Genomic DNA, 139,166 nt, shown 5'->3' with positions numbered 1-139,166 from the left:
AATCTCTGTTCTTTGGGAGGGGAAGGAAGAAAAACCGAAGCAATATAGGGCAGGATAGGGCTGGCATCACAACTTGGCACTGGGTATTCAGTAAAGAAGGAATTGATGTAGAGTGGAAAGATGGGGAGACAGGATGTAGACACTGACTGACCCGGTTGCTAGGATTCAGTCTCACATCTCTTGGCATTCCTTGCCCAGCTCCCAGAAGCCTGCCCCACCCCCAGAGCGTCCCCCGGCAGTAGACCATGGGCAGTGGATGAATCTTCCTTGGGTGATCAGATTACTGACGCTGGCCCAGTTGTCCCTTCAAGGTTCTAATTTCCAACAGCAATCTAGTGGCCAGTGTTGACCCCACCCTGTGCTGCCTGGAGTTCGTAGGACAGTCAGTTCCCTCTCAGGCTTTGCTTCCCTCCAGGTTTCCAGCTAGCTGAATGCTGTGTGGACCTGGGTCCAAGTTCTTACCCACAGTCTACGGGTATCCTGCTGGCCAGACTTCAGCACCTGGTTCCATGGCACTTGCTCTGGGTTTCTCACGAGTGCTTCAGAGGATCTCTGACTGCTGAGCCCTGAGCAGCAGGAGCTTTGAAATGGCCTCTCACTTCTGCTCCACTGGGTACTCTAAGGAAAGAGTGTTTTGTGTTCAAGCAGCTGAGCTTAAAGCTGCTGGCCCTCTTTCTAGCTATGTGACAAAGGCAGAAATCTCAATGTCTATAACCCCAGCTTTGCTTGTCTGTGAGACAAGAGTGTGGTGGGGATGAGGTGCAACCGTGTCTAGAGAGTTCTTTATCTCAGGATGAAGCACACACGGTAAATGCTCAAGAAGCCATCCGCTGCGGGGGCTGGAGAGATGGCTCAGCAGTTAAGAGCACTGGCTGCTCTTCCGAAGGACCTGGGTTCAATTTCCCAGCACCCACATGGCAGCTCACACTGTCTGTAACTCCAATTCAGGGAATCTGACACCTTCACACAGACATTCATGCATGCAGAACACTCATGTAATAAAAATAAATAAAATTTTTAAAAAGAAGAATCCATAGCTGCTCTTGATGCTACGTGATCAATTATGTGTTCAGTTGCAGAGTTCTGAACTGACCAGCTGCAGAGCTCAGATTCTGCTCACGTTAAAAGTAATGGGAAGATTCTATTTGGGGCCCTCAGATTCCCAGGTAATTGTGGGATCACCAGGGGCTGAAGGCTGCTGTGAGGTTCTCAGGTGAGGTTACTCCCTGCCCTGCAATATGAGACAAGCTGCCCTTGTACTTCTGCCATGGGAAGTAGGTTCCATCAGATACCCTCTTGTCAAGACCATACCCACTGAGAGAAGGGTCTTTTCAGAGAGCAATGGATACAGGCAAGGGAGGGATGAGGTGAGAATTCCCAAAAGCCCCCTCCCAGATAAAAGGTCTTCCTTCTTACAGCTACCACCATAAGCAGTCACTCAGTCTTAGCATCGCAGTCTTCTCAGCTTTAAATTAAGGCCACGAGTGGTAGGGACTGAAGACTTCAGCCAATAATGTAAAGAAAGAAATATAAATTGGACTGGGACCCTGAGCTAGTGCTCGATTATAAAATATTATTATTATTATTACACACGACTGCTCTTTCAGTCCTCATGCCCACCCCTGGGTGTTATTGACCTTGCTGTCCAGATAGAGAAACTTACAGGGACTCATTGATTTAGCCAAGGACACAACGGGGCCGTGGTTCCAAACACTTGCTTAAAAGGTTATTTGCTTCCTCACAGGCCTGACGCATTATCGAGGTGGGGAGGGGAGCAAGGGTGCCCTCCTGTTGTGGGAGGCACTCAGTGTGAGCAGCTGCCCAGAACAGAACAGGCGTGGGGATAAAGGGTCTTATAAAGAAGAGGATATGGGGCCTCTATCTGAGATCCTCCCTATTTTGAGCAAGGCACTGTATACAGAGCGAGTCCCCTTGGCTTGCAAAATGTGTTTACTCTCAGCACACATCTTGACACACGTACCTTGCTCTGTGCTTTTCTTCTTTTTGATGTTGGTTTGGTTTTTTGTTTTGTTTTGTTTTGTTTTGGTTTCGATACAGGGTTTCTCTGTGTAGCTTTGGATCCTGTCCTAGAACTCTCTCTGTAGACCAGGCTGGCCTCAAACTCACTGAGATTCACCTGCCTGTGCCTCCCAAATGCTGGGATTAAAGGCGTGCGCCACACTGCCCAGCTGCTCTGTGTTTTTCTTATGAAGAATGTCAACTGTTTTTCAAGAATGCTGTTAAAACTATGCCTAGGGACTAAGATAGGGTCCCGGGGTCTGAGGTCACGAGGGTTAGGAGGAGACCTGAGCCAACCAGGTTTTATGGTTGTATCCAGAGGGCACAGCTGGGGGAGGCTGGATGCCGAGGACCAGAGGGACAGAGGGCAGTCAGAGTGCCACTGTTGCTGGGGGCAGCTGACCAGAGTAGGCTTTTGGTCACACAGGGCAGGGCAGATCTCAGGGGATGTGAACCGCTCTGGCAGCAAACACCTGTCTTTTTTTCCTTTTCTTTTCTTTCTTCCTTTTTTTCCCACTTAGGAAAAAGCTGTAATGAGACAAGCCCATAGAACAGCAAGATTGATTGTGTCACTATGGCCTTTAAGGGAAGAAAGGGGGAAAAAATCAAATTATTGGACGGGGTCCTTTAAAGGAGTCGCTGCTTTAATTTATTTTCTTATATTTTGTCAATAGCTGTTGTTTTTTCTTAAACAAGTGCAGCACTTAATAAATGGATTTTGCTTGGGCAAAACCAACAGTCATTTCACACTCTTCCCTCTTAGCTTGCTTGAAACATGGTGAGTGGCTGAGCTAGACCACAGGCCTGACCACCACGGTCACAAGTAACTCTAGAGAGGTGCATAGTCCCGGGGAGGGATGGGGCAAGGAATGGAGGGCTGTGCTGGTGCCGATATGGACTCCAAAATCACCTGGAGAACGTTTCTTCGGATGTCTAGTTCCCCTTTTGGAGTCTGGTTCTGGGAGCTGAACTGAGTCCCCAGTTTAAAGAACAACAGCAATCAGGCTCCAAGCCCAGCTTCTCAGCCCAGCCTCCCTGTCACCCAGGGTAGCTCCCAGAACCTCCTAGATGCTGGGCTCTGCTTCCTGGGTCTGCCTGGAGCTCAAGTTCCCCTGAGGAGGCAAAGTTCAGTCAGAGGAAACTCTGGCAGTCATCACCATCCATCCACTGGGGTTGGCTGGGCAGGTGTATATTCACACCTCTGGGGGCCAGGTACCGCGCGCACGGTCGCTAAGCAATGACCAAATACACAGAGAAAAGGAGACTCCTTCCCCACAGAGCACTTGGCCCACAGGCTTCACCACCACTGTAGCACACAGTGGGGTCCTCAAACCCAAAGATTCCCTAGGATCCAGCAAGTGCTTAGGTAAAAGAGGAAATAGGCTTGCGTTTTCTAATTGGGTCTACTGCCCAAGTGTGCCTTGTAATATGCCATTCCACAGATAGATACCCTTCAAAAACCGAAGTTCCTGTATCTCTAAGACCGGTACTACCACCATCCCCATACCTGCCGCCCGGCTTCCCCGCCACCACCGCTGCTCAGGCCCACATACACTGTTCTGCTCCATTTGTTTTTTGTTTGTTTGCTTGTCCTTCATGGTTTGTTTTTATGAGCATTGATTGGTGTTTCCCCTACATGTATGCCTATGTGAGGATGTTGGATCCCCTGGAACTGGAGTTACAGACAGTTGTAAGCTGCCATGTGGGTGCTGGGAATTGAACCTGGGTCCTCTGGAGGAGCAACCAATGTTCTTAACCACTGACTCTGCTCCATTTTTAAAGACCGCTCTGGCTTGCAGTTTGCTTTAATTCAACCCTCCATCGAGGTCATGCCCCCTTCCCCCACCTTCTACTCCCATCCTCATCCCAAGCCCTGCATCCTCTGCTTCCACTAAATCTCAGGACTTTCAAGAGCACAGAGCTGGAGCCACCGTTGGCGAGAGATACGTGACCAGATGGCCTGTCCCTGGAGCCAGCTTGGCACAGCAATCTCCCTAGGACATCCCAGCCTGGAGCTCCAGAGCAAGCAGAGTGCCCGAGGGTCCTTCAGGACACACACACACCCGTGAGCTTGCACACCCGTGGGGCTGCCTGCCTTAGGCCAAAGCAAGTGGGCTTTCCAGGAACACTGCTCCTACCTACCTAAAATAATAATTGCTGGAGAATTGGGAGAAAACGGTGCAGATCAGGGAGAAAGCAAAAGGGCAGAGCCGCAGGCTGCCACGGTCAATTCGCAGAGGTTCAGGGAAGTAAGAGGCTGCAGGGCTGGACTAGGCTTGGTACCTAAGCACAAACTGCCAGGCCTGAAGCAGGTTGGTCACACTGTTTCATGGGCCTAAACCAGGAATCTAGTTGGTCCTGTACTTCCGTCTTGGGGTAGGAAGGTAAGAGGGTCTCACTCTGGACCCAAGCTGGCCTGGAACCCACAATCATAGGCCAGAGTGGCTCTCCACCTCATGCTGACCCTCCTGGCTCAGTCTCCTGGAGACCAGAATTCAGGCATGAGCCACCATGTCCAGCCCTTTCCTGACTCCTCTTACATGGGATGAAGCCCCAAGGCCTCTACACTCAGCCATCTGTGCTGGCTGGGCCCTGAGACTGGGGGCACTAGAGTCAGCAGACTGGCCCCTTCAGCTGCCCTTGGGCATGGATGGAGGAGGAGGGTGAAGGAGACAGTTGACAGGGATGTTCAAATGGTTGTTTTAGACGGTGGTAAGGGTTGTGAAGAACAGCAGACAAGAAGGGCTGGGGAAAGAACTCAGTCTGTTTCTAAGCTTGAGGACCTCAGTTCAACACCCAGCACTTCCCAAAAAGTAACTAGGCATGGGGGCTAGAGAGGTGGCTCAGTGGTTAAAAGCACTGGCTTCCAGTACCCCATGGCGGCTCACCCCTCTAAAAGGGCAGTTCTAGGAGATCCAACAATCTCCCCTGACTTCATAAGCACCACACATACACACATGCAATACATGTAAAACAAATACATCTAATAAAAGTTTTTAATTAATTAATGTAAAAGACTAAGTGTGGTGATGGCTCACTTGTAATTGCTGGGCTGGCAGAGACCTTCTGCATGAGCATTGGCATACACACACACACACAGAGAGAGAGAGAGAGAGAGTTGGCAAGAACCAGAGCGCATGGTACACACCTAATTACAGCCATCCTGGACGCTAAGGCAGGAGACTTGACAGTTTTAGGCCTGCTTGAGCTACAGAGTAAGTTCAAGGCTATTCTAGGCAAGATCTTATCTCAAAATAAAAAGCGAAAAAAGGTCTGGGAATGTTGCTCAGTGAGTGAGCACCTGCTTAGCATGTTCAAGGCCCTGGGAACAACCCTAAGAGAAAATAGAGAAAAGGTACCGCGCTGCCCAGGAGAGCACTTTGGGATGCTCCAGAAACACCCTCCAAGAGGAACCACTGGGCTGTCTTGAGTATAGACGAAGGGGAAACTCAGAGAAGAAAGCATTCTAGAGGAGGGAGCTGTGGGTACAAAGGGCCCGGGGTGGGGCTTGGTTAGCTTCAGCAGCAAGGAGGAAGCCCAGAGGGTGGGCTCGTGCACAGTCACCCCAGTGCAGAGCCAGCTAGCTCTCCTGGCCACTGAGCCCGACTGAAGGGCAAGAATAAGGTGGTGGCTGAGCTCCTCACATAGCCACATGTGCTAGTCAACTTAGTGTCGCCATAACAACAGACCTGGGCTTATATAAGTTCACCACTCTGGAGGAGCCAGAGCAGGACAGGACAGCCCTAACCCTGGGATTCTTGTGTGGCGAACTCATCCGGACAGGGTTTTGTAGTGCCCAATCACACACATCGTGAACTAGGAAGCAAAGAGAAGACCAGCCAAGGGCCCCTCAGTCTCCTTTGTGGGGACACCCCCACTGACCTACAGCCTTCCCAGGAGGCACTTCCTCTCTCAGATCTCTTCCTGAAAGGTTGGTCTTAGGGACCTCACCTTTACCATGTGAACCTCTGTGACGCTCGCCTGAACACCCACAGCACCACGCCTGAATCTGGGAGGAGAGCTGGCTCTTCGTGTTTCCTGTATGAGAACTCCAAAGCGCACAGCTGATCCCACCTTGTCTGATGGGAGGATCGGAGGCCCAGGCATTTGACCTGGACCCCCACAGCAGGTTCCCTCCTGGGCCTGCTGCTGTGTGTTAGTGCCTCCCTTCCCTGGGCTTCCCTCTGTCTGGAAAACATGCGGAGATAGCTTAGGTCCTGGACTTCCTTGGGTCACCCTGGCTCCCTCCCACCTCCTCAATGCCTTCCCTTCCATGCCACTCACCAATTATGGACCTCCCAGCACACAGGAAGAGGGTGACTCTGCTCTTTTTCACCAAGCTCTAAACCAGTGTGCTACCAGAAAGGATCCGTAGCTGGAGTATGGGAGGGCGTGTCCAGGAGCACGGGAGGGCGTGTCCAGGGGCACGGGAGGGCGTGTCCAGGGGCACGGGAGGGCGTGTCCAGCACCTTTCACAGTGTGAAACAAAGAGCCCTGAAGATCCAGGGCTCCAATCCCTGCCGAGTCCAACCATGGGCTGAACCCACAGCAACCTTGTTTTCCCCCCTCCACCCACGCCTGTATGCTTCTGTACTTTAAGCTTAGGTTACCGGAACACTTCCGATTTAGACTCGGTTGATCAGGATCCCTTTATCTCATCTCCTTGGCCCTGGATCCCAAGAGAATAGGGGTAGAGTGACAGATGGGTCATCAGTCAGCTTTGTCTCCGACTGGCTCCCCAAGACACACACTAGGACAGCTGGCTCCCAGATGCCATCTCCTGCGTTAGCGGCCAATGAGGTGTCTGTGAACCCAGCTGGTTTGTAAGGGCCAAGGCAGTTGGCTGTGGCCTCACCTCAGCAACAACTTAAAGACCCCTGAAGGCCCTCTCTGGGAACCGGACCGCTCTCTCCAGGGCCCTGGGGGGCGGGGCTGGAGAGCGGATCAGGCTCCGCCCGAACTGCCACCCCGCCTACAGCTGTCACAGTACACCACCACAGCATCAGGGTCCATGGATCCTCACCCTAACCCTGGTGGGAGATTCCCCTCAGTCAGAGCCACAGCTGCACATGAGGGGTCTACCCTCCCCAACCCCAACTCCGGAGATTGGGCCTAAAGTGTACAGTAACCCCCACCACATCTCTGTAACTTGAGAGAGCTCCAGCTAGAGCAGTTTGTCACGGGCATGCTTTCTCGTTCCTGCCAGAGTTTTAACCCTGTTCTTTCAGTCTCTGAGCCAGGCTTAGAAATGACCAGACAGCACCCAAACCTGCCATCAACGATGGGATTTGAGCTTTGAATGTGACAGTGTTGCTTTCTCAGCTTCTCCACTCAGTCTGTACTTCAAACCTCAGCTCTGGTTGCTGGGGTGGGGAATGGGTGGGGGGTGGGGAGCAAGGACCAGATGCTGAGGTAGGGTAGAGTCCAAGTATGACCCAGTCCTAGATTGAAGGGGGGAGGGGCTGCAGAGGTCTGGGGCAGGTCTCTGAAGATGTCCCTGAGGGGTAAGTGAATATGGAATCAGAAGGACGGACCACCAGGGAATGAAATGCTGAGGACTGCAGCATCCAGGCCGTCAGTGAGAGCAGGAGTCTCACAGGGCACTCACCTCAAAGGAAGGGCTAGCAGATTCCAGACCCTGGGTTCATTATGCCATCCCCTGTGCCCTGGCAGGCTCCTGGTCTCCGAAGACTCAGGAGGAGCAATGGAATTGGTCGACCATTTTTCCAAGTGACCAAAGCTCCCATGACTGTCTTGTAGCAGGAGAAAAATACTGACTGGTAGCTGAAGGTGGAGAGGGAACACCTTGGCCCTTCTGGGCTTTTCAGGAGGGACTAAGAGCTGAGGTTAGATCAGGAGGTGACTGGGAGCTGTTGGGATAGACCATCAGAAACAAAGACAGTCCAGGGGAATGGCAAAGGCTTGCCTTTCCTGAATAGTTCTCAAGGCCATGAAGTTCTGACAACGCTCTGGGGCTTCCTTCTGGCCACCCATCTCCTGCCCACGAGACCCCAGGCATACTCCAGAACTGCTTCCACTTACCAGAGAGAGACACTTTGGTCAGTGAGAGCAAGTGAGAGCACACACTCACACACATACACACACACACACTCTTTCACACTCAAACACACACTCTCTCACACTCACACACACACTCACACACATATACACACACTCTCTCACATACACACACACTCTCACACACACTCACACACACACACTCACACACATATACACACACTCTCTCACACATTCTCTCTCTCACAAACACATGTACACACACTCTCTCACACACACATACACTCTCTCTCTCTCTCTCTCTCTCTCTCTCTCGCACACACACACACATACACAAGTCTGCTACTCACCCCCTCTGGAGAAAACCCTGTCCTTGTACCTGAAGGAGGACAAAGAATTTTCTGAAGTTGTGATTGGAAATTATCCAAGTGTGCACTGAGGAGACGGGAGATCCACAGACAGGAACCCTGCATGACAGTCCTGGGAACAGCCTAGAAACACATGCACCTACGAAGAACTTGGAAGCGTACTGAGTTAAGATAGTTTGGATGACACAGTATAAGAAAGGGGGTACCCTCAGAAACAGAACTGCTTTTTTAAAGCATATGTGCAATTATAAAATCAAGAGGTGAAGTCGTTGCCTCTGCGTTGGGGCTGAGGATTGGGACTAGGTCAAAGGAGCACCAGGAGCTTCCTCTGTAGGGGTCTAACTTTTTCCTTATATGATGTGTGTAATTCATCACAATCAAAAGATGGAGAATTCCATCTGCTGGCCCTCTCAGGGACCCTCCTGGCTGTCCTGCACTGCCCCCTCCACTCCCTATCCCCACCCTCCCCCTCCCTCCGTCCTCCGAGGCTCTGTGGACCCAGAGCTGTTAGGTCTTCCATTTAAAGCGCCAGCTTGCCGCACTGGGGAGTTTCTTATTCCCTCTCAGATGTAGCTGTCTGTCAGCAATAATAGTCTCTTTCGATTTCATTTCCTTCAGCTCCCGCCAGCCACCGCCAGAGCTTCCTTCCCATCCCAGCCTCACCCCTCCCCAGCCTCCAAGTCAAGGGAAAAAAAATACATTTTTGCCTTTACTATGATGTATGTGATCCCATAAAATAGTGAAACAGATATGAAAGGTTGAGAGAAGGTAGATAAATGGCTCCTATTATTCTACCAATCAAATGAAATACCTCTCCACATCCTCATTTGAATGATAATAAAACTCGGAGAGGCTGCCGTTCCCTGTTGTCACCACTGCTAGCAGCTCCGGTGGCTCTGGCTCGCCACAGGCCAAGGTAACCTTGGGGTGTCCTCCGCAGAGGCCAGCATTTGACTCCTTCCCATTCCCCTAGTTTTCACCTCCCCCAACAAGGAGTCCCCCTCTTCACATACAACCCTCCTCCTCCCTTTCCTGCCTGAACTGGAGAGCACTGGGCTGCGGCACACCTGTGCGCTCAACCCCAGCCCCCTCCAAGGTCTACAGGGTAGACTCGGAAGCCAGAGTCACTGGAGAACGCCCTTCTCTCTGTCGCCTGTCACTTAGGGTCTCAAGCTTTCCAATGGCCTCCTCAGAAAGACCCTGGCTATCTTCCTGTCTAGACCCTATTACCCCACCTGGTCAGTGCCACAAGCCCCATCCATGCTAGGACATAGCCTGTCGTGGATGTGTTACTTCCGTGTTTACGTGTGAACTACTCAACTCTGGTGGTCTGGTGCCATGCAGGGTGTCTATGCTGTTTCATTCATCCCAAGTATATTTTGAGAACAGGCATGCAGGCCTCCTGCCCACTAGGTCAGAGGAAGAAGAGGTGCAAAGCTGTCCTCAACCGTTCCTGGTGGGACCGAGACCACCTCCCTCTGAGCCTGGCGTACCCAGGCCCTACCACAGTGCTTCCCCCTTTGTCTCAGGTGCCTCCTGTAAGCTCGCCTGATGCTAACTGCCACTCCTCGGCTTATGACTTCTGCCTTCCGTTCACTCCCTCCACCTCAGCATGGGGTAACACCTCAGAACTCCTCTCCTACTGCAGGCCACTCTGACTCCATGTCAAACCTACAGCCCCATCTTCCGCCCTGGTGGTACTAACCCTGGCCAGGGAAGCCGGCCTGAATCCTCTCTTCGGCAGAATTTCTCATCCCCGTGGCAACACTAAAGAGACTGCCTTTTAACCTGTCATGGAGAACCGTCCATTATATCAATGGTTTAGCTTAGAAATTTTTGGTTTTACAATGGAGATCGAGCCTCTCCAGACAACCGTGCTCTTTCTCACTTTCAGCGTGATGTTCAATAAATTACCTGTGATGTTCAGCACTTTATTTTAAATAGGCTTGTGTTAATGATTTGCCCAGTGATGCTAATGAATGCTTCTGAGGACAGCACCCTAGGCTGAGTGAACCAGTCTGCAGGTCTGGGGGAGTTAGCGTGTTCTCACTTAACAATATTCTCAACGTACAACGGATCTCAAGGCAAGTCCCAGACTTAGGCTCCCCATTCTGGCCTAACCTTTGCAGCTTTCTTCAGCTCCTTTGCTTAATTAAGGTGGTCAAGTTCCTGGCCAGAGACCGACCAAGGTACGGATAGTACCCAAACTGACCCCAAAGTACCGGGACTTCCCATGTCACCTGACGACCTGACACACTCATAGTCTCTGCCTTACATTTGCAGCATCTGTTTTCTCAGAGTTCAGATCCTTATCCTGGCTCCCCCTTCCCCTGGCTCATCCTAAGCATGGGTACCAGGCTCCTGGCTCCTTCTCCCAGAGTTTCCTGAGGCCAAGAAATGGACAGGAAGCAGAGGTCAGAGGGAATTTCCATGGGACAACTGGCACTAAAGACGCCAGTCTGTGAGGGAAGGGAAGGGAAGCTAACCATATACAGGGTAGCTGATTACAAGCCACAGAAACCTTTGGAGGTACTGGGAGACTTAGCTAACTAAGTCATAGAGACTTCCAGATTTATTGACAGTATGTCTGAGAGCCTGCTAAAACTCCAGGTCTGGGAAGACAGCAGGTGGGGCAGGGTGTAGGGGGGAGGCAGGGCAGGCTGTTTAGAGCCTGCTCCAGCTGTTTCTCACTCTCTGGAACTCAGAACCCAAGCCATATTAGCATAATGGGCATGTGGTCCTTTAAGGGGCCTTGGGAAGCCTTGAGGGACAGTCCCACTGCAGTGTATGATGGAGGAGGAGGGGCCCCAAAGCAAGCATGAGCTCTCATGCTGACCCTGGCAGAGATGAGTTGGGAAAGATTCTGTTGCAGCCCGGCTTCCAGAGGCTGTGGGTACAGCCTGACGCTCCTGCTCAGACATGCAGCATGCCTGCAATCACAGATCTGGACAGCTGAGCAGTTCTTAGATGGACCGAAATGGCACACTTTGCATCCGGGGAACTTAAAGACAACTGTCCAGTCCCTAAGTGAATGCTGTCAACTACGAGATGCACAGAGAAGAGTGCTCAGCTCAAAGTTCTGAGAGCTGGAAGTGCTGGAGCATGGCTCAGGCATCTGGCAAGGGCCTTGTTCCCACACAACATAGTGGAGGCCTCACACAGCAGGACAGAGTTCACTTTGATGAAAACAGCCACTCCACAGGTAGCCCACCAGTGACTGATGGGCTAATCCATTCAGAAGGGCAGTCACCAGGTCCCAGTCATCTCTCAAAGGCCCCATCTCTCAACACCATGACACTGGCAGCCAAGCTCCCAACGTACAAACTTGTGACACATTCAGACCATATGACCAGTAAAAGCACACTGACAGAGACAAGATCCCCTCCCCCCCAGGTCACTACAAGGGCTGACTGAACAAAGACACTCAGGTGCTACCAAAGAAGTGGTGTACACCACTGACTGCTGTGAGCTGTGTGATATTCTACATGTCCCTACAACTCTGAACTCCATCTTCTACATTGTATTAGGCTTCTTCACCCTGTTATAAGGATTAAATGAATACCATATTTACTTATAAGAAAATACAGACTAGAAGTGGGAACATATGTCCACATAACAATCTGTACACAAAAGTTAATAGCAGCTTTTTGTAACTGCTCAAACATCCCGAATGCTGCATCAAGGGCGGATGGATAAACAATGACGCCGCCATAGGACCATCATTACCAATAAAAAGAAAACACCCCTGTGGCTCCTGGAAGCGTACGCCCACCTCCAAAACATCGTGAGAACACAGAAGCTCAAAAGGCAGTGAATCCATGAATAGTCACGTCCCATTTGTACTAATGGCCTTGGAAGTCCCCAGAGACAAATCACAAGTCCAATGGATCCATTACTCTTACAGAAAATGGGTTAGGATCCTGCAGGCCTCTGGTTACATTTTTGCCAATTGATCAGTATGTAACTTAGTGGTGTGTTTCTTCTATTAAAAGGTATAACACTTTTTTTGTGTGTGTGTGTATGAGAGAGAGAGAGAGAGAGAGAGAGAGAGAGAGAGAGAGAGAGAGAGAGAGAGAGACTTAGCATTGAACTTGTATCCCCAAGACCACAGGTCACACCTGAATGAGATTTATTTAACATGTAGTCCCTGTGGGATACAAAGCAGCCTTCTCCTTGGGATTAGGACCACCCACCAGTATTTCTGCCTTACATTCTGGGCTATTAAAAACAAGGAAAATGCCAAGAAAGAGCAGCAAATGGCTACAGAGATAGCACTAAGTAAATTGTAAAAGAGTTGCTTGTTTGGTGTGAGTGTTGGTTTGAGTTGTTTAAGTATTCATATGTCTCATTATAAAGTCACCATTCACTTGAAAGTTACTTTGTTTTTTTTTTTAATAATTTGCTTCTTTATTTATGTGTCTAGGTCTGCTTACATGAGCTCATGTGTTCGCCATGCAGGCAAGGTTCCTCAGAAGGTCAGAGGGTGTCCTCCCCTGGAACCAGAGTTACCGAAGGTTGTGACCTATCTGTTGTTAGTGCAGGGAACTGACCCGGGTCCTCTGCAAGAGCTTTAAGTGCTGTTAACACTGAGCCATCTATCCAGTCCCTGGAGTTGTTGTGTACAGGTGCAACCACAGCTGGAAACATGCACACAAGGGCAGTTGGCATTGTCGTCGCTAATGTTCACAGAGGACCGCAGAAGCACTGTAAACACCGATTTGGAATTACAAATACTTTGTTACTGGTAGGCAAATTTGAAAATATAGGACACCCAAAATCCTGAGGATTAATTATGCAGCTGACCGTCCACCACCAAGGCAGATTGGTTCAGACCCTCGGCCCACAACAGACACCAACGTTGGAGGATGCCCTAGCATCCTAAACAGTGGTCTGGATTTGCATAGAACTGACTCACATCCTCCGCTGTGATTCAGTCACCTCTAGATGACTCATAATCCCTGGTACAATGCACATGTTATGTAAATAGATGATGTACATGTTATGTAAATAGTTGGATCTTTTAGAGAATAATGGCAATGAAAAATGTGTGTACATGTTCAAGACAGGTGTAATTTTTTAAACGTTTTTGATGAGAAGTTGGCTGAATCTGAGGTTGAGAAACTGGCAGATATAGAGAGATCCAATTGTATATTAAATTCTAAAGAAAGCAAAATCAACCCACGGTGGCAGAAAGCAGCCTGATGGCGTGTGGTAAGAGAGGAAGAACAGAGGTTCTGCTGAGGGACCACAGGGCACCTTCTGGGAAGCAGGAGCGTCTCTATCCTTCTGGGTGATGGGAAGTTCTCCATCCTCCCAATCCTGACTGCGGTGGTAGCTAACAGAGCGATAAATGCATTTATAAAGTGCATTGACATACATACTTAAAATGGGCACATTTTACCACTTGTAATTTATGTCTCAAGCTAACTTTACAAAAACTAGCACGTAGTCCGAGATTTGGTCATGACTTCATTTCTCTGTTCAGAGGAAGAGGCAGGAGTTGCCAACTTGGAATCCATTCAGGAAGCTCTGTTTGCACCTGTCTCCATACGAGAGGACAGGTCCAAGTCAGGCCTCAACATTTCCATTTTCCTATTTCACCAATCAAGACTCTTTTATTTTTATTCACTTATATATGTATCTATTGGATGGGAAGGGTTACCATAGTGTGTATATAGAGGTCAGAGGACAATTCGAGAGTTGGCTATCTCCTTTCAACCTGGGGATTCCGGGACTCAAAGTCCGGTCTTCAGGTTTAGTTGCAACTGTATTCGCCCTTTGAGCCATCTTCTTGTTCCTTAATCAAGACTCTTGATTGCAGGTGGTAGGGGGGAAAAAAGGAGAACAAAAAGAAAGAAAGAAAAGAAAAAAAGAAAGAAACATTGAACACAGCTAGATCTAAGGGCTCAAGTGTGGTTGTCAAGGTTGGCCATGTTTTACTGACCTTGTGTTCTCTATGTCGTTTCTTGCAGAGGGCCATGGGCAGGAAAGCAGTCATGGGAATATCTGGAACTTCAAGGAGGAACATGTGCTTCTCAGCAAAGACCCTGCAGCAACAGCCATTTGCCCAATCTCCTTGGCCAGGAAACTGGAATTCGCTGTTGCAATCATGTGTTCTATGCATCCTTCCCTGAGAGAACATTAGTAAAGGAATACCCAAATGATGAGGAAGAGGTGGGGACCAGGCAGAAACAGCAGATTCCCGACACTCAGTGATCCCTGAGCCACCGACGTTTTGCTGAGCGTATCACACATAACCTAAGAACCCAAACCTGCCAGGAAATGGATGCAAGACAGGAAATTGACTCTATTTTTGAGCCGTGTAGAAAACAGTAGAATAGTCTGACTCCATATGACTCAGGAAAAAGAGTAAAAATCTCCAGAACTGAAGCCTCTAACTGCTGTAGTTCCTTCTGGCTAACGTACACTGTCTAGGGTGTGCTCAGCTCCGTGCTCCCAGTCTGGAACTCAGCTACCACCTTTTGCCTTTCCATAGAGACCCCTGACCAGAGCATCTCATCTGCCTTCTAGACCAACCGATTCCCTTCTGGTCTTAAGGAAACAATGTCACCCATCACTGTGGCAAACCCATTTGAACCTGCCAAATACATGAACTCTCTCGGGCTCTTGGCATTAAAAGGTTTCCTTAAGCCCTTTAGAAGTCTTTGTGGACTCGCTGAATTTTTACTCAATTTAATAAGCATTATGTATCTGTTAGGTTGGAAATGGAAGATAGTTCTTGTCCTTGTCTCTTCTAATCGTCATGCTTCTTTCTTTTTTATGAATACCTCTTACGTTACTGCATTGGCAACGAAGTCCTGGGAGCCAGTGCCCCATCCTCATCCTCTGCTAATGTCCCAATGTTAAGAATAAAGGTCAGCCAGGTGTAGTGGTGCACAGCTTTAATCCCAGCACTTGGGAGTCAGAGGCAGGGGGGTCTCTGCGCTTTTGAGGCTAGCCTGGTCTACATAGTGAGTTCCAGGACAGCCAGAGTTACATAGTGAGATCCAGTCTTTAAATAATTAAATACATTTTGTTCTAGGCCTTTTACCAGATTCTCTTCCACGTGTCTCTTATATGGCTTTCATCGGGTTAAAAGCATTCTTTTTTATTTTTGTTTACTAAGAAACTATGATCTCTAAAAATCATAATTTATTTTTGTTTACTAAGAAACTATGATCTCTAAAAATCATAACTCGATGAAATTTAACAAATGTCTAAATCAAAATCTGCTAAGATCTCTAATCCAAAAGCCATAGACTTATCCTTGAGTGCATTATTAGAGTGTTGGTCCAGAACCTCCATTGTACGGCTTTTCCCCATTTTTTTCACTGTGACAAAAAAAAATGCACCTTAAGAAGGGGAAGGATTTTTGCTGTTGCTACTTTTGTCTATTGAAATGAGGTTTCATGTGCCTCAGGCTGGCCTTGCATGCCCTCGGCAGCCAATTCTGGCCTCAGACTCCTGACCCATCTGCCTCTATTTCCCAAGTGCTGTGATCAAAGGGTAGGAAAGGAGTGTTCTGTCTCACCATTTCAGCAAGCAGCCTTCCACGATCCACGATGATGTGGAAGGCTTGGCTGCAGGAGTGGGTAACAATGTAACAAGACTGTGTGCATCTCGGCAGATTGGGAAGCTAATGCTCAGGCCAGAACAGGAAGTAGATAGCACTTTCAAGGCCACCCCAGTGACCCTTGTCCATCAGGTAGGTGCTCAAAATTTTATAGTCTTCCAACTCAACACCAGCAGCTGGGGGCCAAGTGTTCACCCACATGAGCATGTGGGAGGCACTTCACATTCCAACGACAGCACCCATAAATGTCGTTTAATCATATCCAGATTAGTTATTATACTTAACAAACACTACGTAGATAGTTATTACACTGTATTGTTTAGAGAATAATGACAGGGAGGGAATCTGCCCAGGCTCAGTGCAGACAAAATTTTTAAAATGTTTGAGCCATGGCTGGTTGCATTAACAGCTACAGAACATACCGATACAGAGGGCCAACTGGAATGTCATTTTCTCTAGATGAGGGTGTGGAGAAGCCTAAAGCAGGGCCAGAAAGGGACAGAAAGGAACATTTGAGGAGGATGGTTACAATCTAGGTATAAAATGTCCCCACAGACATCCCTAGCTGGTGGCACGCCTTAGAGATGCTTGGGCCAGGAGGGTGATGACCACATCAATGAATTAACCCATTGGAGGAAGAAGCTCATTGGGGGGTGCCTTCTAAGAGTATGTCTTGTTTCTGGACCCTTCCTCTCTCTGCTTCCTAGATGTTATAAAGCGAGCAGCTTCCTCTATCCCCTGTGCCCACTGACTAAGACATTCTGCCTCATCTCAGGCCAGCAATGATGGAACCGGGAGACTTTATCCTGAAATCTCTGAAACAGTGAGCCAAATAAGTTCTAGTCCCTTAGATCAATTCTCGATGGTGCTGTTACTGCAACAGAGCACTGCATACACCAGGACCTTCAAGAGAGTAAACTGGGCATGGTGACACACACCTGTAATTGTAGCAAAAGGATCGCAAGTTTAGGGCCAGCCTGGGCTACATAGTAAGACTGTCTCAGAGAGAGAAAGAGAGGAAGAAATAAAGGGTAGAAGGGCGGGAGGGGGAGGGGGAAGGAGGGAGGGAGGGAGGAATTGAGACAAAGAGGGACTAACCAGGCCTCAGGGGAGATGTAGCACCATGGGGTGAGGGTCAAACTCAGCAAGGATATGGGGGTGCCAGCATACCGTGAGGCCTGGGTGAGTCACTAGGATCCTTCCACACGAGGCCTCCCCCCGGGTTTCCAGCACTTGCTCACAACAGGTCTGCGGCACCTCTTAGTCCCACAAGAACCATGACAACAGCATCCAGCTTGGGTATTCAACAGCAAAATCAGTACATATGGCAAAAATCAAGAGAACAGTCAACATTACCCTTGAAAACCACTTAAATTGCCCATAAAAAGCATACGTGGGTTTAATGTCTGAGATCCGGAAAGAATTCTAGAATGCTCCTGCTTGCCTGCCAGCTGACTGCACCCTGCTCCAGTGTGAGACTTTACCCGGCCTCCTTCGCACACATTTATAGGCATTCTGGCTGTTGGGAAGATTGTCTGAGTCAGGCTCACAAGTCAGGCAGAGGCTGGACGAGGCAGAAAGCCTGCCCTGTGCGTGACTTCTACCTGAAGGGTCAGAGAGGACTCCTGTATACCTCTAAAGCAGTCTGAGGCTAGCCCAAATGCCCCTGAGTGTCTATTTTCACCGTTTCTGGTACCGTGGCTATCCCCTACACCGACTTCCCCGGGGTTTTCAGGCACAACTGACCCTGATGACATCATCTTCTGCCTTTGTGATTGGCCAGTGTCACATCAGAAGGATGTGGCCCCTTAAACCTGGCAACTGACCTTTTGGCCTTGGCCGTGAATCGCTCCTGGCTTTATTTCAGCCAGTGTCTGAGCTCACCTCCTCCTCGTGGTGTATCTCATCTGCGGGGGGGCCCCTCTGATCTCTCACGTGTACCCAGCCCATTCCTACCGCAGGCCTGTCTTCTTGGCTCCGAATCTTTCCTTGGTCTCCATTCAGGTTTCAGCACACGTACCTTCCGGATCCCTTTCTAAATAGTTCCCGGCACCGAATCTCCTCTGCCTACTTCTCACTGTTCCCTCCTACCTTTCTCCCCCACCTCGTATCTACCCCAACTCCTCACCCAGCGCCTGGCTCGCTGTGAGCACTCGATAAATCCTTGTCGACTGACTAAGCAGAAAAACCTCGTTTCTGGTCTGCCCCCATTGCTGGCCTATCCTGGAGGATCCCCACACTGAGAAGCTGGAGACACCACCTGCCTAACCTTGAGGCTGCAGTGCTCACAGCCTCCCCAGCGCTTCTCTAGAACTGGAGTCTCGCTCCCAGGACTGGGCTCTGTCCCTGGGGCCAGTGGCAGCTAAATCCAGGGCCACTCTCTACCTATCTAGCCGCCTGTCAGCTGCAGGGCCTGGAGTCGGGGGCAGGGTGAGCAGAAGCAGCCATGGACGCTAGACTTCCAGACCAACCAGCTCAGCATCTCCATCTCCTGCCTGCCTCTGCTCCCTGTGTGGGCCTCCAAGTGATCATCCCTCACGGCACCTCCCGCCCCATTCATCCCCATTAGCCGACGTCCACACTGGGCCAGAGGGAGATCAATTACCAGGCTGACCACTGAACCGTGTTAATGAGGATGTACGCTCCCGGCTGATAGAGCAGGGTGGGAGGGGCAGGAAGGTCAAGAGAGGCAGCGAGGGGCCCCCAGCCTTTCCTCACTGGAGGCTTTGGGATAGAATCCCTCTATGAGATGCCTTCTTTGATGTGTGAGGAGCGCCCCTCTCTATCTAGGGTTGCATCATAACTCCAGCTGGTGGGGGGCAGTGCAGAGGAAACAGCCTGCCTGGAGCTGGGCGTCAGGGGCTCAGAAGCAAAGCTGGAAAGAGAGGACAGCCCAGCATCCCCACCTCCCATCCCCGTGTGCCTTTGCTCAGGCCCTTTCCTCTGTCAGCCGTGCCCTCCCAACAACAGGGACCTCAGCACTCTGAAGCCTTCGGCCAGGCAGAAACACTAATGCAGTGCTGGGCTCCCCTGCCCTGGGGCTTCCGGCTCCAGGGTTCTGTCCATGCCGTGTTCCGCAGAGCTGTATGAAAAAGACACTCAACTATACTCACGGGGGAAATGCTATGAGGAAGACACTCCCCCACACACACTGGCAAAGATGGACAGGACAAGGTGTCACCTTGCATTGTTTGTGGAACTGTAAATAGCCGTTACTGCCCCAGAGGGCAAGGCAGTGATATTATGTAAACAAAAGCCACCCATGGACACCAACCCAGCCATCCACTTCCAACCATTCATTATATTGGCGTGTGAGCATGCAAGGATCATGGCTGCCTGCACACGCAACCTGGAGGAATCCAGCAGGCAATTGGGCTCTGTGGACACCTGCATCTCCGGGCAGACAGAACTATCTCCTTGAGTTGTGCCAAGTGGACCAGTTCATGTAAAGAAAATGCCATGGGGAGCAGCCAGTGCACAACCAGCCGAGTTCTCTGTCATTGCTGCTGCTGAAGGGATCAGGAACATCTCCATGTACTGACGGGCAATTATCTCCCAGAGCTGCTGGACAGCGCAAAATCAGCAGTGAGGGTCCGAGTCTGCCTTGCTTCATTTCTTGAGATTTGCTTTCTAGTAAATACGCCATCTCTGGGTGGGGAGTGGTACAAACAGAGCTGGCAACAGCAGCTCCCCCCCCCCCCCGCTATAGGAAGATTAGTAGACAGCAGGGGAAGGGGTGCTTTCCAGGCAGTTTTGGGTTTGGGTGTCTGAACACCATGTATTTGAACATGTGAATCATAAATCACTTCTAAAGACCGGTGATGAGTCTGTGAGCTCTAATTGTGAGCCCCCACAGACCGGGGGGCGGGAACCGCACCTGAGTTCCAGCTCCAGTGTGATTACAGTGTGTTCCCCTCAGGGTATACGGATGTGCCGGCCTGGCCTGGGAAAATCTGAGCTCGCTGTCAGCTGCCTTTCTCCAGGTAGCCAGTCAACCTGGACAGCTAATCCACACACCACACACCGGCTGCAGCAGGACCCAGGCAGTACAGATGTGCCCAAGCCCCTCTGCATGCAGGGCACATGTATATCTCTGTATATCTATCTACAAAGGAGACAGGAGACATCATTGTGGTAAGAGTCTTTGGGTTAATTGTGTGACTTATGCACATTATTCAGGGCTCAGATAGTGCTGGGTGGAAATCAGAGTAAGAAGAAGTGAGACCCTAGCTGGCCTCTGCTGGAATCACCTCTGCCATCAGCAAGGTCTTGGGGCCACCTGTCCCCCCTGTCCCTCATCCTCCTACACAGTGACGCGGTAGCTGCTCCAGGTGTGAGCCTCAGATGAGAAGGTTTGACCACACCTCCCCCCAGACTAACCTACTGGGAAGAGCCCAGGCTGGAAAAGCCCAGCGCTGCCATTTGCTGAGAGACAAAGCCTGCGGACACGCCACCAACTGCCTGCCACATACCATGTCCCATGTTGGGACAGAAAGCAAGCGGCAGTGAGTTGGGGACAGTGTCCTGGCATTCATAACACCGGTGGTGGTATTAAGCCTTCTCTATGGGTGTGTAAAATGAAAGCAGTTTAAAGCGTGTGAAAAGCCGTGTGTGACAGGTCTGGTAAGAGCGAGAGCTGGCCCTGTGTGCTTGCACCTTTGGGTTCTGCATTTAAGGACCCAGCCGACCACAGGTGAAAATACTGAAGCATTATTACTCCTCTGCTGCCAACACGTGCTCCGAAGGCAGGCCTGTGGCGGCCGCATCTACGCTAAAGCCATTCCTCCCCTCTTTTAAAAATGTTTATAGTGTGGGGGTGGGGTGCACTTGTGTGGAAGTCAGAGTCCAATCTGCAGGAGTCAATTCGTTCCTCTCAACACTTGAGCTCCAGGAATCGAACTCAGGTCATCAGGCTTGATGGCAAGCACCCTTATCTACTGAGCCATTCCGCAGACTTTTTTCCTTTTCATGATTCCTCAAGCAAAGCAGCCATTTCAATGGCATCTACATCTATTTTATAATGTATCTAGAGATGACGATTTGAAATAGAAGGGAGGAGCTTGAGAGGTGACTCAGGGGTTAAGAGCACTTGTGCAATGGCCAAGATCAAAAACACTGACGACAACTTATGCTGGAGAGGATGTGGGGTAAGGGGAACACTCCTGCATTGCTGGTGGGAGTGCATTTCTCAGAAAATTAGGAAACAATCTACCTCAAGACCAGTAATACTGCTGTTGGGTATATACCCAAAGGATGCTCAATCATACCATGAGGACATTTGCTCAACTGTGTTCATAGCAGCATTATTTGTCATAGCCAAAACCTGGAAACAACCTACATACCCCTCAACCGAAGAAATGATAAAGAAAATGTGGTACATTTACACAATGGAGTTCTTTCTATACAATGGAAAAAAAATAATGACATCCTGAAATTTGCATACAAATGAATGGTTCTAGAAAAAAAACAGCCGGGCGGTGGTGGCGCACGCCTTTAATCCCAGCACTTGGGAGGCAGAGGCAGGCGGATCTTTGTGAGTTCGAGACCAGCCTGGTCTACAAGAGCTAGTTCCAGGACAGGCTCCAAAACCACAGAGAAACCCTGTCTCAAAAAAACCAAAAAAAAAAAGAAAAAAGAAAAAAAACATATTGAGTGAGGTAACCCAGACCCAGAAAAGATAAATATAATATGTACTCACTCTAAGTGGCTTCTAGACATAAAGCAAAGAAAAACCAACCTACAGTCCACAACCCCAGACACCTTAGACAACAAAGAGGACCCTAAGAGAGACATACATGGATCTACATAGGAAGGAGAAAAGACAAGGTCTCCTAAGTAAATTGGGAACATGGGGGTGACAGGAAAGGGTAGAAGGGGAGGCGGAGGAAGAAAGGGGAGCAGAGAAAAATGTATAGCTCAATAAAAACAATAAAAAGAGAGCACTTGCTGCTCTTGCAGAGGACCCAGGCTCAATTCCCAGCACCCACCGGGTAACTATCGAAGAAACAAGTATGCCAATCCTCAAACACTCAATGTAATGTAACATGTATCCAAACACCATGGTTGGAGAGAAGGCTGGGTGGGTTAAGGGCACTTGTTGGTCTTGCAGAGGACCTGAGTTTGATTCATAGCACCCATACGATGGCTCAAAACCATCCATAACTCCAGTTTTAGGGGATCCAACCCTCCCTCTGACTGCCACAGGCACCAAGCACACACATGGTGCACATACATACACACAGGCAAAACACACATAAAATAAAATTGAAAAATCTAATAAAAAAATTTAAATATTATATAGTACTCCACTAATATATTCAATCTTGTGCCTTTATATACTAGTTGAAATAAGCTAAAAGTGAGTAAACTGTGGTCAGCAGTTAAGAGCACTGGCTGCAGCCGGGCGGTGGTGGTGCATGCCTTTAATCCCAGCACTTGGGAGGCAGAGGCAGGCGGATCTCTGTGAGTTCGAGACCAGCCTGGTCTACAAGAGCTAGTTCCAGGACAGGCTCCAAAACCACAGAGAAACCCTGTCTCGAAAAACCAAAAAAAAAAAGGAGCACTGGCTGCTCTTGCAGGATACCCGGGTTCAATTCCCAACACTCACGTGGTGGCTCACAGGCATCTGTAACTCCAGTCCCAGGGAAATCTGACCCCTCTTCTGGCCTCTGTGGGCACCAGGCATGTACACGGTGCACATACACACATGCAGGCAAAACTCTCACACATGTTTAAAGAGAAAATAAAGGTCTGAAGAGGATATCTGCAGGTCCTCTGCAGCTACTGTCGCTTCACACGAGCACCGTGGATATTTCACAGATGCCGAGGGCTGGAGGACAGAGGGGACCTAAAGAGACTTTAGTTTCATCTGTTGTGTGTTTGCAGCTAAAATGAGTGCCTGTTTTATCTGTGCTATCAAAAATATCTTAAAATCCAAGGTCTTTACTACATCTTGCCTATGCAGTGAGGCCAACTCTGATTTCTTTATTGGTGCTGGGGAGGAGCCCCAAGGCTGTGCAAGGGCTTCATCCCCAACCACACAGCAACCTTTGCTGAGGCTAGCCTCCGCCTCCACACTCCCACCCACTGCAGCCTTCGCTGAGGCTAGCCTCCGCCTCCACACTCCCACCCACTGCAGCCTTCGCTGAGGCTAGCCTCTGCCTCCTCACTCCTACCCACTGCAGGCTTCGCTGAGGCTAGCCTCTGCCTCCGCACTCCCACCCACCAGCTGCATCTCTGGCTCCCACAGTTTGGTTCCTGGCGGTGACGCTTGTCCCTGTCCTCAGATCAGGGGACAGAAAACTCCAGTCTGTGAGGCAGATCCAACCTATAGCCTCTTTTAACCCAGCTCTAGAGCTAAAGATAATTTCTCATGCTTTAATGTTAGAGAAATCAAAAGGAAGGCAAAGATTTATGACAGCTGAAAATTAGATTGCATCCCAGCTACTGCATCCGCAGATCATGTCCCTGGCCCCTAGCCATGGATACTTGTTTACATCCTGTCTTGGGCTGCTTTCTGCCGTGGAGGCGGAACTGAGTGGCTATGTAACTATGTGACTGGCTCAGAATATCTGGTTCCTTGCAGACAAAGCCCACTGCCCCTTAGGTCTGGACATGGGAGTGAGTGTAGGGGGCCACTTCCCTTTTGTATTCCCAGTCCTGAGAACACTGCCAGCACACAGTAGGTGCTTAGTAAACCTACCTGAATTAATGGAGGTGCATGCAGAACCTGCTGCTTTGGTCTCCTAAAGAGTGTGGGCAATGACACACACCACCACCACTACCATATTCTCCAATTCTACCGTCTCCTTGAGCACAGGGAAAGGTTCCGTGGGGGGTGTCAGCTACTCCAAGGAGGAGATGATGAAGAGGTGGCAAGACCTGAACTTGGCACCAGTATAGTAGGCCTCTGTGTCTCTGGGATAGTGGCATATCTGGCTTACCTGGCTTATTCAAAGGGATTGCTTGTTACCTGCTGTTGGCCAGGGTTGACGGGCTATGCTGTGTGGTTTGCTGCTCTCTGGTGGTCACTTGGAGAGGTTGTCACCAAAGAACACATTGATTTCGTTTTCCTAGGACACCTTCCTTCAATCCCCAAAACGCAGGGACTTGTCAGCCTAGGCTCTGTCCCTCGCAGGTCCCCACTCACATCCTCCCTGGGGGAATCAGGAGTCAGAGGGAGTCCTCTGGCTAACCTGAGATCCTAGCTCCCTTTCCTAGGGCGCTGGAGGACACCACACTTGGCACTCGTGTGTACTCCATCCTGACAGAGCTGGAAGGCATCCTTGCTCCCTACTGACCGGGGACCCACCAAGAGAGATGCATGATTGAAGCCTTGTCCGCTTCCTTGTGTTTTAGGCAAAGGCCCCTCTGATGGTGAGGACTGTTTGGTACAGGAACCGCTCCACAAACTGTCATGGGAATGGGAAGTGGGTTCCTAATCAACCCCAAAGTGCACTGAGAAGTGGTTTGTGGATCTGAAATACCCTCCCAAAGGCTCGTGCGTTTGAAAGGCTTGGTTCTTATACAGCAGCGTCTAGAGGCAAGACCTTTGGGGAATGACAGGCTCATAAGGACTCTGGCTTTACTAACCCACTGGTGGCTTCTTAACTTGAAGAGAGGTGATGATAAGAAGAGGGACTAGCGAGAGGGAGTGGTCTGGCGCAAGTCCCTGGGAGTTATGCCTTGTCCCAGGCCCCTCCCCTTGGGCTCTCTGGCTGCCCTGAGTCAAGCAGTTCTTCCACCATGCCCTCCCTAGCACTAACCCTAACCTTAACCACAGGCCCAGGGGAAGGAACCACGCAACGATGGACCAGATCCTCTGAAACTGTGAGCCAAAAGAAACCACCCTTCTTTGATTTTTCTGAGGCATCTTGTCAGAGCAAGAAGCTGACTCAGTGATAACCACGTGCTTCTCAGCGCACCTCGCACCACCAGTGACTGCTCCTTGCCTGCCTCTGCTGCGGAAACCCCAGTCTCTGGCTGGAGCCTCCTGTTGTGAGGGATGGCTGCAGAGTCTGCGATCAGCAGTGGGGGGGCATGCGTGGAAGGACGGGTAGGCAGAGTGGCTGGTCAGCATGGATGAGTGGATGGAGACCTCTGGAAAACTCCGGGTCTGGTCTACACCATCTCATCAACTTGGGTTCTAGACCCTGGCACCTCCACTTCCTGTGCCCATGCTCTCTGCCCTTTACACACCGTTCCTGCCAGCCCAGCTCCCTCACACCAACCCCACCATGGCCTTGGAGGCCTTACAGAAACTGTCACCAAAACTTAGATGGCTGTTCCCCAGAGATGGCACCCTTCCTGAGCCTCCACCCAGGCTCCCAGATGTCACTCACCCTCATAGCACACATTACCAACAAAATGCCTGCCTCCTCACCATCTGTCCCCCGTGAGGAGGCAGCACCGGGCAGGGACTTTGCCTTTCTCCCTCCTGTGTCACTAGTACCTATGTAGATTTGGATGTCACCTTTGGGGAAGAAAGATAACTTTGCACTCTTCATTGGTTGCTAAGAAGACACATGCAATGCCAAGCTCCAGCACAAGGGGGTGGGAGGCTCCGTGCCTCCTGTGCTCCAGGCAGCCTCCCTCCCCTCTGAGTCGCTTCCTCATCAGAAAAAGAAATTGCAATCCACAAGGGTGATGCGAGCTTTGAGGGAGAAATGAAACCATCTGAAATGAGAAAATCAATGCTTTCGGAGCTGTATTTATTGCAGTGTACATACCACCACAGCCAGGGCCACCAAGAGCTCTGTGCAGCCTATGCCAGGGGTCAAAGCTACCAGGTGCACACCGCCTGGTCAGCCTACATGGCTGCAGCTCCCAGCACCCCACATGGCTCAGTCGTCACGAGTGATGCTAACACAGGAGCTGAAGCTGGGCCCCGGGCTCTCGGTGCTGCCTGCAGGTCTGAGTTAAAATCTGGCTGTCTTACAAGAGCCTACAGATGTCCAGCTTCTCTGAGATTTCTGCTGTCAGTCCCACATTCCCACACCATAGCAGTAGCTACAAGGGAGCAGCAGTCGGCTCCGTGGGTGAGGGCCTGTCTCGACACAGTTCCCACTGACACAGTTCTCACTGAACCCCCTTGCACTCCCGAGCAGACCACCATCATCACCTGGCTTGCACACAGATAGTTCGTCATCACAGAAACGGTGTTTTTCTGCCTGGTCTCCAGCACTGATCAAGGTCAAGGCAAAGCAGGTCCCACTACTCTATCCCATTCGTTTAACTTGGGCACCAGAGCTGTGACCTTTGGACCAGCCCATCCTTCCTTTCGTCCAGCACAGGGAAAAGGCAGAGAAGGGTCGCTTCACACGTGCTATCCCTTTAGGCTTACACTGCCTAAGGCTGAGCTGGTTTGCTTCTAGTTTGCAAGCCTGGGTAGGTACTGAGGCGAGGGTATAAAGGAAAGCCAGCGTCAGAGACTGTGGTGTTGAGGTGCCCTCTGGTGGCCTCAAGGCACCACTGCAGGCCATGGAGAGGGTCACCCTCACAGACACTCCCACTGGCCCTTGCTCCCATAGCTCAGCCACTCTCCTGGACATTCTGACGCCCGCCTCAGTGTCCAGCACATCTACGGTCCACCAGGCTACACCCTCTTAGGGGTGATCTCCAGCACCCCATTCTTCAGATTTTTATGCCTTTCTTGAGGCTGAAAGAGAAGCCCTGAGGTGTTCGCCAGGTTGAAAAGGTCAACTCTCGGGTGCTGGGGCCAGGTACCTCAGGTGAGGTGTCTGTCTCCATGTCCTGATGCAGATGACACAAACACTGAGAAGCTGGTGTGGCCACACAGCCATTCTTCAGGAGAAGTAGGGGATGCAGTCTTTAAGGCAACACACCCATTGAAAAGGCTATCTCGGGTGCATAAGTCACCCGGACCTAGGAGACCTGGCTAGGCGGTTGGGTTCAGGCCAAGGCCATCCCTGGAGAGCTCTGAGGCTGTGCTGCCAACAGACCCTTCAGAGACGGTGAGGATAAGCCACTGTTTTTCCAAGTGCTGTTTATTGAGTAGTTTGTAGCCATCACCATGGGTGGTCCTGAGAGGCAAGGGAGAGAGAAAATTCTTGGACTCCTTTAAGAGGCCTGGACACTGAAACCAAGGCGTGCGTCTGGCGGGGCTCAAGATCACGGTAAGAAGAGGCTGGAAACAGCAGACTCCTAAGCCCATCCCACAACTACACAGATACATCACACAGGAGGCCAGTGTGAGTTCCCTACCCACCTGGCTACATCTTCCCATAGAGCCCTGGAGAGACCATGGCCTCACAGCAGTGGGGTGCTGACTCCCGGTTTACTCCTGAGTGTGCACGCCCACACACATGAACACACCCCTCACACAGCTCTGTGGCCAACAGTCCGGTGGCTCCCCCAGCGGGCAACACGCACCAGCTCACAAAGCCTCGGGACTCAGATCATAACAGATGCCCCGCAGGCCTGCCATTTGAGCGAAGCCGCACATCCTAGCAGCCCCCGCCAGAGGCCCATTAGACTGGGTGCGGGGCCATCACCCCTGGTAGCCTCACCAGTTGGCCTTCACTGCCTTGATGTCACTCACGAGGTTCTGGGCCAAGCAGATGCCAAATATCTGTAAGATAAACAGCAGGTAAGGGAGAGCAAAAGGCCTCAGGAGAGAGGAGGGTAAGCAAGCCAAGGGCGTACCTGCAGGAGGGCGATGCCCACCAAGACCCCGGCCACCACAATCAAGTTGTCCTGCAGCCACTTCTCGAACTGGCCTACACAGCCTTTGGTGTAGATGGAGCCCTGTTGCTCAAGCTCCTGCGGAAACAGGGCCGGGCTCAGCCTGCCTGCCACTGCGAGCCTCAGCTCCCATCTATCCCTCTTCCCAAGCCCACCCCCACTCCAGTGTCCTCCCTGACAATGTCTGTTTCCTGGAACTCTGCCACAGGGCCTAGGATCTTAGCCTGCCTCTGGTCTGAAGAGGCTTTCCCTGAGCACACAGACCTCCTCATCAGCCCCCGAGCTCGCGTGACTGCCATGTCTACCCTTTACTGTCTTTCTTCCTCTTTCCCTTGAGTACAGAGACCATGCATGAGCACTGGGTCACCAAGGTCTAGAGCAATGCCAACCACAGCAGGTGCTCCACAGAGATGGATGAGCATCCAAGACCTCAGACCCATCTGGGGCCAGTTCCACCCCATAGAAGCCCTAAGATCTACCAAGGGAGCTTATGAGAGGCCCCAAGCCACCCGTGTATCCCAGGTACCCTCAACCCTGTCCCCGCCTCTCTCACCAGTTTGAGTCGGATGTCATAGCCACACTGGGTATTGAGGACATCTTCCTGAGGGGGAGACGGACCATTAGTAATATGCTGAGGGAACTGCCATGGTCTCCCTGGGTCCTGAACTACTACACTCCTCCTCCACAGAAAAGCGAACAGAAGCTTGGGTCTTGTCGTGCCCATTCATCTGCAGCAAAACTCCAGACTTCCCAACTCTCATGGACACCAGTGCACACTGACACACACCTCCCACGGCTTCGGGAGCCTGCCTCCTCCCAGGGCCCCACTCACCGCAGGGTCCCTAACACAGCAGGAGAAGGGCACGCCACAACGCTCACGGCTTGGGTTCGAGTCAGTGCAGTTGAAGTAGATATTGAGGTTCCAGTCATTGGGCCCTCGGGCACCACAGCAAGACCACTAGGAAGACAGGAAAGTCTGCTATTCAGGGGCACACAGCTGGTGACCAGGCCTAACCCCAGAGCCTCACCCTTCCCGTCTAGGGCAAACCCAAAGGACAGAGCTGGCTGGCTGACAGGGGCAACTCCTCCAATCCCCAAAGCAGACAGACCGGAGTCCACAAGAAAGGTGGGACACAGCTTAAAGGCTGTGGCTTCCTCATGAGGGGCAGGAGCAAGAGCAAGTCCTGAGGGAACAAAGGCACTATAGACCCTCGTGTGTACACCGGAAAGCACTACAGACCCTCGTGTCTACACCGCGAGGCACTATAGACCCTCGTGTCTACACCGCGAGGCACTATAGACCCTCGTGTCTACACCGCGAGGCACTATCGACCCTCGTGTCTACACACTGGATCCCTCCACACGTGCCTCAGGATTTTTGCAAAACATACACCGCAGGGACAGGAGAGGAACCCAGCCAGCTTTTCCATCCCAACCCACTCCACAAACACCTCCTGGCCTCATGCTGGAGACACACGTCCCTCCCCAGTATATCCTTGCTAACCTTCCCAGATGTGGCCATGGCCACCACAGGCCTGCAGCTCATAACAGTGCAGCCCTAAGTGAATGGTACCAGCTGCTGAGAAGCTGGCTGTGAGGGCCGGGGAGGCTCCAGGATGAGCAAGAGCCGGCTCTAGTGACAGACACAGGCTCCCATGACGCCTGCCATGTGGCTGTGTGTGCAGCTCTCAGACACAGCCGAGCCAGCACCTGTCCATCACCTGCTAAGTGCCTGCTGTCCCTACTGCGGAACAGTCTTGTCCTTCACACCACCCACCTTCTCCTTCCCCTCTCCCTCCCCTCTTCCCTGCCCTGCCCCCATAGCCCTGTTCTGTATGTTCACCACCACCTCCCCCACCACACTGCCATCATGAAGGGAACAGGCTGCACATTTTAAAAACCCTGAATCTCCCCGCACCTGGCTCAGGGCCTGTCCCAGTTCCATACTGAATAGAGAAAGAAAGGACACAGGAACTTCGGGCTACATGACTGCTTTCCGCCCTTGGGCAGCTCCAAGGCACTGCTGAGTCCCAGAACCAGATCTTATGAAGGTGACTGGGTGTGACAGGGAGCGCCCTAAGGAACTGTGAGGACTGGGATGTATGAACTCATCATTACAGACAGTGCACAGCACCGGGTGAGCAGAGGCAGCTATGCTCCGGCTGGAGAGACAGATAAGTGGTTAGAGCACTGGCTGCTCTTCCCCAGGACCCAGGTTCAATTCCCAGCACCAATGTGGTGACTCACAACTGTAACTCTAGTTCCAAGGATCTAATGCCATCTCCCAGCCTCTACATGTATCAGACACACACATGGTACACATACATGTACATATATGTACATACACAGAAAAATAAATAAAACTGAAAAAAGAAACTAAGCCATTATGTTGCTAGATTTGCTCTGATGTCTGCACAAGGACGAAACCATCGAGAAATGCATTTCTCAGAGTCCCTGTCACTGAACCTAAGTGGCTACACTGGAAGTGAAAGGGGGCTGGCGGCTGTATGTCGTGCAAACTCTGAGGCTCAGTAATGGGGCACCAGCAACACAGCCTCCATAGACAGTCTGGGCCCAGACTGAGAAGAAAGAGACCTGCACTGTGTTCCACTTCCACCTCTGGCCGCAGTTTCATGCGCCTGCGTCCCTACAGGGCTAGGCACAAGGAAGTCTGGGGATTAAGCAGGAGCTGGCTTCTCCTGGGACAGGGGCTCTCCTAGGTTCCTTCCCTGGCATCTGCTGGCCTGGGTAGCTGAGGAAGTTGTCCATGCACGCAGAGAATTTGCTCCCTCTCTTGTGTGCCCATCAGGGACTACTTGCACGGGACCCATGATGGATATCACACTCACATATTCCTGAGCAAAGTCGATAAGGTTCTGAAGGTCAATATCGTCCCGGTAGGCTTTGACATTGCTGTTGATGAAGAGATTGAGTTGGTCTCGAATCCAGTCCTTGAAGACAAAGGCCAGGATCCCTGTCGCCAGCTCCAGGAAGAAGATGAGGCCGAGGAACACAGAGAACTGGGTTGGGGGCATACAAATGGTAGGCATTGGAGAGGCAGGACTCCGGGGACTCCACAGGCAAGAGATCCCCACTTGCTCTGCTAGACCCAAGGGAGCCACGGTCTCTAGTCTCTACCCACTATTATTCGGGTGCTGCCTCCTCCCAGTCCTGCAGCAGGGAACCCAGAGAGAGCCCTGTGTGTGCTAGGCAAGTGATCTATCACTGAGCTTGCTCCTTCCTTTTATAAATACTGTTTTGTATCGACAAAAGACAGTGTGGTTTTCCCTGTGCCTTGTCTGGCCACCACGCCTAGAAAAGAACTGAATGGAAAGAGGTCAGGGGGCTCCAGTGTTGGCTGGGGTGGAGAGACACTTACAAACTGAAGCAGGAAGGTGTTTTCCCGGAGGGCCCCAATACAGCCAGCGAAGCCCAGCACCGACATGATACCCCCAACCACCACAAACAGCCACACGGGGTCAAGGCCGCCTAGATCTGTCAGTGCCGAGATGTTGGAGAGAACGCCCTGCAACGGGGGAGTGGACCAGTGAGGGAGTGACCCTCCTCTCTGCTTGCCCCTATGTCCCACTCTCTTACCTTCTCGCCCCAGGCCCAGAGGCCGATGGCCAGGAATAGGGCCCCCAGCACCTGCAAAAGCAGCAAGAGGTCAGAACTGGACACCAGACCAGGACTGACTCTCCCTTACACCCCCTCCTTGAAGAGCATCAGGAAACTGGGAAGACATGCCCAGGCTGTGAATGGGACTTGGTGGTGCATCTACCTAGATACCTTCAGAGAGTCTTTTCCATAGGCTAGTTAGAGGAACTGAAGCCACCCCAAGCCTCAGACTGGACCTCAGCCCCCTCCTGGACTCTCCACATAGAGTAGAATAGAGTAGAATCCTGCTGAGAGGTCCCCCTGGCTCAGAAAGCATCTGGTCCCAGGTATACTTGTGTCTTTGTTTTTTTTTTGTTTTTTTTGTTTTTTTTTTTTGTTTTTTTTTTTTTTTTGAGAAAGGGTCTCAATGTAGTCAAGATTGGCCTCCAATTCACGATGTAGCTGAAGATGACCACAGGATCTTAGCCTTTTCTGGATGTTCTATCCAGAACCCTTCTCTCTGTCTCATGCCTCCTTGACACTCAAACCCCAGTTGAAGCCCACCACTCTCTCCAGCCACCTGGATATCTGTTTATTTGTTCAATGTTTCCTCTCTATAGGGATCAGCCACATGGGGCCAAGAGCCTTTTCTCCACTGTGCTCACAGGGCCAACAGCTGCCTGGGACACTGAGATGTCTAAAACAGGAGGGGAGATGTGAGGATGGAGCTAGGGGAATGCCAGTGTCCCAAGAAGCTGAAATGACTGTGGAGAGGAAGGAAAACAGGAGTTTAAGGCTGGACCCTGGTGTGAAGGGCAAAAGAGGGCAGATGGAGACCAAGCAGGAGGCTGGGAAAGTTAGAAAAAGAGCAAGAGGAGGAATGGGGTTGGTTTGAACAAGGAGATGTTTGGGGGACACAAAACGTTAGCTGGTCTCTTGTCCAAAGATGAGACAGATCAGATGGGAAGGGGCCGGAGAAGTGATGTTGGTTGCAGAAACAGCATGGGAAAGGCATTTCCAGGGAGAATCCAGCAGTGGATAGAACCCAGGACCAGGCAAGGAAAGGGTGGACGGAGGTGGAGACTGGATAGTCTCGCTCTACTCTAATGGTGTGTCCTCCTCAAAGACCGCGTGTCCAGGGAGTGGCCCAGGGTCAGGGGTGAGAGGGTGGCTGGCCTTGGCAGTCACGGCTCTCCAAGCCAGGAAGTGAAGCAAGATGATGAGAAAGATTGAGGTGATGAAGGGAACACAGGCTGCCCAGATGAAGAACCTGTAGCCGGTGTCCAGATGGCATAGGTGCAGCCAGAAGAGTGGTACAGACCTATAATCCCCACATTTGGGAGGTGGGACATCAGGAATTCAAGGGTCTAGACCCCTCCCCATATCCAGGTCTCTGTCACCCTTCCATATACCCACAGTCAGCTAGGTCTGACCTAGTTCTGCTCTGAAGCTCCACACTGCCCAAGCACAGGACCGCAGAGTTCTGCCCACCTCCACTCCCCTGCCCAGACCTCAGAACAAAGCCAGGACCATCGTATTTGCCAAACAACAGAAACACACTCAGGGTTACTGCGGTGTGCCTCTCCAGTCACTGATAGGCATCTGTCACTCTCAGCAAATGACTTAACCTCTTGGCTCTAGTCATTCAGCCCCCCCTCTGTAAACTACAGATAATAAGATAGTGGGGAGACTGTGCCTCATTAGAACTTCAACATGAACTCGCTGTGATGGCTCACACCATAAATCCCAGCTCTCAGGAAGCTCACAAGGGAAAACTACAACAAATTCCGGGCCAGGATGGGCTTTTGTTGTTGATGTCCCAACAACAAAAAACATTATTTAATTTAACAACCAAGAAGGACAAACTCCAATGCCACCCACTCCCAGTTTGGAAAGCGGAGGCCCAGAGAGTAAAGGTGGCTTGCCCCAAGGCCTCCGGACAAGGCCTGTTACACTCAGGCCCTCTGACTTCCAGGGCAGTGTTTCCCGCAGCTGCCCAAACCCTCCAGAGCAGAAGGCTGCTGTGATCCAAGGCACCCACCACAGGGCAAAACCGGCAGCACGTGGGTGGAGAAGAGTCCTTGAATCCTGCTGGAAACAAGTTGGAAAGGCCTGGCGAGAAGGAGAGCGGGCAGAGCCCGCTTTGGCAATAGGAGGGGGAGGAAGAAAAGAAAGATGACTTGGCAGGGACCGGATACAGATGCCACCCGGGAGGGAAGCCTCTGTTCCCGCAGCAATGGAATGCTGAATTCTGTTCCCAAGGGACAGCTCCCTGCTCTCAACCAGAGCTCCTGTCTGCAGTCCCAGAGGCCTTGGCTTTTGTCACTTCCTGCCCTCCTGGTTCACAAGCTCCTAGTCTGTGGAGATAGACTGGGAATAGGACCCAACCTCAGGAACCTCACACACCCTGCCGGTAGCTGGAGTGGACAGGAGGCGGGGCGGGGCTCATCCAGCAACTACCGCGCCCCTGCAGTCTTCCTGCAAACGCCGCCCCCTTTTTCGCCCAAACTTGGGGCTGCAATGCGAGACTCCCAAGCCTCCCCCCGCTGGTCCCGCCCCTCAGCAATCCCAGTAGCTCCCCGAGAGTAGTTCTTAGGGACTGGAAATCGGGGTGGAAGGGGTCGGGGACAGTCCCCGGTCGCAAGCTCCTGAGGAGGGTCTCCCCCCCAGCCCAGAAACTGAGGCTGCCTCGTCCCCCTCCCCAGCGCTGGGCGCGAAGCGGACCCCGCGCTCACCCAGAAGACAATGTTGAAGCCAAACAAGAAGTATTTCCCGCAGCAGCCGACTTCAGGGTCCTGGAAATGCTGGTGCTTGCCGGGCATGGTGAGTGGTAACCCGCCGCCCCGAGAACCGGAGCCGGGGACGGGCTCAGCCCTCTGCGGGCCGCCCAGGCCTGGAGCCGCCCCGGGCCTAGCCCGGCGGCAGCGGCTTCATGGCCAAGGCCACACAGCGAGCCGGCCGCCCCGCCCGCCTTGGCGCCGCCCCGGCGCTGGGACCGCCACACCCGGAGTGCGGTGCCCTCATCCGACCCCGCCTCCCTACAGCGTCCCGGCCCCGCCCACGGAGTCAACCCACGCCCCTCCCCAGCGGGGCTGTCTTCACGGAGCTCCGCCCACGCCCCCGTCCCAGCCAGGTTCTGTCCTCCCAGAGCTCCGCCCATGCTCACGACTCCGCCCCCAGCCGAGCTTAAGGGATCCCTGGCTCAGTCCATTCCCAGCCGCTGTCCTCCAGAAGCCACGCCCAAGACTGCCCCTAGCCAGCCACTGATCGCCCCCCCTCCTCTAACTCGGGTTCTGCCTCTGACCTGCCCAGACTCCGTCCCCAACCGGCCTCGGTCCTTCTGGAGCTCCACCTTAGCCTCATTTCTGAACCTCGCTTCTTCTTGGAGCCACGCCCCATACTTCGATCACTGCCCCTCCACTCCATCCAGCCGGCCTCACCCCTCCCCAAGAACCTGTTTCTGGGCCAAGTTCTGGTTACACCTCCAGCTAGACCAACCCCACCTCTGAGGAGCCCCTACCTCCGACCTGCCATCGCAGCAATGGCCTCATTTCTCCAGAGGCTCGAGATGAGCCAACCGGCAGCCCTGGTGACCCAAGTGAGAAGACCCTGGGCCTCCAGTCGGAGGCTCAGAACCAGTGGCGTCCATCTCCAGGGATGAGCGGTTGGGGAGGGCGGCACCAGTGAATACTGCCAAGCATCTACACAGTGATGGCGCCCCTGGGGCTGGAGTGCCTGCCATGACTGTTCCCATCATAGCTCCTTCCCACACCAACTCGGGCTTTCTCTGGTTTCCTTGGTACGTGGGACTCACTGGAGTCCTGTTGAAGCAGGACGGGCCAGATCCATGGTTAGGGAAGCCTGGATCCTAAATAGATTCCACATTTATTTCAGTTTATTGAGAACAGATACAAAAGGTGTCATTAGCCCCAAGTGGACCCCTTCTAAACCATGGAGAGGCCCAATCACCACCAGTAATTTCTTCATGGTGTTAGGGTTTATCACTCCTCCACTTCAGCCTTGCCCTCGGGCAGGAGACACACACAACCCACTGCACTCTTATCCCATCTTGAGAGAACTGGGAGGCTTTCTCAGTCCCCAGAGCCTGCCTGTCTTCACAAATGCCAGTGTTTTCCCTCTAACCTACTCCAGTAGTGGGGGTACAGCAAATAGGAAGGGCAGCAGATCCGAGGACCAAGTCACAGCTGGTGTAGGGAAAGGATGGAGTTTAGGATGGGCACCCAAACTGCAATGCAATGCTCACCAAAAAACCTGAACTACTTTTAACAGTGGCCCAGAGCCTTTTTCCAAGACAGAAGAGCCTGCCTCAGCTCACCCAGTCCCTTTTCCTGACAGGCACAGAGAAGTGTTGGCCACAGGATTCTCCTGTCCTCATTTGACAGAGTTGAGCCAGGACTTGGCTTCACCCTGCCTTTGCCAAATGGCCACACAGAGAGCTAGGGGTCAAGTGTGGTTTATAAACACTGGCCAGCTGCCACAGGCCTGGGCCTAACAAATGGGGAAGGAGTCTTTCATGAACCCAGACACAATGGGGAGCTCAGCTCCTGTAACCCTGGTTATTAAGGCTGGAGTGGAAGGATGCCGTAAGCCCATAAATAGGAGGCTAACCTGGGCAACATAGTGAGAGCTTATCTAAGGAGTGGGGGTGCATATGTGTATTCCGAGACAGGTAAAGAGCCAAGCTGTCTGCCCCGCGATCCACAGGGCACACTTCCCTGTGCACCAAACTGCAGGAGGAGGGTGTCCCAGGACCGGTGACTGAGGTCGGCTTCACACCACAAACTTGTTCTTGGCTAAAGAATTGCTCTTGGCAGCAGTGTCTGCATGGGCCTGGTACCCAATGATGGTCTTCGTAGAGAGGCCCAGACGCTCTTTGTATACATGCCTAGTGGGGGAGACGGGAAAGATGGCCAACATCATCTAGGCCAAACTATCTTGTTCAGCGACCACCCTGGTTCCAGCCACAGCCTCGCCTGTTTTTCATGTCCTACTCATAGATAAGACCAGCCACCCATAGAACCCTTCAGTGACAATGAAGGCTTTAGTCAAAATGGTTGGATCTACACTCCTAGTACGGAGGGTTCCAGAGGCCTCCCTTGCAGGCCAAGCCACCAACCATCCTGGCTCCAGAACCCATGCAGTCAGGGCTCTCTCTCACCCAATGTGCATGACTCCTGCTTGGTTCTCTGCCTCGCTTGTCCACACAGCAATCTTGTCCCCCTTGGTGCGAATGTTGACAACGGCTCCACACACCTCCTGGCTGAATTCCTCGAAACTCTCCCCCAGCAGACACAGCAACTGGGCCCAGAGGGGGAATGGTAAGGGTCCACCCTACCAGCTTTGAGACCACTTCCCCCTGGAGGCCCACACCCGCAACCCTTTCCGCCACTCACTGTCTCCAACCACAGACGGTCCAGTTCCGTGTGGCGCTGTTGTCTAGCAAGACTGAGGAGCCAGCGGCCACCCCGCTTGTTCCTGTAGTCTTCCCACATGGGCTGGATGCCATCCTGTGAGGAATGGCAGATCAACTGCCTCCTTTTGTTTTAAGGGAAGTGGGTACCAAACTCCCTTGGCATATAGCCTCATCTGCTCTGTACCCAGGCCTTAACTAGGTCTGCTTCTCTTACCTACATGCCGCCTGCACAAGCAGGTGCTACCACCAATCACTCAGCCTCCCACACAGGCTCCTTCCAAAACCCCACAAGCCGCTGAGCCTCACTGTTGCCACCTTTTGTAACCTCTGTGTGCTTGTCACCTTTACTGAACAGGGTGCCTCTGGGTCAGAATTTCTGTGGACTAGGGTAAACATCCCAGGCTGGGCAGAAGACACCCAGAGAAATCTCTAAATGCCGATGGTAGTGCCTCCAAGATGGGACTGGACTGGACATAAGGAATGCTCCCACCCCCCACACACACAATGTTGATGATCATGCTAGTTAGAAGCCAGGCCAATAGCCTGGTCTCCATCCTCTAGACTCTCTTCCCTCCAGACTCGAGCATCTGCCCACGCCCCCAGTCATCCATGAAGGGAAAACCGTGGACTCTGTCCCCTGAGCAGAGCCTACCTTGAACAGAGCATAGTCACAGCCGGAAGAGAGCTTGCTGGCCAGCTTGATGTGTCTGTACGTCCTGGAAAGACCCCACACAGAGTTCAAGGCTTTGCAGCACGTGGTTCACCTGAGCCTGACTTTCCAGCTCCTCACCAGAACTACCCACCACCTGCTTCTTTCTTCACAGGACCTCCCCACCCCCCACACACACACCACCAAGGCCCTGCCTAGAATCCCTTCTATGGGAACCTGACCCAACTGAGAAAGCCTGAGGAAGTCCACACCAGTAGGGCTTTCTAGCTTGGCCTTCTTCTTGAGTTTGTGTGGCCTCCCTCCACTCTCTTCTCTGGCACATAAATGCTAAAGCATCAGCCTAATCCTTACCATGGCTGAGCCAGCTTTCAAAAAAAAAAAAAAGGAAACTGGTCAGGGTCCCAAAGCCACAGAGTAGCAGGGTTCTTTCCTGCTTCTCCCTGGCCTGAGGTTCCCCCTAAACCCCTAGACGCTTTGGGGCGGGGCATGGTCTGTCTAAAGCCTACCAACCCCCAGCTCCCAGCAAATGTTGACAGCCCCTAGAAGGTGGCAGTCTATGATTCCTCTGACTCCCAGCTCAGAGCCCTCACCCCCACCCCCTGCACAGGGCACTCACGCCCAGAAGTCCTCCACAGTGTTAAACTTGGTGACTGGCTGAAGATTTTCCTGCCAGGGCCGGCTTCGGTCATTCTTGAAGAACCACAGAACCCATCTGGGGAATGAGGAGAGAGGAGAGTCAAGACCCCACATATCACCCCTGCAGTACCTGAGTTAACAAGCTTGTAAAATAGGGGGTGAGACTTGGGACATATTCCCCAAAGGTATGGGAAGTCAGTTATCCCTGCAGCCTGGGTGAGAGGATATTTTAAAAATCCACCAAGGGCTGGAGAGGTGGCTCAGTAGTTAAGAGCACTGGTTGCTCTTCCAGAAGTCCTGAGTTCAATTCCCAGCACCCTCGTGGTGGCTCACAACCATCTATAATGGAATCTGATGCCCTCTTCTGGTGTGCAGACCTACAGGAAGACAGAACACTCATATACATAAATAAAAAATATTTTATTAAAAAGCCCACTGCGTGGGAGGCAGGATCCAAGGGTCTCGGGCAGCTCAAGTGATACAGATACTGGCCTCACACAGGACTGTGTCTCTGTGGCCTCCCTACCTATAATGCAAGGGGTGCTGCTCTCTGTGGGCTTTCTTCCTCGGAGTCAGGAGTCCAGGAGGGTCTCTCATGCCTTCTCCTGGGAGGACCTCCACCACTGCTTCTGATGGCTTTTCTTTCTCCACCTCCTCTTTCCACTTGTGCTCTTCACCATCAGCGCTGATTGTCTGACCAGAGAAAAGAATGGCAGTGAACCAGAGCTGGGGAGCTGGTGCCGCACCCCTTGATCCCAGCACTCAAGAGGCAGAGGCAGGCCGACAGAGCAAGTTCCAGGTCAGCCAGGGCTACATGGAGAAACCTTGTCTTTAAAAATTAAAAAAAAAAAAAAATTCCTTTTTTGGATCCATAAGCCCCGCTTCTGGCTGACCGACCCTCTCCCTATGTTTTTTACCCCAGGAGCCAGTGGCTCTGGGATAGGCAGGTAGGTAGACTCACAGCATCGGGGGTAGCCATGGCAAAGCTCCACCAGCAGCTAAAAGGTCACGGGGGCCTTGCTTTTAACCCAGCAGAAAGCCCAGTCCCACCTGGGCAGCCAGGTGGGTGGAGGAGCTTGTGGGGTGGGGGTGGGGTGGGATGGGATAGGGCTTGACCAGAATCCTTCTCTTAGAAGGTAAGTGCTCGCCCCTCTGGTAAGTGCTCGCCACTCTGGTAAGTGCTCGCCCCTGCACAGCCGTGACAAGAAAAATCCATCCTCAGGCAGCAGGGGACTCGGAGAACTGAGTCAGAGTCGATATTTGGGGGTCTGCTCTTAGAGTATTTGGGACCTACTGAGCGAAAGCTGACTTTGAAGTAGGCTGTTGTACAGGTGACAGAGGTAGCAACACTTCCATAGCACACACCCCCAAAACACACACACACACCCTGGTTCCATTTACACCTTCAGTTTGTGCCTTCACTATCATCCAGTGACATTTATCTGGCTCTAGAAGCAGCTGAGATTTTTAAAGCAGTAATCACTGAACGGGGTAGCACATGCCTGCAATCCTAGCATCTGGGTGGTAGAAGCAGGTGGGCCAGGAGTTCAAGGCCAGTCTCAAGTACTGAGGAAGTCTGAGACCCACCTGAGCTATAAGACAGCCTGCCTCAACCAAGAAGAGTAGCCATTTGCTTATGTTTAGAGACTGGCAGACTTTTGTATTAAAAACCACACCCCTGATTTGTGCTGAGTGGTTGGAGGGTTTAGTACCCTGAGGCGCTCCACTTTGTAGGGCCCCCATCCACTATGTCCTCCTTGCCTCCTGCCGAGAACACTCACTTGGACATTCCTGGTGAGGCCCAGGGCCACAGTCGTCCAGCATGTGTTTAAATCCTTCCCTGCACTGATCCGAATTACTGAAGCCGTGGAGCCTCATTCCCCCCCCCCCCCCCCCCCCCCGTCAGCTTTGCAGATCAGGAGGTCAATACATGACTCAGAGCTTGCACATGAGGCTGCAGAGAATGAGGCCTGGCTCACTGCTCAATTGATGTCAGGTGAAAGCTCTGCCTGGGCAGGGAGGGGACCAACTGAGGAGAGAGAAGAGACTAGAAGCTAAGCCCTCACCGAAGGGGCAGGGTGGAATGCTCGGCTGGAGGCTGACAATCTGTTGACAACCCACAACCACACCACAGTACTTGGGGTGTGAGGCTAGGTCCTGGCACACAATAATGGGCACCAAATGGGTGGGTGGAACTGAACAGCCCTGGGTTCCAGCCCCAGCACCATTTTATTTTTAAGCTGTACCCTCTGTGCCAGGGTCTGGTGGGAACAGGACTCATCCGTGACCTTGAGTACAGACCTCAGTTCACATCAACACAAGCTTCTGCCAGAAAGGAGCAAGAGCTGGGCTGGGAGGAGAAAGTCTAGGATTTGACCCAGGCCTTAGAGTGGTGTGAGGTTTGTATGCATGGACCAGAACTGGCTGTTAGGGGCTAACACCATGACTCAGCAGGTAAAGACATTTGCCTCTAATCTGAGGACTGACAGTCCCAGCAACCTGCACGGTGGGAGAAAGTCAGCACCCTTAAATTGTCTTCTGATCTCTACAGGATGGTGTGCATACGTGCACGCACACCCACACGTGCACATACACACTTTAATCTTTATTTTTATTTAAAGACAACTGGATCCTGCCCTCCAAGTTTCTGGTTGCTTAGATATAAGTTCAACCTGAATTTCTGATTGGTTCGTTTAGGCTCACACTTCAGAAGATCCAGTCCTTTGCATCTGAGAGGCATAGCCCACATTTTCATGGATTGGAAGCAGAGAAAGGGGAACATGGGTGCTGTGGGATAATGTTCTTGTACACTGTAAAGATTTGTCACTCCTTTGGTTTAATAAAATGCTGATTCTCTAGTAGCCAGGCAGGAAGTATATAGGTAGGGCAACTAAACTAGGAGAATGCTGGGAGGAGGAAAGGCAGAGTCGGTCACCAGTCAGACACAAAGGAAGCAAGATGAGAATGCCTCACTGAGAAAAGGTACCAAGCCACATAGCTAAACACAGACAAGAAATATGGGTAAATTTAAGTGATAAGAGCTAGTTAGTAATAAGCCTCAGCAGTAGGCCGAGCAGTTTATAATTAATATAAGCCTCTGTGTGTTTATTTGGGACTTAATGGCTACAGGACTGGATGTGACAGAAACTTCTGTCTATACATGGGTACTCAGCTGGCTTTATTTTCCCTTTTTGTTCAGCCTGTGACCCCAGGCTAACCCACAGAATGGTGCTACCTATAGTCAGTCAGTTTTTCCCTCACAGTCAAGTATCACTCCAAAAGATACAGTTCACTAATGCCCTGGGCCTAGATTCTTTTTAATCGAGTTTAACAGACAATCAAAATTAACCTCCAAAACTGAGTGTGACTGCACACACCTTTAATCCCAGCACTCGGCAGAGGAAGGAGGACCTCTGAGTTTGAAGTCAGTCTGGTCTACAGAGTGAGTTCCAGGAGAGCCAGGGCCACACTGAGAGACCCTGTTTGGTGTGTGTGGAGTGGGGAAATTCACCACCACAGCCAGGTTCTCAGACTGTAAGCATGAAAATAATTGGGAGGATGCCCACCGAGATGTTAATGTGTACCATTTGGCAGAGGTGGTAGAGATGATGAAGAGGTGCTATGTCTAGACATACTGAAAGACAGAGAAGGACAACCGTCCACTTACCTATTGCCATGTCGCATCGCCCATCCCAGTGACCCACAACACTAAGAATCATTTACTATGCCTGCAGATCTGCAGTACCCGTGGGGTCAGTTCTGCTCTGCTCCAAAGCCAGGTAGGCTAGGCTGGCTCACAGCTTGGGCTGAGGGCCTCTGTCATTCACATGGGGTAGTTAATGCAGCTGTCAGAGGAACCTCAGCTCTGTGTGGCGTCTCCATGTGCAGCTGCTCAGCTTTCACAGTGTGGTGGCTCCGTTCCCATGGGTTCCCAGGACAAACATTCCCCAAAGACAGGAAGTAGACGCTGCCAGAGCCTTCAGGTTCACATCAGGCAGCTCTGCAGAAGGCCCAGGCAGGGACAATGCTACTGATCTGTATTTGATGGACCAAGGGAGTTGCTGCTCTCTCCAGGGGTGGGTGTGGTCTTGGCTCCATCAGAGCCCTGGCCCTTCCCTGGCACAAGGTGGCTTCCAGGCCTGAGGGAACCTTCTACAGTTCCTGGAGGGCTGGAGGCAGGGCTTGTGATGGTGGTGGGGGGGAGAACAGGAGGCATTTAAAACAAGTCCCTGGGCCTGCTGGGAATCTGGCTCTTTGCCAAGGTCAGCTTGTCTTTAGGGAGCAGCTAAGTGGGGTTGACAAGCTGGGGCTCTTGAATCCCATCACTGTTCTGATATTTTTTCTTCTTTCTTTTTAAATCTTTTACTTTATTTGTATTTACACTTTGGTCAGTCAGCATCGTGCTATGGGGCTCTTTGGTTTTGCTTTTGTTTAGAAAGCTTGAGCCACTTGGTATTCCAGTCTCTCCACGACAGCGGTTCCCAACCTGTGTGGGTCACGACCCCTTCGGGGTCGCATATCAGATATGTTGTATGTCAGATATTTTCATTAAGACTCATGACAGCGGCAAAATTACAATGATAAAGTAGCAATTATATAATTCTATGGCTGGGGGTCGCCACGGCATGAGGATCGCAGCGTTAGGTGAGAACCGCTGCTCTGTGATAACCACACCCTCTCTTTCCTTGTCCTTTGTCAACTTGCCTTTGTCGCAGTTTGTAAATAAGGACCTTGGGGACAGGGCAGTGTGTCCTAGAATCAAGGGTCTATATGACGGTGCACAAGCCAGCAGGAGAAGGCAGGTAAAACCTGACCAGGACCAAAATACAATCCTGTGTGTCCCTGTGTGTCTGGATGGGTGTCTGAGCCATCATCTAAAGGAGGGTCCTGTACCTTGATGAGGGTGAGAAAGGATTGTCTGCGGGCCTGTGAGAAGTGAGCAAGGGAGGTGGATTAGGGGTCTAGGGGACGGCTCAACAGTTAAGAGCACTTGATGTTCTTGCAGAGGACCAAGGTTTGATTCCCAGCACCCACATAGCTAACAACCATCTGTAACTCCAGTACCAAAGGATCCAGCGCCCTCTTCTGGCCTCCACAGGCACTGTATGCTGTGGTGTACAGGCAAACACACAGGCAAAGCACTCATACACATAAGATATAAATAAATCGTTTTGTAAAGACTCATCAAGTATATTTTTAAAGATGTTTAACTGCCGGGGCTGGAGAGATGGCTAAGTGATTAAGAGCACTGGTTGTTCTTCCAAAGGTCCTGAATTCAATTCCTAGCACCCATATGGTGGTTCACAACCATCTGTTTGAGATTTGATGCCCTCTTCTGGTCTGTAGGCATACATGCAGGCAGAACACTGTATACATAACAAATAAGTAAATCTTTTTTAAAATGTTTAACTGCTTTTTAATTGAAAAATTGCTTTATACTGGGGGGGGGGCACGTGCCTTTAATCCCAGCACTTGGGAGGCAGAGGCAGGTGGATCTCTATGAGTTTGAGGCCAGCCTGGTCTACAGAGGGAGTTCTAGGACAGCCAGAACTTCTGTCTCAAAAAAACAATCAATCAAACAAACAAAAATATCACATTACATTTATTTAAATTATTTTACCCTGTACTGATTGGTCTTTGTTGTTTTTGTTGTGTGTGTGTGTGTGTTTTGGTTACTTTGGGGGTGGGGTGCAGGTCGAGACAGTCTTTCTCTGTAGCTTTGGATCCTGTCCTGGAACTAGCTCTTGTAAACCAGGCTGGCCTCGAACTCACAGAGATCTTCCTGCCTCTGCCTCTCGAGTGCTGAGATTTAAAGTGTGCACCACCACCACCCGGCCATGTTTTGGTTACTTTTATATTACTATGAAGAGACATTATGACCAAGACAACTTATATAAGGAAACATTTCCTGGGAACTTACCCTTCCAGAGGGTGAGCCCCTGATAATCACAGCAGGGAACAGGGCAGCAGGCAGACATGGTGCTGGAGTAGTAACTGGGAGCTTAAAACTAATCCACAGGCATGAAGTGAGAGAGAGCTAGCTGAAATGGCCTGGACTTGTGAAGCCTCAAAGCCCACCCTCAGTGACACACCTCCTCCAATAAGGCCACACCTTCTGCAACAAGGCCACACCTCCTAATCCTTTCCAAACAATCCCACCAACTTGGGCCAGCATGCAAATGTATGAGCTAATAGAGTTCATTCTCATTCAAACCACCACTGTGTGTGTGTGTGTGTGTGTGTGTGTGTGTGTGTGTGCACTCATAGGTTGGTCACAGAACAAATTGGTGGAATCAGCTCCTTTTCTACCATGTGGATTTCAGAGATTGAATTTAAATTGTCAGGCAAGCAAGCCCCTTTATCCACGGAGCCATCTCACCGGCCCTACATTTTTTTATTAATTTATTTGTAGTGGGGAGCAGTGTAAGTGGGTGACCATACCACACACAAGTGGAGGTCAGAGGAAACCGTGTGGCAGTCAGCTCTCTCTTTCCATCATGTGGGTGCTAGAGATCAAATTCCTCAAGTTATCAGGCTTGGCATCAAGCACCTTTGCCTGCTCAACCATGTATGGTCCCTCTCTCAAGTTTTAAGTACAAATAAATCTAAAAATATCTGGTAAAATTCACAAACTCCACAAAAATCAATGAAGATGACTCTGAACACCTCTAAATGCATTGTGACATCAAGGTCAGATAAGTCACTTGGAAGAGTTTTGCAGTGAGCACCAGCAGAATTTCTGTAGTGGTGCCTGGGTTGGCCCTGTCCTATGGGACTTTTTTGAATCTCACACAGAGGAGGGCCTGGAACTTAGAGACTTAAGAAAATCACTAGAACTGTGAACACAGAGAGGAAGAGCTTGCAAGGCTCCCACAGTTCCAAAGAGGTGGTGGCAGATGTCTGTGCACCTGGCGATATTGAATGCCGTTTCCTCCAGGTTGCTCTTCAGGGTCATCAGGAGGGGTTCCAAGGTGTCTCTGTTCCCAGCACCAGGACACAAGGAGGCCAAGAGTCCTCCCGTTTGGGTATTGATATGTGAACTATGCTGAAATAAGAAGAGTCCTCTTCGTTTTTCTTCCTCACACACTGTCAGGAGTGTTACTGCAGGATTCCCAGATTCCTCTGCAAGACCAGCTCATGGACTAAGCCTTTCTGGAGAAGGGTTGCCTGCGTCATTTCATTCATTCTGGTCTCCCAGAGAGAGAAACACTGTCGTGTGAAACGCACTTCTTGCTCTGAACTTTCCTATCTGCTTATCTCTCTGCCTCTTGCTGTCCCCTCCAGCTCCGGCCTTGGCCACCATGTGAGTCTTTCTGAACACTCTCCTTGCTTGGAATCCTGCCTCCTTCCAGAACATTCTTTGTGTGTCTCAGAGAGGTCATCTGAAGTGTGGATCTGGTAGTTTAACTTGTTTGTTTAAGATCTTCCCGGGCAACCAGAATGTGATCCAAAGCTCAGGCTCAGGCTGACATGACCCAGCCTCATAGTGTCCTGTGCACCTGTGCACACTGCTCCTCCAATAGGCCGAGTTCATGGCTGCCACGGCCTTTGTGTGTGCAGTTACTTCTCTTGCTCTCCTTCTCTTCCTGGCCTAAAGAGAGGCAGTTGCCCCCCACCGTCTGCCAGTCCCTCGACTTCCCAGGCCTCCCCAGCCCCATCCCATTGCTTCCCAGGCCTGCTCAGTCATGATCCATGAGCCTGATGCAAACTCCTCAGTCACCACAGTGTCATATCTCTTTCATTCACACACACACACACACACACACACATTTGTACCCCCAATACACTATCACTTTTATTAATGTGATTCTCTTAGTGTCTGCACTCTTCCAGTAGACGAGCACTTGACTTGTAGGAATATCTCAGAAATGGGAACATTGACACGGACTTAGCAAGACAGCTGTTACCGTTGATGCCAATGAGAGCAACGCAGTCCCAGCACCCTACGCAGCCCTGATCACTTGCTGTGATCTCGTCTAGCCCTGCTGGCAAGGCCGTCTCCAGTGGTCTTGTTCTCAGCTGAAGCTTCTGTGCTTAGCTCCCGGTGGGCAGCCAGGAGACACTGAGATGTCACTGGCATCTCTCCCTTTACCCAGTGTCAACTGAGAGAGTCTGGAACGACCTAGGAGACAAACCTCCATGCGTGTCTGTGAGGGGGTTTCTAGATTTGGTTCATTGAGGCAGAGAGACACACCCTAAATGTGGGCAGGATCACATTGAAAAAAGAGAGCTGAGCACCAACATCCATCTCCTTGCTGTGGACACAATGTGACTGGCCACCTCAATGTGACTGGCCCATTGCTGTGCCTTCCCACCACGATGGACTGCACCTTAAACTAACTTCAAAACTAGAATTTTAGTCAGGCATGGTAGTGCATCCCTTTAATCCTAGCACTCATGAGACAGAGGCAGGTGAATCTCTGCGAGTCCGATCCAGCCTGGGCTATAGAGGGAGACTTTGTCTCATAACAAACAACAAAACCACAAAACCCTGAAATTGTTCCATGTCTTCCTATTTCCTGCAGATGAGCCCAAACTGCTCATCTCTGTCTACCCTTCTGCTTTTTTTCTTTTTCTTCTCCCTCTTTGCCCACCCTTCTTTTTTTTTTTTTTTAAGATTTATTTATTTATTATGTCTACAACATTCTGACTGGATATATGCCCACACGCCAGATGAGGGCGCCAGATCTCAGCACAGATGGTTGTGAGCCACCATGTGGTTGCTGGGAATTGAACTCAGGACCTCTGGAAGAGCAGCCAGTGCTCTTAACCTCTGAGCCATCTCTCCAGCCCCTGGCCCACCCTTCTTTACTCTTCATCTTTCTGGCTTTCAGAATGCTGGATGCAGGACACAGAAATCCTGCAGCTCACCTAAGCATCTGAGACACCTATGACCAAACACCAGGCAGCTCCATCTCTGGGAAGGCGACCGTGCAGCCTGGAGTGGGGCTGAGCCCATTGCTGAGCAGGCTATGAGGGCTTCCCAGACACCAGAGTTTTGGACAAACCTCTCAGAAGGCAGAGGCAGGCGGACTTAGCTCATCACTCATCTCTCACACACCCGTGCTTCTGTCCCCACTGCCTTTGCCTGTGTAATAGCCACAGCCTAAAACACCCTTCCGACCTTGTTCCCGAGGGAACATCGTACTCATTCGGTGACGCCTGCGTTAAGTGCCACCTCGTTTTTACTTCCTCCCTCGACTCCCTGAACTGACAGGGTCCCTTTCACCTGCCATTCCACACCTGCCTGGGCACAATTCTGTCATGGAGCTGACTGAGGTCCCATTGTGCATCTGGAACCCCCACCTGTAACTATACTCAAAGGTCCATGTCCTCTTCTCTTTAGCTCTTGCTGTAGGTGGCACTGCCTTCTGACTGCCCCTTGGCGTGGTAGTGCCTCTGACCTTTGCACTTGAAGGTCCGGCTATGTGGATCGAACCCTCGCCTTTCTTGGTCTGCTTTGGTGCTTCTTCGGGATCTCTCTACTCCAAGAAGGTTCTTCGCAGAGGGCTTTGCTGTCTGCTGACTCTGCCTCAAGCCCTGTCTCTCACACCAGCATCTCACTATCTTCCCAGCACCCCTCGCAGCTGAAATAACCCTGTTTGGTTTAAGTGTGGATACATTTATTTTGTTTCCTACCTCTCATATCTGCGTGGGCATGAGTGCATACACGCGGCATCTCCCTGAGGTCAAGTCCTTGTGTTGCTTTTTTTCCCCCAGTCTCCACCCTCGAACCTGCACTACACATCTAAGCGCTGCCCAGACAGGTATTGACTCCCTGCTTGGTTCTACAGAAGAGAGAACTGGCATTTCAAAAGGAGAGCTAAGCGGTTCAAGATCCCACAGTCACTAACAAACCCAGCTAGGATTCGAATCTATCTCAACTCCCAAGCCAACCGCATCATTTCTTTTCCACTCCTCTCTCGCCGCATTGCCCCCTCCCATACTCCCCAAAGACTAGCGTCTCAAGCACCAGGGTCCCCGACTACACGTCAGAGGCCCTCCCCGGGAGGCTTGCCTGCTCTGAGGAGATGTCACCCTCCCCGCCCCCTGTCAGTCAGGCGGAAGGGGCGGCGCGGCCACCAGGGGGGGTGCTGAGCTCAGAGCTGCCGCAGCGCTAGAGCTGGAGCCGGAGCTGAGCCGGAGCGCGCGAGTAGCATCCTTTGGTGGCAGCGCACCCGAGGCCGGACCACTGCTGCGTTCCTGTTCAGGGCCAGTGACCCAAGCTCCTGACCACGGCCGGACCCCACTGGCTCCAATCCCAACCCTGCCCCGCGTAGTCCAACCTCGGCGTCTGCTCGCCGCTGCCGCCACCACAGCTCCATCCCCAGCCCGGCCCCGAAACCCAGGTGAGGCTCAGGGAAGCGGATCGAACTGGGGTCCAAAGGGACTGAGGGTGAGGTGAGGAGGGAAATGGAAACTGCACTGGGGAGAAACGTGGGCACGAAGGTGGAAAGTGTTGGGCAGGCGCGGGCAGGTGCACTGCAGGATGCGTGTGTCTGTCCTCTCGGTTGCTACACTCTGGGTGGATGTGCGGACGTGCGTCCGTGCCCGTGTGTCAGAGTGTCCATGCGCTTCTGAACGCCCGTGTCTTGTGTGTGCACGTGAGCATGTCCATGGTGTGTGTTTGCATGCTGACCGTGTGACTGTCGTGTGCGTGTGTCGGGTCCGGGTGTTCGCGCCGAGCCCAGCTTCCGGTTCTGCGGGCCTGCAGGTTGCAGATCTCCGGATAACCGAGGTGGTGGCCCCTCCCGCGTCCCGGGGTTTCAAGGACGCTAGGACTCACCGCAGCATGGCCCTGAGGCCTAGAGCTGGGGAGTGGAGTGGGTAGGAGGGGACTCTGGGCCCAGAAGCGCGCCAATTCTCAGGGATGGAGGGAGGGGGCACCAGGTCCCCCGGGAGGGCCGGAGTGAAGGTGTGGAGCCAGGACCTGGCACTTGTGTGTTCGCCCTCCCCAGGCCGCCAGGATGGACGTGTTCATGAAGGGCCTGTCCATGGCCAAGGAGGGCGTTGTGGCTGCAGCCGAGAAAACCAAGCAGGGGGTCACCGAGGCAGCAGAGAAGACCAAGGAGGGCGTCCTCTACGTTGGTGGGCAAGGGGCTGCAGGGCTGGGTGTCTTCTGGGGGTACCAGGAAGGGTCCTCAGAGAGATTGAGGGGTCTGAGCGTGAGAATATGAGTCAGCAGATGGGCGAGGTCAGTAGGGGTCACTGGGGACACAGCCAGCTCATGGAATTGACCAGAGGGAGGTGGGAACAGGGTGGGAGCTAGTGAAGATGGTGTTCAAATGAAAGACCCGGGACAATGCAGTGAGCTCACCAAAGTTTCCTTTTTCTTATCCCGACATCACTATTAATAGTGACCTGATGGGGAACCTTTACTTGAGGCCAAGTGTCGTGAAAGGCCACAGCATCTGATGCTCCTGGCCTTTTTTTCTACAGATTGGGGACACTGGGGCCCTCTGCTAACCATGCTGCCCAAGGTCACACAGCTGGGAAAGCCTGAAGCTGGGGTGTGAATCCAGCCAGGAAGCCCCACCTTCCCTGGGTATTGGCGGGCTCTCTCCAGCTACCTGCCCCCCCCAACACACACACACTGCCTGTGGGTTTACCACAGCTCTCCCTCCAGTTCACACTCCTCTCAGAGGTCAGCTGGCATCAGGACAAAGGTCAGGAGGTTAATGTCTCTCACCCAGAGTGTGAAAGGACTTTGTAGGGTTCTTTCCATAAGGAGAGATAAGGCTAGAAATGGAAGCTAGCGGACTCATTTTGGAGCTCATATGGTGGGCCAGGGCTTGCTCTTGTGGAAAAAGATATAAAAGAGCTGGACAGTTTGCCCAAGGTCATAGCAAATTTGGATTGTGCTCATTAAAAACATACTCTGTGCCAAGCCTTGTGTGGATGCTGGGCTGTGACGAGGCAAGGGAACAAAACTACGAATTCCTCGTGGTGAGGCACAGCATTTCCGGGGTGGATCTAACATCAAGTATGGGAATCATTTGGGGGAAGAAAGCCAAAGGGGAGCTACCTGTGAGGGTGGTGTGTGTGGAACAGGCCTGAACACCAAGGGGCCTGGGAAGGCAGAAAGGCGGGATATGAGGACCTAGAATGGTCTGAAGAGCAGAGGGCAGGAGTCATGGCGAAGGACGAGCTCAGGTCGGTAGGCAAGAGCCAGTTCACGAGAAGACCTTGTGTGTCAGGTTGGAGCATCCTTGAAATTGCCATTAAAGGAGAGACTGACATGATCTGACCAGTTCACAGTTGTCCCTCCAAGCTACAGGCGAGTAAATTGTAGGGAGACCAGGAGGCATTGCCACCTGAGGAAAGAGCAGCGGTAGGTAAGCCCAGCCTTGAGCCCACATCTGCCTAGCCAGGTTCTGCCCCCCTTTTACTCGTCCCTCGTCTCTTTCGCTTCTTAAACCCCACTATTTTCTCTCTGCTAATAGGCTCTGCCTCTCCAAGTCACGGAGGCTTTTTCCTTGGCAGACACTTCTTTCTAGTCTTCCCTTGCCCAGAAACCTCTGCGTTATGACCCCGGCTCCTGTAGCCTAGCATGCAGTACCCCTCGTGGCCCTACCTCAGCCTGCATTTCCAGCCTTGTTTTTCACCATACCCAATGTTTCTGGTCCTCGGGTGGTGTTTTGCCTGTCTGGTTCCCCCTCCCTAGTCTCCTTCTAGAATATCAATGTGCCACCTCTTGAAGTCCCTGAAGTCTAAATATTCTTTCCCTACTACTCCAGGTCAGACAATGGGCCACGGGCCCATCAGACAGTCAGACAGGCCTTGCACATCAAATGCACAAACAATTTGTCAAAGAGGGAATGAATAATGCATGGCATGACTCCTGTCCCTTCCACCTCCAACTTCTGGCTGACCTTAGTTTGGGGCACACTTCATCCCAGCCGGGCCTCACCCTTGACCCTGGCTAACCTAGTCTCGCCCTCTCTGTACTGGCCCTAGCCTAGGTTTACTAGCCTTTGTCTGGCTGCTAAGTCTTCACGTGGCAGGTTGCCCAGGCCCAGGAGGATACACACCCCGTGGTCAGAACTTCTCGCCTCTTTCAGTACCACGTCAGCATCTGACGAAGACCCAGTCAGTGTCATGAGTTCCTTCTACAGTCTGAACATCAACGTTAGACTCACCTGCACCTAACATTCTCTGCTTTAGTCAAAAGGAAGAACTGGCCCTTGTTTGGAGGACCTGCTCATGAGAGACATACACGGGGCACCAAGGGCATCTTCCAAACGCCTGTCTCTGCTCCTCCCAGCACCACCTCCCATCTTGGGCTACACATCAGTACCTGGGAGCAGGAGTTTCAAGTCGGCTTTAAATGCTCGCTCACTCAGCTCCTAACCAATTGCAGGGCCCTTACTGAGCTTCTGGTTTCCAACTATAAAGAGAGAGATATCCAACCCCCCTCCCACTGCCCAGGCTGCAGACCGGGAGAAGTTAAGAGCCACTCAGGCAGCCTCCACTGGGGGGTGTGGATGTTGGGGCAGGGGGGCAGAAGGCCTGAGGAAATACGTGTAGGAACTGAGTGTAATTAGCGTGGGGTGAGAACCGTGGGATGTGGGGGTTCAGGGAGGCAGTTCAGGGGACGCATTGCTATCTGGGTTCTCTGCATGACCCCCGCATTGGGTTGGAATCTCTGTTTGCTATGCTCAGACTTCTTAAATATGCTCCTTTTTCTCCCTATAGGAAGCAAGACCAAAGAGGGAGTGGTCCAAGGTGTGGCCTCAGGTACCAGACCAGTCTTAGTACTTTATGCTGGGGAGGGGTATGGGGGCTCCTGAGGTTTCTTTGTGGGGTTGCCCCTGGGGAAGGAAGACTCTGGGACACTATGGGGGGGGGGGCTGGCACTGAACCCTTCCCCCAATACCTCCCTGCTCCAGTGGCTGAGAAAACCAAGGAGCAGGCATCACATCTGGGAGGCGCTGTGTTCTCTGGGGCTGGGAACATTGCAGCGGCCACAGGCCTGGTGAAGAAGGAAGAGTTCCCCACAGACCTGAAGGCAAGTGATCCCCCAGCACATGTCGGGCATGCTGGGCACATATGCCTGCCACCATCCACCTCTACTCCCCCTGCCTGGGGCACAAGCTTACTTGCCTCTTTTCCTACAAGACTGGGCTACACTGGGCTCAGAATGAAGCCGTGGGGAGGTGTGCATGGATGCCATGCTCCCTGTGAAGGGACCCAGAAGGGGCTGTGAGTGCATAGCCCGCTTACCGGCATGATTCCAGATATTCCTGGGCACATCTGAACAAGCCACGGCCTGTTCAGTCATTTCCTTTCATTGAATAGATGTCTGTGCCAGCGAAGACCTGTTCTTAGTGGCTTCACAGTGGGTGGGGCCCTGCATTCACGCTACTGAGATAGTGAGAGATCACAGCGCAAAACCAGCCAGTGCGCATGGGCGTCAGACAGGTGTGCATGCGCAGTGGAGACGAGAACGCTGTGATGGGGCAAAGCACTGTGACCTGAGCTAGGAGAGTTTCCCTGGGGAGGTGCCATTGGACAGCCCGGAGATGTGCCGGGACTGTATTTCGAGCTGTTTTGAGCAGGAAACACAAAGGTCCTGAGGCAGAAGTCAGGAGACAAAACCACACAGGTGACTGTAACGCTGCAGGTCTAAAGACTCCACCTTGAGAACCACCACGATAGAAAGCCTGGCCGGCAAACGGTGAATGCTCCACATGTGGCCTGGCAGGACTATGTAAGACTCTTTCTTGTAGGACTGGAGCAATGGCCTTGCAGAGGAACTGAGTTAGGTTCCCAGCATCCACATAGTGGCTCACAACTATCTGTAACTCCAATTCCAAAGGATCCAATGTCCTCTTCTGGACTCTTTAGGACCCAGGCCCACACATGGCATATAGAAGACATATATGCAGACAAGCACTCATACATACATGTTTTTGGAGACAGGGTTTCTCTGTAGCTTTGGAGCCTGTCCTGAAACTAACCCTTGTAGACCAGGCTGGCCTTGAACTCACAGAGATCCGCCTGCCTCTGCCTCCCAAGTGCTGGGATTAAAGCCCAGCAAAAAAATAAATCTTTTTTTTAAAAAAAGGTTGCTTTAACTCCCCCCCACACAAACACACACCCCAAAAAGAAAGGCATTTTGGAAAGGTATCTCCCCAATGAAGCCAGCAATCAGCTCATCACACAAAATGCCAGCCTCCAGAATTCCTGCACTACGCTGCCTTTAGGGTCCCTACATGAGGCGGTGGAATGTGCCTGGATCATGGAGGGACTCCCTTAGCTCCTTTCAGTCCAGACCCTGCCTACTCCCTCAGGGCACCTGCTTCCTGACTTCCATCACTGCAGACTTGTGGGGTGCTTTTTTAATCTCATGAGTATGTCATCAGGAAGAGGACAAGCTCACCATCATTCTCCGTTCCCAGGGTCCATGTTCCACTGTGGTTAGGTGCTGAGTCTTTCTACTGTCCTGGCGTACTCGCTTCCACACAAAGGGCTCAAGCTGGGATTTATTTGGGATGGGGGTGCTGCAGATTGAGCCAAGGCCTTTAACACGCTAGACACATGTTCTAGCATGAAGCTATACCCTGAAGGCCTCAAGCTGGGACTTTGAACTGTGTCTTTCCTGGGTTCCGGTCGTAGCTGGGTAACTTGAGACAAACTAATATTTCTCATCTCTCTGGTCATCCCCACAAAGAGAGGACTGAGCCGCCACCCTCATTTACAGGAGATGTAAAGCCCTCTACCCAAAGGGATGCAGGTAGACAGGACTCCAAGGAGCTGAAGCCACCCATGGGACTAAGGCAACTGGAAGTGCCAACTTCTCAGGGTCCTAGGCATGTGCCAGTCCACACGCGGTCTTCTACAGCCATGCATACACACCAAGTTATGGCGTGTTTACATATATGTGCTCATTTGCAGGTGGCGGGCCATGTGTCTAGCAGACCTCTACCTCCATGCTCATTGGTCTGTGCCCATCTGGGCAGCAGATGCAGGGGGGAGGGGAGAGTCTTAGCTCACACATCCAAGCAACACCATGAGCTGTTGCTTCCAGCTTATCTTAAAATAGCTACAGTGAAGAAATCAGGCCAAGCTCGGCCCTGGGGGAGGGAGGGATGGGTGGAAGGCAGTGGAGGGAATGGCACAGAGCCCCTCTCTAGCCCCAGACCTGAGCCTGCAGCTCCCATAAGCCTGAGAGGGAAGCTTCCGGAGTTCTCTCCTGGGTCCTATAGTCAGTCCAGTAGTTTGCGCCTAACCGGGAGACCCATCAGCTGTCTCCTATCTACTCAGTCTCAGGGATGGAGGTAGAGGCTGTGAGGTGCTGGGCTGAGCAGCAGAGTGCTCCACCCTCCCTCCGCATTCCTAGCTTCCCCTGATGATTGGGTGGGAATTCACCAGTCACACCTCCATCTTCTTCTCATTTTTAACACCTCCAAATGGACACCTCGCCCAAATACCCCTTGCACTGCCAAGCTACCCTAGTCTACCTCACTCTTCCAAGCAACCCACGGCAATGCTAGCATAGGATTGTAAGGAGTGTCCAGCTGCCCACACAGCCCTGCTTTCCTCTGTCCACAGCCAGAGGAGGTGGCCCAAGAAGCCGCTGAAGAGCCATTGATTGAACCCCTGATGGAACCTGAAGGGGAAAGTTATGAGGGAACACCGCAGGTGAGGGGACCACAGGGCTGGGGGAGGGGCATCCCTGAAGATGACATCACCCCTTGCTGGGTGGGAGGTCCCCAACGTAAGAAGTGGACTGGGGGGCGCAGGGGGGGGGAGGGCTTCAATAACTCAGGTTCCAGGGGGTGGAAGTAGGGGAGGAGAGGACAGATGGCAGATGGTGCCTAATGCTAGGACCCAGGCACACAACTAACTGCCTGGGACCCAGCTCCAGGTTTCTTCCTACCCTGGGGGTGGGGCAAACATTGTCCCTCCTTGCTGGGGAGGGATCTGGCGGGCTGCACTTGACCACTCAGTCTCCAACACTTCCTTTTTGTTCTTCTCTCTTCCACCCCACTCCCCACTGCAGGAGGAATACCAGGAATATGAGCCAGAGGCGTAAGGGTCCAGGAGGGCCCGGCACCAGCAGCACAATTCCTTCCCTGACCCTGTTCCATCCCTCATCCCCAGAACCAGGGCTGTCCTTCTACCTTTTCCCCCCAAACACGAGATCTTCCTTCGTCTCCGAGGCACCGCCCTCGGGCCTGTGTTAGTGTCTGCCCTGCCCTTCCGTCTGTCTAACCTGCCCGCGTTCATCCCTGAGGCGTGAACTGGGGTCGCGCAGACGCCCAGCTGGCAGCTCTGCCCCACCAGTGTTACCCCTCACCCTCCATCTGGTCCAGTGTCTGCGCGGATGTAGCATGTTCTATGTATTTTTAAACCAAGATGGGAAAGCTATGGCTCCTTCCCCATCCCAACAGAGGTTCTCCGAGGGGACCTCCGCGGGCAGCCCCACTTCGACCCCTAAATTTTTTTTTTTTTAACCCAAACCAGGAGCCAGTTCGTGCCATGCCCCCTCCCTCAGCCCGCTCGGTCCAAGCGCGGGCGTCGTGTGTTGTGATTGTGGCATGGAGAGCCCCCCACCCACCGTGTGAGCGTGTCCCGGGTGGGTCGGCTCAGCCGCCCCCCAGCGTGTTCATGAATAAAGTCAATCTGTCTGTAGCTAGCGCCGCATGGGCAGGGCTGGGCTTCCGGGCCCCGGACTGCCCCTCCGCTCTTTGGGGTCTGGCACACTCAACACAGGCACATCGCTGACTACCTGGGACCTCAGTTTATCCATCTCCTATTTCAAGCAGGCCCACGACTCGGAGGGTGATGGCCCTCACCGCTACCTGTGCTGGGACTGAAGTTGACTGGGAGGCGGGAAGTTAGCATCGGGCGCCACCTCCTGGCAGGAAAAGGGGTACAGGGCCAAGAGAAGGGAAAAACAAAACAAAAAAACTGGCATCGTGAATACGCATGCACGCACGTGCACGCGCGCCAGACTCTGCGCGCGCGCGAGCCCGAGTGTCAGCACCCGGCGAGAGTGCAAACAGAGCGCACGTGCAGACCTGCGCGCTCTGTTGCGGTTGCAGCTGAGTCGCAGAAAGACGTCGCTAGCCGTTAACAGACCCCTCCCACTCCAGGCCTGTACAGACACATCCACGCACACCTGCCCAAAGCAAACAAACAAAACCGTTGGAGACATTGGCCCAGGAGAGGGCACAGCTCCCGGCAGGCGGTACTCTCCCCTCCCAGAAGCACCACTGAAAGTTTTCGCTTTCAGCTGGAGTAGGAGAGGGTCTGCAGGAAACTGGGAAACCCGCCAGACACCTGGAGCAAACCAGGATCAGCACTAGGGGGCCCCCGCCGACTCAGAGTAAGAAGGGAACCTCAAAAAGACCCGCATTGCGTAGAGGCTCCGCCTCTGCAAGTAGGAAAACGCCGCCTTTATTGGCACAGAGCGCGTGGCTCAAGGCTCCGCCCCATCTGTGCGGTGTTCCCATTTGCTGTAGAAACCTGGTCCTGTCTGCTTATGCTTGGCAAACGCCTGCCAGATTTACTGCAGAGAAGCCCCCTCAACCTCGCCTTGAAGTCCAGCTACGTAGCTGGAAGCAGTTTGCCTTATTCAGTCAGACCCTTTCCCCTTTCCCTAGAGTCGTTGGAGGGAGAGGAGATGGCAAGTCTGGGAAGGCCATTAACCCTGTGGGAGACCAGGGTGTTGTGGTCACCTGGGCCTTTATATCTGGAAGCAGGAAGCCGCTAACAGATGACCGCGTAAAACAAACTGGTGGGCTTGGATGAGTGAGAGTGGCAGGAGCCGGAGACGCCTTCTGGCTCAGTTACAGTACTTACAACCCGCTATCTTCTAGAACCTTCCTAACGCTGCGACCCTTTAATAAAGTTCCTCATGTTGTGGTGACCTCCAACCACAAAATTATCCTCGTTGCTACCTCTTAATTGTAATTTTGCTACTGTTATGAATCATAAGGTAAATACTTTTGGAGATAGCAGTTTGTAAAATAGGTCGCGGCCCACAGGTTGAGAACCACTGTTCTAGACACTATGAAGTGCATGGCCCATTAGCTGAGTTTTGACTTCTAGATAGGGTTAAATTACCAGCACGCTCTATTTTTCTAAGTTTGAATACCTTTGGTTTGTGCACATTTTTTCCAGCCCTGTCCTGATTTTGTTACGCCCAGTCTGTGGGCAGTGTGTGTGTGTGTGTGTGTGTGTGTGTGTGTGATCCGTAATCCTCAAACCAGCACCTGAACCCCTTATTTATTTATTTATTTATTTATTTATTTATTTATTTATTTATTTATTGGCACGACCGTTCATCTTCAGCCCCTGATCCCCATTTTTGGGTGTCAAAACCAGGTTTACCATCTGGCCTGTGAAGAGATTTATTTCCTCCTTCCTAAGTGCCAAATCCTACACCTGGCCCCACTGAGAATGCTTCTGCTCAGAGACCAGCATTCTCTACAAATACATTCCAGGCGCAAATCCAGAAGCAGAAGATGTCAGCCCATGTCTGAGGACTGTGTGTGTGTGTGTGTGTGTGTGTGTGCATGTATGCATGTGAGTGTGTGTGCATGCGTGTGTGTGTGTGTGTGTGTGTAAGTTCAGCTCATGGGTCTGAGCCATTTCCCAAGCTCCCCGTATAGACCAAGCATGTGGTACTTACCTTCACTAATTTCACCTGAAATCACTCTCAATATTTCATTGCTACAACCTCAGCCTACAAAGGAGGGAACAGGAGTTAGAGAGGCAATGCGACTCACCCAGGGCTGGTTGCTGAAAATGTCAAAAGCCAGATTGAGCCCTATTCCTGACTCTAAATGCCAAGACCTTTGGAATTTCCAAAACCTGTATTCCCTGGTTTTGAAGAGAGACAAATAGAAAAATATGTATAACAGGCAAATGCGGACAGACACGTGTGTGGTGTCTTGAGCACCACAGTGACACTGCATACACGTTGATCTGTGTGTGACGATTGCACCAGTGGTGCGGATGCACATATGTGCTATGCTTGCATCTGTGCTCACATGTGCTCGTGGTGCTGTGCATACATGTTGTGTGCACCATACTCCGGTCTTATATGTGAGGACTTCCAGGAACCCCTGGTGTTCTGACAACTCAAAGGCCAGGAATCACAAAATGACCAGCAATGCCAGGTGTGGGGTTGAACCAGAAGGATCATGAGTTTGAGGCTAGCCTGTGCTACATAGCAAGACCCCAACCTTCTCAAAAAAGAAAAGAAAGAGAAAGAGATGATTCCAAGCCTTAAGAGAAACCTAAAAGGGTGTGGCAGGGAGTCTGATGGGAATGGGTGATGAGCAGTGTGTAAGGGCGGCCATGGAGCAGTGAGCTAGCGCAGGGAGTAAAGGCGGCCATGGAGCAGTGAGCTAGCGCAGGGAGTAAAGGCGCTGACTGCCAAGACTGCTGACCTGAGTTTGATTCCTGGAGCTCACATGGTAGAAGAAGAAAATGAACTTCACAAAATTGTTCCCTGGCCTCCATGAATGTGCTTTCCTACCCCCAAAATGAATAAATGTAAAAAAAAAAAAATTAAGTCATAAAATTTAAAAGTAAGTCGGCCAGGTCAGGCTCCTCTGCGGTGAGGTGAGGAAGGCACCCGGATGGAGAGGAGACGGGGAGGCTGTCTGGAGATCCTGACTGTTACAGGGAGAGCTGCCTGTGTGTGCAGTCAGGAAGGCTGAGACCTGCCAAGCCTCCCAAGATCGCCTGGAGTATCCAGCCTCACCCCAGCTGACCTTGGCTTTCTCTCCTTTTGCCTGCATTCCTTCCTCCTAAGCGTCTGCTCTCAACTCCATGTTGTTGGAAGTCTCTCTCTTCCGAGACTTCCTATAGCTCCGCAGCCATTTCTTCTCCCTCACCATGCTTGTCCACCTCGGCTCCCTGGAGACTCCCGCTGAGCAGCTAGCTAGAAACCGGCCTCGTTCCCTAATGAAGGGCTAGGGACTGTCCCCTTGTCCTTATCATGTCGTTTGTCTCCCCGCCCCCCAGTCCCAGTAATGTGGCTTCAGGGATTTCTCTGGAACTTTATTTTTGTTTTCTCTCTTCCCTATTTATAGCTCTCTCCCCTCCAAACCATCTCTGCATCCATCTGGTTGCCTAGAAACAGGCTCCTGAGCTGAGGGTGGGGGAAGGCCAGACAGAGCCCAGGCAGGGGGAAGGAAGAGATGTTACCCACTTCCTGTTCAGCGATGCCCTGAGGCTTCCAAAAGCCCACTCTACCCTCTGCCCAGCACCCGTAGATGTTAAATGGTGATACAAAGTGACAAGCAGTGGCAGCCTTTGTGGAGTCCTTCACAGCTCCGAAAGGGCAGGGTGGTGATTTCTCTCAAGCTCTTACAGCCTACCTTACCAGAGCCTGGGCTCATGGTTTCCATATAAGAAAATGGAGGTTTCCAGAAGAAAAGTCTCCGAAACCAAAGCATTTTCCAGGGGAACATCATGCTTTGAATATTGATCAATGACAATGAAAGATTTGAAGGCACAGACAATTCCGTGATCCACTAATTACAGGGAAGGAGAGAAGTTTTAATCACCCATCTACCATTCTCTACTTAGCCATGCCTCTCACTACCCTAGCCCTGGCTCGACTGTGCCACGCCACGGTACCTTTTTGATGCCCTTAATGCCTTCCAGTTGCCCCACCCACCGTGTTTCTACCAGCTCCTCTGCTCAGCTGCTCCGTGCTCACCTTGACAGGCTGGACCAAGGAGGCCTGAACTTTTGCCCTGGTTCTTTCATCTCACGGACATGTGATATTGGCTAGCTCACAGGAGCTCTCAGAACTTTGATTTCCTCGGCTCCAAAGTGAGGATGTGCGTTTCCACCGCCAGATGGAAAGGTCTTTATCAACTGCAGAGTGAGAGATGCTAACTGGGGGTGATCAATTAGACTAGTTAATGTCAGTATTATTTTATTAGGGCTGTGAGGTGGGGGCAGGGAGCCAAAATGAGTTCAGGGATTAGACGAGGAGCTCCTGGCCCATTCCTGGTGGAATAAGAAGCAGGGCTTCCTGGGAAGACCTTTTGCATTGTGTCTCTTTCTTAAGTGCTCTGTCCCCTATTGTTCCTCCCACCTGCTCCCTGTTCCCCCCACCAAACACCAAGGCCCACCCCTGCCCTCCAAACAGGCTCTATGAGCAGAGGGGGGAGGGGCTATCAAGAGCAGCTGGGCCATGATTCAGCCTGAGTCACCCATCCAAATCCTGGGCCACCCCAGCCTTCAGCTGTTAGGAGTGGGGAGTTGCAGGGGGTAGGGAAGGAGCCTGTATGGGCATCAGAGTGTGAGCTCTTTCTTACTTTTACTTTCTTTCAGTACTGGAGATCGAACCCAGAGTGTGGTATATGCTAGGCAAGTATTCTACTGCCACGCTGCAACCACAGCCCGTTTTTATGTTTACTTCTAGACAGCCAGGTTCTTGTTCAATTGCCCAGGCTAGTCTAGAACTCATTATAGTCCAGGCTAGCCTCAAGCTCTCAATCCTCTTGCTTCCTGAGCAGCTGGGAATACATGCCTGCACCACCGTGCCCAGCTAGTTGTTCTCAGGCCAAACAAGGATTCTCGTGATTCTTGGGGCAGCAGGATGAGGGCCTGGGAGCAGTATATGTGGGGAGGTCAGGAAGGCCTTGCCAGGTGTTAGCTATCTAGGCTAACTGGGAGTCAGTGCACAGACATGGGTGCTGCATGTGTCTGTATGGCCACAGGACAGCTCCTGGCTTTGTCCCATTCTGTGTGGCCCTAGTGAGTTACTCCTCTCATCTGTCTAGTGGAACTCATCATTTTCCATCTCAGTGGGCTTTCCTTAAGAAATAAGATGAGGTGGAGCACTTAGGGAGCACTAACATCATCACCTGGGAGGGGCACGGATCCTGAAGGGGTGTGTGGCCTGGGGGCTTCTTGAAGAGCATGAAAACTTGAACTGCACATCTCTCCCTGAAGCACAAGAACTGTGTGCAAGAATGATGCACAAAGATGGGTTTGCACACTCCTGCTCACCATAATCCTAATACACACACACACACACCTCACGCACACGCTACCTCTGGAGGATTCGATTTGCTAAAAGCTGAAGTCCAGCATAGATCGGAACCGATGTTATCAATTAGTCATCTCAAAGCTATTCCAAAGCCTTTAGCTTCCAGCAAAACTGGAATGAGGTTATCTGGCTAGAGCCCAGGAGTGGGCAGTCCTGGGTGTGAAACACGATTGTGTTTGAAATAGACATGAACATGATATGGACATGACAGAGAGGGAGGGAGAACATGAGATACACATTGTGTGGCTTGTGAGCTTGTGCGTACAGGCACTCAGAGTGGCACTGGGGGCTGGCTGCTTCTCTGCTCTGATACAGTCTGCTTGTCTCCATGGTGCCTGTTGCCACACACGCTCTCTTTTCAGAAAGTCACTGGGATTGTTTATTCCACCCCCAGCCTGGGCACTCGCCAAGGAGCGGCAGGCACTTGTTTATCTTCTGGTGCATGTGAAGGTGTATGGCTCCCCAGCCGCAGTCCAACCTGAGGCACAAACACACAGATACACACACGTACACGGATATCACATGGGTGTAGATGACCATGTAGGTTTATTATAAGGTGAGACCAAGTTTCAGGCCTTGGTAGATTCTCCATAAAGGGACACATATAACTCTCCAGAAAGCTCCTAGAAGGCCCGACACATATAACTCCAAGTAGGCACGTCATCAGTCTAGCCTCACCTAAAATTACAGAAAAGTAAAAAAGCCACTTGCCCTGTGTTTGGTCCCCTGCTTCACCCTATCCCCGGAATGAATTACTAGATGGTGGCTGGCCAGATCTGGGTTACCACCTGCCCCATAGATGGGTGCTGAAGTAGTCCCCTAGGGAGAATGTGGGTACCACAACGAGAAAGGACATCTGTGTGAGACGTGCCATTAGCAGTGGTGATCTACACAAAGGCTACACGATGCTGGGCACTTGCGGACCTCTGGAAGCCTAGTGTTACACACAGTGCCATGAGGTTCAGAGATCTTGAAGCTAGTGACTGGCAATGCCAACACTGAGCACGCAGAAGCTGCTTTCTTGCCCATTTTCTGTTTCTCATCTGCTCTAGCAAGTGCTTCGCTGCCCAGAAATTTTAAAATGTGATTTTATTAGCAAGTCCCTTTGGAACAAAAGCAGTCATGAGGTACAGAATGACCTATGGAAAGAGGTCTCAACCATGACCTCATAGCAGACACAGCCAGAGTTTCTGACCTTACCTTTCAGATGCGCCCACCAAGAGGACTCTCAACAATCCACTACCCAAGTCTTTGTCAAAGAGAAGCACCCAGACTGCTGGAACCACTTGGCATAGGAAGATGCCTAGGAAGAGACCACAGCAGCATGGATAACCCAGGGACAGTCCCTAAGGAACATCTGCCAAGTGTTGTCCTATGCATTCTCCAGGTCCTTTGCCCTTAGCCAGAGGAATTCTGGTGCACACTTATTCCACTTTCTAAGACTTCCCTGAAGATCTAAGCTTCAGGCATCCACTGTGGCTGCTGTCTTCATAACCTTGTGTTGGCTGCTTCCCCTCCCTGGGTCACCTTCTCACCCCCTGCTGGTGTCCTAGAACCTCACAGGCCAGCCACATGCCTTTCATCTTCACCCCAGGCTCTCGGAGGCATCTCCAGGATCTGCATCTCATCCCTCCTTCCAGACTCCTGCCCCCTCTTGCTGGCATCTTTCCCTTTCCTTCTGTCCTGGCCCCTCCCATCCCAACCTCCTCTGCCTCTGTGGAAGCTGCCACATTCATTTTTGTTCTTTCTTCTTTTCCTTTTTCCCTTTCTGGAAAAGACAGGATCGTATGGAGTCCAAGCTGACCATGAATTTCTGATCCTCCTCTCTCCCCTCCTCTGAGTGCTGGAATTACAGAAGTGTGCCACCATGCCTCTTCTGTTTCTCAGGGTGCAGACTTCCTGCGAACGATGTCTCCTTGCTCACTGCCCTTCCTTCCCCCCGTTTTCAGAGCAGCCTGGTGTTTCCTTGGAAGGCACTAGGATTCTAATGCTTGCCTGCTTGTTTAAAATGCTCCCTCCGTATGCTGACGCCCTCCCCACCCCCATGGCTGTCAGCTCTCCATCGGGGTGCCTCCAGCTGTGGCAGCATTAGAGTTCAACTCTGGACTCATAACTTAGGGTGGTCACCCCACAAGCACCCCCTTTCCCCAACACGCATACAGTATGTGTTCTCCATCCACAAGGTGGAATCTCAGAGGACCAACAAGAGCCTCTGTCAACATCCACCTCATGACTAAGGCCAGTTGATTCTCCCCCTCCCCAGGTAAGGGTCTCCTAGTATCCACCCAAGAAAAGACTTCCGGGTCCCTTTCCTCACCTGAAACACTACCACAGCCTTCTCAATATACTTGGTTCTGCTCCAGCGTCGTTCTGCCTCTGGGGAGAATGTTGTAACTCAAAGCCGGTTCTTGCCACTTTCGGTGTCTCCTGGACCTCCTAAGCCTCGGTTGCTTCCTCTGTCACAAAACCAATAACGCTCACCTTGAAGAGGCGGCCGGTGCAAGATGAGATGATGAATGCGAAACAGGGTTTGTAAATTCTGAAGCTAATTAAGTACCCTCATGGGCAGTAGGAGAACCATTTTCAGCACCAATAACGAGAGAGAGAGAGAGAGAGAGAGAGAGAGAGAGAGAGAGAGAGAGAGAGAGAGAGAGAGAGAGAGAGAGAGAGACTCTGCGCTGTCCGTGGTCCTGAAAACGGACCCGCGCTCCGTATTTATTCCGAAGAAGAGGTCTGCATTTGAATTTCATTGTTTTGAGATTTTTGGGAACAGAGCCTCTCTGTTTTACTAGATAAGTCTTGCCAAGGCTGATCTAGGACTCACTTTGTAGCCCAGGCTGGCTTGGAGCTCAGGCTTACCGACCTGCCTAAACTCCTGAGTGCCTGGTTAGAGGCAGCGTCCCTAACTCTAGGCTTTCCTGTGAATTTTTAATCCTCACTTGCTATCTAGATTTTATTTTAAGTTGGTGATCAGATAAGAAGTGGCTCCTAAGACATAAGCCAAAGTGTGAGGCTGCGGGGAGTGACCTGTATGAATTTGCAATTCGACCTGGCCGCAAACAAGAAACTTATCTGTATTTGAAAAATGTGGATAAAGTATCCCCTTGCTCCTGAGTGACTGGACTCGAAAGTCATTGACATCTATAAGCCAAATTTTAGCTCTGTGTCCCTGCCTAAAAGTTTCATTTGCCTTCGTTATTATTTTAGCAGGTGGCTTTCACAATTCAGGCACAAGGATCTCTAGTCACTTCCAAGACAGAGTCCTCATCTGAGAGACGGAAGTGGAAGGGTCCCACTCCTCTGCTGTAGAGGGAAATGGGCAGTGAGTCCTCACGCCTTCTGCAGACTCAAGTGGAAGCCCTGGACATCGACTCCAGGAACCTTTTATTCCACGACCACTCTGAGGTGATTTAATGCTAGTCCCATTTTACAGACCTAGAAACTGAGGCTCAATGAGGTGAGATAAATTGTTGGAGGGCATCCAGGGGGAGGACCGGGCTTACCCTGACCAGAGGGTGGGAGGATGCTGCAGGGAGGAAGCAGGGATCCTCCCAGCCCTGGGCGGCCACTCGCGGGAGCGTGGGCAGCAGCGAAACAAAGGGCCGGGGGCGGGGCGGAGGGCTCAGAGGCCGGAAGTGCGGCCGAGGGGGAAGCGGGAAATCTCCTCGCCTAGGCAGCTGGCAGATCGGGACGACCTGGGTTCCGGGGTCGCCGCCGCCCGTGCTCCCGCGGTGCTCCCAGCTGAGCAGCGGGAGGGCGCGCGGCCCCCCGGGCCCGGGCGGCGTCTGCCGGCCCTCGCGCGCCCCCGCGGCGCCCCCTCCCGGCTCCCGGGTGCGCCCAGCGCGCATGCCCGGGGCGGGGCGCCCAGCCGACCGGGGACAGCGCGGAGTCGGGTCCGCCCGCCAGCGCGGCCGGGAGCATAGGGGTGGTCTGCGCGGCGGGAACCGGAGCTGCGAGGAGCCGGCGCAGGTAAGCGGCCAGCATGCTTGGGGCGGCTGGGCGCGCGGGCTGGGATCGCTGTCCAGGGTCCTGGACCGCGCGGGGCTCGGGCTGCGGGGCGGGGGCGGCGGGGCGGGGCGCGGTGGGGCGGGGCCCGGCCCCGGTGCACTGCCCCGGCCTGTGGTGTGGGCAGGCCGCCCCGCGTCCAGCCCCGCGGCCCGCCGCTTTGTTTCGCACCGCGGTGCAGGAGGGGGCGATTCCCGCCACCGGGGGGAGGGGCTGCTCTCATTGATTCATCCCACCCGGCACACACTCCTGGACGTGGTCGCACACCGCGATCGTGCCTGGGAACCTCATCTTTAGACGAGGCCACAGGTACACACACACACACACAACCATGGCCCTTGGTCATCCCATCAGATTCACAAACCCGCCACCTGTACACCCACCCAGGGCACTCAGTGGGGTCTACGCAGTCACAGCACCCATCCTGGATCAAGTCAGCGATACTCTAATCGACACCCAGCAGCCCTGCTCTGGCCAGCTTGTGCTTATGCCCCTTCTGCACCCTACACCCTGGAATAGGCTGTGACCCTTTCGCACACACTCGCTTTGTCTCTCAGCTTACCGCTCTTCTTCAGCCCACACCAGCACACGTCTGCACACCCTTGAACGTCCATTCTTGCCCTTCTGTGGACTGGTGGATGGACAAATGGACAGATGGTGTGGGGAATGTCTCTCAGAGAAGGCCTTTTGTTATAGACTCCGTCACCTGTGGTAGCTTGTCGCTGTGAGGGCACTAGATGAGGGGACAAGTGGCAGAAACCTGGGATTTTCAGTCACACTCACAGACATACACAAGCCTTTGTCAGTCTTGTTGCCATAGCAGGAGATGCTTGCAGGTGCCTGGCAGCTCTGGCCCTGGCTGGGGGTGTAGAGATGACTCCAGACTGAGAAGAAATCCTAGAGGGAAAGGAAGAGCCAGGCTAGCCCTGCGTCTCTGCTCGCACCTCTGCGTTCCCAGGATAGCCCAAACACAAGGGCCTATGCATACCCTCAGGCTAGCTCTCCCAAGGTGAAACCCTAAGGCCACGTGATGGCAGATGCCCACGCCCACAGGGTCCCCAGTGGCTCCCACAAGGCATAAAAGCACAGGCCATCCTGTGCTCACAGGGTAGACAGTCTGGGACATAGGACCAGGTCCTGGCCCAGACTGGCATGAGCTGGTGCAGTCCCTCCACAAACGGTCCACTTGCTCATTTGCATACCAGATGAATTGCCCCTCCCCCATTCGCCTACACGGTCATTTCAGCCTGCTACCTATATGGATCACGCACACCTCCTTATGTCCAGTCCAAATATGCAGCCGTGTGCCCATGAGGTGTGCGTGTCCCCAAAGGCATGTGTGTGGATGCAGAGACATTGACTTGCTCTACGATGCTTTCTGGTTCTGTTGCCTATGAAGCCCATAGGATTTGAAGGATCTTTGGTGTAGGCCAAAAAGAAAGGGACTTTAGGAGCCAGTGTTTGGACCTGAGTTCAGCCCTCCAGAACCCATCCAAAGCCTAACCGCAGCACTCCAGCTGTAAGAGGGGAGAGGAGGATCCCTAGAAGCTGAAGGTGTACAACAGGAAGACCTTGGTAGTGAAGAACTGACCCCTGAGATGGTCCTCTGACTTTCATGTGTGCATGAGAATACCCACATTCACACACACACACACACATACACACAAAGAGAAAGAAAAGAGTCTAGCTTTAGTGTCCAGATGTTGATTGAGAAGAATCCAGGCTTTGACTTCAGGGTCCTCATCTATGGCGAGGGATGATAAGGGTCCCCGTTGTCGTGGAGTCTACATGGTAAAATGAGCCTGGGGGTTCTGGGTCCAGGGCTAAGCATGAGGTAGGAAAGGAATGGAGATGGTTTCCGGTGGAAGGGTGGAGGAAGAGGATGTAGGGCTCCAGGCCTGGGCTACCTTGGAGTAATGGCTGGAAGCTACTGAGACTCCTCTCAAGCCAGGAAGGATTTCCCCAGACCTGTAAGCAGCAGATCCTTTGGAGCTTGTCTCTGGCCATTGGAGGGAGACTGAGGCTCCCAGAGTGGGAAAACCCACACAAAGTCACAGGACAAGTTAGTGACTAGGTTGGGGCTTAACCCACATCTAGACAAGCTGTCCGTCCCCTGTACTGGGCCCAATCCCACCTCAGAAGCTGAGAACCTGGAGCTGAGAACTGGGATGCCAACCTCTTCCTGGCTTTGCAGTAGGGGCATACTAACACCTGGCCATGCCTACCTACTGGACTTCCCGCTTCCTTCTTGGAGACCAGGAGCATATCTCCTGCCGGACAGTTGTGTGGGCTCCATAAGCACTTGGGCAGAGTAACTTCCTGCTTTTCTTGGCATGTGAGTAAGGTGTGAAAACTTAGACGCTGCAGGACAGGAAGGTAACATACATGAGGATCATGTATGAGTGGCATGAGGATCAGAGATGAGTGGCAATGGACAGTTAGTACCCAGGACACCATCAGGAGGGTGGGGATTGTGGCTACTCGCCTCCTTCAGGACACTGTTCTCAGCTCCAGCTGGCCGTTGCTCTGCAGGAAGCATGCTCAGCTTGCCAAATTTTAGTTTGCCAGAATAATCCTGGACATTGGATTTCCACATGGACTCTATCAATGTTTAGATGTTGATGACTTTGCTCCTTTATTTAAAATTGACTTAAGATGCTAGAGAGGTTTGATCCCCTCCACCCACACAAAAAAAGCTCCAGAGAACCAGAGACAGGAAGGTCCCTGAGCCTCACTGGCCAGCTAGCCTGCCTAATGGGTGAGTCCCAGGTTCCAGTGAGAGATCCTGCCCCCAAAACAAGGTGGACAGCTCCCAAGGAACAAGATCCAAGGTTGACCTTTGGTACATATGGACACACACAGACACACACACAAACATACACGCACAGACACATATATACACACAGACACACAGAGAGACACACAGACACACACATAAACACACACACAGACACATACACACACATACAGACACAGAGACACACAGACATACACGCACAAACACACACACACAGACACATACACACACATACAGACACTCAGAGACACACACACATGCACAGACACACACGAACACATATATACACACAGAGACACACACACATACACACAGACACACACAGACACACAGACTCATACACACACCTAAACACATACAGACACACACAGAGACATACACACATGCACAGACACACACAAACACATATATACACACACAGACACACACATACACATAGACACACACAGACATACATGCACAAACACACAGAGACACATATATACACACAGAGAGAGACACACAGACAAACACAGAGACACACACATACACACAGAGACACACAACACACAGAGACACATACACACAGACACACAACATATAGACACACACACACACTGACTTAAAAAAATAATTTGTTAGCATTGTAGGCCAAACAAGCATGTCCTAACGCCAGATTTTGCTGAATTTTGTCTCTGCTGCAACCATTTCAGACTCAGCCCCCCACCCCCGCCCCCTCCCGGGAGCACAGCTGGGCTCTGACAGGCTGAGTAGATAAAAACAGTCTTTCCATCTACACAGCCTGGCCCTAACATGCGCAGAACCATGCGCACCCCTCATCTACTCTAATTCTCACGACAGGCCTGGTGGGGAGGGAGGCATGAGTTGGTGTGAGTGGTGGGGTTAGTGAGAAGGGCCCTGCTGACCGGTGAGCTGTCTGCACTTTCTGCCCAGGCCACACACAGGAGGCAGGGGCTGCTGTGGGGAGACCCTAGGATGGGCTGGACTACCGGTGTGAATTAAGGGGTAGTAAGGGCCAGGGAACCGCTCCTTTAGCCTTTTCTGACCCTTGCGGGCTGTACTCCCTCCCTGTGTAATTGCTGGGCAGCTGTTACATTTCTGTGTTCCAAAGGAGGAAACTGGGAAGCACGGCAAACAGACCTGGGTCCTCACTGGAATCCGGGTACTTTCTCTTGGCCATCTGCCCAATCACTCAGGTTTATCATATTCATTCCCACAGTCCCAAGGACAAGATGGGTCACAAAATCGACCAGAACAATTGTTTTGTTTGGCCTTCGTGGTATATGGAAAATGAGCCAATATTTAAAATATAAAAAATCCATATGTGTGACTTTGCTCAGTGAATTAAGGACCTGGCCACAGAACAGTCACTCACACACTTCCTGTTTAAAGCACAGCAGTGTTTGCTCGGTGCCCTTAGGATAGTACCCACCACTTCCCCAAGGCCTCTCCCTCCCATCCGCTCCCTCTCTGATACCAGCTCTGCTCCAACCTCTCTGGCCTTCTCATGGCTGGCTCCGATGTTAACCTCCTCAGAGGGGCCTTCTTGACCAGCTGCCAGACCAGCTGCCCACTCCTTTGTCCTCACAACATTGCATATCAGAAATGACATCATTTATTTACTACTGGCTTATTACCCTCTCCTCATCCTTTCCCGTATCCGGAGGTCAGGGACCACATTCTACATGGCTTATCCCCAGCACGTGGAATTTGCAGAAGTGTCCAGTAAGTGTTGCGTTAGTGGGTGCATTCTCATTTGTCACAGAAGCTGGAACTGGGTGCCGCTACCGCTTTCTAGGGTCCAGTATTTTTGTCATGACTCCCACCGTGATTCCTTCCAGGCTCCTTCACTCGAGGGTATTGGGGTCTCTCTTGCTTCGGGACCTTTAGTCATCTCCTTTGCTCTAGCCCAACATCACTATTGGTGGGCAAAGTAAACGAAGAGAGACCCACACATGCCGCTCATGTCCGATGCCTGCCTGTCCCTGCAGACTAGGGTTCTTCCATACCCTCGCTTTTATGCTGATGGAATCCAGATCCAAAACTTCAACCACACCCACATGACTCTTGCACACCCCCCATAAACTAAAAAGGCATCCAGTTCAGCTCTCCAATACCGAGGAGCCTAGAGTCCTCAGCAAGTCTGCCTCCCTGTGTGTCCATTCCTGGGATGACTACCGTCACCCCAAGCCTCAGACTTGAGATTTAGGGAGTCCAGTGGTGAACAATTAGGACCCAGCAGGAACCTGAAGTCCAGTCAGGGACTCAGGTTAAATGGACACAGGTTGGCACACACCTTTAATCCCTCACTCGGGAGGTAGAGACAGGCGGAACTCTGTGAGTTCAAGGCCAGCCTGGACTACAGAGTGAGTTCTAGGACAGGCTCCACAGCTACAGAGGAAGACTGTCTCGAGGAAAAACAACAACAACAACAATAACCAAAAAAAAAAAAAATGGGCACATGCAGAGTGATAGAAACCTGGGAAGGGGGATACAGGAAGGGGCCATGAGACTCCAGAGGAAGCTGGTGGGCAAAAAAGACTTCCTGGAGGAGGGAACATTTAAGCTGAGAACCAAAATGTTAATGACACAGTCTAGAAGGAAAAGATTCTCACAGCAGAGGGTGTGTGGAAGCTGAGACAGGAGGGAATGCCAAGCCATGGCTGTGCACAAAGCTCTCTCTCTCTCGCTCTCTCGCTCTCTGGCTCTCTCTCTCTCTCTCTCTCTCTCTCTCTCTCTCTCTCGTTCTCTCTCTCTCTCTCTCTCTCTCTCTCTCTCTCTGTGTGTGTGTGTGTGTGTCTGTGTTGCTTGGGTGTGAGAGTTATAGAAGATAAATACCGACGAAGAAAGGAGGTGACTATATGGGCTTAGACACACATTGGGGAGATGACTTCCTCACACAGAGCCAGTAGAGGCTTCTCTCACTTTCCCGTTTTTTCAAAACTGTGCAGCCCTGCAAAATGGAGTGAGAGCAACAGAATTGCCTCCTCAGGTTCAGCACAAAGTGCTCCTCACCTGTGCTGCCATTCCTATGGACACAGAAAGTGTGCAGTGCCCAGGAGGATGACCTGACAATGGCTGGGTCACTGGTGTAGGGGACCTACAGTTTGAAACTGTTAGTTGGTTTTCTTGTGGTTTGGGAAAGGAACCCAGGGCCCTGCACATGCCAGGCAATCCACCGAGCTACATTCACAACCCTTTGCTGTTTTTTTTTAGGGTGAACTCCTTCTGTTTATTCTTTTAAGTTAATATAGGGCTGGAGAGATGGCTTCCCAGTTAAGAACACTTAGTGCGCTTGCAAAGGACCCCTACTCAGTTCCCAGCATCCGTGTTACAACCACCTGTAATTCTAGTTCCAGGGGGAGGAGTTCCAGGAGAACACCTCTGGTCTCCTCGGTTTCTGCACACATGCACATATACCTATATGCAGAGAAACACCTGCACATAATTTAAATTGTGCATTTTCATTAACTATAGATGGTGTGCTAGAGATTACCAGTATCATCTCAGATTTAGAGATTACCAGTATCATCTCAAATTGACTGAGTCTCCTGATTGCATCCAGAGGCCACAGAGAGTTGGTGACCCACACTGTTTAGGGTTGTACTAAGTACACATTGTGCTATTCAAGCAACTGCAAGATCACCCACAGCACGTGTTTCTCAGGACACACGGCCACTGTCACAGCACACGTGCAGTGCTCACCTGCAACCTGAATTCAGACCCAAATACAAAGAAAGGCTCTTTTGCCCTCAGATCCAGGTCTTACTATAAAGAGGCTGTCACAATGAAAGTTTCACGAGATTTTATCTTGGAATTTTCTGCCTATAAATAATCCCATGAACACGTACATGGTTTCCCTCAGCCACACGCTCAGAATCCTGGCGGTCATGCTGCCCTGTCCCTAGTGTCTTTGCTTGCTCAGTCTCTCTCAGGCATCTCTCCTCATCACTCTACATGTTCCAGTGCCTGTGTGGTGGTCCATGTGGCTGTCTCACATACCCTGGCCATTTCTGACTTCCTCACCACTGGGGGCTCTCCTGTACACTGAGGTACCATCCTGTGTCTGCAGGAATATCCTTAGAAGGGGGCTTGCTGGCTAAATCACCATGTGTCTTGTAAACACATGCAGAGATTGACAAACACCCTTCCTAAAAGAGCACAGCCGGTTTAATTTCCCAACAAGAATAAGGGGAGTCTGGGTCTAGGAGCAGCGCTGCTGGATGTCGAAGGCTCATGCAGTCTTTCACATGGCTAATACGTCCTGAGAATTTCCTTCCTGTGTACATGCCAGTTGTTCTTCACGCTGATGTGTGGATGAGAACAGTAAAGTCCCCATTGCTTAGAAGTCCTTGTGTGACTGTGTGTGTGACTGTGTGTGTGTGTTATGATTTGTTTTGAAACCAGGTCTTGCGATGTAGCCCTGGCTGACCTCAAATTCAAGCTCCTGCTTTTGTTGCCAAACACTGCGATTACAACTGTGCCGCCCCAAGGGGCTAGCATTCAATGAACACAGATCTACAACACAACAGACAGTAACAAGTATTTTGGATTTTAAAAATTCAGGAAAACAAAACTGGGTGTGGTCCCTTTAACCCCAGCACTGAGGAGGGAAAGGTAGATAGAGTTCTGAGAATTTGAGGCTAGCCTGGTCTACATAGAGAGTTCCAAGCCAGCCACACACAGCCTACACAGTGAGACTGTCTATATAGACACACAGTGGATGGAGAGTGACGTCAGCATTGAGGATGACTAGTTTATACAGGATAGATCAGGAAAGACCTCAGAGAGTAAACCATCCAGGACCTGGAGTGAGCTGGCCGGTGGAAAGGCCCTGAGAGCGTTGGGTGGTATTTAAGAAACCATGTGGTAGTCCACTGAAGCTAAAATCGCACACAGAGAGGGGAGGATGCAAGGAGGGTGGACCAGAGACAACAGAACCAGCAAATGCAGGGTGTCCGGTGTTACTCTATCTGCTGCTTGTTCGCACCAGCTGGGGAGATGCGAGCGGTTCTGATCAGAAGGATGTGATCTGCCTGGGGTTTAAGATCCTTCCCACAGCTTTTAAGAATAAACTGGATAGGGGAAGGGAAAGTAAGGGTAATCCAGGTGCAGAGTGTTGACGCGTGGGGCCCAGGATGGCAGGGGCCCAGGATGGCAGCCAGGTTTGGATACGTTTTGAAGGCGGATTCATTATATTTTGCTGACAGGTGGTTCATGGCCTATGAAAGCCGAGAGGCTCTAGAGCACTGGTTCTCAACCTTCCTAATGCCGTGACCCTCAAATACAGTGCCTCATGTTTGGTGACCCCAACCATAAAATTATTTCATTGTTGCTTCATAACTATAATTTTGCTACTGTTATGAATCATAATGTAAATATCTGATGGATAGCTGATACTCAACCTGAAGGGGTTGCGACTCACTGGTTGAGGACTGCTGCTCTAGAGATTCTGGCCTGACCGTGGGTAAGATTGTCTGGGGGCCATCACCCCAACACCATCACCAACTCTGCTCATTCTGGCTGCGGCATGGGTAATGGCAGTTTCTCCTAGGTCCATCTATCTGCCTGCTGGCCCCTCACCCAGACGCTCCCCAGGCATCACAAACGGGTCTCATCCCAAACAGTTTCCTCTCTCCTCCGATCTCCAGCCCAGCAATCCCCCACCTTACCCAGCACTCTGCAGACCACGCCCACCATCGTTCACTACAGCCAATTGCCTTCCACCAGTTCTACAGATCTCATTTCTGCCTGAAGGGCGGACCTTCAGGGCGCTGTAGCTGTCCAGGGCCCATTGCATAGGCGGGGCTATGAGAATGAGGGCAGACCACTTCAATGAGAAGCTGACTGGCTTCCTCCTGGGTCTTGGCCAACTCCTTTCTCCTTCTAGTGCAACTGCTACACCACCTCAGAGCAGTCTATGAAAGCTCATGACTGTGTCCTTTCCTTGACGGGCCGTTCACAGCTCCCCTACACAGACATAAACTGGTGGCCTACAGACATGTTTTCTTTGGCCCACGTCGTGTTTGGGGTTTTTATTTAAATCTTGAATTAGTTAGCATATTTTACATCAAAGTCTGGATTTCTCATTTTCCTACGGCACCAGAGCAAGAGTTCCCAGGTTTCAAGCCTCCAGGACAGCCTTTGATCCCCCTTCGGAAAGCCATGCACTCTACAGTTTGCCAGTTACGCTACCCCCACCTTGTTTCGCATGCAGCTTGCTCCCCTCATTGAAATGACCCTTCTGGCCCAGTGACATCAAAAGTTTCCAGCCATTGGCCTTGAGAACAAGTGCCTCCCTTTCGGAAGCAGTTGCGTGAGATAAGGCTGACAAAGGCAGGGAGACTGTAGTGAAGTTGAAAGGTCAGATTGGTCAAGCTGTGAAGGGTCAGTTTGTCTGTCTGTCTCGAGGCTGGGTACTATGTAGCCAGCTTGGCCTCATGCTAGAAATTCTCCTGCCGTGGTATCCTGAGTGCTGGGAGCACTGGCTTCTTAGATGGTTGTTGCGTGTGATGGTGCAGGGAGTGATAGGATTGAGTTCATGGTTTTAGCTGAGGCCTTCTTGACGAGAGGACCAGATAGGGACAGAGAATCCAGGGAGGAGCCTGGACATGGCTGAGTCGTCCCCCTGGAGTGTGTCCTAAGCCTGAGTCTGTTCTGTCTGTTTCAGAAGCCACAGCTGTCCTGAGCTCAAACATGGCTCTGAGGGTAGATGATCAGTACTGAAGACCAACCTGGCTCCAACTGCTTCAGAAGGACTCCAGCCCCCCAAGACCCCTCTGCTTCCCACACAATGGGAGCCTGGGCACTGGGGGCCCGGTCATGAGGGACTGCTGCTCCTCCCCAAAGACCATCCCTGCACCCCCAAAGCATACCCTTGACCAAAGCCTAGGCATGGACTCCAGACACAGCGGTCCCAGTGGGGCTGGGGAAGGGGCCTCCTGCTCTGAGAGCCCCGCTGGGAACTTAGCCTGCTCCTCTCCTCCCTGCACTCCTCTGCCAGAGACAGTGAGAGGACATGGAGCCTTGATCTCAGGAGCCTCTGAAACAGCTTTGTTTGGGAAGCCAGAGCCTGTGTCCTCAGCAGAAGCTGCTCCTACGACCCCAGAGAACAGAAATCCTGTGTTCTTGGAAAAGATGGATTCCAACTCCTTGAAGCAGACAGATTCTACTCCCACAGGAAGGGAAGAGGCTGGGTCCTTGAGGAAGGAAGAATCTGTGTTGATGGGAAAAATAGAGCCTGCAATCTGTGGAAAGGGGGAGCCTGGAACTGTTGGAAGGATGGATTGTGCAACTCCAAGGAAGGAGGATTCCGGGTCCTTGGGAAGAGTAGATCCAATGTGCTCCAGTATGGTGGATACAGCCTCTCCAGGAGGGGAAGACCCTGTGTCTGTAAGAAAGGGAGAGTCTGTATCCTCAGGCAAAGTGGAGCCAAGAAAGGAGGATCCCACATATTCCAAAAGAGAGCACCCTGGGTCTACACCAAAGGGAGATCTTGTGTCTTTGGAGAAAAAAGATATGGACCCTCCAGAAAAGGCAGACCCTGCATCCATTAAAAAGGCAGATCCTGGATTCTCAGGAACGATAACTTCAGGGTCATCAAGCAAGACAGAACTTGTATCCTCAGGAACAGTGACTCCTGGGACCAAAAAGGTGAATCCTGTATGTTTGGGGATGGCGGATCCTGCAGCTGTGGGAAATACAGAAACTTTGTCCTCAGCAAAAGAGGACCCTCCTCGGTCTCTTGGAAAAGTAGACCCTCCCTCCTCAGGAGAGGGTGGGTCTGTGTCTACGAGAATGACAGAAGCAGTATCGGCTGGACAGCCGGGAGGTATGCTTCCGGCAAAGACGGACGCAGCACCTGTGAACAGTCCGGCACCTCCAGGCAGTGTGGGCCCAGTTTCCTTAAGAAATGTGGAACTTGTGTCCCCAGTGAAACCAGAACTCTTGTCTTCTGGGCAGGCAGAACGCGTGTCGTTGGTGAAGACAGAAACCCTATCCTCAGGAAGAGAGGACACAAAGTCTTCTAGAAGGGCAGATCACACAACAGTCACAGGAAACATAAAAACATCTCAAAAAGGGAATCCCGAGTCTTCAGGAAAGACAGACCCTGTGTCTTCAAGTTCAGGAGATGCCAAGTCTCTGGGGACATGGGGGTCCCTGTCTGCTGCAAAAGCTGAGACAGCGGCTGAGAGGAAAGGAGACCCACAGTCCTCGGAGAAGGCTGGACCCCTCACTTCCAGCAAGATGGGCTCTGCAAGCCAGGGAAAGGCAGAAACTGTTCTCTCTAAAGAAGCCGACTCCACGACGTTAGGAAAAATGGTCCCAACGGTTTCAGGAAAACTAGCTATGGTGTCCCCAGGAAAGGTGGATCTCATGGCCTCTGAAAGAGCAGAAGGCAATCCAGAGGCGAAGGCTCCAGAAAAGAGGAATCCTGTGAACTCCACCAGGGCCTCAGGGAGTGCTGAGCCCAAGTCTGGGATCAAGGTGGTAACCCAGCTTCCGGGTGCCACATCCCCGGGAAAGGTGGAGGTGCCAACTTTGCAAAAAGAGGAGCCACAGGTGTCTGGGAAGGTGGATCCTCCGGGAAAAGTCGACCCCCCTGCGTCTGTGGAACCTGTGTCCCTAGGAAAGGCTGACTCCGCATCTCCATCTCCTAGAAAAGCAGAGTCTCAAACCTCGGCTGAGACCACACCTTTGCCTCTGGAGAAGGCCAAGGCCCCTTTCAGGCCATCCGATGGTATAGCCTGCAGTTCAGCCCAGCCTCTGAGAGATGCCCGGAGCAGCGGGGTGCTGCCAGAGCCAGCGCCTTGTGCCAGCACCAGCCAGAAAGACCTAGTGGCAGCTGCGGCTCAGAAGAGCCCCCGCGCGGAGGGTGCAGCGTCCCCAATAGGGCCACGGACTCGCGACAACTTCACCAAGGCGCCGTCGTGGGACGCGGGAGCGCCACCGCCCCGCGAGGACGCGGGCACACAGGCCGGCGCTCAGGCCTGCGTCTCGGTGGCGGTGAGCCCCATGTCCCCGCAGGACGGCGCGGCCGGCCCGGCCTTCAGCTTCCAGGCGGCACCGCGCGCGCCCAGCCCCTCGCCCGGGCCACCGTCACGCCGGGACGCGGGCCTGCAGGTGTCGCTGGGAGCCGCCGAGACGCGCTCCGTGGCCACCGGGCCAATGACTCCGCAGACCGCGGCACCGCCCGTCGCGCCGCCCGCCTTCCCAGAGGTGCGGGTCCGGCCCGGCTCGGTGTTGGCGGCCGCCATGGCACCCCAGGAGGCGGCCGAGCCGGTGCGCGACGTGAGCTGGGACGAGAAAGGCATGACATGGGAGGTGTACGGCGCCTCCATGGAAGTGGAGGTGCTGGGCATGGCCATTCAGAAGCATCTGGAGCGCCAGATAGAGGAGCACGGCCGCCAAGGGGCGCCGGCGCCGCCGCCCGCTGTCCGCGCGGGCACAGGCCGTGCAGGCTCCGTGCGCACCGCGCCCGCCGAGGGCGCAGCCAAGCGCCCGCCTGGCCTCTTCCGCGCTCTGCTGCAGAGTGTGCGCCGGCCGCGATGCTGCTCGCGGGCGGGACCCACGGCCGAGTGATCGGTCCCCAATTTTGTAGCCCCGGGTTTCCAACCTTCTCAGGCTCCCTTCTTGATAGCAAGCCCTTGAGAGCTACGCCCCACCCCCAACCCCGCCCGTTCAGGCCTCCGAGGAGTGGGCAGCCTTTAGGGGCTTCTTTTCCAGAACCTCCCTTCCCAAACACTGACGAAACCCCCTTTCCCAGTCCCTTTGCGACCACGAGCCCACACATCTGGCCCTTGACAATCCCACCCCGGTGCCCTCACAGCCTTTCGCTCCACTCCCTCGGGTAGTACAGGGAGAGCACAGGTGCCTGCTCCCATCCCTCCACCCCAGAGCTGAGGCAGGCTCCTGAGATGGCCAGACTGGTGCTTTGAGGCCTCCAGGCGGCCCAGGTCCCTAGAACTGGGAAAGGTAGCATGCAGATCTCCAAGTGTTCCTCCGCGTGTGCTAGGACTGGTGCGAGGCCGCCAGAAAAGCAGACTCTGAATGGGAGGCTGGGCGGGGGAGGGGGGCATGAGTCTGAGCAGTGAGGGGTCTCCACATGGTGCTGGCCCCACGGCCAGGGTGTCTCTTGCATGCTGTTGGTAGTCCTAACCCCACTCCTGTCTCTCCCCACCTAGACCCCCTAGCCCTGTTTCCCCTCCAACCAGTCACTATGCACATTCCCCATAGAGGCCAAAGGCTAGGAGTGCCCTGGGGCTTGGCTGAGAAGGGAGAGTCCTGGAAAGATCAGAGGGTCTTACACAGGACCCAAGGTCATAGTGAGGCTCCTAGAAGGTCTCAGGCCACTGGGTGTCTGGATGACAGCTGGTCTTGGGTATGGGGACAGGACAGAGAGCTCATTTGACATCCGCAGTTGTCTTTTAAAGGTCCTTCTCTTATCTGCCACCTTCCCCCCCACAATGCTGTGAGCCCCAGGTTCCTTGTAACCACCCAGCGCCCTGGTCCTTTTCCCTCGAGCCTCAGTTTTTGGCTACTAACTGTCACAGTATACATTGGTAATAAAACCTCTCCCCAACTCTTGTCTATGATTGAAAGATCATATATTATATTTAGGGGAAGGCAGGCAATACAGATTGCACTCGAAGAATGAAGGTCTCCATCACAGGTCTGCGGTGTCCAGGCCAGGGTTGGTGAAGGACAGATCTCTCTTCTGCTGTCTACCTGTGCTCACCGGCCTTCCCGAGAGCACTGCACTCAGGGGCTCTGGGTCTGGTTCAGGCGAGTTGTGTGGAAGCGGCTTCTGGAGAGACAAGGAGGGAAGGGTGAAGATGGAGTTCTTGCCCCAGACCCTAGGACAGCAGTGGGCTTTCGCACTCGTCACCAGATGGCTCCTTGCCTGGAGGTTCCCCCCCTCATTCCTTAGGCTCGCTCCTGTGGGGCCTCTGTCTCCTTGCTGTATAACAGAGACAGCCATGGCCAGGAGTGGCACAGGAGGGGTGGGTCCAGGGAGACACCTTTGACCTTTGCCTAACCCCAACAGAGCAATGTTCTAGCAGTCTGCCCTGTCCTAGACCAAAGAGCAACTTGGTCATAGTTCCTGCCACCCGTACCCCAGAGCAGGCCATGTGTTGGACAAGGTCCATCAGTTCCCTGATAGAGCCACAGAGAGCCTGCTGAGGAAGGCAGACGCTGGGCATCGCCCTAGCTAGGAAGAGGCAGAGCAGGAACTGGTCAGCTGTACCTTGTCATGGCACTAACGCACCTCTGCTGTCCTTCCTCTTGTTTCCCCATGTGACGTCACTCACACAGCCCACCGGTCCCTCATTCCTCCTCAGACATATACTTTCCTATGGGAGGGCGCAGCCCCTGAGCCAGGTTACTCTGCTGCAGCCTCCACGCCCTGCATCCACAAGGCTAGAGCCCCAAGGCACCCTGCCTTTGCCTGAATTCTAAAAGGGCTTTTTCCAGCCTGGAGATGTCACCATCCCTGGTAAACAGCGGAGCAGCCAAGAGCCCCGGAGACATTAGTCGGTCTGTGCTTACAGACCCTGAGCCCAAAGCAACCAGCGCAGCACCAGATAACGTAACCTGGCACCTAAGCCAGCAGTCTTGACTTCTGATCTGAGTTACTGCAGGCTGCCTGGCCTTAAGGCAGACAACACTTCCTGAGCATCTGCGTCCGTGCCGCTTGATTGGCAGGGGGACTGGGTGGTCTCCCGGTTCTCACACCTTGTACACAGTGTTTACAGAGCCCTTATGGGTCATGGCACTCAGGGATTGCGAGAAAAAGAAAAATCCTGTCCCCTCACTAGCCAAACCCTCTCTTCAGACTCTTCTCTTGGAAGTCCTGTTCTTTCCAGCCCACGGGTCAATCAGGAGCCCCTAACTCCACTCTTGGAGGGGAGTCCACAGTGACCTCCTCAGGGCCTTGGATGTTTTTGCCTCAATTCTGTCAGAGAAGTTCACTAGAGTTTTTGCCTCAAACCACCTTCACACTGAGATGGGCCGCACACAGAGGCTGACTGGCTTCCTGTCCATGATCCCCATTCTTGGGAGCCCGTCTAGAAGTCTCTCTGATGGACTTTTCACCATGATACATTTGGACCCCTGTACAAACCCAAGAGGAACTTTGGTTGACTCGATCTAAGAAATTAGTACTCGCCGGGCGGTGGTGGCGCACGCCTTTAATCCCAGGACTGGGGAGGCAAAGGCAGGCAGATCTCCGAGTTAGAGGCCAGCCTGGTCTAAAGAGTGAGTTTTAGGACAGCCAGGTCTACACAAGAGAGAGAGAGAGAGAGAGAGAGAGAGAGAGAGAGAGAGAGAGAGAGGAGAGACGAGTCCTCAGGGAGACTAAGGGCAGCAGCACGGGCAGGCTGGGCCATGGGGAAGGGTGGGTGTGACAAGGCAACACTACTTCTTTCCAAGAAATGAACTAGTGCAGCTAATGGGCTCCAGGACTTCTGCTCCCGTCTGCTCCTCTAGAGAACCCCTCCCGATGCCGCGGACCAGTTCTCCATTCTACCTGGACATCGGGATTGCCTGAAGAGTCAGATAAGGCAGCGTGTATTGTAATCCACCACTCAAGAGACTGGAGCAGGAGGGTGGAAAGTTTGAGATTGGTCTTAGGCTACACCGTAAGACTCTGTCGCAAAACAAAGCTTCATCAAGAAACTAGAATCCTCTGGGGAGCTTTGACCGCATGTCCTTGCCCTGTCCCACCCTGTCCCACCATGGGCCATCAGGATCAGAATCTGAACTGACCTGAGCATCACAGTTGTTTTAGAGTTCCCCAGGTGATTTCAAACTGAGTTCTTGATCTCGTCTATTAACTAACTAACTAACTAACTAACTAACTAACTAACTAACCTAGTTAACAAGAAGTGCTGTTGCCATTTAGTCAGTGATGAGCTTCTCTTCTCTCCTCTGGTACCCTTGTTCATGTCCAGGTTTCTACTAGCATTTGTATAGAAATCAAAAATAGGCAGAACCGGTTTCTGACTACATGCCAGGTTTTTTCCTTCTCCTTTTTGTTGGTTTGGTTTTTGCTGTGTTGTTTTTTGTTTATTTGTTTGGTGGTGGTGCTGGAGATGGAACCAGAACCTCAGCAAGTGCTGTACCTTTACACCACATGCTGGCTCTGATTTAACCCCACATCAGCCTTGCAAAGTTAATGTTTCAGTGACCATTTACAGATGAAAAGAACTGAGAGCCAAAAACAAGAAGCATCTCACCAAAGAGCACATTAGGGAAGACCAGGGATTGGACCTCGTTCATCCTGAATTCCACCCCTTCAGAGAAGAATCTCAAGTCAGAAGCCCCAGGTACCAACTCATCCTGTATCTTACCTTGATTTCCTTGCTATCCGTGTCCAAGTCCACAGCGTTTTTGTCTAGAGAATTGAGGCTATGGGAGAAGTGATAGAGCTTAGATTGTTAGCAAACTGACCCAGCCTTCCCAATCTGTGGCCTTGCCACCAACGTTACTACCACCATCACCACCAGCATCATAAGCATCAGCATCATCACCAACATTCCTATCAGCATCACCGCCTATACCACTACCATCACTGCCACTATCACCATCATCAGCACCAGCATCAACACCTTTGCCCTCCCTACCATTGCCATTATCACCATGACTACCACCATCACCATTATCCTCATCACCACTTATGTCCCGCTACCAACAACTAGTCTTGTAGTGAGAGGTGCTGTTCACCTGACATTGTCCAAGTCACCAGAGGAGAGGTACTCCAATCCCAGATCCTTGGTGGGAAGGTCCAGCATGGGGTTGGCTCTAGGGAGAAAGTTTGGTCAAGCAGTTATGGCCTTCAGTCATCTTACAAAGTCTTTGCTCCCCTTTGATTCCTGCTCACCGCTCAGTGTTGAACATGTTAGTGCCAGGGATGTTAGCAGCAGATGAAGTCATTGCTTCTATTGGTGTCTTCCGGGCCTCCTTGCCAGCCTTCATAGCTTGAAGCTTCCGCTGGTAACTGTTGAACCAGGAGGAAGTCACATTTGCAACCTGCTCACCTGCTGCCTAGGGAGAACCTTGGACTGTGGCTGCACAAGGACCCTAGCTGGTGATAATTTTAGCTGCATTTTGTAGGGGGCAGAACCACCAACAAAGGCAACATGTTGTCAAAGGGCCACATAGGCAGCCAGCAGTGACACCTAGAGGGAGACCCGGGATGCTACCAGTTGTGTTCTGGGAAGGGGAAATAGCAACGGTTTGAAGTGCTCAACATTTCTATCCCAAAGCCATGGAAGAATCTAGCACCAAACCCATTCTGCTGGCAAGGAGACAGGCCTAGGATGGGAAGGCGGCTCACCCACAGTCTTGCACATGCCCCTGATGCCTGACCCCAAGTTCTTTCTACCCACCCCACATACATTAGGTACCTGGGCGAGGAGAGAGCTGGGGACAAAGGGAGAGGTGCGAACCATACCTCTTCCGCACACACAGGAGGGCAGTGATCAAAATCACCAGGACCAGCACCATAGCCACCCCCAGTCCTATGATGACACTGGTGAGCAGTTTGGGCTGATCAGACTCCTGGCTCTCCTGGGAGCTCTGCAGAAGAGGGAGGGTGAGGAAGCTGTGGCATCCATGTCCCTCCCCCACCCATGACCTCAGTCTGCTGCACTCACCACCACCACCAGTCCCTGTTCCAGCAGCTGAGTCAGAGAATCCTGGTCTCTCCGGATCATCCTGCCACAGAGCCCAAGGGTCACTGACCTCCCCTAGGGGCTTTTGTTCTACTTCTCCTACCCGCCTCCCAGACAGCGCCACTCACATATTCAGCTCGTTAAGTGTCAAGGCCGTCCCATTGGAGAAGACAAAGTAGGCATCAAGGTAGGACTGGACTTGGGCTCTGGAATAGACACAGGAACAGCTCAGAAACACCACACCCTCGCCAACTACCTTGCTTCAGCCCAGCCACTGGGCCTGGAGATTCTCACCGAGTCACAGAGTCTATGTTCTGGATCGTCACAACGTAGACAGTGGTCCTGGTCGCCTGGACGAGAGCCCTACAAAAGATGCCGGTATCACAGACATGTGGAGTGGGGCCTTAGCCCAGGAGTGCCAGGCCTGTGCCAGTGGAATCAGGAGTCATACGGAGGGAAGGCTGTGTTCACTAAAGAACTGACAGCTCTGCCCAAACTAGAAACGGAAATCCTTTCTTCTGGGACCCTCGTTCTTCTCCAGGGCATGGCTTCACAACCACGCACGGTAGTTTTGTGCATGCCCCATTCCACCTTTGACTGAGCATGGGCTTCCGGGGTACAGGCACAGGATCGAAGATAGGGACAAGTTCAAGTGTGGGTCAGGGACAGGGTAGAGGGCTGCTTTGTCCAGTTCTCCAGGGCTAGCCCCTTAGGGTTCTTCCCATAGCCCCTTCTTGTACTTCCCAAACCTACGCCTTAATCTCCTCCACGTGGGCACCCACTTCATCCTTGTTGGTGGAGAACTGTAACCTCACACGGTAGCTCTGGTCCACAGTGAAGAGCTAGGGGTGGGTAGAAGCGGGTATGGAGAGGAGACATCAGAAACACAGGGCCACTGTCACAGCACGCGTGCAGTGCTCACCTGCAACCCGAATTCAGACCCAAACACAAAGAAAGGCTCTTTTGCCCTCAGATCCAGGTCTTACTACAAAGAGGCCATCACAATGAAAGTTTCACGAGATTTTATCTTGGAATTTTCTGCCTATAAATAATCCCATGAACACGTACATGGTTTCCCTCAGCCACACGCTCAGAATCCTGGCGGTCATGCTGCCCTGTCCCTAGTGTCTTTGCTTGCTCAGTCTCTCTCAGGCATCTCTCCTCATCACTCTACATGTTCCAGTGCCTGTGTGGTGGTCCATGTGGCTGTCTCACATACCCTGGCCATTTCTGACTTCCTCACCACTGGGGGCTCTCCTGTACGCTGAGGTACCATCCTGTGTCTGCAGGAATATCCTTAGAAGGGGGCTTGCTGGCTAAATCACCGTGTGTCTTGTAAACACATGCAGAGATTGACAAACACCCTTCCTAAAAGAGCACAGCCGGTTTAATTTCCCAACAAGAATAAGGGGAGTCTGGGTCTAGGAGCAGCGCTGCTGGATGTCGAAGGCTCATGCAGTCTTTCACATGGCTAATACGTCCTGAGAATTTCCTTTCCGTGTGCATGCCTGTTGTTCTTCATGCTGATGTGTGGATGAGAACAGTAAAGTCCCCATTGCTTAGAAATCCTTGTGTGACTGTGTGTGTGACTGTGTGTGTGTGTGTGTGTGTTATGATTTGTTCTGAGACCAGGTCTAGCTGTATAACCCAGGGTGGCCTCAAGTTCAAGTTCCCCCTGCTTTTGTCCCCAAGCGACAGGATTCCAAGTCCATCTCACAGTGATAGACATTCTGCATAAAAATTCAACAAAGCATGCCTTTACTCTCAGAACTTGAGAGACAGAGGTAGGTGGATCTCTGTGAGTTCAAGGACAGCCTTGTCTATATAGGGGCTCCAGTCCAGCCAGAACTACATTTAGTAAGACCCTGTCTTAAAACAACAAAATATAATAACAAAAAAAAAAAAAGAAAGAAAGAAAAGAAAAACACGGGACTAGCCGATAACAATGGGGGCTGGAGGCAGTAATGACACTCACATTCAGAGTGGTCTGGGCTTTCAGTGCAGGACCCACGACAGGCTTGTCCTCAGCCTGCACTGTCACCTGGTATGTGCCTTGGAGAGTGGAATCGAGGTTGGTCACCAGCCTGTGAGAGATGGCAAGACACAGCTTTATTCTGTAACCCAGCGTGGGTCCTCACGCTCTCTGGAAATCTACCCGTACACTAGGATGGAGACCCGGCCTGAGGCTGCGCTCCCCACTCCTCCCCACCTGACCCATCCAGGGATCCATCACCACATTACTGGATGTTGCCAGTGTACAGGTCTGCTTCCACTGAGCGTGTAATCCGGAAGACCTGGACAGGGCTGGTGGCCCCGTTCTTGGAGACAAAATCTGCACTCGGGATGGAGAAGTCGATGATCTTATTGTCTTGTGAGTCCTCATCTCTGGCCTGGGAGCAAGAGTGAATGTCGGCGTAAGGCTGGGAAAGACTTCTCCGTTCCCACCGTGACCGGAAGCCACAGCTGCCACTCAAAGCACATGATTTTTTATTTTTTTAATAGGGTCTCACTACGTAGTCCTGGCTGTCCTGGAACTCACTATTTAAGCCAGAATGGCCTTGAACTTTCTGTGATCCTCCTGCCTCTGCCTCAGAAGTGCTGGGACTACAGAAGTCTACACCACACCTGGCTAGGCTTTTAAAAGACAAAGTTCACTGTACATCCACATTTGCCCAAAGACCTTCTCATGCACCCCAACATAACTGCTCACCACCAAAAGTCCTCCTATACTGAAACCTGCCTCAGTCTCCTCTACCCGACTGCCAAGCATCTACACACCCACTCCCAAACACAGCCACACTCAGCTTCTGAGCACCTATTGTGTATATCCTCTTTAAAGCCCTCATTTGGGGACTGATTAATATGAGCCTACATTCCCTAGTGGACCAAAACTGAACAAAGAAGAGAGACAAACATTCTAATGCCTTTAAAAAGAAAGCAACAGAGAGCTGGGCGTGGTGGCGCACGCTTTTAATCCCTGCACTCAAAAGGCAGAGGCAGGTAGATCTCTATGAGTTCGAGGCCAGCCAAGACTGTCACACAGAGAAACCCTGTCTCAAACACACACACACACACACACACAAGAATGCAATAGGTCCATAGGGCTTCAGGCTCAGGGTGAACAGCTGGGCTTCAGGCTATGAAAAGGAGTTAGTTTTAAAAAACACGAGTTTGACCAAGAAGAGATTCAGTCAGTAAATCGCTCGCCCTGCAGGCACAAGGCCTGACCTGCTTTTGTGAACCAGAACCCTCATAACAGACCAGATACCATGGGATGTGCTTGTAATCCCAGCACTGGGGAGGTGGGGACAGGTGCATCCCTGGGGCCTGTCAACCTACTAGGCAAGCTCTAGGCCACTCAGAGATCCTATCTCAAAAAACAAAAAAAAAAAGATTATCTCCTAAGGAGCAATGTCCTACATTGTTTTTAGCACACACATATACTACTCATATCACATACATGCATATGTTTATATACACAGATACACATATATGTATACACACATGTATACACGCATACCCACGCACACTACCCATAACACATACATGCAACTGTGCATATACACAGATACAAACACAAACACATATATACACACATTCATACCCACACACACATATACAAGCATGTATACCCACCGACACATGTGTACCTGCACACACACACACACACATACAAAAGAAAACAATTCAAAACCATGACTAAATCAGGACATTGGCAAACAGTTGACTAAGGACTGGAGATTAACTGTGGTTTTTGATTTTTTTTTAACAATCCTTTTAATTTTACATACCAATCCCAGTTCTCTCTCTCTCCCCTACTCCTGCTCCCCTCACCCTGTGTTAAATTTTGAAAGAACCTAGAAGGAAAAATTGCTGTCCCAGGAGAAGCACTGTCCTGAGGACACCCTTAGCTCTGCACGGGAAAGGCCAGGTCATTCCAAGTCTGGGGTACATCATCCATGTAATGTTAGCCAGGAGCCACCAGCCTCGTATCAAAGAGGGAATTGGAGCTGGGCACAGTGGCTTATGCCTTTAATCTCAGTACCACAGAAGCAGAGGTAGGCAGATTTGGGGCAAGCCTGGTCTACATAGTGAGATCCAAAATAGCCAGGGCTGCAAAGCCAGACCCTGTCTCGAAACACACATACACACATAGGAAACTTAATCCCAGAGAAGCAAGGCAGTTCCAGCCCCAGGGCCTCACCCCACATGGCCTAGCCACCCTCTAGTCACGGCTGACATCCATCACCGTAACAAATTGAAAGCATTCCTATAATTGTGCTCAGGAAGCTATTTAAGCAGAAGAAACCCTTTTAATTTACAGTTGGCCATGGGTTCTCGATCGCACTCGAGAATTCTGGCGTCGTCAGGAAATCTAGCTTACAAATGGCATTTCTGGTCATGAAATTTTTATGACTACTAAATTGAACAATTAGCAGAATGGAGGAGCATTGACTGGGCCAGCACTGCTGCAGCTCAGGCTTTGTGTCAGCCGGTTCTGAGCCCATCAGATCTAGGGCTGAGACTCCTTAGGGGCAGGTGAGAGCCCCCAAGGCCTTAGTCCTGTCCGCCAGAGTTACTGTGGCTGGTACGACTAGAGCTGGCGACTCACCTGGACATAAGCCACCGTCTGGCTGGGCAGCACGAGCTCGGGGATGATCACTGCAAACGTGAGATGGACGAGGTCAGCACGGCCGGGACAGCGCCACCTGGCCTTGCACTGCTGAGTCCACACCACAAGCCCCGGCCCCAATCCCTCTACAACAGTGGCCATTGCCGCTGTTCCTGAGGCTGTCATAGGCAAGGCATCCGTCCCCATTGTACATATAGGGAGATCGAGGCTCAGAAAGGAAAGGCCTGCCTTAGAGTCAGCCAACAGCTGATCCAGAACTGTAATGAAAACTCGGATGTCCCTTCTAGCTACAAGCTGGGTCAGAGGTGGGCTGGACCCCACTGTCGCCTAGAGAGGGTTTCTCGGGAGAGAGAGGGAGGGTGCCTAAGGGTAATCCCGTGTTAGGAGGTAGGACAGGGTGAAGATGGTGGCTTCACTCATTCACCAAAGGTCTGGTGGTCAGGCAGGAAATAGGGAGCGTTGTCATTCTTGTCTTCAATGTTGATGAGGAGGCTTCCTGAGGAGGATGAGATCATGTGGGTCAAAGTTCTGAGCAAAGTCCTCACCCAAAGAGCCTGGGTCTCAGCAGGCTTTCTCCGCCCCTGCTCTTCCTGTCCCATTGCATGTCCCTGCTCCTCACCCAGGTGTCTCCACAGTCTCCTCTAGATCTCCTGTCCGTTAATGTGGTCCCCACCCTCATGGAGGACAAACAATGAGTCAGAGCTATGCAAGAGTGGCAATCCAGGAATGGTCTGGGTCTTCCCCAGCTGACCAAGGCATTTTATACATGGATGGGTGTCATTCAGTAGCAGCATAACTTAGCTGGTATAAGAAAGATCCCGGGGCTCCATTCTCAACACACCTAAAAGTAAGTGGGGTGTGGGGGTGTGTGTGTGGGGGTGTGAGTTTGTGTGTGTGGGATGTGTGGTGGAAATATTATTCATGTTTTTCTATATTAATATCTAAGTGTGATGCACAATTTTAATGTCAGTTGGTCATTTAAACACTCACTCTGAGCCAGGAGTAATGACACACAACTATAAATCTCAGCACTTGGGAGACTGATGCAGGAGGATTATAAATCTGAGGCCAGCCCGGGCTACAGAGTGAGACCCTATCTCAACAAAACAAAGTAAAAAAACTCCTACCCACTCTGCCTTGGCTGCTCCGTCTTTAAGATGCCTGGGCATGACTAGCTCATGAACTGTGCAGGAATGAAATGAGCAAATTCCCTAAGGTGTCTGGCACAGTTCGGTGCTGTGCTCACTGTTAACACGGACCTCGTGCCCGTGCGGAGGTAGATGCAGCCGCAGCTGGCTCTAGGGTGCTGTCCCCTGTGTACTGTTTCACCAATGGCAGCCTTCAGTCGCTGCTTCCAGGCACCCCACTAAACACTCTCCACAATCTGCCTCTTGGCCAGTCCCCCCACCCCCCGAACAGATGGAGAACAGAATCCCCGAGAGCACATGGCCAGTGACACAGTTGACAAGGGTTGATGTGGGTCCCTGTGCCCTAAGCTGCAGCCCTGCAGGCCCTCTCACCATTGCTGCTGTACGCTTCAAAGCCGGAATCTGTGGTGAGGTCATGTGCCCGCATGACCAGTGTGACCAGATGACAAGCCTCATAATCGATGGCCTCACTCTGATTGATGTACACGGAGCCGTTGGAATCCACAGAGAACCAGCCGTGGCACACGCTGCCCACGTCAACGTTATCCTTGGTGCAGAGGACGTCCACTAGCTCTATGCTCAGCAAGGCCTCCGTATCCACATCCTGGGCTTTCACCTGAGCCACCTGGCCGTACTGGGAGCCATTCTCAGCCACAGATATGGCCTGGAGTGAGGCTGCAACCAGCGTAGGTGGCTCGTCATTCACGTCCACCACAGTTACCATGACGTTTGCTGTGGAGTCGAAGTTCTGGGGGCCCGGGTTCTCGGCGCTCACTGTCAGATTGAAGAATTTCTGCGCTTCGTAATCCAGGCTCACATCAGGGAGCAGCCAGATGGACCCCTCAGCGCACCCTTGTGCCAGCACATTGCCTCGGACAATAAAGTTGCTGACACCAGTCCCGGACAGGCTGAAGCTGATGCGGTTGTTGGCTTCGGTCTGGTCAGCATCGCAGGCTTTCACAGTGCCCACAAACTCTCCTGTGTACGAAGGACAGAGCTTGGAGGACCAGTCGTACAGGCCTTGGGCACTCCAGCTGGTCCTGTAATGGAGCTGTTAGCGTGGGCCTTACTATTTTGTGTCAGAGATGGGATGTAAAGAGGCTCTGCTCTGGTGTACCCTTCCCCAAGGGCTGCTTCACCAAAGGATGACACCTGCATGTACCCAAGGTGCTAGGATACGTAATCCCCTGCCATCTGTACAGCCAGCCCATTGCCCAACTCCCTGGGCCCAAACCAGCCCAGAGGGTACATACCTGGATCCCTCTCCTTCACAAAGAATTCATAGGAGGACTGATTGAATATAGGCGAGTTGTCATTGATGTCCTAAAGGGAGAGGCAGATCTGAGTCCTAGGGACCTCGTAGCCCCAGGTTCACCCTCCCCAAAGCCATCTGAGAAGCCAGTAATGCTGCTACACAGATAGAGCCATCAATTCTGTGACCCTCAGTCTCCAGATTTGTTGACAGCCTTCAGAAGGAAGGCCAAGAAGTGGTCCTTCCGTTTGTTTGACTTCAGCCCAGAACTATAGTTCCACCTCCTAAAACTATTACAGGTCCCTGGCTGTGTCCCCATCTGGCTTATCCTGAGGTTCCCTTTCTCAGTCCTGTGACATCAGCTCTGTGCCCAGTCTGAACTGGAATCTGATGCCCTGGACACCTGATGCTTTCTGTCCTTGCCTACCATGTACTGCCGGAGCCTGCATCCCATCTTCTCCCTGTGCTGTCCTGTACTGGGGAGATGCTCTGGGTGCTCCAGCCCTTCCCAATTGCTGGCATACATGCAAGCTTTGGTGGTCAGTTTTCTCTGCATAACCACAGAATGGAGACCTGGGAACAGAACCTAGTCCTTCAATAAGGTGCGTCTTCCCTACTCTTCCTCCCCATCCTTCCCTTCCTTTTGTCTTTCTCTACCCCCTCTCTCCTTCCCTCCTTCTCTCCGTCCTTCTCCTTTGTCTTTTTCTGAGATATAGCTTTCACCATGTAATCCAAATCTTTCTGGAAGTGCAGAAGGGGCCTCTGCTGGCTGAGGTGCTTGGTCTGATGGGGACTCCTCAGACACACATCACTGATTTCTTGTGCAAGGCTGCTGAATTCTCATGGTCGTCCTGACTCACACGGGAGTGGCTAAGACATCAGCTCTGAGTCCATTCCTGCTCTGCCTCTCCTGTGGCTGTGGCTTCAGTGTCCCCATCTGAAAGCAGGGGCAGCCTCTGACACTCACAACAAGGGTGTGAAGCTCTCGGGGCAAAGGGACCCCTCCACTTCAGGAAGTGTAATTCTTCATTTTTCCTTCAGTATTCTACAATGTCCTCAGGATGCCAACAAGTCCTAAATCTATTCAGTGTCTTCACTGTCTCTGAGGTGACAAGGTCCACTATGTATCCCAGGATGGACTAAAACCCTCAGTTACCCCGCCTTAGTCTCTCAGGTATTGAGATTATAGGTGTGCACCACCATGCTTGGCCCCTGCTTTCTTAATAAAATGGTTGTCACCATCCCTATCTCTTGTGGAGGAGACACAGTTGGCGCCTGCTTCATCTGCCTTTAGTCTTGGCTTGGTGTCAGTCAGGAGGGTTCCAGGCAAGACTGGGCACTGAGCAACCTCACTGGGTGACGGCCCCTTCAGAACGTCTCCCTTCGTTCATGTTGATTTCACCCCTCGTCTTTCTGACTTAAGGGCTAGGATTGGCAAGGTCTGCCCGGCTGAGTTCTCAGCCTCTCATCTACCATGCTGTACAAGGCAGGAAGTGTGACGTATGCTAGAACCAGGGAGCTAGGCTGGGTGAGAGCACACTGCCTTACCTCCACAGTGATGGTGACATTGACATCAGTGCTGCGGGAAGGATAGCCGCAGTCAGCCACGTGCACAGTTAGTACGATTTGACCCTCCAGGGCAGGGTCAATGTCCTCTCGATCCAGGGGCTCCAGATTCCTGAGGACTCCTGTGTCAGGGTCTATGGAGAAGTTCTGGCTATAGGGCCCAGGCAGCAGGCTGAAGAGCAGGCGGCTGTTGTTAGTACCTGGCTGGTCATCATCGTAGGCCTGTGAACACAGCTGGTAGTGAATCAGGTATCTAGGCCTCAGGCTCACCCCTCTCTCCCACCCTGGCCTAAATTGCCATCGGCTGGAACCAGGGGGAGACAGGCCATGGCCCCCTGCTGAGATATGGGGTACAGCCAGCAGGAGCTCTCAGCCTCAGCCTTGAGCGTGTTCATCTCCCAGATACCTGCTGCGTGTATGTTGCAAATCTGGGCCTGAGCTAGACCCTGGGAAGAGACCTGAAGAGGAGGTTCCCATAAAGCTGACGCTATAGAAAGGGAAATGGGGGCATATACAGAGACTCGACATTTCTTTTTAAATGTAAAAGTGTGAAATCAGAAAAATGGCTGATTTCCCACGATTGTTGCAGCATGTACTATTTCTATTTCTCTCTCTCTGACTGCCTTTCTATTCACACACACACACATACACACACATACATACATACACACACACACATACACACACACACACATACACACACACAGTGTGTGTGTTATTTATTTTGAGACATGGTCTTATGTAGTCCAAGCTGGCCTCATACTCAGTATGTAGCCAAGGATGACTTCAAGCTTCTGATCCTCCTGCCTCCACACTCAGAGGCCTGGGACCTCAGGCATGCACTGACACACCACCCTGTCTATGTGGTATCAGGAACAGAACCCAGTGTTTTTGGGCAGGCTAGGCCAGCCCCCACCAACTGAATCACATTCTAGCCCAGTACTGTATCTATTTCATTTTTAAAGATGAAAAAAAATTTTATATGTATGAATGTTTTGCCAGCACGTATGTAAGTGTAGCATCTAGGTACAGTGCCCACAGAAGCCAAAAGACCCCTGGAACTGGAGTTATAGACAGTTGTGAGCTACCATGGGTGTACTGGGTCCTCTCCAAGAGCAGACAGTGCTCTTAACTGCTGAGCCAACCCTCATGCTCCCCACCCAAATTTTTTTTGAAACAGGGTCTCACTATGTATCCCTGACTGGCCTGGAACTCACAGAGATCTGCCTGCCATTGCTTTTCAAAGGTGAAATCAAAGTGTTCATCACCACATCAGGCTACAGTGCTGTACTTTTTCAACAGCTCATTCTTCATACCAAGGGTGTGTGTGTGTGCATGTGTGTGTGTACGAATGCATGCTTGTCGTGTCAGGGCCCCAAGCATGCTGAACTACACTGGAATGTGCCTGCACAGAGGGCGAATGCTCTTCGTGACCCAACCTTGACCTGAGGCCTTTCACCTGACTCTCAGCCACGCTGTCACCCCTGCAGCCCCACAGCCCTGCTGCCTTTAGCAGCACAGACAACACCATCAGCAAAGGTCTGCGACTTGCTTAGTGGGAGCCCCTGGAACAGAGGACAGAGTGGATTTACCTCTGAGCACTGGGGTTCAGCAGAGGACTCAGCAGGGGCTGGGATGGGAGCTATTCCTTGTCTTTCCACCCTGCTCACCCTACATCATTGCCTTCGCTTCGGTTCTGTTGGGTCTCGCTCAGAAAATGCATCCTTAGTAAGCAGCCAGAGATGGCTCTTCCAAAGGCACAACCTATCTGTCCCCACGAAGGGCCTCCGGACTTGGCCAGTTAATCCGCCAAGCACTCCTCTGCCTCTATAAAGGTGCCACAGTTCTGGCAATCACAAATGTTTCTCCCATGAGACTCTTAAAGGCCAGGGCCAGAAGGAGCAAGTCCACTGAGATCAGGACTTCCAGGCCCGCCCTGCTGGCCAACTGTGCAACCACAGAAAGGCTTGACCTTGGAACATCTGCAGGGAGCCTCAGTCCCTGGGCAATAGAGGGGGCTGAGAGTTCTGAGGACCCTTCTCACAAGGGTCTATCCGGGTCATTCTGATGGAGAGATTCTCAGTCTCGCCCCGTGTAGGGTGGAGGGCTCCCCATGCATCTCTGGAGCCATGACTGGGGTTTTACCATGTGACCCTGATAACCTGGCCACTGAGATGTCTGGTTTCAGCTTTGGCTGTTGAACCTGCAGCCTGCTCCCAGGGGCTGTGTTCCAACTGTGTTCTTTGGGTTCTGGATTTTATTGCTGCCTTTGGACCTTTAATAACGCCACCCATTTTTTGTTATTTGTTCTCTGTTTGGATCTTGGGCTTTGTATTTGTTTTGTTTTTCTCAAAATAGGCTTTGTCTTCGTAGCCCTGACTATCTTGGAACTCGCTCTGTGGATCAGGCTGGCCTCAAACTCAGAGATCCCTCTGCCTCTGCCTCTACCTCCCGAATGCTGGGGTATGCCCCACCATGCTGGCTTGGATCTTACCTTTTATGTAAGCCACATCAAATCTTTTTGGGATGAGTGGGGAATTAAAGGGCAATTAGTCTGTGAGGCCTATTCCATGCCAGGCTTCTGCAGAGTTCCTCGGCCCCACTATCTCATGCCCCGCTGACCCTGTGAATAAGGACTAGGACCTTCCATTTTCTAAGAGGAAATAGGTGCCCAGAGAGACTGAGTAACTTCCTCAGAGCCACACAGTAGAGCTCAGACTTCATACAGGGCCAGCACGGACCCCTCCCCCACTTCCCCACCAGGTCCAAGGTGGCTCTCACCTGGATGGTCACAGAGACATCGCTGTCCCCCTCTGGCACAAAGATGTTGTAGGAGCCTCGGACCACAGGTGTGTTGTCATTAATATCCAGCAGGGTGATCTGTAGTGTGGTAGTGCCAGACTGGTTCCCGCCGTCCGTGGCCTGCAGTGTGAGGTAGTACACGGCCTGCTTCTCCCGGTCCAGCCCCGTGCCATTTTTCACGGTCACGTTGCCTGAGTTTGGATCCACCTCAAACAGGTCATCTCTGCTCGGAGTGACCGGATTTAGCCAATAAAACGACAGGACATGCACTTACATTTGAACTTCAGACAAATGATAACACAGCCTTGAATGAATCTTGTGCCGTATTTCCAAGGGACTTCTGACTGTGGGCTGGTCATGCTGTGAGTACCCCCAAGCCTCCAGGTGTGGGACACTTGGTCCGCAGTGTGGAATGATGTTAGGAGGTATAGGGGTTCTCTGAGATTGGGCCTTTTGGGAAGTTATCCCTGGCCCCTTCCCTTCCTCTGAGTTCCTTTCTTGTCGTATGAACTTTCCACCCCATACAGGGTCCCACCACACGATTTAAGATACTATGAAGTCCTCACATGGCACAGTGGATGGCACCCCATGCCTCTGGGCCTCCGGAACTAAATAAACCTTTCTCTTTATAAAATACCCTGCCTCGGGCATTTTATTATAGTCACAGAAAACGAACCATTTTTTAAAAAATAATTTTTCTGGAAAGGACACACAACAGAGCACTCTGTGCTTCTGCTGCTCTGCTCTGCAGCTCTAACCCCGTGGGGAGGTAGAGAAGAGCCCCCCGCCCCCCACATGTCTTGAGAGCTTACCCATTTCCAGCAAGCAGACTATAGGTGATCTGACCCCATTCGCCCATATCTGGGTCTGTAGCCTGTGAGGCAAAGATGGCAGGACACTGGAGACAGGGCCCTCTGTGGCAGCACACAGCTCATTTGCTAAGGCTGTTTGTTGTGCGCCCTGACTCCAAAGGCTCACCACACATCTGCATTCACTCCAGACACTCCACACACCCGGGTACACTCGCACATGTACGCGTGCTTGCCAGGAACAGAGTCTGGGACGGTCTTAGATTGGCCTTTTTCAACATCTTCCTCCCGGCATGGTCCATCCAGTATCACTCACCTTGATACTGCTGGTGACCACATAACCTGTTGGACTGTGCTCTGGCACGGTGAGTTCGTACAAGTTCTGAGAGAACGTGGGCCTGTGGTCATTAATATCTCTAAGATGGATGGTCACCGTGGCAACCGAGGAGTTCATGCTGACTGAGTCAGTGGCCACAACCTGCGGACAGAAGAACAAGTGGCAATACGGGGGCCTGATCGCTATGGCCTCTGAGTCCCACAGCATCTTGGTGAGCCATACCTGCACCTTCATCACTGTCTTCTTCTCATAGTCCACCAGCGCTGAGTTTCTCACCACTACCTGCACACTGGCAGACCCTGCTGCTCGCTCTGGGGACACGCTGAAGGCTTCAGCATCTTCGCCCCTCACTGACAGCAGGAAGGTACCATTATCTCCCTGTAAAGGAGGGTGGTACAATAAGGACTGACCCCTTGCAACTGCTTACCCAACCTCCAAGCTCAGGCCTTCTGCAGAAACTCTGCCTCAGTGAGACCCACAGGGGGAGTCAGAAAAGGCCAAGACAATAATCCAGGCAAGGGAAGTTGGACCGGCTATTCAGCTCTACGGAAGTAGTCTCAGAGGAATGCCCTGGACACTGTGGGTCTCCAGGGATGGAGAGATAAGCCACACTCACTCCACACCCATAATCAACCATCAACCTTCCTTACCCGTCATCACTCGCCACCCACACCCATCCAGGCCTGTTCCCTCCAGCACTGGCCACCGGCTTCACGCCCCCACCAGCCTCGTGTCACCGCCTGGCCAACTCCACTCAACTCCACATCACCCAATCCCGTCAAGCCATGGTCTCGCCCACCTCTGTGGTAGTCCCTTCCCAGTTAATCACTCGGACCCCTTTAAACGTTCCAGCCACCCTTGCCTAACACTCCCTTCTTCCCCAAACCACAGGCTGTCCAGAGCTGCCCACTGTTGCCTAGCACCTAATACCAACCTCCACTCCAGGCTGCTTCTGCTCACACCACCCAGCATTCCCCTGAACCCTGCCAAACAGTGCGCAACAGCCTCTGCTTTGCACAACACACGGATTGGGGCCACTGTCATTACCGTCACGTTTCTGCCTTCGTTCCCCGTGAACCCCACTCATCACCCTGCCACATGCTCTGCAATCCACTGCCCATCTGGGTTCCACTCATCACCCACTCTCTTTCCCCCTCCGCTACTCCCTTCTCCCATCTGTGAGCCCTCCCTCCTCATCCTTCCTCCACCAGTGCCCCTCCCCCGCCCTGTGCACCTGCCTGGTCTGGGTCATAGGCCACCATGGTCAGGTCATCAATGGGGATTCGGGCAGAGGTATGCTCATCCACGTAGCCTACAAAGTTGACTTGGGCCTCTTGGGGGCTAAAGGAGCAGTCGGGGAGGCTGCAGTTGTAAAATTCTGGCTTGTGGTCATTGACATCGGTCACCCTTATTGTGACCCATATGCTCGCACTGGCCTCTTGCCCGTAGATGTTAAGATTCTTCTCGGTGGCCTGAGGTACAAAACAGAAGCCAGAGTGTAGAACAGTGCTCAGAGAGTGAGCTCAAAGGTCGAGGGCTAGAGAAGAGGAGCCGTACTCACCGTCACTTGTATCTGTACCTCTTCGTTTTCATTCAGCAGCTGCTCTCTGTCCAGGGGTCCGCTGACCTCGATAACCCCATCTTCCCCAATGCGGAACCACCCGGACCTTGTGGAATCTAACAAGGAAGCACTTGCAGCAGCTGCTCCAGGGGATCTGACCACCCCACCCTCACCCCAGCCCTCTCTGGGGGACACCCCGGTTCTCACTGGTGATGCTGTAGGTCACAATGTCATTGATGCCTTTGTCACCATCCACTGCCTCCACCTTCAGCACCGAGGTTCCCTGGGAGGAGGCTTGATGAGAGCCTTTGACCCTTTGCTTAGACACTCACCGCTACCCAGCCCCCTCCCAACCCCAGCACATACCAAGACCGCATCCTCAGCCACGGAGGCTGAGTAAAACTCCCGGACAAACTGGGGATCCAGGTCTGGTTCATCAAGCACTGAAATGGACAGGAAGACTGGCTGGGAGCATTGGGTCTTTGGTTCGCCATTCAATATGCCACCTGAGTCCTGTGTGCAAGAAAAGGCCTCCTGCGAGACTGTGCCACAACCTTGAGACCCCCAGCTCTGCCTCCGGCCCCAGGGGCTCCAAGCTCTGCCTTATACTCCCTGGGCCCCCAGCTCTGCCTCCGACCCCAGAGGCTCCTAGCTCCGCCCACACTCCCTGAGCGCCAGCTCTGCCTCCGCCTCACTCACACAGGCCTTCAGCTGCAGCTGGTAGAAGGCACTCTTGCTGTTGTAGTTGAGGCTGCCATTCAACACAATGGAGCCATTGTCCAGAATACGGAAAAGATTCTTGCTGTCATCGGTGCTGGGAATGACCTGTGACAGAGAACGCTCAGGTGAGGCCAGCTCTGGATACCACTGCCCCTCACTCCTCAGGAATCCTACACTGAGAGACATAGGGTCAAAGCCTGGCTCTACCATTGGCCAGGAATGCAAATGTTTCCGGGTCATGTAATCGCTGAGCCCCGGTTTCTCCCCTTGGCTGGTATAATCGCTTCGGTGGGTTAGAAGTAAGTTTTTCGTCGGCGTTCAAGAGTAGTGGGGTCACAAGCAAACTGGTCTTCACAGAACACAGGTGCTTCTATTGTCTGGGTGAGCTTGGGCTAGACCCAGGCCCTCTCTGAGTCTTGAGCTCTCCCGGAGCTATGAATGCTTCAGCCTGTAAGAGGTCTTGACCGGGCTGATGAAGGGGGTGGGAGCAAGGATTGGACCCTCCTTCAGCAGCAACTGGACAAAGTGAGACTTTCCTGCGGTGGTGGTGGGGTGAGGCGGGCTGGAGGAGTGGAGGGGGTTGGGGAAGCAAGCGGAGGGTGGTCAGAGAAAAGCCAGGGAAACCAGAGCTATGATTGCCTGTGAAGATGCTGCCCCCTAGTGGACATGAGGCTCGGTGAGGCCAGCTCCCACCTGGGTTCCCCAGGGACTCTCACACTCACCTTCTCTATGAAGTACCTCACTATACCGCCGGTCCCAGAGTCCTCGTCCTTAGCCACCACAGAGAATACCACAGAGCCAGCTGGCAGGGTCTGTAAAAAGGGACTTTTCACTTGTGTGTCCATCCTATACCTATACCCTGGGCTGGGCCTTCAGGGGGCATCAGACTGTTCAAATGGAACAGGCAGCCAGGCGACTGGTGGCAAATGCCTTTAATCCCAGGACTCAGAAGGCAGAGGCAGGCAGATCTCTGAGTTTGAGGCTAGCCTGGTCTACAGAGTCAGTTCCAAGAAAGCCAGGGCTACACAGAGAAACCTTTTCTCGAGGAAAAAAAAAAAAAAAGATGGGGCAGGCAGGCAACAGAACACCTCTCTCAAATAACCCTGCCCTGGAAAACCCTCCCCTACACAGCCTCATATCCCCAGAGCTGGTTTATACAGACTCTCAAGACCATAAGTGAAAGAACATTCTAGAACCCAGCCTGACTGCACAGTATCACATGGGCTCCCTATAGCCACAGCCTGAGTCAGACTTCCTCACTCTTGGCTTCTGAAAGTTCCCCCATTCTTCCTAGAATGTGATCCAAACTGTTTTGGTGGCCCTCAAAAGTCAGGTGGCTACCTGTCTCTGCCCCTCCCCGGCCTCTGCCTTCCAGCCTCTGAGGCCAGCCAGCCTGATCACTGCCTGAGGACCTTTGCACGTGCTGTTTCCCAACCTGGACCATCCCTTCCCTGGAGATCCCCTGGCAGGCCCCTTGGTATCCAGGTCTCTCTCTGGAAGTCACCTACTCGAAGCCAGAAGCAGCCCCTTCTGTGGGGGACTTTCTTCCGCTCTTCCCTGTCTTGTCGTTTTTGGAGCTTCTCGTCTCTGAACTGCCCCTTGCAGTCTGTTTTTCTCCACCTGTGCTCTAGACTGTGACACCTGGCGCATCACACCCAGGGGAGACCTGCTCACCAGGTGGGGTGAGGACCCAGAACAGCGCCCAGCACATGGGTGCTGGGTGGGGCCTGTCAGGTGGATCCTATGCCTGGCCCTTCAAAGGTATTCCCACCACGTGGTCTGGGAATTCAGAGACAACACTTTGTTAGTAAAGGCGGCCCTGGGAACCTCCAGTGAAAACAGTTAAAGCGAGGGAGTCTGGCTGAGGAAAGGGCCACAGCACAGAGCAGCCGTTCCAGACCTCCGAACTGCTTCTAGGAGGAACACTTGGCACAGAGAGCAGCTGAAAGTCAGGTCTGTGCCTGTGGAAACAGAAATGGCTGGTCTTCCTGTTGAAGCCACAGAGGTGGTGAGGTGTTAGCTTGGAGCCGGAGCTGCCCCTCCACACCTCAGGACGGAGGCAGCAAGGGAAGTAGAAATGACAGAGAGAGGTGGCCATCTAACCAGCCGACCCCTAGTTTTCCAAAACCATGAGAAACATGACTCCCTCCGCTTCCTTTCCCGACTGAAAGAATCTGAGATGTTTGCTTCTAAACTGTGGCCCTGTCACTCATGGCCTCCCCAGACGGATGCTCCACTCCCAGATGCCCTCCCCATGCCCTGTCCCACAAAGACTGGGGATACCTCACTGATGTTGACAGAGAATTCAGAACCCTGGAAAATAGGCACGTTATCATTTCTGTCATCCACAATCACGCGTAGCTCCTTAGTCACCTGCAGATGAGAAAGCCCAGGTGAGGCCAGAACATAGGGCTTAAGATGCCCGAAGACTGCTGGGGGACACCTGGGTGTACTCTCTTCCCCATCCTCCCTCTCCCGCCTTCATGTATGGACATGTGCACTAGAGTATATTTGTGTGTTCTAAATTAGTCAAATGTGAAGTTGCAGGCATGCTCCATATGACTGCTGAAGAGATGTCCATCATAAGATGAGCCCTTGGCACTGAGCCAAACTGTGAACTGACAACAGCTCTCCTCTTTTTACGTCGTTTAGACACAGCCTCACCTAGCCCAGGCTGGCCTTAGACACCCTATGTAGCCAAAGATGGACTTGAACTCTGGATCCTCCTGCCTCCACCTCCCAAACACTGAGATTACAGATATGTACCACCACGCCACACTTTAACAAGAAGAAGAAAAAGGGGGAGGAAGAGGAGGGCTGGGGGTGCCATTCAGTGAAAGAAAGAAAAAGGGGGTATATAGAGATTTGGAAAGACAATATGTCAGTTGTTGGGTAGGCACAGCGACTTTAAGACAATAGACACGTAGCCTAGAGGGATAACTCAGAGGTTAAGACCACTGTTGCTCTTCTAGAGGACCAGGGTCAGTACCCAGCACCCTGGTGCTCCGGTCCCAGAGGACCCAACGCCCTCTTCTGACCTCTACAGGCAGCAGACATGCACATGGTGCACAGGCTTATACTCAAACAAAGCATTCACACACAGAGAATAAAAACAAAACATTTTAAAATCACTATTTATATTAATATAAACCCACACTGTAATTTTATAAATTGACAAGGTGAACACACAATTTTGAAAGTAATTAACACTGAAGTATTATCAACTGGGGTACTCTCTGCTTGCCTGAAACAGACACATGATCAGAAGTGGACACTTGAGACCTTGTTTGTCCCACCCTCCAACCACCCTCTCCCCTCTCTCCTTTCAACTCACTGGGGGGTTGTGATTGTCATTTACGGAGATGGTGATCTGGAAGGAACGGAGAGTCTGGAGCAGCAAGGAGAAGTGATCACTGTCAGTGTGAGATCCCAGCCATGCTTCCAAGACTTTGGCTCCAAGGATCGCCCTGCCCACTCCCTCTCTCCAGGCTTTCCCCACCCCACCACTCTTTACCTCGAAGTCCAAAGGGCTGGCCAGCTTCACTTCCCCAGTGCTTGAGTTGACAGAGAAGAAATAGGCATAGGGGCCACTGATCCCATAGGTCAGCGGATCATCATCACTGTCAGTAGCCACCAACCAGAAGGCCGTGTCATCTGCAAATGAACACGGCTACCCCAGGTCCATGGCCACCTCTGTTAGGGTGGTCTGGTCCAGCTGCCCACAGGGCAGAGCTGCAGGTGCAACTTGAAATCTGGGGTTCTGATCCCACCCCCAATCACCATCCAGCCTCCCTTCCTGCCTCTGGGCACTGGGCTTTAGTGAGACCAGAAATGCTGTGTAGTGTTCTACGGAAGGAACACTGCACATTTAATGACTGCTTTTGAATTTTCTTCCTAAGGAAAGCAAAGAACTGTGTTTAATGACCATCTCCATGAGAAGAGAGACACTCTCTGGTTAGGAGATGCAGAGATGTCGAGAGATGGTTCTGCTGCCTAAGGAAAACATGGGAGGCAAGCCAGTGGGTGGGAATCTTGTCTGAGCGCCTCTGTCCTCTACAACCTTGGAGTCAACCAATCACATATGGGCTAGGACCCTCCTCAGAGGCCCAGATTGGTGGGTACTCAGGTCCCTCATGTAAATGATGGAGCATTTGTGTCGAACCCAAGCCTGTCTCCCTGATTTAAATCCCCTCTAGGTAACACCTGATATGGTGGCAGGGGTTGGGTTATAAAGTAAGGACAAGAACAAAAGCTACAACTATTTTAGCCTGTGGGGGCCGAAGCTGCAATGTGAAACTTCAGGTGCAGAGGGCTGACTGTCCATGTGGTGATCACCAGGGGCTGTTCCTCAGACGTGGGTGGGGAGCCTCAGTCCCAGCACAGGGACCATTACTCACCCACTGGTAAGTCCTCTGATAGAAACACTGATGTCATATTGCTCGCGAACCGTGGTGGCGTGTTGGCTGTCACTGTAGGGACACACAGTAGGGGACGTCTGTACACCTGCACTGCACCACCAACTGGTCCTCTGGATGTCCACCCTTACCCTTACAGCCAACCTTCAGCCCAGCCCACCCACCTAGAACAAGACTCCTCTATAGCCCTCCCAGGGCCTGTCTAGGGTGGGCCATTCAAGCTGGGCATTTACTAGTGAGGGCAGGCCCCCACAAGGTGCTGCTGGGGTCCCCAATTTTAATACTGCTCTTGTAGGGGAGGGAGACACTCACCAGACAGCATGAAGGCAGGAAACAGGGCACAGAGCGGCCACAGCCAGGCCATCTTGGAGGGACCTAAGAAAAAAGGTGTCAAGGAAAGGTGCCTGGACACAGCCCGCCCTCCTGGTAAAGTCTGCTTGCCTAGGTTCAACCCTGAGCTATCAATGGCCCTCACTCTGAACATAAACTTCACCCCAGAATTCAGCACCCACTGAGTGCCCGGCACAGTTCTAAGTGCCTTGGGTGTGTGGTGGCCTTGTTTCTGTAAGTACAGGGTAGCTGCTAAGCACCGAGCTTCAGGCCACACAGGACACAGTGACAAGACTTGCTCTGAACGCAGGTCTTTTCACTTTGGAAGTTTCAACTCTACCTCCCCTGACTCACACACAATGGCACCGTTCAGGATCAAGGGTTCAGAGGGCCAGGTGGGTAGAGAGAGGAGGAGGCAGGGGAGAGAAAGGCCAACTTGGCCATGAATCACATAGCTGACGTCTCTGTCACACACTTGGGGAAACACCCCTTCATATCTCGGCTCTAGAACGGTCACATCCAATTTGTTCCTCCTCCATTCCACTGCACTGTGTCATACAGGCCACCTTCCCCTCCCGTGCTCAGTGTCATTGGCCTCCTTTGATTCCCTCCAACTCAAACCCCCTCCCTGCTCTCAAGCAATCTCACCATACCCCGTGGCAGCTCCTGGTTACCAGAGTACAAATTCCATAACAGCGTCCAGGACTTCAGTAACCTCTTCAGGTTCATGACTAACATTCCCACAAGCCATGCTGGCCTACCATCCCTCTCCAGAGACATCGCCAACGCTGCTGCACGCCGCCGCTCCGTCCCCTGCATACGAAGCTTCTGCTTTCCCAGTCACTCACCTGCGGACCTCGAGGGTCACTTTCTGTCCCCACATCTCAGTGCTTTCAGAAGGAACTGACTCCTCCTCCCATCCGTGCTGACATAAGTGAATGAGCCCACCAATCCCAAGCTCCCTAAGGCTAACAAGGAACACTAGAAACTCAGCAGAGTCGTCAGTGCACCCCAGGACCTGAGTACAGCCCCTCTGGCCCTGGTTCCCTTGGGGGAGAAGGTTCACTGCAGGGCCAGCTCCCAGTAAGCACAGAATAAGTGGTAATGATGACTATTATGAAAGGAGCTCATCTCTTGCCCCTTCACGGCTGGTGTCACCACTCCTGGACCCTTTCTGCCCCAAACTCTGCCATGGCACTCAGTGTCTGCTCAACAGTCAAGTCTGGTCTCCACCTCTTTGTTGTCCACCAGTTCTGAAGCCCCAGCACAAGCCTTCTATTTTAACTCAGATCCGTCTTGCCTCAGTGTGGTGGTTTGCATAAGAACAGCCCCCATAGCCAGGGGGTGATGGTCAGGCCTTTAATCCCAGCACCCAGGAGACAGAGACAGGCAGATCTCTGTGAGTTCAAGGCCAGCCTGGTCTACAGAGTGAGTTCCCAGGACAGCCAGGGCTACACAGAGAAACCCTGTCTCAAAATAAAACAAAAAATAATTATAATAATAATAACAATAATAGCTGGGTGGTGGTGGCGCACGCCTTTAATCCCAGCACTCGGGAGGCAAAGGCAGGCGGATCTCTGTGAGTTCGAGGCCAGTCTGGTCTACAAGAGCTAGTTCCAGGACAGGAACCAAAAGCTACGGAGAAACCCTGTCTCGAAAAAATAATAATAATAATGATAATCTCCATAGGCTCAGCTCTTTGAACGTTTAGTCACCAAAGAGTGGAACTATTTAAAAGGATTATAAAGATTAGGAGCAGGTGTAGCCTTGCTGGAGGAAGTGTGTCATTGGGAGTCAGCTTCAGGGTTACAGAAGTCCAAGCAGGCCCAGGGTCTTTCTTTTCCTGCCGGCTGTGGATCAGGATGTAGAACTCTCTAGCACCACGTCTGCCTGTGTGCCACCATGCTCCCCACCATGATGATAATGGACTAAACTTCTGAAACTGTGTGCGAGCCCCCAATTAAATGTTTTCCTTTATAAGATTTGCCACGGTCATGACATCTCTTCACAGCAATAGAACACTGACTAAGACACACAGTTTCCCCCAAACTGACAGAAGACACCGAAGTGTGGAGAAGTGGTGTCGGGGGCTGGGTCCTGGCATTTTAAACGCCTGCTGACATGTTCTGAGTGCCTGCCACATGAGCAGTGTCCCTACTTCCTCCCTCAACAGGTACTGGCTGTCGTCTACAGCCACCAGCTGCCAGACCTAGTACAGCCCTGGCAGTACACAGCAAACAGGCAGGCAGGGGCTGGCCTTGCTCGGCTGAGGGCTGCCCAGATGTCTGCTTATCACCCACCATGAAGGAAGACAGCATGGGGGGCAGGTCGGGAGCATAAGGAAGAGAAATTACTTTAGGTGATATGACAGACAAGCAGTTTTACTCATTTTTTGGCATTTCTCTCTGCAAGGAATGGAAACTATCTGCTTCCCTATCACCCCGGCTGGCCTGGAACTTGGAGCAATCCTCCTGCCTCTGCCTTCTGTGTACTGGCTGAATTGGGTGTGCTTTTCTGGAGTTTATGATGTCCTGACGTGTTTGGGGTGTGACCGGCTGGAAGAGACTGGAGCTAACTCTGGAGACAGCAAACAAGGCCTTCGGGCACGCCTTCCCGTACAAACGGAAGAATTCAGAGCCAGAGCCCCAAGCACCTGTCAGTGTCTCACACTCACACCAAATCCAGGGCCATGTAACAAGCAGCTACGTGGTTATCCCTACATCCCAGAGTGCCCAGAGGTCACCCACACACCCAGTCCTGACTGGCTGCACTCTGCCAAGCCTTCCTCCCTCCCCCGCTTTCTGGTCCACCTGGGCTTCTTTCTATAGCACTATGGCAAGCTCCTCCTTCTTGGAACAGTGAGTGACCACATTTGCTTTCAACGTTCTTGCTGTCTGCGTCATCACTCAGTCACCTCTTTATTGAGCTGTTAACATCCTGTGCTGCATACTTTATGTCAACCTGACACGGGCTAAAGTCATCTGAGAGGAGAGAACCTCCACTGAGAAAGTGCTTCCATAAGGTTGACCTGTAGGGGACCTATGTGAGTTCGAGGCCAGCCTGGTCTACAAGAGTTAGTTCCAGGACGGCTACAGAGAAACCCTGTCTGGGGGTGGGGGGAGATTGGACTGTAGGGCATTTTCTTATTTTCTTAATTAGTGATTGATAGAGGGAGGGCCCAGCCCATTGTGAGTGGTGTTATCCCTAAACTGGTGACCCTGGGTTCTATAAAAACCAGGCTGAACAAGCCATGATAAGCAAGCTGTTAAGCTGCACTCCTCCTGCCATTGAGTCCCTGTCCTGACTTCCTTCAATGATGAACAATGATTTGGAAGCATAAGACAAATAAAATAAAAACCTTTCCTCCCAACTTGATTTTGGTCATGGTGTTTCATCATGGCAGCAGTAACCCTGACTCAGACACATCCCATGAGAACAATGACAACACCAGACAAGAGTGAGATCATCAGAACATGGCGCCAGAGATGCCTTCTGCTAAGGCTGCGAGACTGGCAGACTCCCCTTCTCATCTTCGAGCCAGGAATGAGCAGCTGTGCTGGAAGGGAGCCTGAGACAGCTCTGAGTGGTCCGTGAGAGAGGGGAGCAAGCCTCCAGTGGCACTCCTGGGGGCACAGAGAAGGAACGGTTTGTTTGATAGTCAACCTCAGTGGCCAGAAGCACGAGGAAACCATATTGAAACAGGCCTATGCCTGGGGATCCAAACCCACGCAGAGCCCTGCCCAGACTCAAGTTTGCTAAGCAGGGTGATAGTGGTTGGGATTTTGTCATTAGTTGCCCTTTGTTTTGCTAGCCTCTGTCTCTGGAGTTCTGGCGGGCTTGAAACTCTCTCTGTAGACCAGTCTAGCCTTGAACTCAGATCTACCTGCCCTGCCTCCGAAGTACTGAGATTGAAGGTTGTTTTTTGATGTGAGGGTTTTTTATTTGTTTATTTTGGGTTTGGGGATTTTGTTGTTGCTGTTGAGACATAGTCTCTACACAACTCTGGCTGTCCTGGAACTCTCTATGTAGACTATAATGGTCTCAAACTTACAGAGATCCACCTGCCTCTAACCTCCCAAGTTCTGGGTTAAAGGGGTGTGTGTGTGTGTGTGTGTGTGTGTGTGTGTGTGTGTGTGTTTAATGGGAGTGTCACCATGCTTCCCAGGCTGGGATCCTCCAGCCTCGGCCTCCCAAGTGCTGGGATTGCAAGCATGTTTCATAACACATGGTCTTGTTATTGCTCTTTGCCAGTAATCTCTGTGGCGGTGAGTCTTGCAGCCATAGATAGCCAGAATGGGAAGGGAGAGCCCCAAGCAGGTGGGCAGAGATCTGAGGGGTCAGGGAGGCCTGTGTGAAGAGTGGAAGAGCCTTCTGCTTCGTGGGATGGCCCTGCTTTGGGTGGCCACCCTGGAACCCCACTGCAATGGCAGAAGGAATACTGGAAGCTAGCGAGCTATTGGCATCATGTCACCTTATCAAGCCGGTGACACTTGAAACAGAGCAGGGGTTGGAGTGGAGTGCACCCCAGGAAGAAGACTCGAACCCCAGCAAGGCTGAAAGTTCCGGAGTTCCCTGAAAACAGAGGCACAGAGTGGTCTGAGAGAAAGGACATTTTGAGAGAGGCAATTGGACTTCCAGACGCCACTGCCTGCGCCAGCCTCTGCCCCAGGGAATGTGGCCCACTCCCACTGAGGCTGATCAGACAAGCTGGACCTGAGGACACTGCCGAGGAGGGGGACCCATAGTGAAGAGGTGTGACAGGAAAGATTGCACCTTTAACGATGATGAAATGACATTTCCACCAACAACCAGAAACTGACAGCTGAGAACATGGCAGGGACATGCGTCAGCTCAGTGACAGAGCTCGCCTAGCTCGTGTGAGGCCCTGGGTTTCATCTCCAGCATAGCAAACAAAATAATAATGTAAAATTTTAAATGGCCTACCTAAAATGAAAAAAAAATGAAAACAAACACTAGATTCTAAAATGTGTACAAGAGGGTCTCCATAGGATCACCTCGTAGTGTGGCCTCCAGGTGACAGGTGTCACCCACAACCCAAAGCCACCAACCAGGGTTACCTAGATTCAGCCATAGTCACAGTGGTAGAGAAGCGGTCAAGCACAATAAAACACAGCTTCCCTGTCCCCCAGACTCCACAGTCACACACAGAACTGCAAACTCAAGCCAACAAGAGCATGGACCACCAACTCTGAATACACAGAAAATGTAAGAGACCCAGGAAAATGATAATAACGGGTACCCCCACAGAGATACAAGAGGCTCCATGTGGACCAACATCCAAGAAAGAAATGACTCAAAATTTGGGGCTCGCTTCTGACATTTAGGATGTTGAGACTTTACCGCACAGGCCTGCTCCCACAGAGAATTACCCAGCCCCAGTTCAACAGTGAAGGAGTCACGAGCCTCTGAGGCTGCCAAGCTGTGAGCAAGAGGTGCCCTCAATCCCATTACGACACACAGAATCCTAGATGAAGCCCCAAATACCATGAGCAGAGCTGAATCCTTGCTATACCTAATCTAAACTCCTACAGAATCATGAACATTAATAATAATAGATTGTTGTTTAAACCACTGTGCTCTGGAATGATTTATTATAAAGTAGTGAGTGGCTAGAACACTATTTCTGCAAAATGCTGGAAACAAGTGATTTCCAACCTAGAATTCTATCTATACCCACGAAAAGTATTGGTCACACAGTCTTAGACTGAGCCCAGATTTTTACCTCTCCGGAATCAAGTATAGGAGTCAGTCAGAGTCAGGAAACAGGGTGCTGGCCACAAGTGGGGAGGTAGCTGGTCATCAGTACACCCTGAAGACTGGGGGCTCCCACATCCTGTGGGAGGGAGGGTTGCACCTCTGGCAGAGGGAAAGCATGGGCTTGTAATGCCAAGGAAATCAAGCAAACAAGACCAGCGAAGGTGGGAGTGGAAGTTAGTCCTGGTGGGTGACTCGCTGCTCTCCAATGAGCCCGTGCTCTGCTCGGCTCTACTCTGGGGCTGGTGTGATGCCAGCCCACGTGCCCACAGCTCTCGGGTGCTCCACAGATTTGGGTGCCTTCCTTTTGTGCTGGAGCTTGCACCGTCACCTCGCCTTTGCACTCTCATTGAAGTCACCGTGGAGCTTGCGCTTGCTCCAGGACTCCATCCCCCATGCTCTGAGACTGAATGTAGAGACCAGAGCATAGCAACCAGGGCAGGGGCAAGGCTTGCTACAAATGAAGGCAAGGTCTGAGTTTGGGGCAATGGTTCGGGGTGGAGATGGCAGTGAGTGGATGGGAGTGGGGTCTAGGTGAATCGGATGGAGGTGGTGGTATGATCATGGAGGTGGTGATGGTGGCAGGTGGATGAGAGTGGCGGGCAGCAGGGGGTGAGGCATGTGCCCTGTGAAGAAGGTCCTGGGGCTTTCTTGCTGGCTGCCACATGAAGACCTGACATCTCCATGGGGCTATCATCACCTTGAGCCTAACTCCTGTCTTTTCTTCAATCCTTTTCCTTCTACTGGGAGTAAAGAAACAGCCACAGTATGCATGCATGCATGCGCAGTTCATCCCGGCCACAAAGGTCATCTCAGCCAATCTCCCAAGAAGGAAGTTTCTCCACCCAGCTCAGCACAGGGAAGGGAGTTGGAGGTGAAGGGCAGCGCTGGGCTGGCCCTTTGCACCCGCTATCTTGTCCTTAGCAAAGAAGTTTGGAAGGAACCCACTACCATCCATACTAGGACCCAATCCAGTGGGGTAAGGAGTGTGTGCCCATAACTCCAGCTACTTGAAGGGCGAGGCACAAGGGTTGAGAGTTCAAGTTAGCCTGGAAAAATGGGAGGACTGCACCTCAAGACAAAGTTTAAAAGATCTGGAGCCACACATCAGTGGCATGCACAGGGCCCGGGGTTCCAAGCTCAGCAGGGGACAAATCTTTGTGCTCCCTTTTCAGGGCTTCGAGTGTCCCCTCTTCCTCCTCCTCTTCTTTCTTCTTCCTCCTCCCCCCTCCTGTTCTGATGTACCACATTTTCCCCCAGGCTCCACAGTAGCCCCAGAGAGGTGAAGCTGATGAAAAGAAACCAAACTGGAACCTTCCTTCCTTCTCCATGGCCACCAAGTCCACTCACAGCCCCACTCCTGTTCACTGTTCCTCCAAGTTGCTCCCCCTTCCCCCCATCCCATTCCCATAGTGTAACTCGGATGATAGGGACCCACGTCTGCACACTTCCATGCCATCTCCCCTGCCTGGTCACTAGCTCCTGGTAGGGGGTGCCGGCTCAGACACGCCTCTTTGCCCCTTGGAAACCTTAAACCTCTGGGGAACTGGGTCTCCTGCCCAGCAATCCACAGCAGTCAGAGGCCATGCCCAGAGCTCCTTTGGGTCCTGCTCCGCATACTGCCTGAGATGACCCTAGGTCTCATGGTCTTATCCCTATCTTTGTCACTATGACTTTTCACAGCCATGGTCATTGATCATGATGAGGCCAAAGTTCTGCAGTTTGCAGCATCCTCTCCTGGATTCTGTCACTTAAGAAAGATGTGTCATGAGATCTGTACCAAATACCAAGTACCAGATGACCTGCGTCACCTCGATGGACATAGTCACTCCCAAGACCCGCCTGTCCAAGGCTCATACTGGCTATGGGACACACTTCCTACCCTTGGCAAGCCAAGTCCCCAGAGGACCTGGGTCTCTTCCATAGGTGGCTCTCTTCCCCTCTTATGGTGTCCTGTCCACAGTCCACACCCTGCATGCTCACTCTAGATTTGCATGTGTCTCCTCTGCCCCCAAAGGCCCTCTGGTGTCCCTCACCATTGTGCAAATTCCGTTTACCTTCAAGGCTCAAGTCACAAATGGAGCCTCTGGGCCCCAGTCAGGGGACATTTGTTCCAGGACAGAAGGGAGAAGAAAGGGAGGGGAGGGGAGGTGCCTGCGGACTGGGACTAGGGAACCCTCCCCCCCTTTTCTCCCGTGGAAAACCACAAATCAAACTTGGGTGTGAAGTGAGACCCCTTTCATGTCACTATGCACCTGATACAGTCTGCTTCTCTAGATGGGAGGCTGGGCCTGGAACACAGCCAGTTACTCAGGAGGCGGGAGGCTCTCCAGTTCTATGCTAGCCTGAGCTACAAAAAACGAAACTGTAAAAGAGAAAATCAGGGAGGGAGAAGCAGATGGAGAGAGGGAGAGGAAGAAAGAACAGATCTAGAGCCCAGAAATCCCAGGTCTTTGCTCTCGATCTAGACCTGAGAAATCCCAGAACCTTGCTCCCATCTAGACCCCAGAAATCCCAGGTCCTTGCTCCCATCTAGACCCCAGAAATCCCAGGTCCTTGCTCCCATCTAGACCCCAGAAATCCCAGGTCCTTGCTCCCATCTAGACCCCAGAAATCCCAGGGCCTTGCTTCCATCTAGACCCCAGAAAACCCAGGGCCTTGCTCCCAAATTCCCACTCACTTGGGGCTGAGCAGGAGGCTCTCTACCACAGCAGGGTAGCTCTGTGGGACAAACACTTCAAAGGAGCCAGTGGGGAAGCTTGCTCACTCCCATCACAAAGATGTGAGACCCAATGGGAGACACGTCTGAGGTGAGAGGTGGACCAAATACCCTGATCTAATTATTATGAATTAATATAGATGTGGAAATGCTAAGCTGTACTTCATCAATCTATTCAATTAATCTGTGTCAGTTAAAAATATACAACTATCCACACTGTAAAGTGTCTGAGAAAAGGTCAGGAGCATTAGGGGCTCCCGGTCACCCTATGACCCCCAGAGCCAGGTCTGACCCAGCATGGGCTCCTTCCTCTCAGCTCAGAGGGCGCTTTGGCCACACCTCACAAGACTCCAGGAAACCAAATGCCTCTAGAATTCGATCCAGCGGGAGTGAGGACCTCATACCTACCGAGGACTTCTGGGAGGGCTACAGGAGAACGGACCCCTTCCCCTGCTAAAAGCCCAGCCATGGGTTTCCCTACCCTACAGCTGCCCGACTCCTCCTTATCCCCAGTGCAGATCCCTAAGCCCTTTCACTTCCGCTTTCTCTCACTCCTTCCCACAGCTGCTCCCCGGGAAACAGCTATTGTTTAGTTATTGTTCATGACCCTAAAAAGAAATTCAGTTCAGAGGGACAGCCAAGAACAAAGGAAGGAGGGTTAAATCCCAGCTGCAGGCAAGGTTGGACCCAGGTGCCCCTCTGATGATCCCACAAGGGTCGCTCCTGATCCCACCAGCCCAGGCAAATGGCCCAGCTGCAAAGATAGGGACCCAAGGATATTCTAACTTCCGTTCCCCAGAGATACCAGGCTTTCTGTAGCCGGAGGCAATGCCACCCGCCCCCCGAACTGCTTCTTCTGGAAGACAGGAATGGATCAGGTCCCAGGTCTGAATCCAGCATTCCATACACTGTCCAGCACCAGGCAAACCTCCCTCTCCCTCAGCTTTGGTTCCCCTGCTGAGGAACAAGGTGAGGGTCAGGCTATGGCCTATGCTGATCAGGAGAACATCAGTGTTCTCCAAAATTCTGCCTCAAGTCAGTCCTGTCTGAACAAGGGCTGGCCTGGCTGGGTCTCTATCCTGTAACCAGGACAAGGACTGAGCTAGGGTTGGGGACAGCATGGTCAGTAATTCCAGAGGTGACCCAGCACTCGACGCCTGGGTCTGTGAGGGACAGCCTCCATACCGCTGCCCTGCCTGCTTCATGAGCCCTTCAGGGGCTACTAGTAGTACCATGCCCACTCTACAGATGCAGAAACCGAGGCCCAAAAGCAGTCAGCAACCCACTCAGAGTATGAATGGAACTTAGAGAAGATCTGAGCCCAGCAGATCTCCCACTCAGGCTCAGAGCCAGACTCAGCCCCTACCTCCCTCTTCCTAGATAGCAGATGAGGAGAGGGGGCTAATTCCCTTCCTAGGGAGATCCTTACCCTCTGTCTTGAAGGATCCCTTTGGCTGCTCCAAATACCCCCAGTTACTTGGGAAGGCAGAACCGGGGGCTGCCACGGCCTGAAGAGGAGGTCTCAGCCCTACACTCTAGAAGAAACAGGCTGCGCAGGTGACCTCACCGATTCAAGCCCAGTTCTGCCCAACCCAGTAAAGTGGCTAGCGCCACAGCTAGCTCTGCCCGTTGGTGTTCCCCCCCCCTCGTGCCAGATGGCCAGCGAATGATTCTGAAGCATCCAAGGCTTGCCTCAATCCCAAGGACCCCAGCTTACCCCTGGCTATGAGCCCCCGAAGCAGCTGAGCTGGATGGCCCCTACCTGTGCCCTGGAAGGGGCACACAGGCAGTGATGTGCACCAGTCACAGGTGGGCACCGTCTGGAGCCAGCAGCCACACAGCTGCAGACTTTGGCACCATCTCCACCTCCTCTGAGCAATTATTAACCATGCAGAGACCACACCTCCTCAGAAGGCACCGGCTACAGCTGGAGCAGGCAAGGCCCCGGACTGCGGTGCTGGAGGGACAGGCAGGCCAGCTGCTGGAAAAGGGGACAGGCGGGTGCCCAGTCCAGGGTCCTGCTGCAAGCTGGAGATGGGGATGATAATAGCCAAAGGGCCACCAGGACCTCCTGTCCTCTCCTGGCTGATCTTCAGTGGCGGGAACCTGTGGAGAAGGTAGGTGGGGAGATGGGGGGGCGCGTGAGGGAACTTGTAATGATTCAACTATCAAGCACTGAGCCTCCAGGCCCAACCTCTGAGGCTGGCATGAAGGGGGCACCCTGTGGCTTGAACGAGGCCCTCCCAGCCTGATATCTGTCCCTGCTAAGAAGGCCCTCATAGGGCAGGGCCAACACCGGGTGTAGTGGCTTATGCTCTTAATTCCAGTACTTAGAAGACAGAGGCAGGTAGATCCCTCTGAGTTCTAGGCCAGGCTGGTCTATATAACAAGTTCCAGACCAAATATAGTAACATATCATCTCAAAGAAACAAAAACAAAGAAAAGAAAATTGAAGGACAGTGCCAGGGGCTCCACCCACTCACAATGGTGGCCTCTGATAGGGAAACAGGTCCCCAAGTTCATTTCATCCTACTGCACAGCAGAAAGAGGCCTGCACCCCAGATCCCCAGCCTGCATACCTCTTCCTAGCTGAGTGTCCTGGGGAAGCTCTGCTCCCGCTGGATCCTGCTGTGTCCGCTTTGAGAGTCCGGTCTGTGAGTGCCACGCTTCAGAGAGCACCAGATACACCAAAGGCTCCTGGTTCTTTAAGTCCTGGTGAAGGCTGTCCTCATGTCTCTGGGGAGGAGCTAGAATCTGCATTTATTGAGCACCTACTGTGTGCTTTACATTGTGTCTCATAGATGCTGGATGCCACAAGAATTAAGGTCCATGGCTGGGTATGGTGGTGCATGCCTTTAATCCCAGCAGTTGGGAGGCAGAGGCAGGAGAATTCAGTGACTTTGTGGCCAGACTGATCTACAAAGAAAGTTCCAGGACAGTCATAGCTCATAGACAGGGAAAACCTGCCTTGAAAAACAAAACCAAAACAAAACAAATTAACAAAAAAAAAAAAAAAGAAAGAAAGAAAAAAAAGAATTAAGGACCATGTTTGTGGTGTCCATCCCCAGAGGGAGCCTGAAGCCATGCCTGCTTCCCTTGACTGCTAGTGGCTGTGGGAGCCCCCTGAGTCACAGGACAGAAAGTGCTGCCTTGTCTCTCCTCATTACTCCCCTTGGACATCCTCCTCTATGCTTCTCCCTGCCCATGAAGCATCCTCATCTCCCAGTCACAGCTACCAACGTCCAAAGAGCCCAAGAGCCCTTGCCCAGGTAATGGTCCTCTAGTTTCCTGTAGGAAACACATATGACTCCTCCATTCTGTGTGGGCATGTGACTGAGGGCTAGGCAATCAGACTTAGGACCACAGCAAATGGACAGGTTTGCTTATAAAAATCAATGAGAAGCCGGGCGGTGGTGGCGCACGCCTTTAATCCCAGCACTTGGGAGGCAGAGGCAGGCGGATCTCTGTGAGTTTGAGACCAGCCTGGTCTACAAGAGCTAGTTCCAGGACAGGCTCCAAAACCACAGAGAAACCCTGTCTCGAAAAACCAAAAAAAAAAAAAAAAAAAAAAAAAAAAAAAAAATCAATGAGAAACCTGGCATGGTGGCCTGTACTTATAATCCCAGGCGCAGAGGAGGGGCAGGCCAGAGGATGACGAGTTCAAGGCCAGTCTGGGATACATAGTGTCTTTAAGAAAGAAAGAAAGGGGCTGGAGAGATGGCTCAGCGGTTAAGAGCACTGACTGCTCTTCTAGAGGACCCAAGTTCAATTCCCAGCACCCACATGGCAGCTCACAACTGTCTGAAGATCCAATTCCAGGGGATCTGACACCTTCACACCAATGCACATAAAGTAAAGTTAAATAAACCATAAAAAAATTTAAAAAAGAAAGAGAGAGAGAAGGAGGGAGGGAGAAAGAAAAGAGAAAAGAAAAACAAGTCGGGTGGTGGTGGCACACACCTTTAATCCCAGCACTCAGGAGACAGAGGCAGGTGGATCTCTGTGAGTTCGAGGCCAGCCTGGTCTACAAGAAATAGTTCCAGGGGGCTGGAGAGATGGCTCAGTGGTTAAGAGCTTTGCCTGCTCTTCCAAAGGTCCTGAGTTCAATTCCCAGCAACCACATGGTGGCTCACAACCATCTGTAATGAGGTCTGGTGCCCTCTTCTGGCCTGCAAGCATACACACTGACAGAATATTGTATACATAATAAATAATAAATATTAAAAAAAAGAAAAAAAATAGTTCCAGGACAGTCCCCAAAGCTACAGAGAAACCCTGTCTCAAAACAAACAAACAAACAAACAAAAAACCCTAATGATTGGTCTCAAACAAAAGGCTTTGTTTGGCATGGTAAAAAGGATAGGTTCCCCCCCCACCATGTTTGGAGTCTGGACTGTAAGAAAGTGACTAGAACACCATAGAGCTGTTTTAATGTCACCAGAGCAAGTAACAGAGATAACCCAAGACTAAGGAAAAAGCAGAGGTAAGAAACAAAAACAGGCATGGTGGCAAAAGCCTTTAATCCCATTGCTCCGGAGACAGGGAACAAACAAACAGAAAGGAAATAGAAACAATATATTCATGACTTTGTGTTAGCCCTGGAGGCAGCCATGTCCCAAGTCATCCACTATTGGGTTCTTCACCTAAACCAACGCGTTGACTTTTTTCTTTGCTTTTGTTGATTTCATTCCTGCTCTGATTATATTCCCCTTAGATGTTAGACGTCCTCTGTCCTTCCAACACTCCACCAGACGCAAGGGAAGGGTTAAGAGGCCAGAATTTGACTGCTTATCCTCTGGGGGAACTCCTCCTCCTGGGGACCTTAGCCCAGCCTACATGAAACTGGGAGAGAAATTACCCTGCCTGCTTTACAGGGTGCTTTTGTTGTTGCTGTTGTTGTTTGTTTTGGTTTTTTTGAGGCAGGGGTTCTCTGTGTAGTCCTGGTTGTCCTAGAACTTGCTCCGTAGACCAGGCTGGCCTTGAATTTACAGAGATCCGCCTGTCTCTGCCTCCCAAGTGCTGGGATTAAAGGCATGCGCCACCACCGCCTGGCACTAAGATTCTTCAGTGGTGTCTCCCATAGGCAGGGAGGGCTCAGCAGACAAAGGAGCCTGCCACCAAGTCTGACAACCTGAATCTGATCCCTAGAGGCACATGAAGAAGATACCACACTAAGAGAGACTTACATAGATATAAACTACATGGGAAGTAGAAAGTAGAAAAAGACAAAATATCCTGAGTAAATTAGGAGCATGGGGACCTTGGGGGAGGATTGAAAAGGGGAGGGGAGAGGCAGGGAGGAGAGCAGAGAAAAATGTAGAGCTCAATAAATATAATAAAATAAAATAAATAAATAAAAAGGAAGAGACCACACTCCTGTTGGTTATCTTCTGACCTCCACATATAAACTGTGGCGCATGCATGAGCCCCACAGGTATTAAAATAAAAATGTTTAAAAGAGCAAAGAGCTAAGACAGTACTGCTGGAGTGGGGACTGAGGACTTTACAGACTCCCACTGCCTCCACTGGCTGGGGCTCTGCAGCCTGAGCCATAGTTTCCTCTGTCTTCTTACTACCAGTCGGTAGTCTGTTGCTGAGGCAGAACCATGTCTGCTTCACATTCAATGGGGATGTGTCATGAGCTTAGTGTAGGTGGATATTTTGACAGGGAAGTTTGATTCCCCAACCCTCTTCCCCAAATGTAAAACAAATTAAGATATATGGAGCTGGTTGTGCTGGCTTGCAACCTTTAATCTCAGAACTTGGGAGGAAGAAACAGGCAGATCTCTTAGTTCAAGGCTAGCCTGGTCTACATAGTGAGTTCCAGAATAGCCAGGTTGACATGGAGAAACCTTATCTCTAAAAACAAACAAAAAGATGTGTATGCTATATAGTTGGATGAGGGAAGGGGAATCTATAATTGAATCTTGTCTACAAAATATATCTTGAGGTTCTGGGTAAAAGTAATTCATAGCCTGGCAGTGGTGGCACACACCTTTAATTCCAGCACTTGGGAGGCAGAGGTAGGTGGATCCCTGTGAGTTCAAGACCAGCCTGGTCTATAGAGTGAGTTCCAGGATAGGCTCCAAAGCTACACAGAGAAACACTGTCTCAAAACGCCCCTGAAGAAGAAAAGAAGAAGAAGAAGAGGAAGAGGAAGAGGAGGAGGAAGAGGAAAAGGAAAAAGATGAAGAAGGAAGAAGAAGAGTCCATGAAAGAAGCTTCTGAGAGTCTTGGTAGACAAGACAAAAATAAAAGCAGGATTCATCTATTTAAAAACATTTCTATGGTGTAGAGGGAGCTGCAGGCTGTGTTCCTGCCGCCCCAGCTCCTGATCGCCTGGCTAACTTATGCCCCAAAATAACAACACACAAACTGTATTCTTTTAAACACTGCTTGGCCCATTAGCTCTAGCCCTTACTGGCTAATTCTCATATCCTGATCAACCCATCTCTAATAATCTGTGTAGCACTAGTCTTACCAGGAAAGATTCAGCATGTCTGACCTGGCGGCTTGCTGCATCGCATCTGCCCTGGAGAGCAGAGGCATGGCGTCTGTCTCTGAGAGGAGCTGCCCTGCATCTGCCTGGGAGAGGGGAGCATGGTGTTTGAGCTCACCTCCTCTTCCTCCCAGCATTCTGTTCTGTTTACTCCACCTACCTATGTTCTAACCTATGAGGGCCAAGCAGTTTCTTTATTTTTTAACCAATGACCTTCTTCCATCATTTCCCCTTTTTCTGTTTAAACATAAAATAAAAAGGAAGGCTTTAACTTTAACATAGCAAAATTACATATAACAAAACAGTTATCAAGTAAAAATTACAATATTTACATCTATTTTATCTTTATCATAACTAAGGAAAACTATAACTATAACTAACTATTCTTCAACTCCATCAAAGGCTCCAGAAAGATACAATATTACCTAAGCAAACAAGAAATAAGCAACTTTCAAACTCTAGAAATGACAGAGACATCTCGCTGCCTTGACAGTCACCCAAAGTTTCTCTGTACTATTGGGACATCCATCTTCAGCTTACAGGCCCATAGTTTCCAGCAGACATTTCCATGAAGCAGGAAATTTCAAAGGCAGTTCAGTCACTATCTGCTGTGTCCTGCAGAATGTCTCACAGACTCTTTCATGAATCAGGAACCCCGAAAGATCATCTCACCTTTAGGCAAGTTCAGCAGTCCTCTCTCTGCGGGTTCTCTGTGTCCAGTTTATGCAATAGTCCAGGCAAGAGCAGTTTCTTGTCCAAATGGCTATCAAACTCCATAAGGATCCTCTTCGATGCCCATCTTCTTCTTGAAGTAGATTGGTGCTGCCAGGAGCAGAGTGTCTCATTGTCATGAAAAGTCCTAAGTTATTAAAACATTAAATAGCATATTCCGTAGTCTTTGAAAGATATGAAGAATGTCTATCTAAAATATATCTATGTACATCTAGAAAATCTAACATGACTACAAACTTGACTATTATAAATAACTATTCATTAACAACTTATATACATAACATTTTTACATGAGCTACACAATCACAATACCTTAATCAATATCAGAAATACATATACATATAACAAAATTGGCCTTAAATTTAAATCACTAAAGCAAAATCCATATCAATGCAAATTATTCATACCTATATCATATCCCCCTTTAAATGTAAAAGAACATTTATAAACAATATTTGGGAATATGGACGTAGTTATTTCTCTCCAAACTGCTTCCTGCTGAATGGGGGTGCTGTTATTCAGGTATTTTATGGGATAACCTGTCTGCTAGGTTCATCTCAGTCGGCAGTTGAGCAAAGTAATTTTTTGAGGGTGTTCACAGCAACCTTTCAGGAGGGCGTGGTCTATCATACCATATTGAGATAGAAACAATCAACAGGGTCTCGTCCTCTGTGAAAACAAAAGAAGAATCTCTTTTCCAAAGTATCATATCCTTAGATCCACATTTTGAAGTCAAGGTATTTTCAAAATATCTGTGTTGGATTAGTTCAGTAGCATTTATAAACAAATATCTTTTAGCAGCTGTTGCTCCTTCCTCAGCATTCAAACAATTCAAACAGAGCATAATAGCATACAGTATCAAAATTCTCTGTGTATTTTCCATCTTTGTGCACTTTATATTAACCTCTATTTTGTTTATTTTTACTTTTATTTTTTGCTTTTTGAGACAGGTTCTCTGTATCTTTGACCTGGAATAACTCTGTAGACCAGGCTGTCCTTGACCTCTCAGAGATCCACCTGTCTCTGCCTCCCAGGCATTGGGATTAAAGGTGTGTGCTACTACACCTTGAACTCACAGAGATCTGTTTGTCTCTGCCTTTTATGCACTTGGATTAAAGGCATGTGCTACCACACCTTGAAGTCACAGAGGTCAATCTCCCTCTGCCTCCCAAGTGTTGGGATTAAAGGTGTGTACTACCACACCCAACTACTTCCTTATTTTTGTTTTTTTACTTTTAAGAACGTTAACTTTTAGCCTGCATATATTTTTAAACACACTGTAAATCATTTAAAGTTTTCTTTGTCTTTGAATCTCTCCTTACTGTATATCTCTCTTTTTCTGACAACAGGAGTCTTTAATTTACCAAGCAATATAGGTAGGATTAAAGCCGTGGCTTTGGCGGCTGGATCTAGCCCATTCCTTAGCTTTCCAGCCTCATGGCTGAGGTACTGCTGGAGTCATTTTTCTTGCCACAATTCTGTGGCATTTCAAGGTCCTTGCCAGCAAGCAAGCTGCAGCATTCTGCTCACAGACCACACTCGTTCAGACTGCCTGCCTGAGTCAGAGTTTGCCCTGGCAGGACGGCCCAGAAAGCCAGCATTTTAAAACAGCACAACATTTTTCCTGCTACGGCTGAAAACAAACAAGCATGCAGCCAGCTTTTATCAATACCATTTAAGTGTTTCGTGGCAGGAACTCTTAATGAGCTGCAAGGTTTTGCAGCTAAAGCTGAGTCAGGAAGCCTCTCTTAGATAAGAGCGCTTGCTTGCCTCTAGCAAGCAGAGCAGACCCAAGAAATTGCTGCTACCAAGAAAACATGCTTTACTCTATTCTTTCCCAAGCTTTCTGTGGATATAGTCGTCCACACGTTGGGGGCCATTCTGTTGAATGAGCTGCGGGCTGTGTTCCTGCCGCCCCAACTCCTGATCGCCTGGCTAGCTTATGTCCCAAAATAACAACACACAAACTGTATTCCTTTTTTTTTTTTTTTTTGATTTTTTTTTTTTTTTTTGATTTTTCGAGACAGGGTTTCTCTGTAGCTTTGGAGCCTGTCCTGGAACTCCCTTTGTAGACCAGGCTGGCCTTGAACTCACAGAGATCCGCCTGCCTCTGCCTCCCAAGTGCTGGGATTAAAGGCGTGCGCCACCACCGCCCGGCCCCAAACTGTATTCTTTTAAACACTGCTTGGCCCATTAGCTCTAGCCCTTACTGGCTAATTCTCATATCCCGATCAACCCATCTCTAATAATCTGTGTAGCATCAGTCTTACCAGGAAAGATTCAGCATGTCTGATCTGGCGGCTTGCTGCATCGCATCTGCCCTGGAGAGCAGAGGCATGGCGTCTGTCTCTGAGAGGAGCTGCCCTGCATCTGCCCGGGAGAGGGGAACATGGCGTCTGAGCTCACTTCCTCTTCCTCCCAGCATTCTGTTCTGTTTACTCCACCTACCTATGTTCTAACCTATGAGGGCCAAGCAGTTTCTTTATTTTTTAACCAATGACCTTCCTCCATCACTAAGGCCAGGCGTGATGACACACACTTTTAATCCAGGCATTAGAGGAAGGGAACAGAGGCAGGTAGAGCTCTATGAGTCCTGGGTTAGCCTGGTCTAGAAACGGAGTTCCAAGCCAGCCAAGGCTCCGTAGTGAGATCATCTCAAACAACCAAACGAAAACATTTCTAAACCAGTAGTGCTGCAATCTTAGAATTTGGGAGATAGGGACAGGAGGATCTCGAGTTCAAAGTTATCCCTGACTACAGTCTGGTCTACACAGAGAGAATCTACAGACCGGCTCTGGAGCTACGCTGTGACTACAGGTTCGGTACCCAGGAGAAGTTTTCTCTCTGAAGTGCTCCTGAGAACGCTGGGCAGGGCTGCACACCCCTGATAGGCTCACTCCATGTGACACATCTAGACATCGGGCACCAGGCTATAGAGTCCATTAGGGTGGGGAAGTTAAATCACCTGGTCTGAACAGTGCTGATGTACGACTCCTGCCTAGGCAGGCACCAAGAACGACAGGAAAGTCACAGAGTGCAGCAGTGTCTAGGACTCAGTGAACACTGGCTTTCATTGTGCTATGAGGCTGGTGGTTTTGTTATTGTTACAAGTGAAATCTCCTTTCCACAGCTCTAGGATAGCCCTTTCTTTTTCTTTTTTTTTAAAATTTATTTATTTATTATGTATACAATATTCTGTCTGCTTGTATGCCTGTAAGTCAGAAAAGGGCACCAGATCTCATTACAGATGGTTGTGAGCCACCATGTGGTTGCCGGGAATTGAACTCAGGACCTTTGGAAGAGCAGGCAATGCTCTTAACCACTGAGCCATCTCTCCAGCCCCTAGCCCTTTCTTTTATTCCAGGTGGAAAGACAGAGATCCAAGGCCAGACTATCAGCTGAGGATCATGCGGACATGCTAACACTATCAGGCCCACTATTGCCTGATTCTCTGACCATAGCTGGTGGATTCTGCACTGGGAATAAAAGAGACTAATCATGGGCTGGTGGCCTGGGTGGTGGGAGGAAAAGCAGGTGATGTCACCAGAGGCCCCAACTGTGCCTTAGACCATGGGTCCAAGTACACCAGTCTGGTCTCTGTGCCCAACCCAAAAGGGTGGACCCTGGACTCCTTCCTTGCTCTACAGCGGGACAGCAGCTCTGAGTCATTACTCTGGCTGCTAGAAAGCGGACAAAGGCTAGATCTTTGCATAGCATCTGCATAAACCTGATAGGTCAATGGTACCCTTCCTATCTGTCACAAAGGCAGCCTGAGAATTTCACTGGTTTCTGGGCTGTGATGATCCAGGTTCGAATAATAGAGTCATGTCCAATGTCAGTTTCAGGGAATGGGAAGTATTAAGTGGGGCTAAGAGTCAATGATGACCAGGTCCTAAAGTCTTCTGGAAATTTACCATCTTAAGTTCTAGGGTCCTCCCTCAAGCCCTCATCTGTAAACTGCAAATAAAGCCGGCTCCAATACATGGAAACGTTGTAGGGACTAATCGTGTAATGTTTGAGAGCTCCAAACACAGCAAGTCACAGAGCAATGTTCACATGGGTAGCGAGTATACACGAAGGTCCTTCGTAGCCACTGCGTTAGGGTTAGCTTTGAAAAAAAAAAGGGCATTGTGGAGCAAGGCTTTAATCCGGGGAGGCAGGGCAGGTGGATATCTTTGAGTTTGAGGCCAACCTGGTCTACACTGCGAGTTCTGAAACAGACAAAGCTATATAGAGACTCTGTTTCAAAACACAAAACAAAATTAAAAAAGCTTCCTGTGGTCTCTCTTCCGTTGCACCCACCCTCTGTGTGCAGAAACTGGTCAAGGTGAAATCTAGTGGCAGCTTGTCCCTGATCTGTATGACACTGGCTACCGTCAGTTTTCCTCTTAGTACTGCCTCAGAAGTGACCCAAAGAGCCACAGCTGACAAGAGGCTCCTTGGTGGAATGTGTTCACGCTTCCATGCCCCATTCTCCTAGATCGTTGCACTTTGCAGGTACAAAGTTCCTTCGGTGCCTGTATAATGAGGGTACCAGCTCAGGTCACCCCCAGAATCAGCTTTCCAAACCATTCCTGGCCTCAGACCCTGGGCCCCTTCGAAGGAATACCTTCCCTTTAAAGCTCTCTCGTCAGGAGGAGGCCAACAAACAAGGCTTTTAAAGCCCCAGTTAACCCCGAGGAAAACGAACTGCACAGAGTCAACCAAGTCTTGGGCTGAGCTCCTAGAGACTGTCCTGGCAATCCTCAGAGCACAGTCTGCAGGAAAGGCAACTTCCGACATGCTCGGCTGTATGGCCCGCTGGGAGTTGTAGTCCTTACGACCCTCTTCCCGTGCACCTAAGGAACTGCTCGGGCAGGATCTACTGCCGTGTGTGGCGTCTTTGTCCTCTGAAGTGCCCTTGAAAGACCATAGAGTCGTATTTAATTATTTTACAGGAGAGGAAATAGAGACCGCTCTCATGCCGTGTCACAAAGGCACCAAGAGCGCAAACCTTCCCAATGCTTCGCCCGGTCCGCACGCCCCGCCTCTCCCCCTTCGTCCGCGATGGTGCGGCCCGGTAGGCCCATTGTTCGCCGCAGGGGAAAGCGACGATCAGTTTGAGCGGTTCGCCCGCGCTGAGGGGGCGTGTCCAGATTCCCCGGGCCGGTCCTCCCCCGCTCCGCGTTGGTGAGGCCCGACCAGCCCATTGCGCCACCAAGCAGGGAGTTCACCGAGGGGGCGTGTCCGGACGCCCCGCCCAAGTCCTCCCCCTCACCGCGATGGTACGGCCCGACGGGCCCATCGCGTGCGAGTGAGGCGGGGCGCGACAGTCTACTCGATCGCTTTGCAACTGCGATCCCGGGAACGCGCGTACCCAGACGCTCCGCCCCTCTCCCCCCTGTTCGCGATGGTGCGACCCGACAAGTCCATCGCGAGCTCTAGGGAGGGGGAGACGGCGAGCAGGGTCCACTGCGGGAGCAGGGGGAGGGCCGCGGCTGGCGGCTTCCGAGCCGCAGCCGGAGCGGGACCGGGCTTCTCAGGGAGCGACGCGCCGCCGCCTAGTGGGGGTGGAGCCCAGCCGTGGCCCCAGGTAACGCCCGGGCGCGGGCCGCTGTGGATGCGGCGGGAGGTGCGGGCGCTTCGGTGAGGCCTCGCCGGCCCCAGTCGCCGCAGCGGCCGGTCCGCTCGGTCCAAGTGCTAGGGCGCCCGGCTGGAGGAGTTTCTCCGAGCTCTGTGCTCGCCTGGTGGGGCTCTAGCGCGGATCCTGTGTCTTGTGGCCCCGTGTGGGTCCCTAACATTTCCCCCTTTGGCAGCCAGAGTGGCTGGAGGTCCAAGAAACAGCACTAACCCGGGCCCATCGCTGTATTAGTGATGTCCGAACCCCGAGAGGTCGAGAGTCGGTTTGCATCTTGCCCAGTCGAAAAGCGTTTCCTGTCAGAGCCCCACTAGGCTTGAGTGGAGCTGGTGCTGGGGGCCAGGGAGAAAAGGAATTGGGGGTGAGGGTACGAAACGTAAGGAAATGGGGTATTCGTCCTTATAGGCACTGCACTCCTGTAGCCCCAAGTTTTCTTCTCAGTGGTGTAATGCTTTCGTATCCGACTGCAGATTGAGCGATTTCAGTGGTGAGATGTACGCAGTGTAGGGAGGGGTGAATGAGTTAAAAAAAAAAAAAAACAAAAAACAAAAAACAACCAGCATACACCCAAAGTTCACACATCCCACTGCAGACACAACCAGGGAATCACACCGTCAGTTGCATATCCACCGCGAGCCACCTAGGGAGGTAGGTACAGGTACTCTCGTCCTGTGGTTATCTCTGGACAAACAGCCTCTCAGGGAGGTTAGGGAAGCCCTCAAGGTCACAGAGCCCGAGAGCCAGAGGACTCTGCATCCAACCATTAGTATAGTCCTGTCTTCTTTACATTCAGCAGGTGAACAGTGCCACAGTTATTGGTGTTGTCATTGACCCCGTTTTACAGATGAGAGCCCAAGATGCAGAGAAGACAACTTACCCTGAGTGGTGCTCTGAGCACAAGACCCAGAACACATCTGCACAGACCCACACACTTTGCTCCTTGCCCATCTACACAAATAATCGGTTATTTGGAGAGGCAAAGCTTGGGGTTAATCCTTGCCCAAAGCAGAGAGGATGTAAAACAGGCCTCTCAAAACTCTCCCTGGTGTACTAGGCTCTGGGCTCTAGTCTGATGCTTGGTGGTATTTTGAGAAGTCTGAGTCCCAAGCTGGCCATGGTGTGCTATGTGTCCCAAGGTCCCATTTGCATGTTCCCTTAGTTTTGGGAAGGTTGTATCCTGCCTCTATGAATGAAGATTCTAGGGGCCAAGAAAGAAAGCAATGGAAGAAAGCCTCACTCAGAGGCAGGGAGGCAGCCAGTCTTCTGGCTCTGATAGGAGGTAGGAACCCTGGCTTGGCAAGGCCCCCTTAGGAAAGAGTACTAGCACCTTCTTCCTGTTTCAGCTTGCCAGAGTCCAGCTCGCATGCAGAAGAGGCTGAGGAGGAAGCTGGAATGCAACAGCAAGTGCTTGGCACTTGGATCCTTCTGCCCTCTCCTGCTCTCGTCTGCCACCCCAGGCCACTTGCTAGGTCCTGAGCTGTGCTCTTCTTTTGCCCCAGGAACATCTGTACTTTTGATCATTGCGAAGGCTCGGGGATGTGTAAGGGTCATCTTTCACCTCAGTTGCCTCTTCTGTGCAATGGGACATTTGCTCTTAGCTCACTGAGATGATGAGGGTGAGCCGCCTGAGGACTGTGTACAGAGCCCCTTAGTGCTTGCTGGAACTGAGGCAGCTTTCTGCAACCCACTGGGCCACCCTTCTTGGTTCTGTGGTGAGTGCAGTTACTTCCTCTCTCTGAGAGTAAGCAATACCTAACTATTAGGGGATAGGCTGTCATAAGAGGCACACAATAGGTATGAGGGCCACACCCCACAGGGGCTTGAGCTCTGATGAGGAAGAGGCACACAGAGGGCCACACTGGGATCCCAAGGCATGGGGTTTTGAAGACTAGTCCAGATTGCTGTCTTCTATTGAAAATTTAGGAAACTTGGTAAAATTCTTCTCCCTTCTGCTGATACAATTTTGCGTATGGCCAAGAAAGATCTTCAGGTTTGGAGGTGTTTGGGGTATCTGTTCCTGGGGAGAGATTGACTGTGGGCTTCTAGGGCCAGGCCCAGACTGAGTAGATCAACAAAGAGGGTCCTGTATTGGAAAAGTGATTGCCTGGCCAAGTAGGGACAACCCAGAGTATCTTTAGCCATTTGTGGCTCACTGGGAGCCAGGTCACAGATGAATCTGAACCCTGCAGGAGCTGCAGGATGGTTTCATGGAGATAGCCCTATCCACAGCATGATCATGGTTCTGTTGGGTCTGGGAAGCCAGAACAGACCTAACAGGCTAGGAAAGGCACAAGGGAGCTGTCTGGCTGTGTCTAGAGATGTAAAGAATCTGCCAGACGTGGGTAGGTGATGTTGAAGACATACTAGGAAAAGAAAATGATACATGGGCCAGACTTGGGTTTAGAAGCCCATAACTGGATTGTGAATGGAAGGTAGATTTTTTTTGTTTCTGTGTGTGAGCACGCGTGCTTGCTGTCTGTTTTGAGTGCGTATGTGTGCTGATGTGTGAGGGTGAGTTCAATCCTGGATGGCATTCCTCTGGCACTGTCCATCCTTTGTAAGACAGGGTTTGGAGCTAACCAGCTAGTCTTGGCTGACTGGCTGGCTGCTGTCCAGAAAGCCCTGGGGATCCACCTGTCTCTGTGTTTCTTTGTGTGTATTGTGTGGATGGAACTCAGGTTCTCAAACTTGCCTGGCAAGCACTTTAGTGACAACTATCTCTGTAAGTCTGTGAGGGAAGAAAATAGTAATCTCTGCTCAGGCAAGCCAGTTCACTTCTAGGACCCTCAGCTCCTCACCCATACATCGAGGCAAAGGCATTCCTGTGGTGCCACATTCCTAGTAAAGGCTGGATTTCAGTACACTGCAAACAATGCCCTCTGCAGCCAGGAGGGGCTTGTTGAATGAGACGGTGACTGTGACAGGGTTTTGTCTGATTCAGTGACACAGAGTAAAGGTCAGGGTCAGCTCAGCTCCTGTAACAGAGGAGGTGGGAGTGGAACCCTGAAAAGCAGGAAGGAGGAATTGATTTCTAGAAAAGGAAAGGCTCCTACAGCAGAAGGGGGCCAGGCACAGCTAGCCAGAAGGAAGACCATTGTGGTGCAGGAATGGTTAGAAGAGGGTAAGCCCAAGAGACTGATGGGGGAGCTTACTAAGGTTGCACTCGGTGGCAGAGGAACCACTGCAGGCCCCTCCCATAGAAGCATCAGTCAGGGCACAGATGGAAGTATCTTTGAACATGGGCAGGATTTCTAGCTGCTTGTGATTGATTTAGACAAGAACTGATAGGAGCAAACAGAGAACATCACTTTGCATGTCCACGCCTAAGTTCACACGCATTTGTAGACAGAGTAGAATTCCAAGTTACATCTATGTCACTGCGCCATCAACTTGATCTCCTGTTGCTTAGAGATCTGCAAATTGCCCCCAGGTGCCATCTTGTCATCCTGCTGCTGGCTGCAATCCACAGTGTGATTAGTTGGTCTGAAGGACTTTCTTTTTTTCTTTTTTTTTTTTTTTTTGGTTTTTTCGAGACAGGGTTTCTCTGTAGCTTTGGTGCTGAAGGACTTTCTAAACCAACGATTGTTCCCCGGTTTCCTTCTGGAGTCTTTCCATTGGCTGCTTTTCCTGAGGAGAGATTTTCATTCTAAGGGAATGAAAATTTTAATGCCTTAAAATCGGGCTTTTAAAGTACTAGAGAGGTAGCTCAGCAGTTAAGAGCACTTGCTGCTCTTACAGAAGACCAGGGTTCAGTTCCCAGCACCCACAGCAGTTGACTCACAACTACCTGTAATTCCAGTTCCAAGGAGTCCAATGACCTCCTCTGGACTCTACAGACAATGCCTGAACTGGGTGCACAAACATACACTTAGGTATACTACTCATACATACACATAAAATAATAAAATCTTAAAAAAAAATAGACCTAAGATATATTTTATAATTTTCAGCAAATTTTTAAATAGGTTGTACTGTCTAGAATTTGTGTTTTGAGACAGGATTCCTGTGTAGCCCTAGCTGTCCTGGAACTCAATCCTTAGACCAGGCTCAGAGATCCACCTGCCTCTGGCTCCCAAGTGCTGGGATTAAAAGAGTGCACCACCACCGCCCGGCTCTGACTAGAATCTTTTAAAGCAATTATATAGTTATCAAGATTTAAAAATCTGGAGCTGGAGAGATAGATGGCTCAGAGGTTAAAAGCACTGGCTGCTCTCTCAGAGGTCCTGAATTTAATTCCCACAACCATCTATAATGGGATCTGGCGCCCTCTTCTGGCCTGCAGGCATACATGCAGACGGAACACTGTAACACTGTATACATACTAATAAATCAATCTTTTTAAAAAATTAAAAATCTGAACCAGGTGCCGGGCGGTGGTGGCGCACGCCTTTAATCTCAGCACTTGGGAGGCAGAGGCAGGCGGATCTCTGTGAGTTCGAGACCAGCCTGGTCTACAAGAGCTAGTTCCAGGACAGGCTCCAAAACCACAGAGAAACCCTGTCTCGAAAAAACCAAAAAAAAAAAATCTGAACCAGGAGAAGTAATGTATGCCTATAATTCCAGTACTTGGGAGATAGAGGCAAGAGGATCAGGAGTTTGAGGGTAGGCTGAGACATAAGACTGTCTAAAAGCTATTAACAAAGAAAATTAAAATCTGCCCTCCTGAACAGATGCACCTTGTTAATTCCCGTGTGCTTTCACAAATACTATATGCAGCCGGGCAGTGGTGGCGCATGCCTTTAATCCCAGCACTCAGGAGGCAAAGGCAGGCGGATCTCTGTGAGTTCGAGGCCAGCCTGGTCTAGGAGAGCTAGTTCCAGGACAGGAACCAAAAAGCTACAGAGAAACCGTCTCGAAAATCAAAAAAAAAAAAAAAAAAAAAAAACTATATGCAGATACAATGGCCAACGAAACTAATAATACTGTTACATCTTGTTCAGCAAAATGGTTTAACTTTTTAAAATACTTATGGGAGCCGGGCGGTGGTGGCGCACGCCTTTAATCCCAGCACTTGGGAGGCAGAGGCAGGAGGATCTCTGTGAGTTCGAGACCAGCCTGGTCTACAAGAGCTAGTTCCAGGACAGGCTCCAAAACCACAGAGAAACCCTGTCTCGAAAAACCAAAAAAAAAAAAAAAAAAAAAAAAAAAAATACTTATGGGATGTATCCACTAAGTATAAAGTGAGTGTACCCGATCCTAAAGCCTGCTGCATAGGTTTAACAAATGTTGCCATTTTGTCCCAACATCTTGTTCTGGGTTGGTGGGCGTTGAAGGAGTCCAGTTCCTACAGACCATCCTCGTAGACACGTGCATTAGGTAATTCTGGTGTTCTGCAAACTCCGCACCCCACTTTGTCTGCCTGGGAGACATCCCAAGGAGACTGAGCCACTACTTCAGCTTGGGTCCATGTCTCTGTTCTCTCGCGCTTCAGCTGTTAACTGGGTGAGTGACACGTTTGTTGTTTGGCTTTTGAAGACAAGGTCTTAGTACCCTTGGCTGGCCTGGAACTCACTTTGTAGACCAGGCTGGCCTCGAACTCTTCTCTCTGGTACTGCTTGTCAAACTGTTGGGAGGCCTAGAAAACTAACTTCCCTGGCTTGGTACAGCCAGCTCTTCCGACTTCAGCTCAACTAGAACCTCCCCACCCCTTTCCATCGCATCCCTCTCACCCCCGACCCCCCCCCCCCGCTGCCCTGGGGGCGGGGGTAGCAAAGTGTTTCTATGACGTCAACATGCGCAGGGCCAATTCCCCCCCCCCCCGCCCAGGAAACGTTAAGTCGTTTGCATGGGGCGTCAGTCACTGGTCTCTTGGGCCTTCTGGGCTGTCGCAGCTTTTTAAAGGCGCTGCATAACGGAACAGAAAGCGGGAGAGGCAGAGGCGCGGTGGGCTATGAGGTCATCGCCGGCCTGTGGGGCTCGGGAGTGACGTCACCTCCGGGAAGCGTGCCGGCCGGGGCTAAGGGCGGTCCTCTAACCTCGGCTGCGTGAGAGGCTGCGGGCCCCTCAGAGGCCGTGGCCCTAAGAAGGTAACCATGACAGTTTAGTGCGCGCCGTGGCCTCGAACTCGGGGGTGCCCCGTCCTTCACCTGCGACCTGGCCGTGGGGGCTTTCAACTATGAGGTGGGGGCGAGGAGGCTTTTTTAACCCGGTTTTCAAGATGGCGACCCGCTAGTCACGTGCCGCTCACAGGACGCGATTGGTCGGCGCGGCGTCGAGGGGCGGGGCCTGAGAGGCGCGGCGGGCACCGGCTCCTGCCGCTGCTGTTTGCTTGAGCGTCCTGGCGCGCCCCCGCTCTGCGCGTCCCCGCCGCTCCGAATGTTGTGAATCAAACGTGGGGCTGGTTCCATCCGGCCGCCGCGGACAGTTCTTAAAGGGCCAGCCCGCCGGATCGCACAGCTGCGTCCTGCGCCGCCCTCCTCTCGGGTCCGGGCCGGGGAAGCGGAAGACAGAGCAGGCTCGGGAAGGAGCCGGTGCTCCACCATCCGCACCCCGCATCGCGAACAAAGGAGCCCGCGTGTTGTGGGACGGCTGCCGGTGAGTCGGGCCAGGCCCCTAACTTCGGACCCGCACCCCGGAACTCTGACTCCCTCGGGGGCTCGCTGTGGTTTGCCGGCTTCGTGGGCGTCGATCCTGGGCTGTCGGGGTCAGCGCGACGACGGTGAGGCCCCCAGGCCAGGTGCTGCCTGGGGCTACCTAGACTCGGCCAGGCCACCCCTCTGCGGAGCGCTGCGGTGGAGGGGAAGGAGCCACCCCCTCCCCCTGCAGCCGCCACTTCCTTTGTTGTTGCTTTTGTCTCACGCCGAGCACATGGTCCGGGATCCTCGGTTCTTAAAGTCACAGCGCTCTAGTCCTTGCGCTGCTGCCTGGCCTCGTCCCTTAGTGTTCCTCCGAGTGAGGCACTAAGGAGTAAGAGGGGGTCAGCGGAGTCTCTCCTGGGACAGGTGTGCATGCCTTGACCCCGGTCCCCAGGGAGGGGCGGCTTTGGAAGCTTGCTGAAACCCCACTGCCTGCGTCTGGCCTGTTTAAGGGAGGAGCTTGAACCTCGGGGACTTTGTTTTCCTCCCCCCACTAATGTGAACACCTGGTTTCTTGTCTCTGGCATTTTAGGGGCGCCCTGGGGAGATTTCGATCCCGGTTTTAATTTGTTGCAACTGAGACTTAGCGAAAACTGAAGGAGTTCTTTAACCAAGGTCACCCAGGGAGTCTAAACTGGCCAAGGTGTGGTGGTCCCACTCCAATGCCTCCGCGGTTTTCCTGCGAGTTGGGAAGCTCCTGCTTTAGAGTTGGGCCAGCGGGTCAGGGAGGGGGAGGTTGTCTTCCCGCCTAAGCCTGGTCTTGGTCTTGGGGTCTAGCTTTGCTGGTCTGCTAGAAGAGAGCGTCTTTTTTGCAAACAGACTCTACGCTAGGGTCAAATACGTGCTTGGAACATTGTATTCGGCTGACAGGGTTGTGGACTCATGGGGGCAGGATCAGACTTAGAGGAATTTACACAACTTCTTAAAGAGCACAGTGAAAGAGGTGTGGAAAGTAGTGTTGCTGGTTGACCTTGACTGTGTCACTAGGTCCAGCTCAGTCTCTTGCACTGCTCCAGAACAGCTACTCACAGGTACTGAAAGAAACTGTGTCCTGTGTGCCTCTAGAAGGAGTCTGGTTTTTCCTCTGGCCACTGTCATCAGAAGAGGACTAGGTCTGGGTCTAGGGAGCCAGCCAGAACCAGTTCTGTTCCACGTGGTCCAGAGCAACTCAAACCGAAATGGGTGTGTCCCCTCTTTAACACTTTTGTTCCTGATAGGAATTACAAAATCCCCTTCCCTCCTGGGGTACACGGCTGGAGCAGCGTGCCTCTGCATCTTCCAGCACTTCCGGTACCTCGTGTTTGCCTAGGGTGGGAGTGCAGGGCAGTGTGTCTTTCTTCCTAGAAATAATTATTTACCCTACAGCTGGCATTCACTTTAAGGACTGATTCTTATGTTGCCTTCAGCGTGGCCCTTGATGGTTCCCTGGAGAGATGATTCTCAAGTTGTTCCCATTTTTCACAGAGGAGGAGTCTGGGGTTCAGGTACCAGAAGCCATGGGCCTAAGATCCTGGCAAGAAGTTGGGAGTGTTGTTTGTTCAGGGTGATGCTGTTACCTTTGGCACCATCATCTACTAAATGCCCATCTGTCTGCTGGCTTTGGGTGGGCCAGGCATCTTGTTTCAGTATTGGGGGTGGATTACTCCTGGCCCTTGTTGGTGGCTGGCCTGGAATTAGGAAGTGAGAACCTATGTGTTAGGGTGTATATAGTTAGCCCCAGCCAGGGGTCACAAAGCCAGTCACCAAAGATAACCAGGTGCAGAGTGGACAGGATTCAGAGAGAAGACCCATTTTCTGACTGAGGAGGAAAGGTGTTCCATCCCCCTTTACGTCTTACTTAGAGACTAGGATTTGTAGGGAATGATTTATAATCTCCCAGTCTTTACTCACTGGCCCCACCCTGTCGTCACTGCAAGACTGTGCTTTTACACAGACTGGGTAGTGTGGAGAAGGTGCTCTCCTGTGCAGACTTGGAGAGTTCTGGGTAAAGGAAATGGTTCTTTGCATGTTAGCTGGAATGACTAAGGTGCTTAACTGGCTTTACTGCCTTGCTGCGTCAGCAGGTGGCAACATTTGCAACTGGACATCAGACATGCATAGGTTTGTTGGTTGAAAAAGAGTAGATAGGCCTCCTTGTGGCAGTAATGGCAAAGACCTGGTCCAGTGCAATAAACTCTATAGTGTCTCAGGGCCCGGTGGATTTTCTTTTCTTTTTTCTTTTTTTAATATTTATTTATTATGTATACAATATTCTGTCTGTGTGTATGCCTGCAGACCAGAAGAGGGCACCAGACCCCATTACAGATGGTTGTGAGCCACCATGTGGTTGCTGGGAATTGAACTCAGGACCTTTGGTAGAGCAGGCAATGCTCTTAACCTCTGAGCCATCTCTCCAGCCTCCCGATGGATTTTAGAGTGTTCTTGCCAAGTCTCCATCCTGACTGAGTTAGTGGATGGAAGCCTGAGGTTTACCCTGCTTTCCCACCTGGTCCTCCTGTGACCCTAAAGAGGAGACCCTGCCCTGACCCGTTCCTGCTCATCTTCCTCTCAGATTCATCCTTTTTCAAAAGGCTCTGCTTCCCACATTGGGGTCTACATGGTGTCCAAGAGCAAGGACCTGAATGCTTGCCAGGCCCAGCATGCTTGCTCCTGGCAAGTTTCTTTCCTGGGCCTAATGAAGCCTTGAGGTGGCCTTCACTATCAGCAGCAAGATGGAGGGGGGGGGGGCAGGAGAGGGAGAGAGGAGAGAGAAACAGGCTTGAAGTTGCTCTATTTCCTAGCTTCAACATGTGTGTGGGACCTGGGGCAGTGAGTCTCTTCTGCCGAGTCTGCTACAAACTTGCCTTAATTAATGGGTGCTGTCCCAGCCGAGTGTGCCCCGGGGTGAAGGGCAAAGGAGAGAAAATGGTGTCTGACCTTAGACCAAAAGTTTCCAAGGGTAGAAATGGGTCAGGCCATATTACCTAGCACTTGAGAATGAGTCCCAAGCCTCCTTCCTCTTTAGCCAGTCGTATGAAAGGGGAACCTGGCGCTCCCACGAGCCCCATCTGCCTGGAGATGTAGTCCCTGACTGAGGCAAAGGAAGCTTCCTGCAGCCAGAGCCTCACTGGAGCCGCTGGTCCTGAAGCATACTGGTCTGGTCTCTGAATTTACCGTGTTCTAAGATTTGATCCCACTTCCCAGAGCAGGAAGCTAGTCTAGCCTGTCAACCCTGGACCCCAGGCTCTAGAGGAGGACGTGTCCAGGTTTTGTCTGCCTCACCATTCCTAATTGCACAAGCAGCTGGATTTTCCTATCCCTCTATGTCTTTCTCTACTTGCCTCCTAGGGTTGTGAGCCCCGGCCCAGCCCCTCCACCTACCTGCTCCCCTGATGAGACCATGGGCTTTGGCAGTGACTAAGTGGCCACCCTCTGCCCCTGTGGGTCACTGGCGATTCTCCACAAGACCTAGCAGCCGTCCAGGCCAGCTCTGGGGAAGGTAGGAAGACGTCTCCATCTCTATTCAAGGGCAGCCATCTTGGCTTGGGTTCATGGACAGAGGGGTGGGCCCTAGGGCCCTGAACTATCTCTACTTTCTAGTGTGGATTATGACCCAGTCTTCCCTCCCTGCATTATAAATGAGTGGCGCTCCTCTGTCCTCTTGGGGCTCCTCTGTGTGGTGCAGCCTTGGCCACGAGGGGCCCCTGGCCAGCCCACCTACCCAGGATGAGCACTTCCCCTCCCAGCAGCTGCTGCCCCGACCGTCACACCCCTCTGTAGAGGAGCACCGAGCCTCAGCTCCTGCCGGCAGGAGCCCACGAATGCTGCACCCGGCCACCCAGCAGAGCCCGTTCATGGTTGATCCCCACGAACAGGTAGGAAGGACAGCTCTTAGTTTGCCCCACCCCCACCCCCATCTTCTATCAAACCGATTTAAGAAACAGATTCTCTCTTGCTGTACTTGGCCTCTTAGTCCCACAGCAGGGGTGAAGGGAGGGTCTTCCCTGGGTGCCTACAAGGATTCGTTAGGACACAAGTGCTACACAATAGGACTTCTTTGTATTTTGAGACAGGGTCTCACTATGTGACCCTGGCTGGCCTGGAACTCTGGACGTAGACCAGCCTGACCTCATGTCCCAGAGATCTGCCTGCCTCTTCTGCCTCCTGTGTGCTGGCATTATAGGCATTGCCTGGCCTCGTCCAGGACTCTTTCTCGAAAGGTTGCCCTCCCTACAGTGCCTGATGCTCTCTCCACAGGTGCACCAGGGGCCTGTCCCTCTGTCCTACACAGTCACCACAGTGACCACCCAAGGCTTCCCCTTGCCTACAAGCCAACACATCCCTGGCTGCAGTGCCCAGCAGCTCCCAGCATGCTCCGTGATGTTCAGTGGGCAGCACTACCCCCTCTGCTGCCTCCCACCTCCAGTGAGTAAATGCTTTATTCTCCTGCCCCAGGTACATGCCACACTGTCCATCCCAGCAGGTATGAGCGCAGGTACCCTAGGAACTGAGTTAAATGCCTGTGCAGACTGTCACTGTATTAGCTTGGCCTTCCGGCCATGGCCCTTCCCAGAGTAATGTGTTTGTGTTCCACAGAGGTATGTGGCAGTTTAGAGGTCAGGGACCTTTCTGTAACAGAGAACCTGCCGTATACAACTGCAGTAGAGGCTGTGGGATGGCACCCTGCCTTGGCTGCCTAGGGCAGGGATGGGGCTTGCAGAGCTGCTTGTAGCTCCTGGGTTTGTGTACAGTAAGAGCCTTTAGCTGGGGGTATTCCCTGGCCTCCTTGGTGCATACGCCCAGCTTTGCTCTCTCTCAGCAGCTGATCCAGGCATGTACCATGCAGCAGCTCCCTGTGCCCTACCATACCTACCCCCACCTCATCTCCAGTGACCACTACATTCTTCACCCCCCGCCACCGGCCCCACCGCCTCAACCTACCCACATGGCACCACTCGGGCAGTTTGTGTCCCTGCAGACCCAGCACCCACGTCTGGTGAGTTTGGGGAGATGAGGGGGAATGCAGAGTGGGAAAGGCAAGGATTTTATTGTGAGCAGCTGGCTGACCCATCTCTTCCTCTCCAGTCCCTGCAGCGTCTGGACAATGATATGGACCTTCGAGGGGATCAGCACCCCTTAGGTAGCTTCACTTACTCCACCTCTGCCACTGGCCCAGCCTTGTCACCCTCAGTGCCCCTTCACTACCTACCCCATGAGCCACTACACCAGGAGCTGTCCTTTGGTGTGGTAAGTGCCGCCCCGTCCCTCTAGCCGGGCCTAGGGCAGCGAGCCAACCGGCCTCCAGTTGACCTGTTGCTCCTGTTCCTGTTTGCAGCCATATTCCCACATGATGCCACGGAGACTGAGCACACAGAGATACCGTCTCCAGCAGCCGCTGCCGCTGCCACCGCCACCGCCGCCACCACCACCATCTTATTACCCAAGCTTCCTCCCCTCCTTCCTGTAAGTACCAGCATAACTTCCCTAGAGCCATTAGGCCTTGTTTTCTAGGACCCCATAGCTCTGGTCGCCCACCCACACAGCGGTTGGCCCTGCCTCTCTTCCAGTGTGCTCGAACAAGCACCACCATCCTGATTTGACCCATGCAGAGCTCTGTGCCTTGTTTGCATTCGGGGGTGGGGGTGCTTTGTGACATCTACCTCTGCTGACCTGCACTCTGGGGGCTCCCCTTTAGTTCAATGCTGCCAATGTCACCGACCACCATGGGCCCCACCATCAGCCTGGATCTGGATGTGGATGACATGGAGAATTATGAGGTCTGTGATGCCTGAGCTGGGAGGTGGAGTCTGGGAGACCTCCAGCTCTAGTGCTGCTGACCTCCCTTGCCTGGCTCTAGGCCCTCCTGAACCTGGCTGAGCGGCTGGGAGATGCCAAGCCCCGCGGCCTCACCAAAGCAGACATAGAGCAGCTGCCATCATACCGCTTTAACCCTGACAGCCATCAGTCTGAGCAGACTCTGTGAGTGTTGCACCAGGACCCCTGGGAGGGTGCTCGCTGTCGGTGTGGGGGGGTGACACTGTGCTTCTCGTCAGGTGTGTGGTCTGCTTCAGTGACTTTGAGGTGCGGCAGCTGCTCCGAGTCCTGCCCTGCAACCATGAGTTCCATGCCAAGTGTGTTGACAAGTGGTTGAAGGTAAGGCGGCCTGAGCCCGTTCCCAGGTAGCCCTGGCGGTCAGGTGTGTAGAGTTTATCCTAGTCAAATAGGTGGGATGGGAGGTCAGGAGAGCAAGCTCTGATGTGTGGCTGTTCCTCCCAGGCCAACCGGACCTGTCCCATTTGCCGGGCTGATGCCTCCGAGGTGCCCAGGGAGGCTGAGTGAGGCTCCACAGCCACCCACAAGAACCCTGCCCAAAGCTCCGGAAATGGGTGGGGGGAGGCAGGGAGTGGCCCAGGGAGAACTGTAAGGGAGGGGCCAGGCCTGTCTCAGCATTCCCACCGGCAACTTGAGAGCTGGTGCCAGGGTCAGCCCTGGAGAAGCCCCTGCAATAAGCCCCTGCGTTTGCCAAGCTCCAAAGACTCCTTCCCCAAACTGCCTGCCTACCCGCCCGCCCGCCTTAGAGCTGCCTGAGTGTCCCCAACTCAGTCTGCCTCTTAATTTGCCCTTGGGTCCTTCTTCCTGCTGGCTCTGGGAGGCAGGAGTCCATTCCCCAAGTGTGGTGGCTGGTGTGATCCCCACCCCCCAAAATGGGCAAAGGAGTAGCCACCCTGGGTCAGCTGGTCTCTTGTACTGAAGAGAAGTACTCCCTGCACAGGTAGGACTGCCAGGTCTGTGGGCAGATGGGAGCCAGCGACCATTTCCTAAGGCCCAGGACTCCAGACAGACTTAGGCAGTCGACTCTGCCTCCACTGCTGTGCAGTGTGGGTCTGACTCCCCAGGACCCCACCCCAGGCACAGCATTCCAGCCCACCCCAGGCTGGAGGGTATCCCAGCCACAGTCTTTGAGCAAATGGGATGGGGGCTCCAAGCTGAACACATTATGTTCTGCAGGAGCCAAGCCACAATCTGGGCATGTCCTTGTGTTCCTGGTGAGTGCCCCCCCACCAGGGACAGTGTCAGACCCGTGCTCGATCCTCTCCCCCTCTGTCGTTTGCATGAACGTGAGGAACAGCAGTTTTTGTTTATTCATTTGGCCCAAAATTGCGTGTAGGGGGTATGGATATTTAGAGGTGTTCGGGGTTTTTTTGTTTTGTTTTGTTTTTTTGTTTGGTTGGTTTTTTTGTTTTTTGTTTTTTTTTTTGGTTTTTTTTTTCCTTTTTTGGTTTTGTTTTTCCTTCTTTGGTTTAATAGGAGTGGGGTGAGGGCATAGGGACCAACCGGGACCAAATGCCCAGGGGGCAGAGAAGGGTCAGGTTGTGCCGCACCAGGCCTCCCTATGAGCGTGTGGCTGGGACTGCGCTGGGTGGTTGGAAGTCAGGGCAGGGTTGGGGGTCTGTGCTCAGCTGATAACTGCCATGCACTGTACTGCACATGTCCCTAGAGCCTACCAGGGACCGATTGCTTTTCAGGGCATTTCCTCCAGCCAGGGGCTGTCTCCCACCTGCCTGGTTGAGTCTCTTCCTAGGAATCCCATGAGGACGGAGATCAGGGAGGGCGCGAACCTCCACCTGGGGGCCCCTCCCAGTCTGATCTCTTGCCCTCCAAGTTCTGGAGGAGGCTGAGTTCCCTACTCCTCCTTCCAGGTCCCATTCTTTTCCTTTCCTACCCCTGTCTGGGGTTGCTGCCCTGAGTGAACGAACCGCGTGTGGGGCCGGCACATCCTAGCAGGCAGCCATTGGCGCCTGCTGCCTCAGGGATGCTCCAACCACCCTCGTTCTCCTCAGCAGCCCTGGCTCTCCCTGCCTCCCACAACCCATCCTGCCAGGGGGCCCATCGGCCTGGTCCCACCCCACAAGAACCCAAAGTCTTACTGTATATAACTCCAGGTGATTTCTATATTTATAGCAGTGTTGAAAATCCACGTTTTACACAGAACCACCTTATCCAACCCCTGTCCCTTCCTCACCCCAGCAAAAGGTTTTCAAACCCTTGTGGTTTCCTGGGGCAGCGGAATTGGCTCATGGATTGTGTTGGCTGCAGTGACGATTCCAACGAGCAGCTACTGTGGGGAATACACGGTTTTCATTTGTATTTTTTGTTTTGTTTTTTTAATCATTTAAGAAAGATTTACCAATTACTTAGGATGTTTGTGATTTGCCAACCTTGCTGTAGATGCCATGTTACCAATGATTTCCTGTGGTGGGGGCTTGGCATTGTTTACTCTTTATTTACCAACTTCTGGCCTAGGAATGACAGTGGGCACCTTCCCCCAGCACTGCTGGGCCCAGCGCCTGTGTTCTGTTGGAAAGGTTTTATATTATATATATAATTACACACATGTAAACACATGTGATGGCCTGTTCCTTGCACATCTTACAGTTACCTCATTTCCCATGTACTTATTTGAGAAAATGCTAATATATAGAGAAAATGGTTCTTAAAGCTTAAATGTGTGGTTTTTTCCATCCCACTGGACTCACATTGGTTTGTAGCATTTAACATAACTAGTATGTTGTATTATATATGTGTATACGGATTGAAATTTTTAACAGATTTGTACTTTTTTTAAAATGAAAGTTGCTAGTTCTGCTTGACCAAGTAGTGCAATCATTATTTTTTTTAATATTGTTGCTGATTTCAGAGGGATATTCACTAATAAATGTATGATGTATACAAGTGCTGCCCAAGCCACCTCTGGCCACTCGTGTGTTCTTCCCATGAGAGGTAAAAAGTGAGGAGTACCGCGGGGTGGGGGGCTGCCGGGGTGATCACAGAGCACGTGGTCCCTGTTCTGGAACCATGAAGTTAGTCAACACTAGCACGAGGAGATATCCATCCCTTAGTTATCCTAGCTTGTAGATTCTTCCTGGCCTTCTGAGGTGAGCTCATGTAGCCCATGCTTGCCTCAGATTTGCTGTGAAGTGTAGCATGGTTTCTAAGTGGTTTTAATAATAATTCCTGGAATCCATTTATTTGGGGTGAAAGCTGAATGATCGGAGAAGCAGAGCCACTGGTGGGCTTTTTTTTTTTGTTGTTGTTGTTTTTTAATATTTATTTATTATGTATACAATATTCTGTCTGTGTGTATGCCTGCAGGCCAGAAGAGGGCACCAGAC

At 51.8% G+C, this 139,166-nt stretch overlaps 6 protein-coding genes and 2 long non-coding RNA genes across 15 annotated transcripts in view; 3 read left to right on the top strand and 5 right to left on the bottom strand.

Moving 5' to 3' along the window:
* LOC130886135 (uncharacterized) overlaps positions 1–6,360 on the bottom strand; it is a 34,149-nt gene extending 27,789 nt beyond the window's left edge. The window contains exons 1-3 of the long non-coding RNA XR_009058214.1: positions 6,304–6,360; positions 2,493–2,598; positions 463–618 (exon numbers count right to left, since the gene is read on the bottom strand). This is a non-coding gene — a long non-coding RNA (uncharacterized LOC130886135). The remainder of the gene's footprint in view (positions 1–462; positions 619–2,492; positions 2,599–6,303) is intronic.
* Positions 6,361–25,654: 19,294 nt separating this feature from the next.
* On the bottom strand, positions 25,655–34,319 carry Tspan17 (tetraspanin 17). The gene is made up of 9 exons (XM_057787534.1): positions 34,014–34,319; positions 31,279–31,329; positions 31,061–31,207; positions 30,531–30,701; positions 28,514–28,639; positions 28,235–28,282; positions 27,643–27,759; positions 27,507–27,568; positions 25,655–27,020 (listed from the first exon to the last, which is right to left on the bottom strand). Exons 1-9 carry the CDS (start codon positions 34,098–34,100, stop codon positions 26,876–26,878), a joined length of 954 nt encoding a protein of 317 aa, XP_057643517.1. The 5' UTR covers positions 34,101–34,319; the 3' UTR covers positions 25,655–26,875.
* A 720-nt stretch (positions 34,320–35,039) lies between these two features.
* Positions 35,040–38,132, bottom strand: Eif4e1b (eukaryotic translation initiation factor 4E family member 1B). The gene is made up of 5 exons (XM_057787077.1): positions 37,999–38,132; positions 37,365–37,428; positions 36,693–36,806; positions 36,458–36,597; positions 35,040–36,184 (listed from the first exon to the last, which is right to left on the bottom strand). Exons 1-5 carry the CDS (start codon positions 38,130–38,132, stop codon positions 36,070–36,072), a joined length of 567 nt encoding a protein of 188 aa, XP_057643060.1. The 3' UTR covers positions 35,040–36,069.
* Positions 38,133–48,090: 9,958 nt separating this feature from the next.
* Positions 48,091–55,655, top strand: Sncb (synuclein beta). 2 transcript variants are annotated; one of them, XM_057788108.1, is made up of 6 exons: positions 48,091–48,367; positions 48,977–49,106; positions 51,714–51,755; positions 51,908–52,030; positions 54,577–54,662; positions 55,024–55,655. In XM_057788108.1, exons 2-6 carry the CDS (start codon positions 48,986–48,988, stop codon positions 55,054–55,056), a joined length of 405 nt encoding a protein of 134 aa, XP_057644091.1. In that variant the 5' UTR covers positions 48,091–48,367; positions 48,977–48,985; the 3' UTR covers positions 55,057–55,655. The 2 variants fall into 2 exon arrangements, with proteins under 2 accessions (XP_057644091.1, XP_057644090.1); XM_057788107.1 differs by having other exon boundaries at positions 48,095–48,367; positions 51,908–52,026; positions 54,573–54,662.
* Positions 55,656–62,241: 6,586 nt separating this feature from the next.
* LOC130886232 (uncharacterized) lies at positions 62,242–64,652 on the bottom strand. The gene is made up of 3 exons (XR_009058227.1): positions 64,551–64,652; positions 63,365–63,503; positions 62,242–62,350 (listed from the first exon to the last, which is right to left on the bottom strand). It is a non-coding gene; the product is annotated as an uncharacterized LOC130886232 (long non-coding RNA).
* Positions 64,653–64,858: 206 nt separating this feature from the next.
* Gprin1 (G protein regulated inducer of neurite outgrowth 1) lies at positions 64,859–78,431 on the top strand. The gene is made up of 2 exons (XM_057788182.1): positions 64,859–65,016; positions 74,520–78,431. Exon 2 carries the CDS (start codon positions 74,672–74,674, stop codon positions 77,429–77,431), a length of 2,760 nt encoding a protein of 919 aa, XP_057644165.1. The 5' UTR covers positions 64,859–65,016; positions 74,520–74,671; the 3' UTR covers positions 77,432–78,431.
* Positions 78,432–78,502: 71 nt separating this feature from the next.
* Positions 78,503–123,011, bottom strand: Cdhr2 (cadherin related family member 2). The gene is made up of 32 exons (XM_057787076.1): positions 122,816–123,011; positions 102,080–102,142; positions 101,750–101,821; positions 100,867–101,006; positions 100,687–100,740; positions 99,636–99,725; positions 98,075–98,164; positions 97,332–97,457; positions 96,999–97,145; positions 96,840–96,915; positions 96,633–96,748; positions 96,306–96,543; positions 95,294–95,445; positions 95,051–95,212; positions 94,738–94,799; positions 93,905–94,148; positions 91,106–91,345; positions 89,559–89,628; positions 88,678–89,283; positions 87,582–87,653; positions 87,137–87,186; positions 84,766–84,914; positions 84,500–84,608; positions 83,278–83,366; positions 82,819–82,887; positions 82,653–82,730; positions 82,507–82,567; positions 82,305–82,429; positions 81,732–81,848; positions 81,575–81,652; positions 81,202–81,259; positions 78,503–78,656 (listed from the first exon to the last, which is right to left on the bottom strand). Exons 1-32 carry the CDS (start codon positions 123,009–123,011, stop codon positions 78,516–78,518), a joined length of 4,140 nt encoding a protein of 1,379 aa, XP_057643059.1. The 3' UTR covers positions 78,503–78,515.
* Positions 123,012–123,260: 249 nt separating this feature from the next.
* Positions 123,261–138,729, top strand: Rnf44 (ring finger protein 44). Of its 7 annotated transcripts, none has more exons than XM_057787703.1 (11): positions 123,261–123,394; positions 133,342–133,492; positions 133,679–133,868; positions 134,251–134,418; positions 134,813–134,989; positions 135,079–135,240; positions 135,329–135,456; positions 135,689–135,770; positions 135,851–135,972; positions 136,047–136,146; positions 136,270–138,729. In XM_057787703.1, the coding sequence occupies exons 2-11, from the start codon at positions 133,386–133,388 to the stop codon at positions 136,330–136,332; spliced, it is 1,299 nt and encodes a 432-aa protein (XP_057643686.1). In that variant the 5' UTR covers positions 123,261–123,394; positions 133,342–133,385; the 3' UTR covers positions 136,333–138,729. The 7 variants fall into 7 exon arrangements, with proteins under 7 accessions (XP_057643686.1, XP_057643687.1, XP_057643688.1 ...); XM_057787704.1 differs by lacking the exon at positions 123,261–123,394 and adding an exon at positions 129,317–129,465; XM_057787705.1 differs by lacking the exon at positions 123,261–123,394 and adding an exon at positions 129,835–129,973 and having other exon boundaries at positions 134,816–134,989.
* Positions 138,730–139,166: the final 437 nt, after the last annotated feature.

This window comes from Chionomys nivalis, chromosome 13 (assembly GCF_950005125.1).
Source record: "Chionomys nivalis chromosome 13, mChiNiv1.1, whole genome shotgun sequence".
NCBI lineage: Eukaryota > Metazoa > Chordata > Mammalia > Rodentia > Cricetidae > Chionomys > Chionomys nivalis.
This window is presented reverse-complemented; position numbering and strand designations above follow the sequence as displayed.

What these genes read in the sequence shown, in the direction of transcription:
- Gprin1 (XM_057788182.1), top strand. Translation starts at nt 74,672, where the DNA reads ATGAGGGACTGCTGCTCCTCCCCAAAGACCATCCCTGCACCCCCAAAG.
- Rnf44 (XM_057787703.1), top strand. Translation starts at nt 133,386, where the DNA reads ATGAGACCATGGGCTTTGGCAGTGACTAAGTGGCCACCCTCTGCCCCT. An exon ending in CCAGGCCAGCTCTGGGGAAG is followed by an intron (nt 133,493 to 133,678) that starts GTAGGAAGACGT and finishes TGTGTGGTGCAG; the next exon opens with CCTTGGCCACGAGGGGCCCC. An exon ending in TCTGCTGCCTCCCACCTCCA is followed by an intron (nt 134,419 to 134,812) that starts GTGAGTAAATGC and finishes GCTCTCTCTCAG; the next exon opens with CAGCTGATCCAGGCATGTAC.
- Tspan17 (XM_057787534.1), bottom strand. Translation starts at nt 34,100, where the DNA reads ATGCCCGGCAAGCACCAGCATTTCCAGGACCCTGAAGTCGGCTGCTGC. An exon ending in TCGACTTTGCTCAGGAATAT is followed by an intron (nt 28,640 to 30,530) that starts GTGAGTGTGATA and finishes CTGTCTTCCTAG; the next exon opens with TGGTCTTGCTGTGGTGCCCG. An exon ending in GCTGTGTTAGGGACCCTGCG is followed by an intron (nt 28,283 to 28,513) that starts GTGAGTGGGGCC and finishes TCTCCCCCTCAG; the next exon opens with GAAGATGTCCTCAATACCCA.
- Cdhr2 (XM_057787076.1), bottom strand. Translation starts at nt 123,011, where the DNA reads ATGGGCTGGTCGGGCCTCACCAACGCGGAGCGGGGGAGGACCGGCCCG. An exon ending in ATGTCACCATCACTGTGGAG is followed by an intron (nt 89,629 to 91,105) that starts GTAAGGCAGTGT and finishes CTCTCCCTTTAG; the next exon opens with GACATCAATGACAACTCGCC. An exon ending in CTGTACACTGGCAACATCCA is followed by an intron (nt 84,609 to 84,765) that starts GTAATGTGGTGA and finishes CATCTCTCACAG; the next exon opens with GCTGGTGACCAACCTCGATT.
- Eif4e1b (XM_057787077.1), bottom strand. Translation starts at nt 38,132, where the DNA reads ATGTGGGGTCTTGACTCTCCTCTCTCCTCATTCCCCAGATGGGTTCTG. An exon ending in ACCGTCTGTGGTTGGAGACA is followed by an intron (nt 36,598 to 36,692) that starts GTGAGTGGCGGA and finishes CTCTGGGCCCAG; the next exon opens with TTGCTGTGTCTGCTGGGGGA. An exon ending in GCAGGAGTCATGCACATTGG is followed by an intron (nt 36,185 to 36,457) that starts GTGAGAGAGAGC and finishes CTCCCCCACTAG; the next exon opens with GCATGTATACAAAGAGCGTC.
- Sncb (XM_057788108.1), top strand. Translation starts at nt 48,986, where the DNA reads ATGGACGTGTTCATGAAGGGCCTGTCCATGGCCAAGGAGGGCGTTGTG. An exon ending in GGAGGGCGTCCTCTACGTTG is followed by an intron (nt 49,107 to 51,713) that starts GTGGGCAAGGGG and finishes TTCTCCCTATAG; the next exon opens with GAAGCAAGACCAAAGAGGGA. An exon ending in CCCCACAGACCTGAAGGCAA is followed by an intron (nt 52,031 to 54,576) that starts GTGATCCCCCAG and finishes GTCCACAGCCAG; the next exon opens with AGGAGGTGGCCCAAGAAGCC.